The sequence below is a fragment of the Pseudoliparis swirei genome, chromosome 11, assembly GCF_029220125.1.
Source record: "Pseudoliparis swirei isolate HS2019 ecotype Mariana Trench chromosome 11, NWPU_hadal_v1, whole genome shotgun sequence".
Classification (NCBI taxonomy): domain Eukaryota; kingdom Metazoa; phylum Chordata; class Actinopteri; order Perciformes; family Liparidae; genus Pseudoliparis; species Pseudoliparis swirei.
This window is the reverse complement of record NC_079398.1, coordinates 12,120,728-12,250,929: the sequence shown is the minus strand read 5'-3', so window position 1 is coordinate 12,250,929 and position 130,202 is coordinate 12,120,728. Positions and strand designations below refer to the sequence as shown.

Genomic DNA, 130,202 nt, shown 5'->3' with positions numbered 1-130,202 from the left:
TTTCACTCGGCAGACCAGGGAGGAATTAATCTCCATCGTCGTGCATTGTTCCCCTCATTTGCATAAAGCTGCACTATGACCAAGTCAAATAATTACACAATCGGAGCTGAGCCGCAGGCCCGCGCCTTCCTTTCAATGGGCCTCTGTGTGCTGGTGCCTTCTCACCTGCCGGGAAGCACACCGTTATTTTTGGTTAGATAGAGTAAATGACACATTTGCTAAAACAAGAACATATATAGATATAGATATATAATGGATTACTTTAATAGATACAACTATAAATGCATGTAAACGTTCACTGATTTAATTCCGTGACTATACATTTGTTTGAAAATATGTCTGAAGTATTCATTCATTATTGTTCTATATAAAGTGTGTACGTCACCTATAAGGCGTTGTTTATTGTTGCTTATCATGTTTTGTTTCCCTTTTCTTCTACTTTCTCTCTCAGATATCCACGTTGTGTTCAATGTGTCTCGTGCTCGCCTCCTTTCTGTTACTTGTTGTTCTTTCGCTCTATTAGTTGTGGTTTGTTGGGACTACACGCTTTTATGGCATTTTAACGAGTTCCTCTTTCCCCCGGTGATCGTGTCTGTGGGCTGCGTGGGCCGGTGCGCGCCGCTCTTGTCCACACAGACGCATGCGCGTGTTTGATCAGTGGCGCGTGCTGCACGGCGGACCGGGAGCATATAGGCGCCTAATTAGCATACAGCTGCAGCTGCTTTAATGCAACCTTCATCCTCTTAAAGCTGCTGTCGGACTTCACATGTTCTCATTTTCCTCCTCAGTAGGTCATGTTGTCAATACAATTCATCAGATTTTTATTTATTTTTTAAAGAATAAACAAAATATGAATAAAGCACGTTTTAAAATTATTTTTGTCTTTAAAAAAAAAAAAATGCTTTTCTGTGTGTCTAAATGTGCTCATCTCTGTGCAACTTAACTGAACAAGAGATGGCTAAGCTGCCGTATGTCTGACGGTTCGTGACTTAATTTACAACCACAAGTTTGAGTTTAGTATTTACCAGTTTGTGAGCGTCTGAATCAGAGACAGTTCCTACTCCATTGCGCCCCCTACAGGAGGGAGAATGAATGCTGAGGACTCACAGGGGAAAGTTAAGCCCCACTATCCAGAGCATTGCCCTCTGGTCTCTTTGCTGGCATCTCACTGAGCTGCTCCTGTCAAACATTAACCCGGTTACCCAGGGAGCTGTGGGGCAGTTTGGTAATTCCACAAAGATTAGATTAGCCGTATTCTCACCACACATGTACAGAAACCTCCCGGACTTCTGCAGATGAATGATGTGCTTTGCCAACTAAAGCCAATTTGAAAGTGCAATAGGACATTACTGTAATTGGTGCTCACTACATGGCAACCGTCAATGCATTGTCAATCAATTATTGTAATCGATTAGCTGAGGTCCTATTCTGGCTGGCTGTAATCTGATAGAGGGCTCTTTCAGCACCATGGAGAGAGCCAGCGAGGGACCCAGATTTAATCAGGCAGGCTGTGGACAAGGCACAGCCTCGGCTTGAGCCTTTGTCCCTTAAACTGAGAGCAGGCAGGACCCGGCAAGACAACAATGACACGGTAGAACAAAAGGGGCCGGTGTTTAATGAAGTGATTGGTTTTTAAATATAGTTCAAAACACATTTAAACTATGTATACAGAGAGAGGGTGGCTCAGTTCACCTCTATTCTCCATACATCACACTATTCTTTTTAGTTGCTCTGTTTTTGTTTGTGTGGCTCGATCTCCATATATGCCCTTTTTCTATTGTGTTTTAATTTAAATATATGTGTTATTTGCTTTGGCCTATGACGACACTTTCCTGTAATCTCCAAAGAGAACATTAGCGTTTGGAGAGTTGTGAGGGAAACAAGAGTTCTCAATGAAGGGAGCGAACGGGGAAACGGAACTGACGTCATCCTGAGAGTCTGATGTGGGATAAAGAAGGTACATATAGTATACAATTAACACAGTCTTTCTTAATGTTCACAGATACAAAAATGCTTTAAATACCACCATGTATAGACATTAAGAAAATGAACAGCGGGTTTGTTCATGATCTTTTTTTTTTCCGAGGTAAAACAATAAAGACAGAGCCCTCTGTTGTGTATTTGTTGTTTGTTCTCTACCAAAATGAACAGTTTGTGTTTCTATTGGAAGAGCAGGAAATCCATCTGCAGGCGGTCTCAGGGAGTCAACAAGTCACAATGAAACAACAGTCGGGCGGCCCTCATGAAGAGCAACAGCAGTAAAAGGTTTGTAGTGCGCCTCTCGAAAAGACTGTAGCATCCCCCGGATCAATGGGCAGATTGCCTGTTTGGCCATGAGAACCACACAGAGGTCACTGTCTAGACATTAAAGTGGACTTTAGAAGGATACCCGCGAGACCAGGTTCCTGTGAAAAGCCTGTAAAGTGGTGCAGCTCTGAGTTTAAGACTAATGGACCTCGGTGTTGACTGAGAATGTCCCCGATGTCATCCCTACGTTTGACGGCGATGCCGATGACTCTGAGGACGGATGTTTCTGAGCTTTTTTGCCATTTCTTAAGAGGTTTCGGTGGAGCTGGCTTCTAAGAAATGTCTTTTTGCAATTTATATGAATGTATATACAGTATATTGCATTTTAAAATCCACTGCAGTATGAAATGACATATATCTGCAGATAGGTTGCTCAGTGCTTCAAGGAAAACCGTCGACGCTTTAATTGGTTTCATCTTCGTTGTGCGTGCGCAGATGTCAACGAACACTTCAAAGGGACAACTCCAGATTTGTTTTTCTTTTCCAAAGAAGAGCCTCTTATTAAAAAGAAGTATTCCTGTATATCAGGCATATCAGTGGCTGGAGTCCCAGGGGCATGTTTAGCTCTAATTTACTCGTCAAAAACATCGGAGTGTCTCTCGATAACCTCCCCAGTCCATTGGCTGTCAGAAAGCATGCCCTGGAATGTTAAACACTAATTCACCTCCGAGCCGTGGAGGTGGATGAAGTGATTGTTCTATCTGGGAACTGATTAAAACGGCTCTGGCCTGCTTCTCACCTCTGACGTCCGCCACATTCATTTCTGTATTCATGAGCGGATGACAAAGTGCAGGCGGAGCGGCTGCCGTATTACAGATAATAAGACCAGCGGGCACCACATTCGCTGCCACAGGTTTCCCCCTGCCCCGGCTCATTCAATTATTTCACAAGAGTCCTCTGAGGCACAGCTGCACTATGGGGGTGAAGAGGAGTAAATTGAGGTACATTCATGTAGAGACACACACACACACAGAGAGAGAAGCGCGCACACACCTCACATACAAAGAAGTGGAGGACACACACACACACACACTGCAGCAAGGGAAGCCAGCATATAAAGGATTTTACCGACATGCATTTGGCCGTAGCAGTCAGTCCATTTCTTAAACAACAACACAAAAAGGTCCGTCCGCTGTTGCTCACTGGCTCCCTGCAGATTGAAATGATATTGATAATGACTTTGCGTAACAAAAATGAAATCAGGGCCATTGCTCATAGACGCCATATATGAGGTCGCCATTATCTTGATGAAAGTGTGGACAGCAGCTGTATCAACGAAAAGCGTGAAAGATGGACTCTGGCGGGCCTAATGGTCCGGATCCTTTATCTATTGACATATGGAGCTACACAGTGCGGTCGTCTTTCTCGTAGCCTTAAACTAGCAGTCAGCTCATCTCACTTATTCATGCATAAGATCCACTTGGATTCACGTAGAACTCTCTGTCCTAATTAAATACATAACGGTGTTGTTTCCTGAGTTAATGTTCACAGCGTTGTAGCTGGACTCCGGCTCTGAGTGTGTGGAGATGGGTTGCTGTCCATGGTCCTGAAGTTCTGCCCTCCAGTGCACAGCGGCGGCCTCTTGGGACCCAGGAGGAGATACAAGGTTGGGCCATGTGAGGAATGAGATGAGGTCAACGTGACCTTGAAATAAGGTTGTTTCAACATGATGTTGAGCCTTCTTTTGGTTTGGCTTCATTTTAATATAATAATAATAACTTTATTTATATGGTACCTTTAAAAACAAAGTTTACAAATTGCTCGACAGAGAATCAAGGCAAAAACAAATAGAATGGTAAGATGTAAATATTAAATTTAAACATTTTAATTAAATTAAAATTTAAAATTAAAAACAGACAAACTAAATTACGGGAACCAAAGAACTGCATAAAAGGACGACATCACTTAAAAGCTGTTCTATAAAAATGGGTTTTAAGAAGTGATTTAAATGAAGTTTAATGATTTAGTTATATTTGGAAAATAAAAATAATAGTTATATCCATTTGGGAAAATGACTTATTTTGCTTTACTGCTCAGAGTGGGCGAAGACAACCAGTCCTGCTTTAACATCTGCACAGCAGCCACTTAGCTGGAGCACAAAGACTGGAAACAGCCTTCGCCCCGGGAAAAGGTAAACATATACGGGCACTTCAGGTCTAATTAATTTAATGGTTAAAAAACATCACATTGTGGTTTTATGAAAAGTGACTCCACCAGGTCAAGAACTCTTCAGGCATATAACCCTCAAACTTGTTGTGTTTATGAGATGTGGTGCATGGAGTGGATTACCACCCCACACATACATGTGAGTTCTAGAAGTGCTGAGAGGTAGATCGTGTTTCCTTCGGACGGAGCCGGGCTGCCAGCTTCCCTCTGCTTCCAGCCCGTATGCTAAGCTAAGCTAACGGAGTGCTGTGCATTGTAACTCACGGCGAAAAGGCCAGAAAGTCAAATATCAAACTATTTTATCAATTTCAAGAGTTTACTTTCACGCTAGAGTCCTATTAGCTTGTGACTAACATGGTTTTACATATTATCCATCTGCATTTATTCCTGCTGTCGCCTGTAGAGATGGACAAAGAGTCAGTGACATGTGGGGTGCCTGTAGTCCATCCTCCACATGTGTACATTAAGAGAGTCATCTTTTCGTGCTCTTTGACTTTGGAATGCCGCATTTCCCAAACAAAGAATTCCCAGAACCGGCGCGCTCTTCATCGGATGGCATGATTTGCATTCTCTTATAATTGTGCTGCTTCTTTGATTATTAAATGATCACCCTAATTAGGGAGCATAATAGGGTTAATCAAACTGTGCTCATCACACTTATTATTATTCCTGCAAAAATGGAGGAAAAAGATACAGTACTTGATTAATTATATCAGCCTTTTCATCAGCCGGGCTGCCATTCCCCCCTCTGAAATTAATATCATGTTGTAAATGGAAGGAAGGAGCTGGCCGGACACAGACAGATGAAAGATTTCACTCAAATTAATTAAGCACTAATTATGCGGTGGGAGTTGGGAGCAGTTTGCATAATGAGCTCTATCAAAAGAGATCAGTCATGGAGAGGGGCTGCGGAGTTTCTATACAGCCTTCAGATGATACGCGGACACCACTGCACATCATGAAGAGGGCTACCAGGGAAGTGGGAAGAGGGTTAAAGCACTTTGAGCCCCGAGGAGTGAGAGGGAGGAGTGTTCTGTTTGTCAACATGCCGCGAACCGGAAGCTTCCTTCGCCGCATGTTTTGTTCCACAAACGTGGATTATTACGTTCTCACTTGAAGATATTACACCAGTCCTGGGGTTGTGTGTGTCCTTTTCTTTTTCTCTTCCACCCCACCCCCCCCCCTCCCCTCATCTTAAGCATCAGATAATGAATTCACGACTCCAGCAAGAGACAATAAGAACAGAATGTACTTCTAAATTCGAGCTAATCACAAACAACCTGCATCCACCCTCCAGGGAGCTTTAAATACCCTAATCACCTCTCACTCCAATTATTGTGGCGTTCAGTTATTGTTGATCAGGGACTACACTGTGGCTATATAGACAATGGGAATGAGGATTAATAAAGCAGAACTTCTCTATGTCTTTATCGCCTGTTTAATCACAGTCATGCGTAGTGTATGGAGTTACTTGAACTGATTTGTGCCACAGCAGCAGCAATCATGCATCGGCTAATCAGGGAGCACAGCCCGACACTGCCCTTCAAGGCCTCCGAGTGGAATTACAAAGACTATGATTAGTTAATCAAATGAAGAACCCAATGTCCTTTCTTTATTTGTGTATACACCTTATCTAAATGTAAATTGTATAGCTGAGGCACTTCCAGAAGGACACATCTACATGTGAATGATCCTCCTTGAGCCCATGGCATTGAACACAGAATAAGATCTTTCACTCCCAATCATCGTGTTATGGCATTGTGGAGACTTTCACATGTCTGAATGATATTTGTTGTCAATGCTCATGTGAATGATGCAATCACTCGGTCTGTTGTGAAGTAAATCAGGGAGCACTAGAGCAGCCGCTCTTCAAACACACATGATGTGAGGCAGAATGTCAAGATTGTATTATTTTCCAGAGTGAAGAAGAAGAAAAGGGGAATCAGACGAGCAGCGTATTGATGTATCGATGATGAGAAGGCCGGCGTACATGTGTAGCTATAGTTTATAAGTGGCTCTATAGTGAACGTTTTTTGCTCCTACAACTTGGTACAGTACCAGTTAACGGGTCAAACATTTATGCTGTTGGTGAGTTCATTATAGGGTTTGTTAATTTGTCTAAAATTCATTTGGGTGCTTTTTTTTTAGCACTTCCAAAACCATCCAATTAAAATTCAGTAACAATACATCTCGCTTTGAGTTTTAGCCTATACCACAGAGCATCAATTCATTGCTCGTAGAAATATTATCTAAATGAATTACTTCAAATAAAATAAGCATGACTACACTTTCCATATTAGGCTGCTTGGTGACCCAACTGGTTTATTTCACCAACGTTAACGCAAAAGAAGCTTTTCAGGTGATGGCAATGGGGTCACCGTAGGGTTCGGACATGTAGCCGACACGTCATTGGATGCATTCGTGTATCTTCTAGTGAAATGCTCGTGCTAAAGAAACAGAGACGGTTGAAGTGCATGAGATATATTTCAACTAAAAACAGCATTATATCACCTTGAGTTAGCCAAACAATAATGATCCCACACTGCGTGGACTCAGCTCTGTAGCTATTCCCTCTCCTGTTAGCCAATACACATAAAAGGCTCTATTTTCTGCACAAATCTACCATTGAACCTTTTTATAAACCGTTTGATTCCTGTGGTGGACCCTAGCAACACAGCACATTTATATTCCTCAACCATTTATCCCCATAAGAATACATTCTCCAAATCACAAAAAAATGTGTGCTCTCCATTAAATAGTGTTTATTCGTATTTATTTATTTGCATCAAAGCATATCTTTCTCCGCCACACGTCCTTCTGTCAGACATGCTGTTAGATATTGTGACTGTTGTTTCCTAAAGAGAAAAGAATTCCCCTCCATTGCTTTGTGATCACTTCCTTCCAGGGGAGGCAGACTTGACCCGCTCACTCCTCCTTGAATCACCTCTATTATTTGGCGGTGACAGCCGCCCTTTGGAGGGCGGGCGGGCGGCTGGCTGAGAGGTACGGGGTCGTGGATGTCCCAATCCATCTCTGTCTGCCCGCCGATTGATTGTGATTTAGTGCGCGGGGCAGGAGATGGTGGGCTTCCATTCTGATGAGCGATAGGTGGGAACCCTTTGACTCCCAGCACATGGCAAGCAGCGGCGGGGCTGTGATGAGGGGTCAGAGGCAGCTGGTGGGGGTAACCGGGTTGGATCTGGGAGTTGGATGGAGGCAATGGGGGTTGCATGGATCACAAGATAGAAAGTGTCAGAGATCCAGAACAAAGCCCCCCTACCAACCGCCTGAGTATATCACTCAGCCCATCCATCACCCGTCCAGCTATACGTGGTTAGCGTAACGGTTGCTAAGCTAATCGTTTCATCATCAGGGAGATAATGGAGGCCTCACCAGGAGTATAAGACCATCCGAGGGGGTGGGGGTGGGGGTGGGGGGAGGGGTTATGCAAGATGGATGAAATATGTAGAGATTTCCTCCGGACTCCTGACTCGAATATTAATGAGCCTTCCATTAAAGGTTAACCTCTCGGAGGAAAAGGCCGAGTGACGTTTGTTTGAACACCAGTTAATGGTTACACATGAGCGTACCATGGAGCCGGCTGAATGCTTTGAAGCATCGGCTTTCTTCATGTTGTGTCTCTGAATGAAAACCAACAATAAATCGAAGAGGAAACTCCCCACGTTGTACGATATCTGCGCCGATTAGGAGAGTAAAAAACGTAAGTGTGAAGAAGCTTGATCTCGCGTCAGCGGCTCTAATGTCCCACTCCTCTTCTAAATATCACAACATATGCATCATGAACATGACATCAAAGGCATCGGCTCATTCTTAAGAATACAATCTTGAAATACTCAAGAGCAAAATTCAGAGAGTGTATTCTTCCCATTGGTGTGTAAGCGTCGTCTCCGATCAGACAGCAGCTGTCCTTGATGTCAGCCGGCCGCTCCGGCAGCTTGACGCCGTCATGAAGCTGAGAGGCCTCGTTAGAGCCGCATCTTGAAATTAGAAGACAGACCTTCGCTGGAATTGTTTGTGGAAGTATGCTGATGTGTTGTACTGGATTATTTTATTGTGTTATATGTAATGAGTTTAAAAACTAAACATATTTCATGCATAATTTACACATATATCCAAAGTATTTAGTATTTATTTTCAATCCCCAATGTCATAGTTTTACAAACTACATCAATACAGTGAGAGCAGCAGTGAACAACTGACGGCGTATTGTCAATCACAGGAAATTGTGTCAGCCAGGTGAATGTGCAGCCGGTAATCTGATCTGCTGTTGACAGAACAGGGACAGGTGCTCCAGCCAAACTAATCCATACATGCATGCTAGTCATCCATTAAGGCAGATTGATTCAACGCTTTAAAAGACCACTCCTCTCAACCATCCCAGGCCTGGCCTTACCTTTGTTGTTGCCATGATAATTGCAGTAATTCAAGATGACCTGCATTGGAAAGGGAAAGGAATTTCCCCTGTTTGCCTAATGCTAGAAACATTTTGTTACACAAAGGACCAGGGAACATGTCTGGAAATGATGCATGAACTTTAAGGAGGGGGAAATTAAATAGCTGGGCGGTTTGTCATCTGAAGTATTGGATACACTAAACAAAATTATGGTTTATTGAACTGAAAGTTCTTACAAAACAAGGATTCAGTATATTGGGCCCACGGAGCAGTTATTGCCCTAGCATGACCATCTCACATAATAGCCTTGTGTAGGTAAAAAAAGAAAGAAGAAGCCCCACATACAAACTACAATTCACTTTGATGAGTGTGTTATTATCAAACCCACGTCCACAAGGCCCCAAATGCCAGATAAAGGTTTACAGGCATAAGCCAGACATCTGCTGCTCTCTGATTGGCTGAAGAGCCAGCAGCAGCCTCACCTGTTATCCACAGCCCAGTGCATGGTAAACACCCTCAGTCAGGGCTGCGGGGAGAAGGAGCCCATCTGGTCAGCCGCATTAACAACCGGCTCTTTAACAATGGCTTCCAGGAAAAAGGAGAAGGGTACAACAGGCCATATCAGCCAATAAAAACAGGCTATGCATGACATTTAGCGCCTGATGCGGGGCTTAGCGGTATACAGGTTACCTACTGTCCGCACCAGCGCCTGGCAATAAAACAAAAGGCAATCTCACAGGGGGGTGTAAAGCCGCCTGTTTCAGCTGTTGATCTCATAATTTGTGTATAAAGATGCAAAGGGAGCATAGAGTTAAAAAGCATGAAGGGAATCATTTCCAGGGTGCTTTTTATATAAACATCACTCAAGTAAACAGGCAATTCCTTGAGCCACTTATTCTTACTCCTAATAGCCATCCCAATAGGAAAGAGTCATTGCCTCCGGAGGACAGGGGCAGATCATTTTATTTTGTGAAGGCTTTTTTATTCTTTTTTTGGAGAGATGTAAATAAAAAAGAACAGCAGTGTAAATAGATCTCGCTGTCCGAGGAGAGGCCTCTGGGGAGCACCCGCGTGGTTATCTGGCTAAACAGTGCCACCTTGTGGTCGACTGTTCAAGAAACCTGAACGGTGAATATGATGGAAAACAAACCCAACAGTTGTCATTTTCATTAGAATAACAATATATGTTGGTATCATTGTATAGCAGAGTATGAAAAAGTCTATCAATATTGTGAACTTGAGCCATTTCTCAAATGAATGTATTCATTTTGCACACTGCCCGTCCCTCTCATGCATCTCTCTGTGGTGCAGGACAGAACACATAACCCTCATCCACAAAATGGACTCTAAAAAGTTATAAAACAGGGGCACCTCTGGCTTATTAGATGTTTGACGGGGCTCTATTTTTACCACGGCGTCCACCCAGCAGGCAAAGGACGGAGGCCAAGTCTGTAAATGAGATCTAGTGGATACAAAGAGGGATGTGAAGACGGAAAGGTTTGGGGTGGAGTTTGAACAGCAAGCAATGTGCTCTCTACAGCTGCTGGCACTAATGATGATAATTACCCCAGTAATAACATTAGCCTATCTGAGGGAATGGAGGGGAAGGACAAGTGGTTGTGCTTGTGTGTGTGTGTGCGTGTTTGGATGGGTGGAGATGCGAGCGTGTGTGCGTGTGTGCGTGTGGTTTCTGTGTGTGTGTGCATGGCCATGCGTGCGCCTTTCCTTCTATCTCACTTGCAGTCTCTCCCTCATTCCCTGAATCTCAATATCTCTTTGTTAGCCCACAATAATTGTATTTGGGCCTCATATCCGCCGTATCAGATTTGAGTTTGTACAAGGTAATTAGCAGGGGAAGGGAAGCCTCCACACCAGGAGGACAAATGCCCCCATGACATCATTCCGGCTCCACTCAGGAGGGGAAGTTTATTTATTTTTCTTCCTCCTCTTCATCCCTCTTGTCATTCAGCTGTCAGAAGAAGAGCACTGGATAAAGGGCCAAAAAATGTCGTGGAAAAGTTGATGACATTGAAAAGGTGCAGAGTTGGGATGAAGAAGATAAAAAAATGAAGAGATAAAGGAGAGAAAGGGGTGGAAAGTGATTTGAGATGGAGGGCTGTGTTTTCGCCACAGGCCTGTAATCTCCAATCAGCTTTGACTAACAGACAGCAGGGGAAGGTTCCTCGGCGTTAATGCAGCCTGCCATTCAGAAGGAACCTTTGTATCCAGCTGGGAGTCGGGGGATGAGGGGAGGATTAACTGGCACTCAGGTGGAGAGAGATGAAGAGAATCAGATGGAGACCCTGTGGATGGTGGCACCTTCCCTTACTCCATCAAATCTCTTTCTTTTCTCTTATTGAAGGATTATAAACTGTACGCAATGTTTTCTGGGCGACGGGTGAAAGCAGGAGGAAGTGAACGAGGCTCCGCTGGGGCTGACTTGTTTACAATTTGTATCAATTATGTTGACGATGAGTCAACAGTCTCACGAGTGCGCCGACGTTCGAGTGGTTGGTGCTTTTCGGATTGACTAGAATGATACAAATACAGCAAACTCTACACAGTAATTAAGAAGAATGCTTTATTTTCTGCACCATGGTACAGTAAGAAGGTGAAACAGAGCAGCGAGATGTTTCATCATAACTCACAGTGTGCCTGGTTTGATGATCCTTTAGGTAGATCCTGTAGTCTGGTTGAATGAAACCGATTTAAATGAATCCCAGGTAATCTCCAGCTGCCAGCTGTCCATCACCACCGCCTTCCTCCAGATGACCACACTGTGTGCTCCTCCTCAGCACGGCCTTTCATCCCCTTCACCACCGGATAGCCGGGAGCAAACATTTTGAGGAAGAATTTAAAGCATCTTGTAAAATAAGCAAATTAATGAAGAAATGATTGTGTATGTTCTAAAAAGGTGCTGTGGGAAAAAACTAATTGTATTCACCATTGACTACGGAGTGAACAATATAAAGGATGACGCTCATACACTCACTGTGCTGATGCAGACATTTCTCCCAAGGCATTGTGGGAGATGCCGGAGTAAACCCATGCATCAGAGACAGGGCCTCCCTGTCAGGTAGCCAGGTAGAGACATTGTGGCGCTGGGCACCAGCTCGAGTCTGAAAAAGATACGGGATTAAATCTATTTAAAGGTAATGTATGCATTAACACGTGATAGATACTGTATCATGTATCAAACGCCCTTCAGTGTGATTAGATTGTGAGTTACTGTGTGATCCTCATCTCAGCTTTCGGAAATATAAAAACATATCCACGAGCTGGGTGGAAGTTTAATAGATGTACTCTAGCGGTTTAGTGTGGCTCACGAAAGACATATTAAAATTCGAGCAGCAGACTAAGCCCTGATCCCACTTTCTTATTAGTGTTGCTTGGCAACAATAGTTAAAAAAACGATTCAAGCCCTTCTTAGAGGTGACACATTTATACATGGTTTAATACATCCAATTAAATCAATTACAAAAATGAAGATCTTTATATGTAATGGGTGTAACACAAAATATAGGAATACTTTCATTTATTAGATGTATTTAGGTTAGATGGTGTGCATATCAACGCATAACCTATATAATAACCTATAAGACAGAATATAACCTATATAATAACCTATAACACAGAGTATAACCTACGTTTAACCTATATAATAACCTATACACAGATAAGCCTTGACGTACAAAGCCTTGCTTGGTGATGCATCATATCTTAAGGAGCCTGTAGTACCATATTGCCCCACTAGAGAGCTGCGCTCACTAAATGCGGGGCTACTTGTAGTCCCCTAGAGTCTTAAAAAGTAGAAATGGGAGCCAGAGCCTTTAGTTATCAAGCTCCTCTTTTATGGAACCAGCTTCCTATTTCAGTCCAGGAGGCAGACACAGTCACCTCATTAAGAGTAGACTTAAGACTTTCCTCTTTGATAGAGCTTATAGGGCTGAATCAGGTCCACCTGGTCCAGCCCCTTGATATGCTGCTATAGGCTTATAGCTGCCGGGGGACGTTTTGGGATGCACTGAGCACCTATCTCCTCTTTTCTCTCTCCTTATGGATGAATTTTCATCTCTCCATCACACATTACCAACTCTGCTTTCTCCCCGACTTCACGTCTCATAGGGTCGTCGGACCCTATGAGACGGCATAGATCCTATCTGCCTGATGGATCATCGAGGTCTGGGTCGTGGAATTCCTGCTACCAACTACGCCACTGCCCTGTTGAGACTCCGCCCACTCCTCCTCTCTACCTCCATCTGCCTGATGGATCGTGGAGGTCTCCATCGTGGAATATGCCTACTATGAACTATTCATACACTCTGTCACATTCATTGAATGTATTTTAACTCTAAATCTGTCCTTCTGTACACATGACATCTATTGTTCTGTCCATCCTGGAGAGGGATCCTCCTCTGTTGCTCTCCAGAAGGTCTCTTCCCTTTTTCCCCCTGAAGGGTTATTTGGGAGTTTTTCCTGATCCGATGTGAGGTTTTGGGGCAGGGATGTCTATGTGTACAGATTGTAAAGCACTCCGAGACAAATTTGTAATTTGTGAAATTGGGCTATACAAATAAACTGAATTGAATTGAATTGAATAATAACCTAAGTATAACCTATATAATATCCGATAACACAGAGTACAGGGGCTCCACAGGGAACCGTTCTGGCTCCATTCCTCTTCACCATCTACACCTCGGACTTCAAGCACAACTCTGACAATTGTTACCACCTGGCTCACGGCCGGTAACAAAAAGGGAGGCCACACATTGATCTTTATAACGAAACGTATTTATTGTAGCAACAAAACACTACAAGAAGCACATGCCGAGGCTGGTGCAGCAGGCCCTGCTGAGTGAGAGGTCATGAGTGCAGGAGCGAGAGAGAGAGAGAGGACGACACTCCCCTTGGTGCCTCCTTTTATGCCCTCTGGTAGCTCCTCCCACCAGGAAGCCCTTTTAGGCCAGGTACCCAGCTGCAGCGGGGGTTCCTGGCCTAACAATGTTTACCTGCAAAAGTCATCTGACGACTCTGCAATTGACGACCTCATCTCTGCCGACGATGACAGGGAGTACAGAGAACTGAACCAGGACTTTTTGGAATGGTGCCAGCGGAACCGCCTCCACATCAACTCCAGTAAGACCAAGGAGCTGGTGGTGGACTTCCGCCGTGGTAAACGCACTCCTCCGGTACCAGTGAGCATCCAGGGACTGGACATTGAGATTGTAAAATCTTATAAGTACCTGGGTGTTCACCTGAACAACAAACTGGACTGGGCTGACCACGCACATGCACTCTATAAGAAGGGACAGAGCAGACTCTTCCTGCTGAGGAGACGGAGGTCCTTTGGAGTGACCTTCTCTGACTCTGTGGTGGCATCAGCCATCTTTTATGGAGTGGTCTTCTGGAGCAGCAGCATGGCAGCGGCTGACAGGAAGAGGCTGAACGAGCTGCTAAAGAAGGCCAGCAGCGTGCTGGGTGTCCTCTGGATACTGTGGAGGTGGTGGGGGACGGTTAGGATGATGGCAAAGCTCTCGTCCCTGATGAGCCACGCCTCCCACCCCATGCATGACACTCTCAGCTCTGCACAGCTCCTTCAGCCACCGGCTGATTCCTCCCCGGTGTCTGAGGGAGAGGAACCACAAGTCCTTCCTTCCTGCTGCTGTCAGGCTGCACAACACACTGCAGTAGATCGCTGGAGATCCTGGCAAACTCTGCACTTTACTCAGCACTTTACTTTATTCTCCCCCTGTATATTTAGTATTTAGTATTTCGTTTTTTAGAATTGTGTTTTTTTATGTTTATTTTCATTGATGCTCTGCACCGCTGCTGTGATTTTTGAAATGTCCCCACTGCGGGACAAATAAAGGAATATCATATCATATAGCCTATAAGCTACTATATGCTGTAAGTATGCACATAGTAAGTATGTTAACAGGCGGATAGTACTCTTGTTGATGAGTGAACTGAACTAAATGTGCAGAATCAGTGTGATGTCCTTGAATCAAAAGTGTCTCATCTGTTAAGCACACTGGGGCAAAGGGCCTCTGACCATGAACGTGACTGACCCACAGCACACAGATACAAGCACACACTGGAAGAGGGCTGAGACCCGATGTTAATAATAATATAACATAATAACAGAGTAAAGTAACCGGAGTGGAGGGCTCCTATGTGAGGGTTGTGTTGCAACAGTTGACCAACATGAAACTAGAATGGTTGCAAAATGAACCAGATGTGTAAGATGATGGCCGTCCTGGTTCAACGAGTTCACATCTTGTTCCTCTTCTGAGTTTTAAATGTTCCTTCAGTCTCCCCTCCTCTGTCCTCTTCTGAATGGTTAGTTTTGGTAACTATTACTGTGTACCCCTGCTGAAGTATTGTGGACCCTTTCTCAACCCCCTTGAGATTTCTTCATCAGCTCCAAGTCCTTTCTAACAATGAGAGAGCATTTGCAGCGAGTATGCGACTCGTCTCGTCTTTATTTCCTCCCAATTCCGCTGCCTTTCTTCCTGTGCCATTGCCTCCGGACTTTAATTCAGAACTTCATACTAACGTAATAGAACATGAAAACTGTCTATGAAGATAATGATCCCATTATATTTATTTATTGACATGCATTGTTTAGCATACAAGGATCTGAAGTTAATTTAAAGCACAGCTCTATCTTACCTCTCCATCTAGTGGAGAGTGTGATGATTTCATAATGGAGATGTTTGCATTGTGAGCGCCTCTCCGTCTATAACTGGAAATTATGGAGTGTGGGAAAGGAAGTAAATCGTTTAAAGATGGCTCCTGAAACATTTAACAAGGGGCTCTTGTTCTCAGAATTAGGAATGAAATGTTTGTGCTGGTGTGCGAGTCCAGATGTGGTCAGGAAGCGTTTGGAGATTCAGGTGTTCAGAGTATGGAATTAATATCAAACATGTTGTATTGGCATGTAATTTGATTTGATGTGTTTGTTATGAAATAATAATGCAACATGTATTCCGATAAAAAGAGATTATTCCGATACACCTATCCGCAATCCCTTATTTTTTATTTGCTTAAGTGCAAACTACAAGATAGGATCTGACTGAGCCTGAGTGAATGCACATATTTATAAAAGTATCTACAGCTAGTTAAAATAAGCTGCACGTGCGCTCTGCGTCACTGTGGGCGAATGCCCTGCACATTATTTATTTAGTAACGTGGCACTTCTCCTGCTGTCCGGGATGTATCGTACACACAGAGCTGGCTGAGCACAATCACCGCCCTGTGTAAACCATGAATGGTCGGAGGCGCGTCTTTAAGAGCGGTGTCGGTGACGTCACGCACGTCAAACAGCTCCCGCGCCACGGCGGAGACCTTAAACCTCATGAAGGTAACGGTTGGGCGCACCGGTGAATCCGTTAGACTCTTCAAAATAAAAGCCATCTGGTGCCGAGCGCAACACACATGTTGTATTATTATTTATTATAGTGGTTATCCGATATATATGACGTCACTCTTCGGTCACCTGAGAGGGGACAGTTCAAGCTCAAGCGAACCCACTGCTCTCTACCCCGAATGTAAAGCACGCGCGCATTTTATTTTGAAAGGACACATTTAGGAAATTGCACGTAATCACAATACTTAACTCTGGTCCACGTTACACAGGAAGTGAAGACACGTCTGAAGGAGAGAGGTGTTAATTTACCGCGCTAGATGAACTGACGTAAACCTACGTCCTGTCACACACTCCTGACCGGCAACCTGAATTCACCCTCTCATCGGGACGTCTAGTAAGTCTTTACGACACTCTCGCTCACTCCTGTTATCGTGGTTTAATTTACGACAGCTTGTCAGGGAAGTTGTACCTTTGCTCACTGAGCTAGACTTTAAGTTTCAGTTTTAGTAGTTCAGTCTCGAGTGTAATTGGCAAAGGTGCAGTGGGGAACAGTTTGACATATCACACGATGACGTATTGATATTGACAAATAAAAGGTTGTTTTTTATATTTATTGATAGGCTGAACTTCCAGACAGATTGTTATTCATCTATTTGTTTTTTTATTGTACAGTGTGGCTCAGTGTGCCTAAGCAGTGAATATAATTAAGTAATTATGGGATTTAGAAGTGTTAAGAATATAGCTTTAATGTCTTGTAATTAAATGTGCACGTGTGTGTTATAGCACCTTTAACAGTGCCCTGTGCTGTTCATGGCAATAGCTTTGAATGGGATGTGTACTAAAAATACAAAGTGCAGCTTGTTTAGAGTCACATAGAAGGTGTGCCCTCTCAAAAGATAAAAATAGCTCCAAACAATGTAAAGTAGTATGCACTCAGGTATCTTCGTGGAGGTTCAATGGTTTTATGACGTGAGACAGGTTCAGGCTCGAACCGGCTGACGTGGGACAATATGGGTGGGTCACATGTCTGTCAAGTGGGTCTGACAAACCTTTCAGGTATGCTCGAAAAGATATGTCCTGTTTGTCTTCCAGAGCAGGCTTGAGTCATTGTGCTCCTTCTAAGACGAGGCAACAGGGTTTAAACTTTAAAGGGACGCTTGACTGTGTACTAGTGTGTGTGTGTGTTGTATTTTGCCAGGTGAGAGAATGGCAGAGAAGGTGCTGGTCACAGGTGGAGGAGGCTACATTGGGAGCCACTGCGTGTTGGAACTCATTGAAGCCGGTTACGAGCCGGTCGTGGTCGATAACTTCAGCAACGCTCAAAGAGGTAAGCTGTGAAACGCAGGCAGATCATAACTCTGTACGTCATCACGGACCTGGCAGGTCCACGTGAGTTTGTTTAGTGCAGTGATACTCATATCTAATATTGGTGTGTGTGTGTGTGTGTGTGTGTGTGTGTGTGCGCGTGTGTGTGTGTGTGTGTGTGTGTGTGTTACATCCTGTTGTGAATGGAGGAGAAGGGGATGTGCCGGAGAGCATACGTAGGGTAGAGAAGCTCCTGGACACCAGCATTGAGTTTCATGAACTTGATCTTTTGGACCAACCTGGCTTGGAAAAACTCTTCAAAAAGGTCAGAAAGTTATTACAGAGGATTTATTAATCTTATTAGAGCTGGAACACTTATTTTTTTGAATTGCTTCGTCAATCAACACAAAATAAGTGGACCGTTGACGGAAGCCTTTTGATTATCTCAGCTTTGTCCCTGGCAACAGCTTTTTTTGCTATTTTCTGACTTTAAAAAAAAAAATTGTGAAAACAATTAATCTGACAAGCTAGCTTGTATAGACTGCTTTAAAAAAATTTTTATAATAATTTATATATATATACCGAATAATTCCCATGCTGGCCACCATACATCAGGTAGCATTGAATTTAGGTGTGATAGTGCTACCGTACTTTAAAAAACATCCTTTCACATTAGGAGAAGCCATCACACACGGCTAAATATATCTATACATCTGTGTTGCAGCATTCTTTCAGTGCGGTGATACACTTTGCTGGCCTGAAGGCGGTTGGGGAGTCGGTGGCGCAGCCGTTACGCTACTACAGAGTCAACCTCACTGCCTCCATGAACCTGCTCGAGGTGGGTTTGAACTCTTGTCATCGGATCTTATTCCTTTGGTCGGCACTTTGCGCTTCATTTTTTAACCGATCTTCCTCTGCACTTCATCTCTGCTATCCGAGTGCATGGCAGCGTGTGTTCATTTGATACCGTGTCAGTTAATTCAAAAGCTGCACCCTTCAGAACTTTTGTGGAGCTTGTGTTTCCGCCAGATCTGGCGTTTAATCCTCCTCCTCAGGCGCATGTGTGTTAGAGTGTTTGTGTGTTTGTGTGTAGACCGCTGACTGGATGTGCGTGTCGTGTTTTGTTGCATGCGTCCCAGGTGATGCAGGCTCACAGGGTGCACAATTTGGTCTTCAGCAGCTCCGCCACGGTGTACGGAAACCCTCAGCACCTTCCCATCGACGAGCAGCACCCCGTGGGCGGCTGCACCAACCCGTACGGCCAGACTAAGTTCTTCATCGAGGAGATGATCAAAGACCACTGTAAAGCCGAGAAGGTACCGATCAGAAGGCAGAAAGGCACTCTCGTATACACACGGTGTCTCATTATTCACCTCTGTGTCAGCAGGACTTTAACGCAGTGCTGCTGCGTTATTTCAACCCAATTGGAGCTCATTCCTCTGGGCAGATCGGAGAGGACCCTCAGGGTATCCCCAACAACCTGCTGCCATATGTCGCCCAGGTACATGAACTCTCTGCCAAATACACAGCTAGATCAGAGCAGAGCATGCAATGGATGATTTCACATTGCTTGCTACATTTATTTACCCCTGTAGGTTGCCATTGGGAGAAGAAAGTGCCTCAGTTTGTTTGGGAATGATTATGGCACGATTGATGGGACAGGTACCAGAAAAGACTTTAAACTGCGGTGCAGATTTCATTGTGGTTCTGAAATATTATTTTGGGGGAGGACAGAGCTCAAGGATTTCTCTTTCTCTTGGTAGGTGTGCGAGATTATATCCACGTCGTAGATCTGGCAAAGGGACACATAGCAGCTCTGAAGAAGCTCAAGGACAACTGCAGCTGTCAGGTAAAGTTGAGCGAAGAGCAAAAACAAAACGCTTTAAAAAAACTAAACATTTCCTGGTTCATTGTGCTTTGCAGTGAATGCACGAGTGAGGTATTCACGCTGCTCCTGGCATGTGTGCGTTATTGTGTCTGTAGGTTTACAATCTGGGAACGGGTACGGGCTACTCGGTGCTCCAGATGGTGAAAGCCATGGAGAAGGCGTCAGGGAGAGAGGTGAGTGACAGGAGATTGTGTTCAGGGTCAGCGGTTGTATTGCGTCTTCTGAGTGACTCGGAGTCGTGAGCGCACTTCGTCATGTTATCCTGGGAGTTAAAAGATGGTCAAGCTGACATTGATTTTGAAAGCTGATTCATTTAACCCTTGTGTTGCCTTAGGGTCATTTTGACCCGAATCAATATTACACCCTCCCCCGCCTTAGGATTAATTTGACCCCATTCAATGTTTAATGTCGGTGTTCTTTCGGTAGTCAACAAACAAACATAAAGTGCCTCACACTTAAACTTGGAAAACAATATTAATTCTAATAATTTTCTGGAGGTTTTAATTGCTGGCGTCAAATTGAACCCAAAGGGTAAAATATGTTAGTAAATATAAAGGTAACAGGAGGGTGAAACATTGAATCGGGTCAAAATGACCCAACGGCGGGGGGAGGGTGTAATATTGATTCGGGTCAAAATGACCCTAAGGCAACACAAGGGTTAAATTCCCATTTTTTAGGCCAACACACACACCTTTTTGTTTGTTAGTTTAACTTACAATGACTACGTCCTCTTCAATAGATCGCATACAAAATCTGCCCGCGTCGAGAAGGAGACATAGCATCCTGCTACGCCGACCCCCGTCTAGCTGAGAAGGAGCTGGGCTGGAAGGCCCATTTTGACCTGGAAAGAATGTGTAAGGAGAGCCACTCTGCATTTTATGAAGGATCTTTTTGTTGACCAATTCCTCCGTCGTGTCCTGATCCTTATGTTTCGTTTCTCATGCAGGTGAGGACCTGTGGCGCTGGCAGTCCATGAATCCCAGTGGATTTTCTGCAGCTCCTGCCGTTTGTCATTGATGAATCTTTGTCCAAATCACCGAGACAAAGCCAACCATCAGCGTCTCATTTTTGCACATCATATAAACACCAATAGTAGACTGACTTCTTAGTTTCATCATGTTTAATTTAGTTTTTGTTTAATTATATTATTATTATATATATTATTATTATTATTTACTGTTTATACGAGAAGAAACCTGTCCCTCTGATTTCTCTGTGTTGTCATTATAAATTAATAATGGATACTTTTGCTATTAATGTATTAATCTATGAGTCATATGTAGGAGAAAGAATAAATAAATTTTCTTCCTGAGGAAACCGAAGCCTTCATTTCCACTCCATTATGAAATTGGGCTGTTTCAAATGATAGTAATTACGGGAAATTAACTGTGAAAGGACTGATCCAATTATGAGATGAAAGAAATAATATTCAGTCACATAAACCTACAACAAAGCCAACAATAATATTCCAATAAATAAGTCACCATTGAGCAACACATGAACTTAAAACGTATCCTCTAATATGATATGGTCAGCTGAGGGTTTGAGTATCAGACAGGATAACAATCCCGACTGAACTATGTCAAATATATTGCATAATTGCATAGAGCTGTGGTATTCGGTGTCCAATATTAATATTGTGTCCACAGCACAGTGCATGTAAACCGGGCGCTAGGGCTTTAAATGGCTCCTTGAACCCTCGGGCACCCAGTTAATAAACACCCACGTCAGCACAGCGCTCCAGTCGCTCTAACCGGGTTTCGGTCTTTAGGGCTGAGCAGGAAGTGCCTGACTGTGGACCCTGCACGAGAAAAAAGAAAGAAAAAAAAGGCTTAAAGACATTTAAAAAAAAATGGAAATGGTGGCAGACTTGGGGGCGAGTAGACTCTACCGGGCGCCGGGTGAATCAAGTCACCAGTGAGTATCGATGGATTTTGTGTCAGGGGGTATCACGGCGTGGGGCGTCAGCGGGTCCTGCCGACACCTCCCGCCTGGGAGAGAGTCGCTGGTTTCGGGCAGCAGGCGAATCCTCCTCGCTGCTCGCTGCGCTCCGGACCTCCGGCGAGGAAAGGGGGTGGTCTCGGGAATGGAAAAGGGCGTTTGAAGCGCGACTCCTGCTTTTTACCATACGGCCTGTGTGAACATATTCATTTATCAGCGCAGCATGGTCACTTGCTGGAGGTTTGTGCCTATTTTTCTATTGTTGTGCCTGAAGTGGGCGTCGCTCCAGGACTGACGGGGTTTCTCCGGCGCGCCGCTACCCGCTTTTCTCTCTCGCAGGACTGCAGAGGCTCTCATATCTTTTTTTTTTTTAGGTCGACCGACACCGGAATTATGGGTGAAAAGCCGGATTTGGGAAACTAGTCTCGGTGTTCGTGTGACACCGGGAGCTCTGTGGAGCCATGCGGGCGTCGCGCCGTGAGGGTATCGGGCGTGCCTGTCAGCAAGGCATCGCATAATTTTAAAAAAAAATGAATGCGTGTTAATGCAGAGCCTAGGCTTGCACGAGGAGGGCTAAATAGGTTACTGTAGAAGATGAACTATTCTGCACATGGGGTTGCGGCAGTGGCCCCTCTCTTGGGACGACGTGCCCGCTTTCACGGTGCCTTATTTTTCACTTCCCGCGAGTCTGTTGCATTTGTAACGTCGGGAGATTTCGTGCGCGCGCTCTCTTCCCTCAGGGGCGATTACAGGGTTTTGCCACCCGATGCTCCCAAACTGGAGTCGGGTGTAGCCTATTAGAAGACGGATTGTGATTGATGGCTCGTACGGCCAATCGCGAGGCAGGAAGGAAGCCTGGTGGGCGGGTGCTGTGCGGAGCTGGAGACAGTCCAGGGCAGAAACAAAGACAGGGGAGAATTGACAGCTACATCAATGGGGTGTCACTGGTGTGTTAGTGGGACCTGGTGTTAATATTTGAGGTTTTTAGCATTCACCTTTTGCAGAGGAAAGTAAGTAAAAAGGTCAGATGTCCCATGAATCACTCTCCACAGGCGCATGTTCTTTTTCCTCCTTTATATGTTTATTGAAATGATATTTTATGTATGCATATAGGCCACATATACATGTAAAGTCTCAGCGTGTTAATTCAGGATCACGTCTCTCAATGTTCTGTCGCGAGTGTCCACAAGGTCTCTCTGTGCTGTTGTTTTCTTGCAGAGTGAGTCAGTCTATGCTGCATGCACAGCTCAATGTGAGTGTTCTCGTGTTGTCTCCTGCAGGCAGCCTCAGAGGTGGTTCAACACCGCTGACATCACAGTGGCTCACCAGAGCAGCCTGCTGAAGCAGCTCAACCAGCAGCGGCGCCAGGAGCTTTTCTGTGACTGCAGTGTGCTGGTGGAGGGCCAGCTCTTCAGGGCCCACCGCAACGTCCTGTTCGCCAGCAGCGGCTACTTCCGCATGCTGCTGTCCCAGGGGCCCGACGGGATGTCCGACTCCGTCAACGCCACCTTCGACGTCTTCAACCCCGAGACTTTCACCGTCATCCTGGATTTCATCTACTCGGGGCAGCTCGACCTCTCGAGTCACAATGTGATTGAGGTGATGTCGGCAGCCAGCTACTTGCAGATGAACAATGTCATCAGCTACTGCAAGAACTTCATCAAATCCTCCTTGGACATCAGTGTGAAGGATGAAGACAGTGACCGTTGCATCAGCTTGTCTGAGACCTGCAGTTTTACCAGCGGAGTGGGAGACGGGACCTCGGAGCAGCAGCAGCAAGGCCCCGGCTCCGTCAGCCCACCACCGGCGCTGTGGACCAACTCGCGGTCCCAGTGTGGCTTCATGGGGAAGGACCTGGACCAGGAGTCACTGGCCTCATCGGCCCTGAAGACAAACCCGAGCAGCCCTGCTGACGATCTCAAAGCAGAGCCCGAGGACCTGCAGGACCCTGGGGACCCTCTGTACACCTTGCCTGGATCACAGCGCCGGCGAGGTAAAGGGGGAACCAAGAGGAGAGCATCCAACAGCACTCGCTCCAACCGACTTGAAGATTTGGACATCGAGGAGGCGAGGACTCAAAAGGCAGAAATGGCGGAGGAGCTGTATGCTACTCTGCCACCTATGGTGGGCGTTATCGGACACTTTAATCAAGGTGAGTGAGAAAATGGATCGGGCAACTTTCTTTTCATGACGTACTACATTGTGACATTTTAGAGCTTTTTATGATGACAAACTGCACTGTGACTTTTCACCGATGCCGGGAGAATCGCGAGTGAGTGAGTGTGAACCCTCTGGATCTGTCCACGGATAATCTGGCACTCTGCTGCAGTGGTCGTTGACGGCTGCATGCTCGAGGACCTCTTGTGGTTGCAGTTACTCAAACTTTCTCAAAATACCTTTTTTATTGCTTGTTTTATTCATGTAACCAGCCGGTAGCGGCTGTTAGTTATTAAATAGCTGAGTGCAGCGCCGACACTGAGCCGCTACTCCGCCCCTGGAGACCGTGTGTGGGGAAAGAGTTTGCTCACTTTCATGGTTTTGGACTGTGTGTTGTGCTTACCGCTGATGGGAGGACACACTCTCCTGTACCGCTCCACAACTCAGCCGCGGATATGCGAGCTGACAGCTTGGTTACTTTAATTTGATTTTCTTAGCCAATTGTCATCGTTGTGTCACACCTGGGGGAGATCTGCCGTGTAATGAGTGCATCCACCTTGTTATGAAATACTATACTATGACCATTTATGACATACTTTACCATTGCTTTTACGACAGATGATTGTTGATGATTTGTGACGTATTGTCTTTTTTCAGCACATTGTGAATTTATTGAATATTTTACCCTAACTTTGTCATTACTTTTGTAACATACTATCCTTTAGACATGTTCATGTCTATTTTCAAAATACTACATGTTGTTTTTTTAGACATATTATATCATGATTTTCTCGATACTGTTTGACTATTTTTTGTCGTAGTAAGAAGCCAGTTCTTTAAATATACAGAAGGCCATAGTTCTAAATACTTTCGCTTCCTCTTTTGCAGACTCCAACCCCATGATGCGTTTCAAATGTCCCTTCTGCACACACACGGTAAAAAGGAAGGCCGACCTGAAGCGTCACTTGCGCTGCCACACGGGAGAGAGGCCGTACCCCTGTCAGGCCTGCAATAAACGCTTCACACGCCTCGAGCATCTTCGTAGCCATTTCGAGACGGTATGTTTATTTACAACCAGGTCGTGAATGTCCGAAATCGGGATGAGACTGCGCCATCGGGTACAAAGAACAAAAGATCCATTGTTTTCTGATGTGGATCCGTGTTTCCGACAACCCATTCATTCTTGTACAGCTACAGAAATACAAACGGTGACACGTTTTGTTTCCTCTTCTGCCGCCACAGATACATCAAGCCAGGAAGCTGGTGTGCAGGAAGTGTAAGTGTCAGGTGACGGAGGACACCGGGCATGTGGTGTGTGAGGGCTCACGGCGCTACCGCATGTGCACGGCATGCATCCAGGAGGTGGATTGTGACGACATCCCCATGGACAGTCTAGATAGCGCCAATGAGGAGCCGGCCCTCTTGTTGGGGGTGGACGGGGAAGAGGAGGGGGACAGCAAGAGGGGCTGGATGGTAGCCGACGACGACGACGACGACCTGGCTGAAGACTCGGGGGCCGACCTCATCATCCAGCAAGTGGACGACAGTGATGAAGAGCTGCAGTGAAATGGAACCAAAGTGTGTGTGCAGAGGCATGCACGGAAAATAACCTGTGTGTGTGTGTGTGTGTGTGTGCTTAAGCCATGCAAGAGAATGTAAGCATACAATACGTGATACACTAATGTAAATACAAACACTTAATATATGTTACTTGTCTATTAGTTAAACGCAACTGGTTGATCTTTACTTTAAATGAGACGTTGACCGTTGTGACAAAGTGGAATGCTTTTTGTTCGGCTTCATAAAGATATGCAGTATCCAAAGCTGGGTTTTCTTTGATTTTATCATGGTTACATGATTCTCTTTCAGAGTTGTCTTCTTCCACATGCAGGAAGATCACGTCTGCTCCGTTTTGGGACACTACTTTGATAAAAGCTGGCGTTTGAGTACAAACTAAGTGACAAGGACAGAATAATGACTGATGCTGTTTCTCTACTTTCTGGGAGGGAGGTCAGGAATGGATTTTTAGATTATTACAGTTGTTATGATTATGTTTGCTTATGATATGCACTATGATATAAAACCAATTATAATTTATTTGTTTGTTTTGTTACTTTTTGATTAAAGATATTTTATACATTTCTGTTTGTGTCATTTCCCTTGATTTTTTTGTGTGAAAGGGAAGTTTAATTGAATGTTAGAAAAGGAAATCATATTAAGGAGAAGTACTTTTGAGGAGAAAATGTGGAATACAGACATTTAAAAAAAGGCAGCTAGTGCTACGATAACATTTCTATTCTGTTATTATGTAATTGTAATGTATGTAACTAGTTTCAAAGACTTTCTTTGACATTTTATCCTATTCATGTTTAATAACTTTTTTACACATAGCCTACTATAACTTGTTTTGAAAACCTTTGACATACCATGCTGAGACTTCTTTAATATTGAATTCATCTCGCTACAATTTTTAATGACTTATTGTTCCATAATATATGATGATATTTTACGATGTACAAGCCGATGACTTTATGTGAATATTTCAATCTGCTATACTGTGATGTTTTTTCTGGACAACAGACATCCATATCACCTTTTTACCACTGTGATGGCAGCTCAGACAGGCAGAGAGGCTATTGCTGTGACTTGGCTCAACAGCCTGACGAGAGAGAGAGAGAGATACTTCTTTTTTTTGTAGCAGCAGCACGTAAAGTTAAAGAGTACACACATATTAAGTATGATAAATAGACTTCTGTCTAATTAACTTCTTAGTTTTGGCCTTCGTGTGCCAGTGAATCCCTCTGCCCCGCAGCACAGTGTCATCAGTCGCGGTCACTGTCAGTTCATCCTTGATTTTCTTGAATGAAATTAAAGCAACAACAACAACTCCTTCAACAAAATCCTAATGTTATTACCTCACATGGCTTTGATAAGTCGAACATGTTTGCAAAGAGTGGGGTCAGCTTTGGTGTTTTTCAGCCAGTGTCGTTGCCTTAACAGAGCTACTTTCAGGTTGTTGAAAATAGATCCCAAAGGTTGGTGATCACTGACCAGAGTAAAGAGTGCTCCTCATGTGAACAATAAATCGTATTAACAGACCTTACCTTGCTCTTCCGTCCAAGTCCAACAAGCAGTCCTTTGTGTCATCCTTTAGGTTGATAACTCCTGAAAACAAGGGCTTGTTGAATGCTACTTTGGAAGACTTCTGCAGTGAAGGAGATGCAAAGTTTCGTCACACTTTTCCTAAATCAGCATTTCTGCAGACTTCTAGCGTTGTGAATTAAAACTACGAGTAAAACAGGCCTACCAGAGGATTCCCAGAGGAGATACCATGTAAACAAAGCGGTTGTTTTTCAGCCTGGCATCTTAAATTGACTCAGAAATAATAACATGAAGGATTTAAGTAGAAAAAGCTTACATTACCTTATTCACCCGCGTCGTCTCATCGTGAATAAAACGGACACCAACACGATTATTTCAGTTCCCATGCCCGTCCCCTAGATGGCGCTGCGGGCCTATCTTCACCCGCGAGGCCTCCGTACCTCACCATGCGAGGAAGAAGTGACGTCAGACTGGAGGCTGGACCGTCATGGCGGCCGTCATGAGATTTGTCAACAGCAGCGCGTTCGGTCCGGCAATGGGTCAGCAGTACGTGGCGCTGAGCTTAGCAGCAAAGGTCGGTGCAACGAGTTTTCTGTTGCGGTTATCTTCCAGCAGCTTCCGCAGTGCGCGTGGAGGCTGGACGGCGAGCTAGCGGTTAGCTTCAGCTACGGTTAAACTAGCACAGGCGGTCACCTTTTAACACCTGCTGTGTGTGTGTGTCTATTTGTCTGTGTGTGTGTGTGTGTGTGTGTGTCTATTTGTCTGTGTGTGTCTGTCTGTGTGTGTTGTGTGGGTCTCTGCTTGTGTGTGTGTGTGTGTGTCTCTGCTTGTGTGTGTCTGTATGTGTGTGTTTGTGTGGGTCTCTGCTTGTGTGTGTCTGTATGTGTGTGTTTGTGTGGGTCTCTGCTTGTGTTTGTGTGTGTCTGTGTGCGTGCGTGTGTGTGTGTGTGTGTGTAGGCTGGTGTAAGAGCAGGCCGTGCTCTCCCGGAGAAGGTGAAGATAGTGGAGGTGGGACCCAGAGATGGTCTCCAGAATGAAAAGGTAACGTCACGTGATTCTTGATCAGTTGACTTCATGAACGTCAACAGCAGCTCTTCATCTCCTCTGAGATGGAGCAGGCGTAGAGCTCATGATGGAGTCTTCGTGGTGCCTGTGTGTCAAGTGCTCCTCTTCTGGTTGCTTCTCCACTCGCAGACCATCGTGCCAACGGAGACTAAAATCCATTTGATCGACATGCTGTCGGCGTCGGGGCTGTCGGTCATCGAGGCCACCAGCTTTGTGTCACCAAAATGGGTTCCACAGGTGAGCGTGCCCCCCTTCCCCCACGCCATTCATAAGGATAGTGCTGACTCGCCCGGCGTAGGGCGGTGTAGAAACGTCACGGAAGTGTCTCTCTTCCACCCCCCCTTCAACATGAATTGGTTTCTGTCGTCTTTGTCCAAATGGAAGATGGCGGACCAGGTGGAGGTGATGAAAGGGATCGATAGGAGACCTGGAGTGTCTTACCCGGTCCTCACCCCCAACCTCAAGGGTTTCCAGGCTGCTGTAAGTTTCACACTTTCCCAATCACTCCACGGACAGAGTGTGTGTTCATCTACTTACGATGTGTCTCAATGTTTCACATAAAATGCCCTTTTTTTCCCCCTGCTCTTGCTTAACTACAGGTGAAGGCAGGCGCTTCAGAGGTAGCCATATTTGGTGCCGCATCCGAGCTGTTCAGTAAGAAGAACATAAACTGCTCAGTGGAAGAGAGTTTACAGCGCTTTGACGAGGTCATGAGAACAGCTAAAGAGGCCGGCGTGCCAGTTAGAGGGTAGACTCGCCGGCTTCCCCTTGACTGTCAACACATTTCTAAATCATTGGACATACAGTGTGATTTTTTCAGAAATCTAATCTTCTTTTTTCCGTCCCCGCAGGTATGTGTCATGTGTTCTTGGATGTCCGTATGAAGGCAAGGTGGCACCTGAAAAAGTTGCACATGTGAGTTCTCGTCTTGACATCTCTTTACAAAATATCAAGACATCAATTTTTCATCCTTTGACAAATATGCGAAGAAAGCCCTGTTCCTGCTACCAGGTCACGCTTTGACTCTAATCCTGCAGGTAGCCAAGCGTCTGTACTCCATGGGCTGCTATGAGATCTCTCTGGGGGACACTATTGGAGTGGGGACCCCAGGCAGCATGAGCGAAATGCTGGAGGTGGTGAGCAGAGAGGTGCCAGTTGATGCCTTAGCCGTGCACTGCCACGATACCTACGGCCAGGCCCTGGCTAACATCCTGGTCGCCTTACAGGTCAGACCTGGTCCTGTAACGCTGCAACAATATCATCGAGTGATGTTGTTCGTGTAATTGTAATGGTAAGTTAGTTAGTTTGGAGGTCAAGCTTGTGTGTGTTTTGCAGATGGGAATCAGTGTGGTGGACTCGTCAGTAGCCGGGCTGGGCGGCTGTCCCTATGCCCACGGCGCCTCTGGAAATGTTGCGACTGAAGATGTCGTCTATATGCTGCATGGACTCGGGATTCAAACGGTAAGAAGTCACACTTTATGTTTCTATTTCGCCTCCCCTATCTTGAGTTCCTTTATATTGCATTGTGCTTAGTTTAATATATAATGTTTCTGATGGGGGGAAAACTGGTCTTTCATGAATTCAAAGCACGAGCGGTGCAGAATGTTCCAGTCCACCCCATCGTGATCTAGTTTGCAGTTGTAACCATGGTGTACGCTGTGCGCTGCCCCTCTGGGTTTGACCCTTTTGACTTTGTGTCCCCGCCTCAGGGAGTGGACCTCCCCAAGCTGATGGATGCTGGAGCTTTCATCTGTCGGACCCTCAACAGAAAGACCAACTCCAAAGTGGCGCAGGCTACCTGCAAGCTATAGACCAAACCCAAACACAGGGCTCTATTCCACAGACTGTACACTGTAACACCAGCATGTGACCTGGAGCCATCGTCCTCTGTGTGTGCACTTCTCCCTATTCTCATTTTAGTTTAATTCTTCCTCTCCCTGGTGAGAGAACATCCCATTTAGATTCTACTGAACTCTGGTTTGAATAAAATATCAGATTAAATATTCACCACACGATGGCATAGCTGGAACAGTGCCTTTATGTGAAGTCAGTCTAATGATACAGATGATACTTATTAAAAGCCATGCCATCCCCGATTCTTTAATAGTGGGCTGACATTCCTTTCTGGGACAGACTTTTTATTTTAGTAAATGGACCAGTGAAAATAATGTCTTGGTGACGGGTAAACTCACTTTTGATGTCAGAAAAGAGAGAAGAGTTGTTATGACTTCTGTTATCCTCAGTGTGCAGAGATCCGTCATCAAATGGGAATCATCCCTTTGGGCATTCTACTGGTTGTGTATTTATTTTAAATTTTCTCTGTTCAAATTTCACTTGTACATATCCAACTAGATTGTGAATACTCAAAAATAAATAATATTTCATTAAATCAAATGTGTGCCTGATCTAAAGTTGATTGATGAATGTACAAGCTCTGAAACACAGTCCTGGGTAACACATGACTTAACGGTGAATAGAAAGAAAGATTATTGCTAATATCAAAAATATTGACCCTTGGATCTGTAACCCCTTATTTACAAATGGTGTTAAAATGTATTAGAAGCCATCTTTGACCATATAAGGCACTAAAGTGAACGTCCAGAGTGTTTTTGCTGTTTGTTTCGGAACTGATTAGAAATAAACAAACTTTTCTTCGCCGCACCTCGTCAAAACCTGACGGACCCGTCTTACAGGCAGACTAAGATTTTTACTTAACACTTCAATACATACATCGGTAGAGTAGCGTGACGCGGTGACTCAACTAATTCCAATGGATAAATGCTTATTTGCATGCACGCCTAGTGTAAGAAGCGTAGGTATTGTGAGTCAGTGGAAAGATTCAGGTCTGTCATCGGTCCCTCCCACACATAAATAAAAACTATACTCCAGAAATAAAATTGAACATCAGCAACACACATTCAATAAATTTAATATATTTAGTTTTGTAAGAAAGGACATTAATGAGCGCACACAATACATTTCCACCTGAAAATGAGTTCTAGTTGAATGAGCCGTCTGTTTTATTAACCTTCCTCGCACTTCCTCTGCTCCACACACACAATTCAACAGAAGCATTCCTTTTGCCTTATTTAAATCAACAGTGGTCGGGGATGAGGCGACTTTGTGTACAAGCAAGTCCAAACACAGGCAGACTAACTACAGCCTGACTGAGCCGCTTTAACAAAGCATTTGTCCGAGGCTGTAGATGTAGAGATGTACGAATGATATATGAGTTTTGATGAAAATCTGAGAAAATGAATGCAGTATAAAAAACAAATGAGGCCAGTTTGCACACCTTCAAGTATTACTCATCCATTAGTCGATGAACTCATTATGTTGACGAGTCTTCGGCAAATGGAGAAGTTAAAGCTATGTTATAAGTTCAGTGAAACAAAAGAGGTCACTCAAATCTGCAGAGCGCCCTGACATCACTGTAGACACGGGCTGGGAGGGTGAATACCTCGGCCAGGTGTGCCCGGTCGTCCTCGTGTGATGCTGATCGGTTCCTACCCTTCTCGTGTCAAAACTCGAATCACAAGAAAGACGGAAACCTCACGGGCGTGTTCTCATACGGGTGAAGGGGGTGAAGTCGGAAAGGCACACAGATCTGTATTGTATTCGAAGAAGAAAACCATCGTATCATTTACAAATCATTTAGGCTTTAGCTGACTTGTACATATTGTGGCGGTTGACTTGGAAACCAAAGTTTATGCGCTCAAAAAGAGTCTTAGATGTGGAAACGAGGGATGAATCCAGTGCTGGTGACTCAACTTCCAGGGTCTGGCACACATGGAAGTGGTTGGCTCATATTTTCTGAGTCTGTTCTCTGAGGTTAGTCATTGGGTTCCAGCCCAAACACTGTGCTGCAGCTCAGTGTCCATTCACTAAGAAGTGGACAGATCAGGAGCAGAGGCCCGTATCTTCTCATCCATTTTGAGTCCAGATACCCTTGAAGACTTGAAGGCACTCCTAAAGGATGGAGGCTTATCTTTCAGTTCCCGCCTCAGCATGGTGTCCTTGTTGTTGTTAAAGGGGTCCTTGTTGTAGTCCTTTGGAAGCCCGTTCTGATGCCCGTTCATGTGGCGATGGCCCCTCTTGATCTTCTTTGTGATGCGTACAAAGCGCTTGGAGACGAGATAAATGACCTCGCAAATGTTCAGGATGATGCACAGGCATGAAGCTCCGACCATGAAGTAGGTGAACACCTTCTTCTCCGTGGGGTGGCCGATGTAGCAGTCCACCAGGTTGGGGCAGGGCGCCACGTTGCACTTGACCAGTCGCGGCAGATAGAAGCTGTCGTAGATGTAGTGGAGGATGTAGAGGAAGGAGATCTCGATGCCCGTCTTCACGAAGAGGCTGGTCAGATAGGTCCACCACAGGCCGCCGTGCTTCTTGCCCACGTTGGCGTACAGCTTGATGCTGTTTCCGTGCTTCGCCCGGTACCTGCGCTCGCGGTCGTCACGGTACGCCACGTGCATGACCACCATGAAGGACGGGCAGGTGACGAAGATGAGCTGCAGGGCCCACAGGCGGATGTGGGAGATGGGGAAGAAGTGGTCGTAGCAGACGTTGGCGCAGCCGGGCTGCTTGGTGTTGCAGTCAAAGTCTTTCTGCTCGTCGCCCCACACTCGCTCCGCCGCCACCACGTACACCATCACCCTGAAGACAAACACCACGGACAGCCATATCCGCCCGAACGCCGTGGAGTATTTGTTGACCCCGCTGAGGAGGGCTTGGAAGGTCTTCCAGTCCATGGCCTTGGCCGGCAGTCAAACTCTTCTTCTGTGGGAGCCAGTAGTTTGTCTTCAAACCTGGACGAGAAAGATACAGCAAGAGTTGAACATGCTTCCGTTGTCTGCTGAGTATTCTACTCTGTGTTCGTGGTGTCTCCACGTCACTCCCGGTGGCTTCAATAACAAAGACAACGCACTAAATGATCTTCTAAAGATAATTTAATGTGAATAAATATACAGAAGGAGAGCCCATCTCCCTCAGCCCTCGTTCATCAAAAACAGTTGTAACAATTGTGAGTATCCGTCTCGGGCCAAGCCGTTCCTTAAGGGAAACAAGCTGGAGCAACGTTATTATGAGTTCATATTTCAGAAAGCAGTATACTTCACAACATGTATACACATACTTATTTAGGAAACAAATGATCAGCCTCGGGTGTGTATGTGTTAACATAACAACACACGTACACACGTAAAAACACATATAGGAGTCTTAAAAAAACAAAACGTTTACGCACAGTTGGCGTGGTTATCTAGACATATGTTTTACTTGTTGTCTCTTTGCCGACTTAAGGCCCCTCGACAACCGCCAGCCAGTATGAATCGTTCCGTACTGTCGGATAAAGCCAACACATCCAGAACAACTCGTTTCCATTTGGCTGAAAATGCGAACGCGAGATCTCAACTCGTGGCAGACACATTAAAAGTAAATTACAGAGAGTTTTTCACTTACCGAAAGAAACATTAGTCCATGAATAGTAAAGAGACACGCGGCTTGTTTTTTAGGGGGATTTCTTGCCGCTTTCACGTCGTTTTAGCCCTTTAACGCACAGATTTGTCTCCCTTCGACAGGTAGAGGAGCGCAGTGTCGAGAAATGCGCATGTGGGTGTGGTTACAGAAAAGACTGGAGCTGCCCCAGATGTTCCTCTCTCTCTCCCTCCCTCCCTTTCTCTCTCTCTCTCTCTCGCGCGCTCTCTCTCTCTCTCTCTCTCTCTGTCTCTCTCTCTCTCTCTCACACACACACACGCCCCGGTGTTAGGTGACACATGAAATATGTTCAGGTAACACAGTAACCATCTCCACTTACTGTGGTTTGGAGATTTGCCGATCGAGATAAACACATCATGGCCTTGGTGGTTTGATTCCACACATGGTTCAGGTCCTGGATGACCACTGGGATCTCAGGATGTTGGACTACTCAGACAGCTCTCTTATAAGGCTTGTTTGTGCTGACCATAAAGTTCCGAGATGACACATTTGGGCGCATTGTTTTTATGCGCATATGTTTCCAGGAAGCGTTGTCTTCCTGTCCCAACATGTTTCTTAATTTTCTTTTGACACACCCTGATGAATACATTGTATTGTTTGTGTGCATGTTCTCCACTACGTTGCAAGTTTCCAAAAGCATGACGAGTGTAAGGCAACATTCTTTTGAGGATTCTCTGTGAGGATGTTTTTTTTAGGGCGAGGTATTTGCTGTGGATGAAGTGAAGAGATATGTGGCAGAGTTCATTGCTTGTGCAACCATAAACATATGAACATATACAATTTCCCCGTTCCTCTTTCACTTATTTCCTGTAGCGTTCACGTATTCCTTCTTTTACACGCAACCACAATGGCATCCTTTCTTCTCTTCAAGGCCGAGCTCTTCTCAGATATCGCTGTCACAATTCACGAGCCCTTTGAGCTCATTGTCACACCACCACCAGCTTTTGTCCCCTCTTCACCATCCGCTCGCTTGTCCCGACCAAACCCATGTGTGTTATTGTGTTATTTCCCTTTACAGACAACTTTTCCTGATCAAACATGTTTCAATGTGTTTCTGCTCTGCAGGGAACGCCGAGCTCCTCATTGGTGTGCAGGCTATTCAAGATCAGCATGCCATAGCTGTCCCTGAGCTTGCCAGTTCTTGCAGACCGGTGCTTGCTTTCAGAGTTATTAATTCCGGTGTTTACTTTATACAAGAGGATAAAAAACTTGCTCATGTATCACCGGTCTCTTGTCAAGTCAAGTCAGGGTTATTTGTATTGCTCAGTAGAATCCCAGTGAGTGTTTTCAGGCTCACAACAACCAAGCCCAATATTTACTTTACAAGGTTCTTATATTATATAAGAGCTGTTAAACTTACACTACCGTTCAAAAGTTTGGGATCACCCAGACAATTTCGTGTTTTCCATGAAAACTCACACTTTTATTTATCAAATGAGTTGCAAAATGTATAGAAAATATAGTCAAGACATTGACAAGGTTAGAAATAATGATTTGTATTTTGAAGTATTAATTTTTTTCTTCAAACTTTGCTTTCGTCAAAGAATGCTCCTTTTGCAGCAATTACAGCATTGCAGACCTTTGGCATTCTAGCTGTTAATTTGTTGAGGTAATCTGTTGAAATTTCACCCCACGCTTCCTGAAGCACCTGCCACAAGTTGGATTGGCTTGATGGGCACTTCTTGCAGACCATACGGTCAAGCTGCTCCCACAACAGCTCAATGGGGTTGAGATCTGGTGACTGTGCTGGCCACTCCATTACAGACAGCATGCCAGCTGCCTGCTTCTTCCCTCAATAGTTCTTGCACAATGTGGAGGTGTGCTTTGGGTCATTGTCCTGTTGGAGGAGGAAATTGGCTCCAATCAAGCGCTTCCCACAGGGTATGGCATGGCGTTGCAAAATGGAGTGATAGCCTTCCTTATTTAAAATCCCTTTTACCTGGTACAAATCTCCCACTTTACCAGCACCAAAGCAGCCACAGACCATCACATTACCTCCACCATGCTTGACAGATGGTGTCAGGCACTCTTCCAGCATCTTTTCACCTATTCTGCGTCTCAAATGTTCTTCTGTGTGATCCAAACACCTCAAACTTGGATTCATCTGTCCATAACACCTTTTTCCAATCTTCCTCTGTCCAATGCCTGTGTTCTTTTGCCCATACCAATCTTTTCTTTTTATTGGCCAGTCTCAGATATGGCTTCTTCTTTGCCACTCTGCCTAGAAGGCCAGCATCCCGAGTCGCCTCTTCACTGTTGACGTTGACACTGGCGTTTTGGGTACCATTTAAAGAAGCTGCCAGTTGAGGACCTGTGAGGCGTCTATTTCTCAAACTAGAGACTCTAATGTACTTGTCTTCTTGCTGAGTTGTGCACCGGGCCTCCCACTTCTCTTTCTGCTCTGGTTAGAGCCCGTTTGTGCTGTTCTCTGAAGGGAGTAGTACACACCGCTGTAGGAAATTTTCAGTTTCTTTGCAATTTCTCGCATGGAATAGCTTTCATTTCTAAGAACAAGAATAGACTGGCGAATTTCACATGAAAGTTCTTTTTTTCTGGCCATTTTGAGAGTCTTATCGAACCCACAAATGTGATGCTCCAGATAATCAACTAGCTCAAAGGAAGGCCAGTTTTATAGCTTCTCTCATCAACAAAACAGTTTTCAGCTGTGCTAACATAATTGCACAAGGGTTTTCAAGGGTTTTCTAATCATCCATTAGTCTTCTAAGGCGATTAGCAAACACAATGTACCATTAGAACACTGGAGTGATAGTTGCTGGAAATGGGCCTCTATACACCTATGGAGATATTTCATTAGAAACCAGATGTTTCACCTAGAATAGTCATTTACCACATTAACAATGTATAGAGTGTATTTCTGATTGATTTAATGTTATCTTCATTGAAAAAAACAATGCTTTTCTTTGAAAAATAAGGACATTTCTAAGTGATCCCAAACTTTTGAACGGTAGTGTATGTAACCGGAAAATCAAGCTGAATTAGTCTAACTTCACTTTGTTCAAATGTTGATGTGAAAATGAGATGTGGACGGAAATCTGGTGCCAGATGAAAACATAGCTATACCCACAAGTAATGAGCTCATGCGTTCACATCGTTGAATTGCCTTTAGAGAAAAGGTTCTATCTCATACTCTGGTCTTTAAAGAGGATGATATAGTCGTCCTGGCTTCTATAAATGAATCACTTCATCTCAAAGTGTTGCAGCCATGAGCTAAAACTCTCAGAGTGTCGTTAGAAGTATCGACCGCCGTCGGGCTTTTCAGGAAAGTTCATCTGCGGCCTAAAGCTCGGGCACGTGAACGCGACATACTTCTGCAGCGTTGGGAATCGTTCAGCCGACAATCAGTCGGAATTGAAGAGGTGAGGACGGCTGCGTCTCGGCTCCAGATGAAGAACCGGTCCAGGCAGTCTGCCTGGGACACACCTGGACGAATGCACCCTGTGACTCAACCTCTGCCAGGGGCAAGACTCGACAGGACGGACCGCCACAACAGGAGAAACACATCGCTGTTCACTGCTGCTGTTGTGAAAGAGGGAAACGTTCCAGCGCACAGAGAAGGACGAGAAGCAGAGCAGAAAGCCCAGAAGCGTTGGGAGGATCTTGCTGTGGGCGTGCCTGTCTGCTCATCGTAGAACCAGTCTGAACAAACAGAACAGGGACAGGGAGAACTGTGCAGACTGACGCCTGCTTACACTTTTAGAGTTACAATATCATATTTGATGTAACACTTGAGTTAGGATCCTGTTTGGACAACATCAAAGTGATGTTCGACTCAGGCTTCATCACTTCACCCAGTTAATTGTATCGCATTGGCACCAGAGAATGGAAACGCCATCTCTACTGTGTACTTGGGTTGACAATTAAATTCTCTTAAATCTGAAATGGGCCGCAAATTAAAACGTTCCACTTCCTTCTCGAGGATTCAGATATCCATCTGGGACATTTCTGTTGCCACCCTGATACAGAGGAAGTGAAGAACGACATTCCGGCAGCAGCTTGTCTGAACCCAAATCCGTCGCCTGGCCACCATGATGAGCCACAGGCCTCTCCCGTTAACAGAGCTCATCGGAGCTGTACTGAAATAGATGTGAACGGGTCCAATGAATTCTGTGAGCAGCGGTGCTGCAGATGATCTTTCACTGGGGAGAGGGATCCTCCTCTGTTCTCCCCTGAAGGTGTCTTCCCTTTTTTCCCTGTGAGAGGTTTTTTTTCTAGTTTTTGGGGAGTTTTTCCTGATCCGGTGTGAGGTCAAATGTCAGGGATGTTGTATGTGTACAGATTGTAAAGCCCTCTGAGGCAAATTGGTAATTTGTCATATTTGGCTATATAAACTGAACTGAGTTGTTTGTGGCAACACACTTTCTTGTTTGACTTTTTATAATATCATTCTTTAATGCTCTGATAAAGATTTATTCTCCTCCCTAAAGGCACGTTTCAGTGTTAGTCTTCACACAAAAAACCCAGCAGAGCAAACAGAAGATATCCGACTGTGACGACGCCACCAGGAGTGAGTGAGCAAACATGTGTTGAAGTGTAAAGTACTGGAGAGATCCATTCAGAGGCTGCACCGACCGACACATTCCTGCACTGGGCGGGACGTGCCCGTCGGCCCAGATGACTCAAACTGAGGGGTGGGGGGGACTCCTCCTCTGCCCTTCAAGTACCGGTCTACCTAAACAATGAGGGCGCTGCTCCTCGCCACAGAGCAGAGCAGTACTTGTTGTGTATGTACCTCTCTACAGTGACTTGCTTGATGTTATGGAGTGGGCAGAGAAGAAAAAAAGAAGCACATTTTCAAATCGTGAAAATCATCATCTTTAATGTAAAATATTATTAACAACTATGCAGCCACACTGCAGTTTGGCAGTGTGAAGAATGAACCTCCCGATATTATAAAACAACTGTGTGTTTGGACTTCATAGCTCTCTTCCGCCTGTGTACAGGAAGCAGTTTCACACAAGTCACAACAATAACATACAGGACGGCGCAATCTTTCAGACCTTTTGATAAATTACAGTATTCACAAAAAGAGTGAGACGTGGAGGAGTGAGCGAAGGGGAACAAAGATGGAGTGCAGCGTGGACTGAGCGTTTCGAGGTTGGGCACGCAGCAGAAGGAAAACTTTACCACATGTGTTTGTAAAACTAACTCCAAACTACGCAGTGACTCATGTGATTGGTCTCAAGGCCAAATTTGAATCGTTTGGAGAAAAAAGGAAAAGGAAAAGGAAAATAAATCTCTATAAAGACTGAACCCCACCACAGTGAGCACATTCCAGATCAATGACACATGTCTCCTGTGGTCCAGGAGTTCTAATTTTTAAACATGTGAACACAGTAACATTCGGACTCTATTGTAGTCTCTGAGCATTCAAATGTCTGCTGACGAGTCTTTTAAGGAAGGCCCCTGTGAAGGGGGGGGGGGGGGGGCATATGTCCTTTGCCACAACATAGTTTTTCATCAAGTCTTTGCCTTCACTCTGAGGACCTCAGGATATGGCGACGCTGTATGAAGGAGCAGGCGTATCGGGGGCGATCTTTGGCACCATGAGCGTGTTGGACTCCATCAGGGGGACTGCACTGGACAGCGTGTTCGTGTTGGTCATGGGGTGGCGAGAGCGGTGGAGAGCCGTGAAGCATTCGCGGCAGCGTTTGCCCACCAAGTAGACGATTTCAAAAATGGAGAGGAGGATGCAGGCCAGGCTGGTGACCACCATGAAGATGGTGAAGATCCGCTTCTCGGTGGGCCGGGCGATGAAGCAGTCCACCTTGTTGGGGCACGGCTTCTGTTCGCACTTGATGAGCGAGGGGAAGTCGTAGCCCTCGTAGATGTGGTACACGAGGTAGACGAAGGTGGTGTCCACGGCGATTTTGAAGACCAGAGTGAGGACGTAGGTCCACCACAGGCCGCCGCGCTTCTTGCCCGTGTTCTTGTAGAGGCGGCGGCAGTTCTCGCCGTTCTTGAGCCGGTGTTTCCGTTCCCGGTCTTCCCTGTACGCCACGTGCATCACCACCAGCAGAGAGGGGCAGGTGACGAAGATGAGCTGCAGGGCCCACAGCCGGACGTGGGAGACGGGGAAGAAGTGGTCGTAGCAGACGTTGTGGCAGCCGGGCTGAATCGTGTTGCATTTGAAGTCTTTCTGCTCGTCGCCCCACACCTTCTCCGCCGCGACCACGAACACCATGACCCGAAAGAGGAAAACGACAGAGAGCCAAACTCGGCCGAAGGCGGTGGAGTACTTGTTCACCCCACTGAGGAGGCCCTGGAGGAATGCCCAGTTCATGACGAGGTGCGTTCAAGGTCTGTCTTCTCTTCCTGCTGATGGAACACAGAGGAAGCTCTTTACAGTTGAAACGGCACAGACACAACTGAGGTATCTAGCAGAGACAAAAAGAAAACCGTCAGCTATAACACAGATGTGGAAGAAGGCTGAGACCACAACAATAACAACAAACGGAGAAGAACCGGATCATTAAAACATACATTCACGTGTTGACGCAAACTAAATGAGAAGAAATGGAAGCAAATTGCGCACATAAAAGGGCACCCGCTTTTATTTGACGAAAGACATAATCAAATAAGCAGAAACTTTTTTAATGGATCTGCAAACTGGGACACTCTCCGACAAAACTCAGACAGCCATTCACTTCCAGCGACGACGGCAAACGCGCTTTTCTTTTTTTCTTCTTCATTCCGTGCGTAAATGTGCGTATTCCCGAATCCCCGACATCCCGGTGTAACGCCTCTTAATCGGACACATTAAACAAGTTCGCGTTACACTCCGACTCGGAGCTCGACGCATAGTTGTGAATACTTACAGTTGTTACGCTGCCGATGCGGTCCAGTGTGGGAGCGGAGGAGCAGGCTCTGCTGGATGAACCTCACGGATGAGGCTCTCAGGAGATTATCCAACAGGACGGGAGTGGAGGGGGCGGGGCCTCCTGCGGTCTGCTCGCCACTCAACCTGCTCAGGTGTGGCGGCTCCACCGAAGACGGGTTTGTCCAATAAGGTGAAGAGGAAGGGCGACGTTTGCTTTTTTTGATTTATTTATTTAATGTATATAAATGTGTTCAAATTCGGCACGTGATCATTTCATAATGTGCACGAACCCCATTAAAATGTATGTGATGCATTTCTAATGACAAACCAACTCAGATTTGATGTATGGAAATAAATGTGTTCATAACTATTTTATTACAAATAGTTTGACAACATTGACTTAGAATGTTACCGAATTTAAAAAAACAATTTAAACTTATACAACACGATGATAATAATAACAATCTTGCAGCTATGAAGGGTTGAACCAACAATCAGTGGATCAATGTAACATTTTATTTGTACAAAGTAAAAAGGCATCAAGTTGTTGCTTCTTTATAATAGAAAAAAATGTTTATTGAAATATTTACATGGCAGATGATGTATGCCCAAAGTACAAAAGACCATGAACACACTCTCAGACATACCACTGCCCCACTGACATACAGACAAGCACACATTTATGTTTTGTTCACTCTATTTCTCCACAGTCGGAGATGATGACTTTCTGCGTCGTCTTGCCGTCCTTATTTCCCTCAGCCTGCAGGGGAAAAGAACATTTAAAAAGATAAAGAAAATTCTTGCCATAATTCAGCCCCTTTGTCAAAAACTTCTACATGATTTTATTACAATATAACTAACGCTTGTCAATGTGACATCAAGCCCAGATGGATGTTTGAGTTCCACATTTCACAAATGTAAATGTAATCTAGATAACATTGAAATCGTCGTCCACACTTGTTATAACATTTTTTTACATATGATTAGCATTTTTTAGAGATAAGATACTCCATGTATAACTGTGTATATATATATATATATATATATGCAATCGATTTATGGATTATATTAGGGGCAGGCTGTCAAACAAGTGCATTAATATGCAGGTGTGTGTCCTGAGGAACACTGAATACCCCACGCCTGATCTGACTCGCTACAGTACAACTAACAGACTCTATTATGTTTTTATCTTCCTTCATTGTCTCTTAGTGACTGTTCTTGGTTTTCTCTGGTTTTCTCTTCTGGACATCGTGTTGCATTAGTTGTGGGTATTGCAGTGGCCTCATTGTTTAGGTGGGTGGGGGAGATTAATGTTCCTGCTTTCGCTGATTCTACTTCTAAAAATGGAAAACCTCAAAATAAAGATAAACCTCACATCATCTCTAAATATGAATCGCATTTAGTAAACCTGCAGACGACTAATTTCAACAGTTTGTTAATTTTGTCAAACGCATGCCTTACTTACGTGCAACAATAGTGACGTTTACATTTAAAGAACACACTGGGTCATATTTAAGGTTTGTTAATGATCATTTGTAAGCTTTCACTACCACTGAAATAACTTCTACGGATAGAAAGCTGCGATTGTATTACATAAAACTAATATTTTGCAGTGAACACTTTACACACGTACCTCCATTGCACGGAGCACATCCATCCCCTCCACCAGATCCCCAAACACCACGTGTTTTCCATCCAGCCAGTCTGTTTTGTCATTGGTGATGAAGAACTGAGAGCCATTGGTGTTTGGCCCGGAGTTGGCCATGGAGAGCTGCCCTGTGAGCACAAGAGACCCGGTTTGACCAGTTGACCACAGGATCTACCATCATGATGACCTCCAACACACACTACAAGAGCTCCACGCAGGACTCCTCACCTGGCGCTGTGTGTTTGAGGACAAAGTTTTCATCGTCAAACTTCTTGCCGTAGATGGACTTGCCGCCGGTGCCATTGTGGTTGGTGAAGTCACCTCCTTGGCACATGAACTGAGGGATGATGCGATGGAAGCTGCTTCCCTTGAAGCCAAAGCCCTTCTCGTGCGTGCACAGGCAGCGGAAGTTCTCTACATGGGATGTGAGAAGAGATGCTGGTGTGACTGAAGGGAGATGATACTGTATATTGTGGTTTCTTGCTTGTTGTCAGTTCCATGTTAATTCTCCATGCAAGCGATCCTGAATATTGTGCAGCTGCGGTATCTAATTTTGACAGAGCGGCTACAACACACACACCTGCTGTCATGGGAACGATGTCCGCCCGCAGAAGGAAGCGTAGTTTGCCGGCCATCTTATTTCCAATCTTAATGTCCATGTAGATCTGAGGATTAACTCTGCCCTTTTTAGCCGGAGGCTCATCCTGCAAGAAAAATATCATACCTGTGATACGAACTTAACATAGTTAGGAATCAGAGCCAGCATTTAGGAAAAGAAGCCATCTTACCTCCTGTGCTGCAGTGCTTGTGGTTTCTCCAGCCGCTGCCTCGCCGTCAGCCTCCTCTGCGGTCTTCCCTGAGAACTTTTTCAGCCAGTCATCGTCCGACCACACTGACAGAAAAGCAGCATTAAAATCGTGATCACAGATTGTAATCACTTTAATTTATAGCCTCTGTAAAAACAGTTTTTTTCCCCTCCTTAATTTACCTGGTCGAGAAGAACCTTCTTTGATTCTCATGGGCTTGGCGGTGTTGACCCGGATAGTTCGTCCAAAAAGCTCAGACTCATTCTAGCAGAGAAAACCAACATTAAGCAGAAAAATGTTGGACCTTTCGGGTAAATTCGCAACAGCTGGTTCTCAGAAACGGGAAGAAAACGTAACCAACGTGCCTGTGCAGTAACGTGATCCACTTACCATGTTATCAATAGCCGCCGCAGAATCCTACCGAAGACACAAAATAGGTTATGAGCTCAGAAATATTCACCATTCAAATCCCCACAATGTGTCAGCTACCAATAAAGCGCACATGGCATTCCCCAGTCAGACTACCTGTCTGAATAAGACAGCAATCCAGAGAAACAATGTATTAAGGATGCCGTATCCAATTAAAAATGCTAAAGAATAGCAATATAAATATCTGCGGATGACCCCACTTCAAAACACAATCTTTCTCTTGTGTTGCTAAGATGATTTACACTAAGTGCATTTTATCCATTTCATTGCTGTACATACACGTAGCAATTAGATGGATGACTGTCGCTAAATTCGGTTATAATGAGATAGTGGTGAAGCGCAGTTCAGGTACATTTCAACATCTCTCTCAATAACACAAAAACACTGAATTAGGCTCCGACTATAATCTTATTCCGGTTACAGAAACACATGGTCTGTGGCGTGCACTGCACGTACCTCTCCCGCTTCAAACTCAATGAAGGCGAATCCTCTGTGCTTTTCTGAAAACGGAACACAAGACGCGTTATTACAGGTTAATATTCACTTCAGTCATTAAATGTCCCATCGGAGCAGTCGGTGGCAGAAGCTCGTGCTCGCACCGGTTTCATAGTCTAATGGTATCTGGATGTCTGTGATGTCTCCAAACGGGATGAAAGCTGCGTGTAGAACCTTCTCGTCCACCTCCTCCGCCAGGCCACCTGAGGACACACAACGACACGTTATTTACTCCGACAGCCACACTTTAGTCATCTTGGGGGCCAGGACCACTGCGGAGTTTACAATCAGCGACGTTGACATGTTTCAAAGAGACGCTTTCGCGTTTCACCGGTGTTACAGTTTAAGAAGCGACCGTGTTAACTTGCGACTTTGAACCGAACGCGTCCGCTGTTGTGTTTGTAAGACAGCTGTTGAAAATAGGAAGAAAACACGAAGCTATAGCCCCGTGGATGCTGCATTGTTTAATTTGTATAGTATATATTATTAATGTATAGGGTTTGACACTATTACAACATTAAACCAAGCGGCAATCGTGGGGACAGCTTTACGTGTTCACTATTCTATTTTTCGAACGGCCGTCGTAACCACGACAACAACGAACGTGTTCGACTGAAAATGTGCCAGTTAACAGGGTCGCCTGTTAAACCGTAACACCGGCTGGAACTTTCTATCGGAGTTTATTTTTCATATTATGTGCACTTTATGGATAGCTGGTTGAGTCTCGTTTAATAATGTACAATGATATATCTTTACCACGTCAGCTAAGTTCACTGAAACGATGTCGTTTCAACGTATTTTTAAGAAAAGTAACATTAACTTACCAACATACAGCACTCGTTTGTTAGCCGCCATATTGGATGTAACCCTTCAACTTTGACCCCGGCAGCTTCCCATTGGTGGAGAGAGGCTGTAGCCCGCCTCCCAATGAACGGGTTTCCTCGAGCGCCACCTGTTGGATACGTCTGTCATCACTCCAATTGCACCTTTATATTTTCTTTTTTCATCTTAAAATTATCACATTTCTGAAGTAGATTTATAAATAAACACTTTCTTGTTTGAAGAAGAATGACAAGAGGAAGGGATAATATTTAGAACTTTTATAAAGAGTTACATATATCCTATAAACAGGATTATTTGAAAATGACTGTTTGACCATAAAGGAGATACCTATATAATTTTATTTTCTTTAGAACATTAAGTTGTTCTTATTTACAAAATTGCATGCATCTATCATTAGGTACTTAATATCATATGATGCAAAAGTGCTTGTTCAGAGCCGGCTGGCCACCCTCTGATGTGATTTCATGGTAATGAGGTCAATAACAATCATTTTGACCTAGAGGTTTAAATGCAAAACCTCAGTGACAACGTCTCTAAGTTATAATCTGGGGCAGGGAAACACTTTCCCCTCCTATTAAAAATAAATTCTATGTTTTCTTTTCTCTTATGCACCTTGCATCCATCATCTGTCTATCATGGAAAAACCTTAATAATACCAATGTAGCACAGACACACATTCGATGCTCAGCTTTAAATTGTTTGCTACTCGTAAAGTGCCATTTAGCCTGGCTTATGGCCTCCTCTATGCATTACTGACAGGTAAGTGTGTCAGATGCACACTTTAAACTGAATACAGTAGGTTATATGTAAGCATTAAAGTAACACAACAGTCATAACCTTGATATATCATCCTTTTATTGAGAATACCACACATCCATGATAACATGATAGGAGGGAAGAGTCCATTGTTTCAAATCAAAAATGTAAATGTCAAGCAAAGAAAATGAACAAGGCTCATATATTTTTTTTTTAGAAGGAATGGTTTCACTCCTTTGCCACACGATGAAAGACCTTCATTCAAGATTAATTTGCATCATTGCTTTTGGTAAGCATTTTAAAAGTTTTACAGAACGAGAAAAATGATGAACTGAAATATTTCTCAAAAATATTCAAGTATTATTGTTTGAAATAATATTTCCCTCTTTTTTCTTCTTCGTTGTTGATGGTTCTTCAGAGGAGGCGGGTGATTGGAGTCAGCGGAGTGTGTCTCTCTGCATTTCTGCCCGGAAACAACATAATGCCATTTAATTATTACCACAATAAAATGACGTATGAATAGCTTGACTGATTCTGTTTAATCATACCAATTCAACACAGCAGGCCGTCTTCAGGACGTGGCAGCAGCAACAGTCGCAGCTATGCTGCCCACTTTTTGAGTGGCATCTTTCTTTGCCTGGTGGGCTTGCAGCACGGCGACAGCTTCTTCCACCTTGTGCCAACACAACATCAAACATGAATAATGACACATGTATATGGATGAACAGACATTATTCCAAAGATGGAGCTAGCCAAGTACCTTTGAGCGCAGAGACTCATGGGACTCGAGCATATGCAGCAGTTCAGAGTTGTCAATCTCCAGCAACATGCCGGTGATCTTTCCTGCCAAGTTGGCATGCATGGACTGAATCAGCGGGAAAAGACGCTCACCTGTTGGAGAAAGATTGAGAATAAGTCAACCTACTAAGAGCCTGAATCATTACAGTTCATTATGTCACGGGGGTCTTACCAAGCATCTGTTTCTGCTCCTGAGGGGGCGCAGCAGCCAGCATGGAGGCCGTGAGAGGCTCCTGGCCCTGAATATGCACGGCTGGCTGAGCCTAGAAAGGACGCGTTGATAACATAAGGAAGAACACATTTAGAGAGCTGGGGGCTGCATGGAACTCAAGATGATGTGATTGGTCTCTCGCTCATACCTGCTGTAAGGCATTAGGTTGCATCCCCTGGGGGTTGGGGTTACGGACACCAGTGGCATATTTGTAAGGAGGCATGGCCCGGGGGCCGCCGGGGACTCCCATTGAAGGGCGAGGAGCCATGGCCTGGCCGGAGGCTAGCAGCAGAGAGGAAGGTGGAGCAGGAGACAGTGGGGTGACAACCTCTTCTGTATATGTCGTGTTCATGAAACAGAGTCAATCAGCTGTTGTTAGTGAACGTACCTCGTGGGCCCTGTGCACCGCCACCAGGACTCATGTGCCTCAGGTTGGCGCGGGGTCCTGGCTGACGCAGCGAGTTGGGTATCCCTTGGTAACCACCTGAGAGTGACAGAAGTAGAGCCCAAAACAATGAATAGTCTTGAGATGTTTTAAATAGCTAAATTGCTGTATACATTTCTATGTTAGTAGGTAACTGAAGAAATATGAAAGAGAGAAGCTCCACATCTGTTGTGCTCACCTTGACCTCTGCCCCCTTGCTGCTGCCATCGGGGGTTGGGTCGTATTTGAGCCAGCTGATTGGGTGCATAGTATGTCGTCCTGTTCTGGGCCTGCTGGAAACAAGAATGTGAAATCTATGATTTTATGGCGTTAAAGTCCTTTCCTATTGGCATTTTCATTCAAATAAAAAGTAAACAAAAGTATCACAAGTGTTCCTGGTAATTGTTGGGAATTATTTGAGCTTTCTTGGCATTATTAATTTAAACAGTATGCAACATAAGTATGTTAACTTATTTTCAACCTGTATTAAAAATGTAAATCCATTGTTCCTTTTCCCCGTAGCTCTGTTTTGGGTCTACACAACCTCCCGGAGAACGTATCTGGCTCTTCAGTCGCGTTGCCAGACGACAATGTGATGCTGGGGTGCTATGGGAGTGGGACGTAAGATTTTTTTGTCCCCAAAAAACCCAGCTACCTTCAAGATGAGAGCCATGAGACTCAACCAAAACAGTAAAGTTACAAGCATTAAAATAAAAAGGACGAGCTAACACACTGAAACACCTTTGATTTCAATACCTGAGGCACTGCTGGCATGAAGTAGCCGCTGGCGGGCTGGAACTGGTTGATGATGGCGTTAGCCGGCACGGCCCTCATGCCGGCAATGCGCTGCATGTACTGGTTGGTGAGGTGGGCTTTGCGCTCCTCTTTGCGCTGAGCGAGAGCCACGTAGAGCGGTTTGGAGCCCACGATGCGTCCGTTCATCTCAGTCACGGCCTTGGTGGCCTCTTCGGGGGAGGAGAAGCAGACAAAGCCGAAGCCCTTGGAGCGACCCTCATCTACCATGACCTGATATGAAGACAGATTGTGTCTGGGTCATTTCAAACTCACAATGCTGCTGTTGTTGTTATTGTATACAACACTGTTGTTGTATATCTATTGCAACGATGCATTCTATCACTTCTCTGCATCTGATCCTTTTCACCTTCGCACTGGTTATAGAGCCGAAAGGAGAGAACTCCTTGCGCAGCTTCTCATCATCGATGGTGTCATCCAGGTTCTTGATGTAAAGATTAACACCCTGAAACCAAAGACGCACAATCAGGATAGGTTCATAGCAGCTTCTTTAACAGCGGACGTTAACACTGATTGGATTAATTTCTACGGACCTGATAACGGCTGATCCTCTCTTGTTTCAGCACCTCAAACTTCCTCTTCAGCTCCGCCTGCCGCTCCATCTTCTTCTGAGCCCGGCCCACAAACACAGACTTGCCGTTGAGGTCCATGCCATTCATGTCCTCTACAGCCTTTGGACAACATCATAATTATTAGGTAAATACAGATAAAGACTTGGTTAATTTCCGTTGGGGACAAAGTACCTGGTTAGCGTCCTCGTGTTTCTCGTAACTAATGAAGCCAAAGCCTCTGGATTTTCCACTGGGGTCTATCATCACCTTCACACTGAGTGTTTTACCTGCAGAGGTTAAAGGTCAGATGAGTGGATGTAAGATAGCAGAACTAGACCACACAACAGTTTGGAGCAATACCCATTCATCTGGTCCCATTTTACCATATTTGTCAAAGAGCTCCTTCAGCTGGTCGTCAGTCATCTCGTCTCCAAAGTTCTTAATGTAGACGTTGGTGAACTCCTTGGCTTTGGCACCAAGCTCAGCCTCCCGTTCCTTGCGAGATTTGAAACGGCCCACAAACCTGAAGACGGAGGAAGAGCAGCGAAACACACTCTTGTAAAGCATTCCCGACAGAAATGAGAAACACACTCGGATCCTTTCTCCGATCCGGGAGAGGACGACCTGGACCACGGTAAGTAAAAGAGAGTACAGGGACAACATCCACGGAACAAATTCACAGCTATGTCACCATACACGGTAATAAAAAAGCATCCAACTGCGGTTAATATCACCCGAGGCAGGCAGACATGTTGGCATGCTAGACATCACAGTGACAGCCATCTTAGTTCTTGGTCCAACACTTGATGGGGAGGTGGATGGAGAGGGATGGAGGACCAGAGTCTCACAGTACAAAGTAAAGCTGAGGAGCACCAGATGATCTTATATACCTTGCTATGACGACCTCTCCCCTTCCGCCATCCAGTATTGCATTCCTGCATTCGATCCATCACTAAAAACACACAAGCGTGGTCATACACACACACACACACATACATTACAAACATACAAACATACAAACACTCCAAGACAGGTGACCAGCGAGTGGACAAATGAGGCAACACAAAATGCATCTGGCAGGAAGGATAAGAGTGAGTAGGAGCTTTTAGTTTAGTATCAGGTTAGAAGTTGTCTTCACCCACTGGCGGTGTTGAGAGATGAGTTTATTAGTCCGATTATTCACACACACCAACTCACCGACCGCAAAAAGACACGAAAAGTCAGTTCACTCAACACGTGTAGAACAAACGAGCCAGGTTCACACGCACAAAAATAACACATATCCACGCTTTTACTGCACGATTAGGACCGTAAGCCCAAGAAGTGCTGCTCCCTCGACAGCTGGACTTTCAACGTCATCACAACTTTGAAGTACTGTTAAAGTCATTTTAAAGTTGAAGCTAAATTAGTTGATAATACTCTCAACAAAGAACGCCCCTTTGACCCCAGATCCATGATGATCAGACACTCACACCTTGCGGTCATTCAGAAGCATGCCGTTCATCTTCTCAATGGCACGGTCGGCGGCATCCTGGGTCTCAAAGTGGACGAAGGCGTAGCCCTTGGAGCCATTTTCATCACACACCACCTGGAGGGGAAGAGGACACGGGGGTAAAAAGTTGATGAGAGCAGTTGATGACATTTAAAGCAACGGTGTTGGGGAAACATGCTCGTTCGCTTTCTTGCTGAGCGTAAGACGAGAAGATGCAATAGCGCTCTCAAATCTCTCCGCTAACGTTGGCCTAGCTTAGCATAAAGACCCGAAACAGTGGGGGAACTGCAAGCTTGGCTCGGTACGAACAAACACGTTTCATTCATACACGAACCAAAGCGATTTATAAAAACAATGTTTGAGGGTTATAAGTGTGATTGAAACGTATGTATATCGAATATGTATGTAAATATATATATATATATAATTATTTGTATTTTCTTTATTCTTTTTCTTTATTTGATATTAATTATCTGATTTATTATATTATAATAATTTAGGATTGGAATATATACGCATTTTTGCTTCTACCTATGCCTTTTCAGTCTTTCTGTTTTGTATATTATATAGAATAATATTGTATTGTATTACAATGATTGACTGAATAAAATACACAACAACAACAACAACAACAAAGTTATTTGCCAGTTTTACACTTCAATAGTAACTTCAACAAGTTATATCCATAACTGTTCATTCCTGAGCTTTTGGGAGTGTTTTGTGACCTTGTGTCTCGTCTAATTTAATTTATGAACAAATTGTGTGAAAATCGCTGAGCAGGAACAGTTTTACATTACATTACATGTCATTTAGCAGACACTTTTATCCAAAGCGACTGACAATAAGTAGTAAGTAAGTAAGTTTTCCTCAAAGTGGGAATATATACAGCATAAAAAAACCGCCCTTTCTTTTATGCATCTCAGTCACATGTAGGCCAGTTCTACCTTGCAGGAGAGGATGTTGCCAAAGGCAGAGAAGGTGTCGTACAGGGCTTTGTTGTCAATGGACTTGTCCAGGTTCTTGATGAACACGTTGCCCACTCCAGATTTCCTGAGGGAGGGGTCTCGTTGGGACCACATGATTCTGATGGGCTTCCCTTTCACCACGTCGAAGTTCATGGTGTCCAGGGCTCTCTCAGCTAGAGGGGGGGAGGGGGGGAAAGGTCATGGCTGGTTGTTTATATGGATCCATGAGTCATGAGAACATATCAGTAACTTGTATGGAGATGACACAACATGCTTCCACTTATCATGGACACGACTCGGGCTTCGCGGTGCTTTGCTGCAGCGGCCCCGTTAAACCCACAAACACAGCGTTGCCTTCATAACACCCCCAGAGGAATAACACAAAGCTATACGTCTTAGTCCGTCTGTGCACCTGTGCAGTGTGTGCTATAATGGAGAATCCCTGTTGCCAGCCCGTTAACACAGGCACATGCAATACGGTGAAGATACTGTAGGAGACCATGTGGCAGATGAGCAGCTGGGACAAGTGTGCTGGACAGCTGCAGTGGGAACGCTGGGAGCACAGGCACCCTTTCTGTATCTCGCCACATGCTGCTGGGCCACGTCCCGCCAAGGCAGAGGGCCTCAGATGAAGAAGTGGGCTTAAATGGTGATATTAAGATGTAATCTGTTTCATTTGATCAAATCATTATGTCTAATTTGAACCCAATAAAATCACTACGGTTCCATAATAACACACACACACACACACACACACACACCAGGCTTTCCAGCTAAAAGTGTCTAGTAAACAAAACGGAGCTGCCTTGCGTCTGCTGGCATCAGCAGTTTACAATTGTACAGCTCGTGCGGTGCTCAGAGACGGTGTGTGACCGCTGTCCAACATGTGCTCTTCTGGAAGGTTCAGGGTGGAAATCGTAGTTTAAAAATGGCCCAAAGTGGTCAATCTAATGCACGGTCCACATTTTAAATGACGCCATTTGGTCAAATTCTCAACGGCGTTGAATCACCTGTCGTCGATAACCATTTCTGTCATGTTAAGAGCATAAAAGTGTGACGGCCAGGCACATTTTGGGCCGCGCAGAAAGATGTGCTATATTTAGAGAGGGGTCCTGGGAGGTATGTGCTGGCATGGAGTGTGAGTAGAGCATTCTCCACCATTGATAGGGAAGAGACACTCCACAAGAATGCTCAGATGAGCGACACCAGGTCCTGTGAGTGATTTCACATACAGGTTCACAAACAACCTTGACTGCTGTCTGCTTTGTATTTATATCAGATGTACGGACCGGTCATAATCACTGGTAGCAAGCTATTGCCCCACATGCACACGATAAGGCTCCATTTAATACACAACCGCTACCAGCTACCAGCCTCCCATGTCTACACTTCCAAATGGTGTCTTCCCACTCGTGGCCCTTCTTAAATGTATTCATGTGAGCGGCGTCTAATCCCTGGAGTTGAGCCACTCGTACTCCAGTTTTTGGTGAGCAACTCGCACACAAAGACACATTGTGGCAGCTGTTTAGCGTTGACACAAGAGGAAAAGGAGTGCACACAATGTAAACAGTATCACTGGGCCTCCAAAGACAACCACAACACCTGCTACTGCTGCTCAATGCTTTGATGGCATTCCCGTGGATTAACAAATGACACACATCTCAAGTGGTTAGGAAATTACAGGTAAACCAACTGTCTGCATCTGATCATGTGTGAAGTGAAGCTGGGATTAAAACCAAACAGGCATTTGCTATGAATGCAGATAATACACATACGGCAGATATAAAGCAGGCAGCACAGGGCTTATTCTTCAGCTGTGCTTGTCCCTTCTCTTGCTGTCAGTGAGCAGCAGCAATGGGAATTAGTTTTATTCCGTGGCCCATTAAATAGAAGAAATGGGTCATTCTGGGCAGAGTATAAGTGAGGTCTGCAAATACTTTTTTTTATCCAAATGAGGGTTATAGTTTGGATGAGTGTTCACTTTGCATGTGTGTTTGAGCTTTAACTCTGGCAGTGACAGTATATACAGGGCATGCTTATAGGGGGCAAAATGAGTCCTCCAACCAGTGTAACGTGGACTGGATAACGGTCGAGTTCAAGCCCAGTGCCTTTTAATCCACCGCCATTGTGTCCCGCATTGTGCACGTGTGTGTGTGTGTGTGTGTGTGTGCAGACCGTTTCTCGGCGGACATTTAACGCATAACGGTGACATTGTGGATATTTGAAGGATGCGTCTTGCACCCGCATGCTGTAAACAGCCAATGTGGCCGCACCGCGCGGTGGGCACCTGCCCGGTTCCTCGTCTTACCGTCAGCGGGCTGAGAGAAGTTCACATAGGCGTAACCGAGAGACCGCCGGGTGATCATGTCGCGGCACACCCGAATGGAGAGCACCGGTCCGGCTGGGCTGAATTTCTCATACAGCATAGCCTCCGTGATATCGGGGTGCAGGTCTCCCACGTAGAGGGAAGCCATCGGATAACTCCCGGTCTCTGTGCTCATATCTCGGAGATCTCAATGTGAAGGAATCCCCAGGCTTCGCTCCAAAAAGCCGGTGTGAGCTGTATTCCGAGTCCGAAATGCGCGTCAATTCGCCCAAATATTCAAAAGATAACTGCCCGTTTGGTCCTTGGAGAGAAAATTTTAAAAAGTCAAACCTGAAAAGAAAAAAATTACGATATAAATGATTTTTTTTGAAGTAGTTCTTCCTTTGGTAGACGCCAGTTCCGAGACCTCCTGTTTAAGTTTTTTTCTTTTTAATTAATATTTTTGCAGTTTTTTTAAAAGTTTGTATTTCTTTAAGTAAATATTCTTGTTTTTATGAAGATTTTCGTGATTTTATATTTTTTATTTTATTTTTATTTTAAGTTTTTCGAGAACGGTGAGTTAGACACTCACGGTTGTTTTGTGGCCAGGGAAAGAGACTGCGTTAGGGAACTCGTGGGCACTTTATAGAATAGTGACCAGGGTCACACATGGGATAGAAAAAAAGAAAAAGAAAAGAGCACTACTGCGCATGCGTTTAAAAAAACAAAAAACGCGCACTCTAGGGTCCCAACTGCAGAGCCCAGCTCCCCACAGCGACATCTGGGTGGGAATACAAAAGAGGCCCACACAAAACATGCAGTTTAGTGTGTTGTCTTTTACATTAGAAAAAGGTGGGGAACAACAAATTAACCAGAGTCCTTATATTTCTCAATATATGCATTTATTGAAGTGCTGTTATAAAATATTCTTATCAAGATGCAATTATTCTGCTTTGGCCATCCTCCTGAGGATAAGAGGAGAAATTAGTCAAAGCACACGCAACAATAATACTGACCACACAATTATCTACCTCAACAAATCCAGGAAAATTGAGTGCAGCCTTCTTTGTCTGGACTCCGCTTTTCTTTTAATCCCATCCAGCCGAAATCTTCTGGGCCCACCTTTAACCTCTTGTTGTCCCAGCACTTCTTCCTCATAACTCAGCGTCTGAGATCCATCCGTGCCTTTGGAAAACTGGAGTTTTGAGCGAAGTATGGGTTGGGCGGCATTTGCCTCTTCTTGGGGTTTCGCCGCCAGGACATTTGCATCCATGTCAGCCGTCAGGGGGAAGTCCACATCTTGTTGCACCTCCGTGTCCGACATTCCAGATCTACCAAAGCGCTTTTTTCTTTGAGATTCCTCTGCCAAAGTTGCCTTTCCCGTTTTAGGAATTTTAATTGCCCATCCATCAACCAAAGTAAAATCATTTAAATCCCACTTATAACCATCACTTCCTACTTCATTTGCACTTTGAGCTATGACCATGTTTGTGGGTGTTTTCAGAAGAGGCTCCTGATCTGTGGTTGAAGGTAAAATCTCATTTGACATGCCGTCGACTAACTGCAACATTATTTTCAAATTATCTTTAAACTCAGAACCGATCTTCTGGCCGAGTTCAGCATTTTGCACATGTGCAGGAAGCCAAAGGGCCGGCTTGGCATCTTGCTCCAGACTCACAACCCGAATGGGTCTCAATGCAGAGTTCCCAGAAACGAGCGTGTCCTTTATCCCTGCACGGTCAGACTGCATGGGGTCTGCAACGGGAGCACTGGAGGCTTCTTGCGGTTCAGAGGGATGCACCTCTGTAGGTTTGTCCACAACTACGAAGGGACTAGTGCTGACCATGGCCGAGGCCCCTGGAATGAGAGGCTGGGTCAGTCGCTGAGGAGACCAGAAACCGATAAAGTCCATTTATCATAGCACCTCTTGACACAACGGAGCACTGACCTTCAGGAAGGAGCCTGAGTGACAGACCGTGACACTTTGACGTACAGCATTTGCACACGTCCAAATTTCCACTGAGGTCCTCCCATCTGAAAGAGAATAATAATTAAGTAATTTACATAAAAGAAAAAGACCCACCCACTACATCTGTTGTAGCAGCAATACCTCGACCGAATCATGTTGTAGTTGCAGGATTTAGAGCCAATGTTGACCCCCTGGTCCGAGATAAGGACACTACAGTGGATGTACAGCTAGAAGAGAAAAGAGATCAAGGGCATAGTTTAAAACAAGTAAAAAGTAAATAAAAATAAAGATAAATAATCACCTTAGAAATGAGAAGAGATGTATCCAGAATAAAATTAACCACATCCGCTCTGTCGGAGGCCACAAAGTGTACAACGGCATGAGGGGAACCCAATCGGGCTGTGCACCTGGCAGAGAGCAACGGCATCGCATGAGATGAGGTCACGGACAAACGTTACAATTAAGTCAACGAACTGGCTGCGCACCCTTTATTCATGACGACTGCATGCCTGGGCCTCGTCTCAGGCTCGGGAGACGCAGAGACAAAACAGGACTGGATGAAGAGCTGCTGCTCCGGCCTGGTTTTAGCAGAAACCTGGAGGTTGACGACCTGACCTCTTTCATAGATATTGGAGGCCGCAGCTCCGGTCCAAGACGCTGCAGGACCATCAAAAACATATGTGTGACTACAAACTAAACAATCTCACCTATAAGCTTATTTTTGAGTCATATTACTCACAGTTCATGGCTTTAATAGTCAAGGTCCTGCTATTCTTAAGCAATGCCGTTGAGGCAAAGAAGTTCGGATATGGCCTGAAAAGACATGCGTTCTTCTTCAGTCATGTGACTTACCAGTGACATGGCGACTCAGTAGACAAACCTTTTCGGGACACAAGAGATGTGCACCGTGGGGCGGGTTTGCCACCAGGTGGTAGGAGGCATTCTGGGATTCAAGTGGAGAGAGTTGGTGAACATCACCAAGCCATTCTGCCTCTGTGAGGGAACAAAGACGACATTACGGAGCTGTGGAAATACAAGTATCGAGTGAAGACGTTGGGGTCAACTCACCACAGGTGTAGTGCCACACTCGTCCAAACTGTAAGTGAAGACAAAATGGTTTGGCAGCTCTTTGTTGCTATAGCAGCCGTCCCCCAACTGCATCTCCTCTCTGGTCAGTGTGAGACCGTAGGCACTCTTATCAACCAGGACAGTCAGCTCGGATTCGTCGCAGAACACATCCACCCTGGGAACGATGGGGATGGGCGGTAAATAGGGCAGCTTGTGAAAGTCAGGGCTCCAAGTCCGCCACGAGCTGAAGACGGTGTCTGGAGGAGTGAAGTCAAAATTGCTATCAAAGGGAAAAGGCACAATGCCGTGAAAAAAAACTGGAATATCGCTGAAAAATGTGTCTTCCTCAGTCTTTATTATTGTCTGAGCAGCAATGTGACATCCCAGAAGGAAGCAAAGCAGTAGCTCCATGGTCCCCATTGCAAACTTCAAAGTGCAGCATGCTGATCAGCCGTCTGGCCCAGGTGTGCCATTAATAGGGTGCAACGGCAAGAGCAACCGGTGTTGGCAATCCAGCTAACGAGGCCGGAGGACAATTATGCTGCTTTTAGACGAGAGACCAACTGCTTTTTTATGTTGTTGAGAAAAAGTAAACATATGGAAATTGTGTATTTTGTTCATGGTATTCATGACTGCTAATATTTCAGATGCTAATGGTCTTTGTGAAGTCCTGACAGCTATGAGCTCATCGTCTTAAATAGTCTTGTCTTCCCAATCTGCACGAAAAGCAGTTATTCACTTGAAGAAGAACAATGTCCAACTCAGCAATAACTTTGGCATGGCTTTGTGCTGGTATAATCCCATAAAATAAAATTTAGCAATATCTATAGATATATATATATATAGATGATATATATATATCATCTATATATATATATATATATATATATATCATCTATATATATATATAGATGATGTATATATGATATATATAATCATTATATGTATGTGTGGACCTAGTGGTGTGGACCTAGTGAAGGTGAAGCTGGTTTGTACTGCCGGGTATAGCTTCACCTATAATAGTAATAAGAATTCATATCATTATTCTTGTTATGATTTTGACATTTTATTTTAAAGTCAGTGCAATTCACCGCTCATGGGAGAGACTTGCGTGTGTCTTTTTCCTTTGTTTAGTATCAGAGACGCCAGACTCTTCTTGGTGAACGTGCTCCGGGGCGGAGCTTCCGCACAGATAGGCGGAAGGTAGCGCCAGCAGGTGAGCGGCAACAAGAGAAGAGCACATCGACGCAGCGAACGACGTCGTACCAAACAACTGTCAGAAATGACTTGAGTCCTACTTGTCCACTAATATGATCCAAAGTTGACGTAAAATCCGCCATGGTAAATTTAGGTAAGTTTACTTTCGTGCGTGGAAGTGGCGGAATACGTGTTGCGCGCGGACGTTTTTTAGGCGTGGTCTGCGCTGTAGTTAACTGAGATGTAGTTTCTGGTGTTTGGATGACACGGAACGCAACGCGATGTCTTGTGTTGTTTACCTATTCATTTATACCAATGAAAAGCTTTCCAACTAACTGAGTTGTTGCCTCACGTAGGGGTGGCCTGCTCCTGGTTTCGGGAGGAGTTTACCTAAATAAAATGGAAACTATTGAGGCTTGCCTGGGGATCAGTAGGTTGTTGTGGTTGTGGTGGTATACTAAGGTCCCCACAGTGCACACTATTATGACCAAAACACAGAGACCTTTTTTCTTCTTCTTCAGCACCCATCCAAAGGTTTGAATGAGACAGACCAGTGGCAGATATGTGTTTCTTCCTGACCCCCTCAGGCCACTTCAAAGTGTCAATTCCCAGCCCAAAGTGTAGTCCTGTGTGGTTGAGGAGGGGTGAGTGTGCTTCACCTTTTCTCAGAGGAAGGCGCCCACCAAAAGCAACACGACACCCCCTCAGAACCCAGCTCTGAATTTGTTACCATGGCTGCAGCTTTGCAGAGGGCGCAGGCGGCGACATCCTCCGTCATCTCTGCAGTGGATGAGGATGATTGGAAGTGTTCTCATATCAACCACTGGCCCGCTTTTCTGTTTTTTTCTCTCTTTTTTCCCCCTTTTTTGTTCCTTTGCTGAAACCACAAGCTCTCCCAATGTTCTGCAGTCACGCAGCTCGTTCAATACTTCGGATCACGCTGAATAAATGTCTGCGTGCTTTGTGATTACAGTCAACAGCACTGATGCTCACACAGCTGGTATTCACATACTCTGAATATCTGATTAGAGTCAAACACATAATATGGACTCTTGTACACACATTGTAATCACTTATTTGTCTTGCCAACAACAACGATATACAAGTAAGTTAAGATAATGAAATTGACATAGCATGTTTCTGCTTCCTCTAGGAGTATGCTGTGCCAACCTCAAGGACAACAAAGCCCTGATGAAGATGGGGCTGGGGCTGGTGCTGGTGGGCCACGTGAACTTTCTTCTGGGAGCGCTGGTGCACGGCGCTGTGCTCAGGCACATCAACGTGCACGCTCTGGCCCGGACCTTGGTGTATGCCATCTCTAATGTCATTGCTATTGTGGCAGGCTTGGTGGTAAGTGGTGCGAGAACTCTATGTATGCATGAAGCACATTTATATTTAATAGCATATGGTGGTTTAAAGCATTTGTTGGGGGTCTTGTTGTCTCTTCTGTATCTGTGATGAGGGATCTTCTTCTTCTTTTTTTTATGCTGGACTTCCTGTGCCCCTTAGGGAATATTAGGTGGAATAACTGCCATTGTCTTGTCCAAAAACAAGAGGAACAGGATCCTGGTAAATACGTTCTCCCGCCTCTTCAGCACTTACATATGTCATCTGTTGACTCTTGTTGGAACCTGCCCTCTGTTTGAGAGCGTGTGTGTGTGTGTGTGTATATAAACACACCGCAGATGATACGATATGAATAGAAAACCTACACGCAAATGCAGATACGGCATTCATTCAAATATCGGATATCTGTTGTCAGATTGTTGACTCGATGGGATTTCAATTTGTTGTGAGGAAAAGTGTCTTTCACACACTGCATCCAGTGTTGTGCTTTCACTGACTCACACACTCGTGCCGTGTTGTCCTTGCAGCAGTGGGTCTTGCTGGTCTTCAGCTTCCTGGCAGGTCTCTTGTCGATTGCCTCCACCCTGGGCTTGTCAGTTTCAGTGGTGAAAGCTGTCATTAACAAAGGATGGGGCCTGCTGACACACTGCACGTTCTCTGGAAACGAGCAGATCTCCTCCAGCATCACATACGAATGCCCTTTCGACCCCACCCGGATCTATGTAAGTTGAATATAAGTAGCAAAGCATCAGCAGTTTTTATATTGGATTGAATAGCTGTAAAAAAGTCCTTATTGATCAGAGGTTATGTGCCGTCATGTTTTTGTCAACCAGGGCACCACAATCATTCTGTGGGTGCCTCTCATCCTGATGTCGGTGGTGGAGATGGTGTTCTCCTTCCGCTGCTTCGCTGCCTGTACGTCGTTCCTCTACCTCTGTCCGTGCAGGAGGCGGCCGACCCGGGCCAGGAGGGTAAGTTGCCGTCAGATAACCGACTCTGCCAACAGGCCGAGACCTGCGTTACTTGTCACAGTCGGATGTTACGTCATCCTACTGTGTGAGTCATTTCCGTCAGATAGTTTTTAGCTTAAGGATGTGATGGCAGGGATGTGTATCACATATCGTTGAAACTGGATTTCAAAAAAAACCTTGAAAACAACAGAATAATCCATACAGTGCAAGGCTCAAGTACTGTATCGTAAACTTGCTTCACTAAAGGAGAAGTGCATGTATTTACAAAAGATTCGTCGGACTGACGTTTGCATTCAGAAATGCACACTGAACTGTGTGGCGTTGCACCTCAATGACTTTCAAACACTAAACTAATTAGCCTATTATATTATGAAGTAATGCCTATGTTTATTTATTGCATCATACACATTACTTTTACAAGTGTAAGTAACAAAATGTAATAGTTGAATGGTTGGTTAATGGTGAATTTAATACAAACATAAGCCGGTGGTCTCGACCTCTTGGAAAGGCTAACTTCAGACGATAACTATATGAATCGAAAACCTACACGCACATGCAGATACAGCATTGATTCAAATATTGGATTGTTGTGAGGAAAAGTGTCTTTACACAATAGATCCAGTGGTGTTCACTGACTCGTGCACTATTGGGTATGTTCTAATAACATTTGAAAGTTAATTACAGTAACTTTACAATGCTGTCTGGGCTGATGTTTTACCAGCACTGCCATCCCTAGACGCTGTGTGGTCAGATGTGTAATTGGTGTCGAGAAGTCATTCTTGTCAGACTTGTTTTTTGGTTACCTTTTCTAATTCGCTCGCTTTATGCGAGCCTCTTAAATGAAATCCACATTTCAGGTGCGTATCCGGGGAGTCGTTGAAACTCACACGCTGCCTCCAGAGCCGGACCCAGAGAGCGACGCTGTAGCCGAGCCCGCCGAGCAGGACGAGCTGCTGGAGGACCCGGCCGTGGTGCAGAGTGCGTGGCTCTGAACCAGCTCGCCTTCATAACTGGATCAAATGAAACTTCTGTGATGTTTCCGTTACAGATCGAGTGTCTGATAACATTCGTCAGCAATGGCATTTTATTTCATTTCCCTGATAAAATACTGCCTTTGGTTTTAAATTGTCATATTGTTTATGTGTACTGGGTATTGCCTTGAAAATAAATAGAGTAAAGACACCGTGAATATAAAAGACTTGTAGATGCAATTATTTTTTTCAGACCAGATTTAACCTTTTATTAAGAATCTTATTTTGAAAAACTTTAACAGGACAAAGCAATGTAACTTTTCAGGGCAGTTTTTATTGGTGTAAAAAGTGGTCAACGCACAATGGGGTCTGTCAGATTTAAATGACTTTTCAGAATACAAATATATACAACATGAATTCTGGCATTTGTCTTGCTCCCATTTAACAGTGCTATGCACTGGATATTAAGTTCAAATCTCAGTGGAATCCAAGCCTGACACCCACAATTGTGACAGGACCCAATAAATTTTAATATTTTGTGGCAAGAGTCCCAAAAAGAGGTAACTGTTAAAAGGACACATACTAAACTACCTAAAATATAGAACTGTAATTTGTGCCATGTTAAAATGTATCGGTTATACACAACCCTCTTAACTACCCCTGGTGGCCTCAGTTGACAAAACCAGAGACACAGATGTATTACAGAAAAGGATCTATTGTATAAACATGCTTCAACTGCATTTTAAAGACACAGGACAAGTTGGACTGTAAGACACAAACAGTAGCCAAAATATCTATGATTTAAATAAATTAAATCCAGATATATAAAAGCATAGATGTACTAAGCCATTTTTACAGAGTTATGTCACAAGGGAAGAATAAGTCATCGAATAAAAAGATTAATAATAAAAAACGAGAAAGCATACAAAAGAAATATTCAGTTTGACCTCAGTCCATAAACAGGTACGGTTGAAAAGGAGTCCTAGAAAAACGTTTGTATCCCCATCCCATGTTGAGGGGGTGGAGTCTAATTACAAAGATATAGTTCTTCACCGTCTTCACAGCAGCAGCCTGGAAAGATGAGTTACTCAAAACAATCTTGCTTTAAGACGCGTTCTGATCCGTTGGCTGCCGAGGGGCTCACGGGGTCTTGGACTCCTCTTTTGGCCTAAAAAGGACCCAGAGAAAGGAAATGATTAATGGTATTAACACTCCTGAACAACACGGCCAATGAGCACGGGCACCGTTTTCTCACTTTGAGGTGTCCATTTTCTCTTCCTCTGGCACCTTCTCTTCTTCCTTTACTTCTATAAAAGAAAAACTAATTTATAGTAGTAACAATAACACAGCCTCCGACTTAAAATGTTAATAGGGTGCATTTTTCTCTTTAAATAACTACAATAACATGAGGGGGGAATGAAAATAAAAAATGAGTAAATACCTTTTGTCGTCTCCTCCTCACTTTTCTTCTCCTTTTCGTCTCCCTCCTTCTCAACTTCGGTTTTGGCTCGCTTGGATTTCCTGAAGCTGGATACGTTTCTGCGGCCTCCTTCGCCTTCATCCTCCGAGTCAGAGAACTCCTCCTCGCACGCTATCCTCTTGTCATGAGCGCGGACTGAACATCAACAGCGGGGAAGGGTTGAATCAAAACATGGCAAACAACCTTTTCAAAAAAGGTGATTGGCAAGATCGATTCTAAGTGAGCATTAGGCCGAAGGGAGAGGTTCTTACTGGAGATGCGTTTGTTGACGTCCTCCTCCTCCTCCTCGTCACCGCTGTCCTCCTGTACAGCGTCCTCGGGGATGGCCTGCATTTGGACTCCCGGGGCGTGTGGCAGCATGCGCAAGTTCTCAAACAAGCGCTGCCTGGAGGACAGAAAGCAGGTTGAACTCACAACGACGCAAAGCGCTACCTGCGATGGAGTCACGTTCAACTTCTTCACAATGGCAGTTTGATGCACTCACTTGATTTTCTCCAGGTAGTCGTTGGTGTTCTGATTGGTCATGTTGGAGGGACTGATGTGCAGCTTGAAGTCTGGTCCGAAGTACTCAAAGTAGTCATTGTATGGGAGCTCTGTTGAGTTGAGGTCACATTTTTAAAAGTTATTTTAACATTCATATGACGCTACAAAAATAATGACCTAATGGTATTCTTATCTTTTCACCTGCTGGATAAATAGTGGTACCTACATATTTTATTGTTTAATGATCAAAGGATCTGGCAACTGACTTCAATAACTCATTAATATTTAATTATCTCCAATACACTGTAAAATGTTTTTGTTTACCGAGACCACCGCGGAGAAATCAGCTCTCAAAGTAAAAAGACATTGTGTTCAGTGCAGCGTGGACATAAAAGACTCGCCGTTGGGGATGGAGGTGTCGAGGGCTACAGCCGTCTCGTATGTCCAGCAGCGGGCCACATTACGGATGGTGTAGCCTCCTCCGCCCAGCATGAGCAGTGGCAGGTTGAAACACTTCATGTACTCCACACACTTGGCATGGCCTGAGCAGAGCATGGGGGGAAACAATTTAGTTTTTCAGTTACATTTGAATCAAGATAGCTGCAGAGCACGTTGCCTCACCAGGGAAGAGATAGTTCAAATTACCTTTAATGGTGAGGTTAAAGCAACCGAGCCGGTCCCCTGACAGAGAATCGGCTCCACACTGCAGGACCACTGCGCTGGGTTGGTACATCTCCATCACCTTGGCCATGATCTACACAAACCACAACATCCACTCACTCAAATTCTGCTGTCCATCAAGGGAGACCTCAACGACCAAAACACCACGGTAAACAAGTCTCTGTGCACTTACAGGTCTGAAGATAGCTTCATACGACTCGTCGTCAATGCCGTCCCTCAGTGGGTAATTCACAGCGTAATATTTGCCCTTTCCGGCACCGATGTCCTGCAGGAAACAAGGCAAATGTCAACTCACTGAATGACTGGCGACAATGTGAACTTTCTACGAAAATAATTTCCAAGCTCACCCTCAGGTCGCCTGTACCGGGGAAGTACTCCCCGTACTTGTGGAAGGACACAGTCATGACGCGGTCGGTGGTGTAGAAGGCTTCCTCCACGCCGTCTCCATGATGGATGTCAATGTCTATGTACAGAACTCTCTGGTGGTATCTGGATGGAAGATGGAACGGTTTACTTAAGCCCTAAAACCTTTGACGTAGCCTGTGAGAACAAACTTTTGATGCTTTTTTAAGTAGTCAAAATGACATCTTTAACACTTTGAGAACAAACGTGCATGCTTAGAACGACTCGACCTCTAAAGTCATCATCAGTTTCCAAAACCGACATTTTTTATTAACAACTCGTGCAAAAACAAAGCTGTACTTGATATCGCGTTTGTACTCACTTCAGTAACTCCAGAATAGCGAGGACGATGTCGTTGACGTAGCAAAACCCAGAAGCCTCGGACTTCTTTGCGTGATGCAGGCCTCCGGCCCAGTTGATGGCGATGTCCGTCTGCTGTTTGTTCAACTTCACCGCACCGGCTGGAGCACAGAGAAGAATTAACAGCCTGCGTGGACTGAACTGAACAGATTATTGGGGTGTTGATGTCATGATAACGGCCCAACACAGCACAGTCTGGAAGAGAACAACTTACCAACGGAGCCTCCTCCTGAGAGCTGGCAGAACTCAAATAAACCATCAAACACTGGACAGTCCTCTCCCACATTAACTGTAAGGAGCAGAGACACAACAACATTGTTGCTCATTGAAATTCTCTTGATTATATTCAAGTAAACCGCCTCTCGGACCAAACTTACATCTCTGCATTTGTTTGCTGTACTCTGACATGTTGTCCGGTCGAATTGAACGCAGGAACTTGATGTAGTCGTCGCTGTGATACTTGGTCATCTCCTCTCCGCTGGCTTTGTGCGGACGCTGAAACACAAGAGGACAGGTCAGACACACACAAGGCGAGAGCCGGACAGTATGAAGCACTGTTCCTGTGGCGTGACATACATAGATCTCCATCTTTCTGTAGAGCCCATAGTTGAGCAACAGGTTGTGGGTCATACGGATGCGGTGGGGCTTCATGGGGTGACCCTGGCCATAGTAATAATTTCCAACATCACCTGTGGAAGAGAAAAGCCAAACATGAGTTATTTGTTTAATTTCACATGCACTAGTTAAACAAACGTGTACAAGAAGTAGCCCGTGAACACACACGGGGGGTGACTTCCTGTTTGTTTGAGATGGTATCCAACAATACGTCGGTAAAGACCCCGCGAGCGAGACTCCAAACACACTCGAGTCTCATCATGAAGCTGTACTAAAGTGCCCCGCTACACTTCACTGGCGGCGTGGTGGCGCTGTTACAAACATCCCAACACGTGTCAAATAAAACATCATGTCTGCGCCTCCGGGGGAGGAGGCGAAATGAGCCATTTTAATGAGAGTCTGGCGTTCGCGTTAATTGCGGCGACAATGAAGCGCTTGATATCGCCCATTGTTAGCTCCTTAGCTCGTGACCTGAACGAATCCAGCGAAACAAATTAACGGCTGGCGTGCAAACGCTACGGAAATACCCGTCGAGGGTGGGGGCCGGGGCTCCGCGGCAGTCGATACCGACGGGGCATTACATACTGGCGGTGGATTTAGCGACCGGGGTCGCCCGAGACGATGAAAGCCGCTAGCTACTCGAGCTAGCTCGGCTAGCTAGCATGGCAGGTTAGCTAGAGGTGCACCTTTGTTGGCGCGAAGCGGCGGGTTTCGTGCATCCGCGCGCCCGCTCGACGTGGCGTCGGCACACAGGTACTCACCGTCGTAGTAGTAGCAAACTTTTTTCTTTGTTCCTTGGGAACTAAGCGCCATTTTAGTGCTTTTTGGCTGGCTTTCCCCGCACACTGCAGGAGACAACAGCGACGGGAGGCGGATAGTTTGTACCGCGTCCAATCAACGGAGAGCCGTGCCAGCTGCTTTCAACAGGGGGCGACAGAGTCTCCTCCCCTCGCGTGGAGTCACAAGGAGCGATGCCACAATAAAGTGATAGATAGATAGAGATAGATATATACTTTATTAATCCCCAAGGGGAAATTTGTCGAAACAGTAGCAGCACCAATAAACCAAACACACAAGAATAAAAAACAAAACACAAAATATAAAAACAGGGATGAAAGTATACAAAGTAAAATACAAAACAAAATATATATGTACATATACAACACACATGCATACACAACACACAACACCAATGACAAATCAAATCAATACAAAAATATTAAATATTAAATATAGACAGTGTATAGATAAAGTGATAGGCTACAATGCAATCATTATTACATTGATTTATGTGATTTGTTCAGATTATCACAACTGATCATTTAATGTGTATATGCAGTATTTTTATTTTATTTATTTATTAACCTGCTTTTGTCTACTGGTGTTTGTTTAATTTATAGCAATGCATCATTTGTAATACGTTTGTATTACAAATGTACAGTCCTGCTGAGCACCTATTTAACATGTAATCACTGTTGCTCAATATCATTGAAAGACTGATCACAAATACATATTTTGATTGGTTGTTATTTATTGGGAACGCTTGGGAAAGGATTGACAACAGCATACAAGATCAAAACGGTGTCCAGAATGCAGTATGATTGAAATTTACACATTTACAGAACGCATCTGAGTATTTTTTTGTGTCATGAAACATATCAGCAACATGTATCAAACTGCACAGACTAAACACTTTGATGCTATTTACATCTTAATAATGAGCACCGGCAGAGCAGCTATACTCATTCAGCTGCATGGCAGTTCAGGCTGCATGGGCTTCACTCTTCTTCCTCTTATTGGTTCTGCTGTGATCCAGCTGTTACAGGAGTTTCCAATGTGCACAGTTCCACATGAGATAAGAGGCCACTTTGGCATATGTTTGGTGCAGAAACAAAGCAATCTTGGGATTTCAGCTTTTTATCAATATAAAGGCAAATATATATTCTTCAAAAACAAATAAAACACAATCCATGTTCACATGGCTTTGCCTTTAGCCTTCCTGGTACTGCCTCTCTGTGGCAGTGAAGAAATCCTCCAGAACGCTCCTCAGGTACTCAAAGGTGGGCCTGTCCTCTGGGTTTTCCTTCCAGCACTGACCCATGATGTTATGAAGTCCCTCTGAACAGTTTTCTGGCTTCGGCATTCTGTAGCCCCGCTCCAGGTTCTGGATTACCTCGGGGTTGGACATACCTGAACAACAGGACCATGTAGGAGATCATATATGCAGCTGTTTTCAGCAATTACTGTTTGGTGATTTGATGATGTTCTAAAATGATACTGATACACAGGCATGAGTATTTACCAGGGTACGGTATACGTCCATATGTCACTATTTCTGTCAGGAGGATCCCAAATGACCACACATCCGATTTTATGGAAAAGGTGCCGTAGTTAATAGCCTCTGGGGCTGTCCACTTGATGGGGAACTTTGCACCTAACACATGAAGAAACTTTATTTTTCAAAACAAACATGAACACAATTAATACTTATAGGACACATTTTATGGCCTGGAAATGAGGTTGCCATGCAGGCACAAAAGAACATGTGATGTCAGTGATTTCAGCAAGCTTGCGTTACCCTCTCTTGCTGTGTATTCGTTGTCCTCGATCAGCCTCGCCAGTCCAAAATCAGCAATCTTACAGATGAGTTCATAAGACACCAGAATATTGGCTGCTCTCAGATCTCGGTGAATGTAATTTCTCTCCTCTATAAAAGCCATGCCGTCAGCCACCTGCAGGGGGCAGCACACCATTAGACAAGCCCTGTGACAGTGTGTTCAGCGTGTATGTTTTGCAATTGTGTAATATTCATGTATGTTGGAGAGATGAACTGGATGAGAGTGTACCACTTCCCCAGGTCAGTTCCTTTCCTAGCACCTATCACCTCCGTAAAACACCCAGGTACAAGTCTGCTCTACTTCCTGATACGAAGAGCTGCAGGTCTGCCTTTCCCTCACACTGCAGACTGGCTGATTATTCCAGTGACTGTAATTCTGACTTAATCCAAAACTACATGAATCATTTCTACATTGCCAGGCAGACCTCAGAGGGAAATTGATACGTCACCTCAAACAATCAGCTTTTGGTTTGTGAGGAATCTCGAGTTTCGACAGAACTCACAGCACAGTTGTGTCTTTTCAAGATTCAAGATTCAAGATTCAAGATGTTTTATTTGTCACATACACACACAGGGTGTGCAGTGAAATGAAAGTGGCAATGCTCAGCAGGAATGTGCAAGGGCAACAAGTACACACTATTTACAATAAAAAACAACACAATATTTTGTGACTGTGTGTTTGTTTATACATCTAACTCTCCATGTTTTTCTGGGTCAGCGGTGTATATTTCAGGCATCTATCACATAGGTTTCGTTTGACCCTGGGGGTTTTGTCAGAAACGTGAGATGTACGTCTGTCCCTGTCAGAAACGTCTACTGTCGTCATGAGTCCACTCTCAGGCAACTCAACACCTCTTTGCTCTCCGTTTGATTGGGATGTGACTCAATCTGAAACTTTAAACTATTACTTAGCATTCATTGAATTAGATATAGCTTTACTCTCCGGTAACTAAAGTACATTTGAGTAAAAAGTCAAGCTCCTATAGATTAGTTTTTCTGTTGTTGCTCGGATGAGGATGTGTCCTATAGGTCAACAATCACTTGAATGTTGATGGTACATCACATAACAGTTGGAATTACTCGCTTAGCACGTCTACCGCTAATGCTATCTGTGCGTGACGATTAGCTTGAAAGCATCTTTCTGTAAAATATGTCGACCACAAAGCTCTGTTTAAACCCCACCTCTCCGCCCTCCGAGAGAAATGGCTTACTTCCGGCTCAAGAATCTTTTTTCTTGTCAGACTTTGAAATTTCAGTCTGTCTTCCTGTGGCTGTATTTTCCATTCCCACACCCATAATTCATGCCGGCCTAAGTCAAAGTTCATTTCCTGGCATTTACAATTTAGAGAAGCAGATGCAAGCGCAGGGCTCTCAAGTTTTGAAGACAGGCAAGAGTGAGACATTTCCATCAGGGTTAGGGTTAGTGCGTGACACTTGAGAGCCCTGCAAGCGTGATTGGAGAACAACATTTTGGGGGAATACGCATTCACTGTGTTGCTTAAAGAGCTCGATAAGAGCATCATTCTCTTATATTCACGCTGAAAAAAAGACTGAAGCTAGTAGTTTAGCTGAGCAAACAGATTAGAAACAGGAGGCGGAGGGGCTACCTTGTTTCTGCCTAAAGGTACAAATTAATCTGCCAACAAGCAATTAAAGCTCACTAAAAAATCAGATAGTACACATTAAGTAGTGAGCTTTAGGTGGTAAGATGAATTGCTACCTTTCTCCCCGATTCCAGTCTTTATGCTAAGCTAAGCTAACTGTCTCCTGGCTGTAGCTTCACATTGAACCAACTAACTAACCAAGTAACTCTCAAGCTAGAACAATACAAAGTGTATGCTGAACTAACCCTTTAACTTGCAGTCCAACCTGCATGTCCAAACATCTGGCTCGATGACAAGAGCCGTCCTTACGTCAGGTTTTATATTCACAACATTAACTTTCAAATGGGTGACAGGACACGATGGTTGTCATTTCGTCACCTTGACAGAGCATCTTACTCTACATGGATGAAAGAGAAATGTACATTAACTATCAGGTTTTCTCGCCGTGCCCTCATTTCCCACTTTTTAATTGAGTAGATAAAAATGATCGTGTGGCCGATTTTTTTTGTTATTCAGGCATTTTGATCGTACCAAAGCTTTATTTGTGCCAACATGTTTGGACCAAGGTTCATCACAATACACAAGCAGCTCTGCTCACACACCCATCCAGCTGTGTCGATATTATAAGATTAGTGTTGAGTGTAAGCCTCATTACAATGAGGCCAGTTTCCCGTCTATGAGGATCAGATGGGAGAATAGGAAGGAATAAAAAGGTAATCTGGTAAATGGATATGGATATATGAGTACACGAACATTTCTAGGGAGTAAAATACAAGATTTCTTGCCTGAGCCGCCATGTTTATGAGTGTGTTCATGGGCACATTGCCTCCCTCCGTTGTTTTCAGGTAATCGACAAGGCTGCCTGTAAAAACAATATTCAAGATTTTGCTGAACAATATGAATTCATATTACAAATCATGCAACAACAGGCGGTGGAGTAGTAATCTATTTCTGCAAATCATGAACTAGATAACAGCCACAAGTACATTCTTAATCTTACAGCTAACGCCCGTCCATTGTATTGTTATTGAAAGAGCTATGTACAAATGACAAAACAACGTGTTTTAATATTAACTAGAAAACAACATTGAATTCATGCTCTATCTAGAAGACTGATGATATTTTCCTTGGGTCCAAAAACATTTTGATTCCCCACAGACATAAATAGACAGTTGGCCCAAGAATAGCACTTCAAATAATGGAACATAACATTGTGAGGAAGTGCCGGGAGCATCTGTCAGGTTGATGCATAGTTTCTGACAGCAGACTTTGTGTCGAGTTTGATTAGCAGAGAACAATACGTCTGCACGCCATGCAAGTCAAACCAAAGGAAATAAGAGGAATGACTGTGCCAGGAAAGAGGAGGCCTTTCCTCCTCTGCTTAAGTCCGGAAGACTTCTTTTGAAGTCTGAGAGCCGGAGGAACGCTCTTTCTCAAGTTCACAAAGGGAAGCTGGGATGACATGCTTGTTATTTTCCATCTTTGTTGCCTCCAATAATCATTTTTGAAAATGGACAAACGGAAAAGACGGGAACTCCGAGCCATCCTTTCTCTTGACAACACAGGCAACAATTGTGTCCTGTCCACACGTGGACAGCGGACAAAGAGGCAGCCTCACGCAGAGCCGCTGCTGGTGGTTTACAGGCCACTTATACAGGACCATACAAAGGCACTCCATTCAATACAGCTGTAAGGCTGTTGCTCTGCTTGTGACAGCATCTCTCTATGCATTTGTGTTGTTCCTCCTCGAGAGAAATAATAAATAAAAAACTCTTGAGGTCAAAGTGAAACAGATACTGGATCACTTCAACATGGAGGCTGCAATTGTGTGTAATAAACTATTGCAGGGCAGAAAGTCTGTAGTCCGGGAAGTTGTTTGCAGCTTTTACCATTACCCCATTTGGGTTACTGGTGTTCGTGAGTCGCAGTAAAAAGGGAGGGTGAGAGCCGTTGGCACGATGCTGTACAAACGGCCATCAACTAAGTTTGTTACGGTTATAGTGCCGGAAATATTTGTGTGCGTGTGCTTGTGAGTGTCTGTTGATGCACACGCGTAATACAGACTCTGGGAAGGAGCATCAAAGGTTGTGGGTGAACAATAACCTGGTGAATCACCCTCTCCTATTTTGACACCCATGCACCTTGGGCCAGTAGAGACGTCCCCTCAGTGAGTAAACACCAGCAACCTGTCTGGAAGAGCCCGGAAAAGAAGTGAAAGTTCATGTTTGTTTTGAAAACAGGAGCGGTGTGTGGGGAAGCTGAAAATAGCCTATCAGAGTGCAGGCCACTTCAGCAGGGCAGCGTGCTTCGGGAGGTAAGACTCAGGACTCCGCTCCCTTATTTAGGTTTGCTCTCGCAGCTGTACACAGCATTAAAGTGCCACCGCGGGTGATGATCGTGCAATGCTGTTCCAGTAATGTGCGTCTCAGAGCATTTCCTTCACCACACACAGGTATGCAAGGAGGTGGTTCTGCGAATTCACCAGTCACTGGTGTGGAGCACAAGCCTGAAAACACGATGACTCATGAAAAGGGTGAAGTGCATGGTGCAGCCCACGTCTTTAGTTGGAGGATGTGCTCTGCCACCCGTAGTCTGATACAAGTTCAACATGTTTGGTCCTGAACATCTACAGCGCACCACTGTCGATAAAGTCCTTTCTGTGTCTGCGCTCGAGGCGTCGACCGTACCCCGATGACACCGCCTTTAGTGTTCAGGAAAACGAGGCTGCAGATTGTGGACAGAATCTTTTCAGGCAGGCTTAGACATATTCCAGATGACTACACTAAACGGAAACGAGTTGGTTCGATGACAAAAGGATTTCTTTTTAATTTAGCTTCAAATGAGCTTTCATTTCCCAGAAATACCCACGTTATCTGAACTTCCCCTGTGATGGTGGGTGTTATTAGCTAAATGCCTCAGGCTGTGACACGTACAAAGTATTTCGACCCACCGTTTTCCATGTACTCCGTGATGATAAAGATCGGCTCCTGGGTAACAACGGCCAAGAGTCGGACGAGGCGTGGATGCTGCAAGTTCTTCATTATGTTGGCCTCGGCCAGGAAGGCCTCCACCGACATTGTGCCTATCTTCAGTTTCTTAATAGCCACCCTCCTATCATTATTGTAGATACCTGAAAACATACATGTAGACATCAGCAGGCTATTGAAAGAAATTGATACAAAAAGGACTTGGAGTCAACGGTGCTAAATGAGGTTTTACAGAACATAGTTCAGGAAGGAAGACCACGCCCCTCACTCAGCCAATCATTCGAGCCATCGGTACTTAAACACGTCGCACCTATTCACGCCCTCTTCGTCTCAGCGGCGACATCCCTCCCTCCCGACCCTGTTCTTGTCTTCCCATTTCTCTACTACAGGACTACGGGAACAACGGGGGACTCTGCACCGCCAGAGCTTCAGAAGAGACAACCCCCACCCACGAGTCTCCACCCCTGCCGTTCCCTCTAACCACCAGACGCCAGCAGTCTCCAATCGCACCCCTCCAACCCGCTCTTCACGACCCTTCTCGTTCCAGACATAATCATCCCTTCATTCATTTATTCGACAATAAACCAACTGTAAACCCGTATCACTGCTGGCGTGGTCTTTATTCGTGAACGTCCTGATGTCACGCACGTACAATGGCTAAGATGGTAGGAAAGTCATTAGTCTTGCAGATATTTGGTCACCAAACAAAGTTTTGAGTGATTGGAATTTTAAATTTGATGATGGGGCTAAACACAGAGTCAGAGGATGCTCAAAGTCATTTGGATGTATCTTCTTGGGACCATGCATATGTGTGTTAATCCACCCAATAGGTTTTGAGCTATTTCACATCAAACCAAAAACCAAACCAAATGTCAGGAGAGAAGCAAAGTCAGGCTTTTAGCACGGCCAACACAATCTTGTCACATTCACTAACTACTACACTGTGTTAGAAAGTAAACCTAAACCCAAACTGCTGTCATCCCAGCTTGTAGGATTCATAATTACAGTAAATATGTGCTAAACAGCTCCACATGACTGTCACTCAAACAGGATCTGGTGCAGATCTGGTTCACGACCACATGCCAATCAAACCCACAGCCAACCCGTCTTCAGTCTTGAACCCGGTCGTACGCCCGGTGTGAGTGGGCGAGTGGCTCACACCAGGCTCAAGGGTACAGAAGACATTAGCTATTCAAAGCATTCCTCCATGTTTCCATGTTAATCTACACCAATAAACACTTCACAGCAAGTGGCGGTCCCATTACTCGAGCATGTTCCTGAACCAATGTTTGGATGAGGACCGAGAAACGAATACAACGCCAGACGCCATGCAAGAGGATACTGTAAATAGAAAGTGGCTGTGAAATGACGACACGTTCCATGGTTGGCGATGTTTATCTCTAGTACAGTGGTGGTTCGGGACGTTGAATTGTGCTGGCAAATGCGGATGGAAAATACCCGGCCAATTGAATAATAAGTGGGTTTTTAGCAAAGATTATTTCAATTTATATCCCTGTGATCAAAACATGTTGCCTTCTTATTCAGAGGTCTTTGGAAATTTATATTTATGTTGTTTGAGTGATGTTGCATAACGGGGATAATACCTCTCATCCTTCTCCAGTTAACCAGCTCATACAAGCCTACAATTACAACTTTTTTGAGGAACCTTTTCTGCACACGCTGCAGAAAGAAAAACCCTGGCGAAGTGGCGAGCCCACGACGCCATCGAGCAACTGGGCTTTGTGCATGGGATGTATTCAAGGTTCAAGATTTTTTACAGAGACACACTATAATAATAAACAGAACAAATATAAAAAACACACTGTACATAAGGTGGTAAAGGAATATACAGTATTAAGTACAGTTTTTAAAAACAGGTTATCAACATAAAAAGGAGAGGGCAGAGGTTAATAAATAGATATAGTGCTGAGTGCTGGTCCTAGCTTGTGAAAAGAAAGAGGGGAAAGGGGACAATTATATGGGGATATTGCACATTTTGAGGTAGGGAAAGGTTATGTAGGGATATTGCACAGATTGGAACATTGCACATTTTCACAGATAGTACACATTTTTCAATAGTTCTGTTTTGCCATCAGTCTGACTGTGGCAGGGAAGAAGCTGTTGACAAAACGTGTCCTGTGGGTGATGATGCTGTTCGCTTTGTCGTGTCTCAGGTTGTATGTGCAGTGTTTGTGTCTGAGCAGAGAGGGATGTGTCCGTGTAAACTGAAGCAAACTCCCGTGCACAGAATAGAAAAATAACTATTTAATGATTGAACATCCCCACATTGTCCTTCCTGTCACTCACCCATCCAGACTTCTCCAAACTGTCCCGCTCCGAGCCTGCTCTCCAGCTTCAGGCTCTCGCGGGAAATCTCCCACTCATCCTGCCACCAGGGCTTCTGTGGGGCCCTCGACTGACACGGCTTCATCAGCTTCATGCACAACCCATCCGCTTCACCTGGACGACCGAGAGAGAGAGAGAGGGGACAGGTTAAAGACTGTCACCCATGAGGACCCCCCCCCCCCCCCCCGACAGCGAAATTTATTCGCCCCATCGACGGGCTGCACGCACGTGAGTGATGCTGGACGAGCTCCTTCAGCGAGTTGAAGGAGATCTTGGCTGTGATGTAGAAGCCGCCGCTGTCCAGGTTGCGGATTCTGTAGTGCTTGACTCCTTCACCGGTGTTGTGGTCCAAGTCCCTGATTGATAGGGAGAAGGACCCTGGAACAAAGAGGGAGCAGATTCTAACGTGAGAGGATTTCGCTTGATATATCTGAACATTTGGTTTGGAGGGCTTGCGTGTCACATTCTGATTTCATGAAGTCACAGATCCATTTCAGATCTTGGTGTCAATGAGTATCTATGTAAGGCCATACATATACTTCTGAGAAACAACCTTGTGAAATAGAGAGTTTGATTGTCTGTCGGCTGTAAATGAGTCAGAAATGTTCACCTTGGGTTGTCTCGCTCTCTCGAATCAAGTAGGAGCCCATCGTGTTCCCAGGAGCGAGGAGGAGCCTCGTGGCTTCGTTTCTAGAAATGTTCTTAAAGAACCACCTGCAGCACAAACACACAACATGCTTCACACCTCGAGGTAACCACTTCCCCTCCCCCGGGGGCCCGGCAGGCATGGCACGAGGCTGTGAAGGCTGAGTGGCATGGCGTCGAGAGCAGAGCGTTCATGTTTCCTGTGTGACGTACGGTTGAGTCTCCACTGTGGTCGTTGCAACAAAGTTGTGGGGGATGTAGCCTCGCTGGCCTGTGGTGAGAGACTCGGCCAAATACCACTCTGGATCCTCCCTGGATGTCAAACGAGACAGCAGTGAGTGAGTGAGTGGACATAAAGATGTTCTAGGATGAATAAGTACACCTTCAGAATGCATGATCACTGCATGAAAATCTCACAAATCAGCAGAAGACACGGAGTAGATGCTCTCTACAAGCAACACACAATATTCACCACACTGTCTAGAGCGTTGACCTTCATCAGAGGCATAGTTCTCCCTATAATCAAAATGATCTTATTTTTCAAAGTAATTTTCCAGGCAAAAAACTGATTAAAAGAAAATGTAATCATATTTGATTGATCCAGTTAAGTGTTCAATTATTTATACTAAAATATAGAACACATGTCATATATCTCATCTTCACTCCCCCAGCATGTCCATGCATATTACAGAGGTTATGACCTTTTAGCCTCTGTGGTAAATACAATCCTGATTGAACGACAATAAACCCCATTAGAGTTTGCTGTTTATAGGCTGTTACTCTTTTCAATTACATGATGTTCTTGAGATGTTTTGCTTTAATTCAACAGTTAACAGATGAGAGAGAGAGAGAGAGAGAGAGAGAGGAAACATGGAGCCACTGCAACAGGTCAGAAAGGTGAAATGCTGTAAATGATAATAAACATAGTCGGTGAGGACGCCCACGGTTTATCTGGCTGCATACACACTGTACTGGAGTTGTCTCACACACTAACTTAGGAGTCGAGGCCTTCCAGGTGCCGTGGGGATAAGTGGGCCGTACACATTCTTGCCTGGAGCTGAAACATTATTAAAAATCGTTCGACCAAGCTGTCGACCTGCTGAATGTCAATCAGCAGCTTACTTGTTGATGATCTTGAGCTTGTCTCCCTTCTCAAAGCCCAGGTCTCCATCGTGGTTGGGTTCATAACTGTATATGGCTTCCACAAGGTTGGCTGCAGGAGGAATATCGCACATTTTGTGTCAGATTAAAAAAAATAGATGAAATATATAGGGGATAGTTTTTCACTCACAAATGTGACTGGTAAAATATAATCAAAGCTTATGGTGTGTGCTGCGTGTTTGAATCCCTTTGATTCAGATTTTATATATATATATACAGGACTGTCTCAGAAAATTAGAATATTGTGATAAAGTTATTTATTTTCTGTAATGCAATTAAAAAAACAAAAATGTCATGCATTCTGGATTCATTACAAATCAACTGAAATATTGCAAGCCTTTTATTCTTTTAATATTGCTGATTATGGCTTACAGCTTAAGAAAACTCTAAAATCCTATCTCATAAAATTTTAATATTTCCTCAGACCAAGTAAAAAAAAAGATTTATAACAGCTGAGTGTTTGTCAAGGCTCAGGAAACCCTTGCAGGTGTCTTGAGTTAATTAGACAATTCAAGTGATTTGTTTAATACCCTACTAGTATACTTTTTCATGATATTCTAATATTTAGAGATAGGATATTTGAGTTTTCTTAAGCTGTAAGCCATAATCAGCAATATTAAAAGAATAAAAGGCTTGCAATATTTCAGTTGATTTGTAATGAATCCAGAATGCATGACATTTTTGTTTTTTTAATTGCATTACAGAAAATAAAGAACTTCATCACAATATTCTAATTTTCTGAGACAGTCCTGTATATATATATATATATATATATATATATCATTAAATACATCAACAATGAGGCAAACAGTTTAAACATTTTACCCCAAAACTAAAAAGCGAATGAATGTACTTCCAATATATGTAAATATAATTCCCTTTATGTATTTAATCACACTATAGCACACACACTTATTATGTTTGTATCATTAACCTTATACTTCTGTTTTAGTACATGTTGCTACCTCTGTACTTTACTTCACGACGACACTGAAACGCACAGATACAAACACAGTGTCGAGTTACCTGGTAAAGTAGATGAAGGAGGTGAATGCTGCGATGGGTATGGAATCAGCTGGCCTGTGTACTAGTGAGGGAACAACAAGATTAGACCACACACTTATTGTCAGCTTTCCAAAGAACAATAGAAGACTCCTGCAGTCGAGGCTCATGTCACATTCACAGCAGCATGTCATCGGTAACAGTTTCACTTTGTCTCCCAGGCCGAACGCGTCGACCTCGTGTGGCACACGCAGATGGCTAACTTCTGCAGAGGAAACAAACCACTGAGAGAATAATTACTCTCGCACACAAGAGAACTTCCTAAAAGGCTTCTGGACTCAAACACGCAACAAACAGTTTGTTTGTTTTCCCACCAGGTAATGGTGACATCACTTACACAAGGTGAAATGAACTGTGGGAGCACATGTCATGTTCACAGCTTCTCACCCAACCACACAAAGCCATTCATGTGATTTGTGACGTGCTGACATGGACACTTACTGGATTGCTTGACTGGGGAGGGATGGGGCAGTTACAGTTTTCACAGATTTCATCCAGGTTCTCCATCCACTCTCCGTCTGAATTGTCCGAACTGCAGCTGCATCCCATCTTTTCTGCAATTTCAGATATTAAGACGAGCATCAACATGTAGCATAACATAAGATAATAGTTAGGCGTCTCTTTTGTTCTGTTTCGACAGCCGTTTTCAGGTATCGTGCTCTGCATTTTTAAAAATGTTTAAATACGGGCATGAAAACAATAACAGGAGAAAACAAAGGAGATTAAAAAAAGAAAAACTTATTATATTTTGAGATTGGTTGGTGGATGAAAACTAACAGAGGACAAAAAATGTTTTCGTTTCCGGAAAACTGCTTTTAATCGGATGTCACCGAAGGCCTCAAAATGGAGGTTCGGCGGGCGAATCAGGCTGGAGACCAAAAGGGTGACACTTTTAAAATCTTGTATTTAAGGCTCCAATGTGAACCTGCACACACGAGTCAACTGAAATCACACCGCAGCATTGTGACGACAAACCTGCTGCATTGCAAATCACAGACTTGAAGGCTCTATAAAATTCTAAAAACACTAATCTTGTTATAAGCCAGCAACACGTGTGCCGTATTGTGTGTTACACTGGTGCACTGTGCGAACGGGCTTGCTCAAGCTCACTTGGCTTCCACCGGGCCGCTGTGAGGACAGGGTCAGTGGGCTCATCGCAGCAGCAAGGGCTCAGAGCTGTGAGAAGGATCTGGAGAGACCTGACCCGGCAACAACAATAACAACCCGCCACTGTACCGCGACCCCGAGGAACGACATCACAGTAATCCACCGGGGTATGAAGACGTTTAAAAATAAAAATGTTATCATCAGTACTGCTACGCCTACTGGCCGTCACTCAGGGAGTCATACAAACATAGTTAGCTTTTTCCATTGAGGGGCTATACCCTCTTCCCTTTAAGATCTGCAGCTGACGGCCTTCCGAAACAAATACTGATGACTGTTATCGTTTGCAGAGCATTATGGGTATGTGGATGGTCGTGTGAGGGCTGTGAGCAGTCTGTCTGTGTCAGTGAGGCCAGTAGGGTAAGAAACTGCTCTTTCTCAGCAAAACATGTGACGCTTTAAACTCACTTGAGTTTTTGTGCTTCATCATCACTTTATCTCTCATAAAGGTACAGCTGGATTTACAAACACATACATCCCTGAAGTTGATGTGTATATACAGTATATATATATATATATATATATAAGGATGACTGTGTGTCAGTGGTTAGCAGGTCTTTCAATCGGGGGGTTGGTGGTTCAATCCCCGCCCTAGTCGATGTGTCCTTGTGCTAGACACTTAACCCTGAATTGCTTCCTGTAGCTACGTCTTTGAATAAAAGCGTCAGCTAAATGACATGTAATGTAATATATATAATTGTTTTTTATTTGTATGTATTAATTAGATCCAGATCCATATTTGTATTACAATTAGAAAGCAACTTATTGCCCTTACGTGGTCTTTTTTGTAAAACTAATTTCTATCAAGAGAGAAAATTACACAACCAGCATTTGAATATGTGTTAACCTTTAGTCGATGGATTTTAGCGACGTCTGGGAGTGGATATTATTATTCTCTAAATTTCATATATTTTATAAAAGTCAAAAGATGTTCTCAACTCTGAACAAACCTTCTGATTGATGCAGCATATTATATATAACACATGTGATCATTATCGGGAAACGGTTTCCCTTAGTCCTTTCATTCTTGATATTCTAAACGTATGTAACACTGATGGACAAGTTTAAAAAGTACCTCTTGAAATATGAAATGTCTCTTCAAGCGTCCAATATCAGATTTCCCCGTGCCGCCATAGAGATATTCTTTTTTGAATACTTGTCTTATTTATTCTCAAAAGAACGACTTAGCAAAAAGTGTGCGTGTCACCGCTGCAGCCCGGGTGTGAAGGTGTCATCCTCTGCTTCTCTTTATCTCACTCTGCAGAGGTGCTGATGTGTGTCTGCACAGGAGGAGGGCGGCTCACACAGCTTCCTGTCGTTGAGAGGTTGAGGGTTGCTCTGCCGGCTTGCAGCAGGTGCTTCACTGTGTGTGTGTGTGTGTGTGTGTGTGTGTGTGTGTGTGTGCAGGAGCAACGTGAGAGGCTCCATGGCAGTAAAGGGGTCAGGGCAGCACCTCGCCCAGAGATGTTTCCAATACAGCTGGAAATGCAGTGAGGTTATGTTTGTATTGTTTAACATTGATGTGGAGCATCTGTGCGTCTGTGCTTTAACCTGAGGAGTGAGGATGAGCTGGTGGTCCAGAGTTATTCTGAAGAACTTGAAAAGATGTCAAACAGCTTCACACTGATCTCAGCAGTTTTATAATTCATTATATTGTATAACATTAACATTAATGCCAAACAGTTTGTCTCTGATGTCAGGCGTGTGTCCCCTCCGTAGAGGTCTCAGGCCTCAGGTGTGATATGAAGACAACCAGGTGATACTGTATTTGTCAATCACACATGTGGTTTGTATTTGTTCTTTTTGTGGCCAGCGAGCCATTTAAAAATAGACTGTTCACAACAAAGTCAAGAGTCACTTATCATACATCACTTGAACGAGTAAAAACAGAGAAATCAGTGGACGACCGCTCCTACGAATCCTCATGTCAACCAAAAGTTAACAGGAGGCCACGTTGCGGCCACGATGAGCCCCCGAGAGGAGCCGTGAGTCGGGGGTCTCAGAGCGCATCCACGCTCGAAGCCTGCTGTTGCATTTGCTATCTGACGTCTCTTCTCTTGTGGTGAACGGCTGCTGCTACAAAGCACGCACCGGCAGGAAGTCAGTCCAAACACTACAGGAAGTGCACAGACGTGTGCGTGTAGAAGACTGCCACAGCGTCGATTAAAGTCTCACTCGATGACACTGAGCAACACTATTGTTTTTCCGTTACAGCCGCAGAGCGTAAATATAGAAGGGAGAGTGAGGTCGTTTCAGGGGTTCTGATAGTGATGTGTGTTTCAGTTTAAACAACACAACATCCATTGTATTGTATCTTTCTCTGAGGTCAGGATTAATCTGGAAAACATTCCTCATTAGTACGATGGAAAGATAAAAGAGCCTCCCCATCTCAAGAGATCCGCTGTAGGCCTCCTGGGCCTTTAAGGGCATTCCTAGTTCCCCTTGGACCACAGCTGTCGCTACACGACTAAATGTGGTTGGAAATCAGATTCTGTTACGCAATCAAATCCAGATACTATCAGAGAGTTTTCCGAGCCTCCGACCGACCCCGCTTTGCGATGCAGGTGCTGGCCTCGTTCCTGTGAGCGAGTGCTGCTGATGCTTACTCACGCTCGCCGTCGAACCGCCTGCAGCTGGTTCGAACAGCCGGCGCTTTTAAAGTCTGTTTAGTTTCTAAACAAACGCCGCAATACGCGATGACGTGTGGTATGATATGAGGGGAGAGTTCAAGTGAAACTATCTGCCAGGGTAGAGCCGAGTGGCATGGGAGCTTTGTCGTCAATGCACTCGCCTGGAGAACGGAGGCCTCGGGGTCCGAAGCCTCGGCCCCGGGGCCTCCTCCATACGGTATCCACGTCCACTGCGGAGCTCTAACGTCACACATGAGCTCACTTGTGTCCTGAGGTATGCCGCAGTGGGATCAACCAGTCTGCAGCCGCTTCCCGTCGAGGCGTACGTGATTTCTTGTTTGATTATAATTATGTGCAACAATGTCTGTGGTTCTGCAAATTCCCTCCGAGGCCACGTTCTTATGTTTGGATGTTACGCGGTTGTGAATGTCTCGTGGCAGGAAAGACGAGACTGTTGTGCAGGACGGCTTTAAGGGCCGAGGGCGGAGGGGATGGAGCGCGTGGTGACGTTTGGCCTGGATAAGATGGTAGAGGGTGAAGAGGCTCATGCACAGAACCAGTCGGAAGAGATCCGGTAAAGTCTCTTTAATATTGTGTTGCATGTGCAAGAAAACATTTGAATGTTACGGCATTTCTCTTTATTATCATTTGTCAGACAGATACATTCATATTACAGAAGCATGATTTAACAATAACGCTTATAGTTGTTTTCTTTACTTTTTACATTCAACACAGTTATTATATTATTAAGCGAAAAGATCTCATTCATCCTGTCGCTCATAATATAAAGTTATAAAATAAACCACTTGACTCGCCCGAAATAGCCAGAGCCACAACTTGGTGGCCGTCCAGCCATATGCTTAAACCGTGCTCTGTGATGGGAAATAAAAAGCATGAGGCCGTATCCTCCTGTCACTGCACTGCCGAGGATATTAAGATGTATTGGGTTTGTAAAGAGGAGTAAGAATGCTTGCGTGTGACCTCCCACTTCCTTTGGGGATAGTGGTCGGGCCAGTGCCCGGATGGAGGCCGCTACCGCTCTGTCCAAGGTCTTGCTTAACGTTAAAGTGTTTCTGAACAATTTCTTTATCGGACCAGATGTGCCATACTTTTTTTTTTACGACACAAAAATGGTATGAGTGATGTAAAGCAGTGGTTCCCAACCATTCTTTTTTCCATTTTGACCTCCTAAAATAAAACTACTTCCACCCCCTCATCAAGTGATGTAACAATTTCAACCGAAGGATGGAAGAGACGAACTATTCTGTCTTTTTTTTTTTTTTAAGGGCAAGGACTGTGGGAAAATATTGTTCTGGTTAATCCCATCAGAATCTCACAAGATTAATGTTGCGACCCCTTGTCTGGGACCCTGATCCCTAGATAGATAGATAGATAGATAGATAGATAGATAGATGTATACTTTATTGATCCCGCAAGCGGGAAATTACAGGCAGATACTGGAAGATTACAGCATAACATGAGGGAAGAGAGGAGAGAAAGAAAAAAAAAAACCAGATTATGCCCCTAGAGGGGTACAGTGTGGGAGCAGGAAAAAACACCTCAGCACAAAAGCACATACATTTAAATTTAGGTTGGGAACCACTGATTTAAAGTGTTCCGGCCTGCCATGAAGCTCCCTTCTTCTTTTCCGGAGTGAGCTTCATCCTCCGTGACAAGCTTTCAGCAACACAGGACGACTCTCCCCGTAGCCGTTTCCTCCCTCCCTTGGCACACGTGGCACGCTTTGTTTTGACATTGTGAAATCATTGGCATGAGATATAAAGCTTCTATATCTCTGTTTGCATCTCAGTCTAGCCTCGAAGCCGTCACCTCCTCTGATTAACGTGAACAGTCACCCGCAGAGCGGGCTCCGTCCAGCAGGAGGGTGTTCCCCCACAGCCCTTCACACACTGAGGCCTCCTCATGCACGTCTATCCAAGGTGCAGCGTCACTCCTCACTCTATCAACAGCTCCCGAGGAGGGAATAGGCCCGAACAAGAGGCTTCTTTTTTTCTTCTTTTAACACAGTGAGAAGCGTCTGGAGTTGATGTTCATCTTGGTGAGGCCCAGATGTTTGAGCGGCGTGGACAGAGCGAAGGCGGCCTTCATGGGGATGTCGCACAGCAGGTCCGACTCCTCGCCGCACTCCTCCAGCTGGTACGTGGCGTCGTCCAGCATCTCCTTGTGGCGCTTGCACACCTGCTCCACTTTGAGCCGGTGGATCTCACCGCGCAGGCCGATCAGCTGCCGGGCCAGGCGGTGGTCCTGGACCTGCATGTCCCTCTGGAGGAGGGGAGCATGGGTGAGGGGAGGGGGTAGTGAGATAAAGTGGGTACATTTGGATCTCGGATGTTCCCGTAGCTTATACAATATATTTTTGTGTCATCGTGTGCGGGCTGTGAGAAAACACACATCGTGTTGTTGTTTTACGCTGCGAGGACAACACAGCCAAGCCCTCATTTAAATCAGGCATTCATGCATAAATCAGATCAGTTGCACGCAAGGGGGTGACAAGGTATGGTGATAGACATCTATTTCACAAACATTCACAAGGAACTTTGGCAAATACTCTGCACCAATATGAATAACACTCATGTTCTAATTAAGGTTTCTTCCCTTTTTTCCCCGTGAAAGTTTTTTTTTTATTTCTTGGGAGTTGTTCCTGATCCGATGTGAGGTCAAAGGTCAGGGAGTTCTATGTGTACAGATTGTAAAGCCTGCTGAGGCAAATTCGTAATGTGTGATATTGAGCTATATAAAATAAACTAAATTGAATTATTTTCCAGTGGAATACATTTGGGGGGGGGGCGGGGGGGGTAACATGAGATGCTCATAAGTCACTCACCAGCTCATTCCTCAGAAAGTCCAGAGCATCATCGATAGTCTCAAAGCCGCAGATGTTGCGCACCACCAGCTCCGAGTCCTCGTTCCTCAGCACCGCCGGCGTGGACGCGCCCCGCGCCTCCGAGCCCGGGCTGTCCGCCGCGGGACTCTCCATCCACGGCCGGCTCTGCACCCGCTCCTGCCACTCCAGGTAGGACGGCCGGCGGGTCTGCAGCTTCAGCTTCTCCGTGAGCGCCTTCACGCTGTCCAGGTCCACCGCGTCGCCCTCCGAGGACTCGTCCTCTCCGAACGCTTTGAAGTCCATCGGCGGCGGGAATTCGCGCGAGCTTCGCTTTTCTGGCTTGGCAGCGCGTGCTGATTGCAGCGCAACACGCTCGCGCGCCTCCTTTATAGGGCGATAAGGAGGAGGGACCGCCCACCGGGCCGCCAGGCCGCGGGGGCTGGATCTGCGAGAGACTTTTCTTTTGTTTATGTAAGACGGATTTACTCCAACTTCTTTGAGATGAGAGCTTACAACAAAGTGTCGCTTTGTCACATGACGATTGCAAATTTTAAAAAAGGAGGTACACCTGTGCCCTCTCAATTTAATGAAGCAAATGCAGTTATTTGGGAAGTTACAGTGACCAGATCATTTAAGTGCAAGGAGCATTATACAATAATGTATAAATACTCCAATACACGTCCTGCATTGAATGTCTCCTCTTGCGATGTTTTCAATATTAAAATAGTCCAAAATAAATAACCTCATCGTGTATAATAAATGACAAATGAAAAGCGGAGTAAGTACTATTGTCTTGGTCCATAGAGACAACATCAACATGCCTAATTTTTATTATTTATGAGTTCAGCTCGATATGATTGCATTTCAAGATGAAAGATTATCATATTGAATTATTGCAGGCAAATTACTACTGCGGAACCATTATTGTATAACCCTATTACACTACTATTATTTCTTTATTTAAATGTATTATTATTATTTATTAGTAGGCCTATTATAAACATTTTAATTTGTGGTTGGCTCTGAACTTTATATTTAGTAAGTAAGTCAAATTGATTTATTTAGCACTCTTTACAGGAGTAGAACTACTAAATGAACATAATATGACAATAAATTACACGAAGTTTTTTATCACAAGAGGCGTATTTAGGAATACATGCAGTGGGGTAAAAAGAATATCCCCCTTTGAAATATAATAGAGCCAAAGTATTTTAAAAAGCATGAAATGGAAATACTCATAAAGTTGTTCAAAATTAAACTTAAATAGGTTATATTAAATGTATGTGGTTGAATTCAACTACTGTACTGCAATACATTAAAAGAGAGAAACGTTGCACTTTTTTAAAGGGCTACATTTATATAAGTGTGTATTGTTATGTGGATAATGTTAAATACAAAACTGATCAACTTTCAGAATATGATGGAAATAAATAAACCACCAACATTAATTTAAAATGTCCTATAGTTAAATGTAGAAATCAGATGTCAGTCTTTACACCAGCAATACCAATTAAATAACCTTTAACTTATTAAAATAGGGAGTTCTGCACGTGAATGCTTTTACTTTGACATGTTGCTGATTATAATCACTGATGTGGGCTACAATTGAAGCAATAAAAGTATAGTGCATTTTATTGTAATTTGAGTATTATTGAGACTCAAATCCTCCATCAACCCGACATTAAACCAAACTCAATGTTTCTCAAGTTCAGCGCCAGCTTCCTTTTGAGTATACTGCCACCTAGCGGCCATTTCTTATACAACACGCGCACCAGTCCCCCAGAGTGTGTGTGGGGGTGAGGGGCCGACACTGTGTGTGTGTGAAACTTTTACCAGCAATATGTGACACATCTCAGTGCTGCTGTTTCTCAGGAAACGAGGACTTCCGTCTTTGTGTCGTCGAGAAGAGAGGAGGGAGCTTTCATTTTCTCTCAAGAGAGAAGAGGAAGTGATCGAGCCTCTTGTGTCGCGTTCAGCAGCGGAGTGTTTTTTTTATTCTGATGGAGTTCTCCGAGCACATTAAGACCGCCAATGTGGAGGACGTGGTGCTCCGACAGCCGCTGCACCCGCCGAGCCGAGGCACCCTGTGCATCACCGGGCACCACCTGCTCTTCTCGGACAGGGAGCAGGGCAGCGGTCGGAAGGTGCTGCTGCTGCTCCTCAGGAACGTCGATGCCATCGAGAAAAGGTGAGACACTGAGGACCGGAAGTGTTCACGTGAACCACTCGATGAGTATATCGTGGTCACAAAAAAATATAATGGAGGACACAGTTTTGCTTTCACATTGCCCCAAAACATTAGATTCATCAGAAACCAGTGAACCACCTTAATGATGATTAATTACAGCATTTAATAAGGGTTTATGGATCAGTATAGCACCTTTTTTTAAACTATAGGTATCATAGTCACATGCAAATACTCACACTAATCGACATAACTAATAGAGAGCTTCCAGTGAATGTCTAATTGATGTCTAATTCCATTGTTCCTCAAATCTTTTTAACCAGTGTGGAAAACCTTTTGGCCCACTCCGGCCCCTTCTGTACTGAAGGCCTCAGTCAAAGGTTGGACATCACATTTGTGTGGCCATGTGTCAAGTTCATAACCCGCAGCTTGCCGCTAACAGCTGCTTCTGCATCTTGCTGGAACCACTCGGTGTTTGTTTTTGGGGCAGCAGGAGGGTTCACCTTCCTTTCTCTGCTGCTGCAAGTTAAACTGTCTTTGCGTGTGTGTGTGTGTGTGTGTGTGTGTGTGTGTGTCTAGGATGTCTGGATCCTCAGGCACCATTACCATCAAGTGTAAAGATCTGCGCGTGCTCCATCTCGACATCCCGGGCATGGAGCAGTCCCTCAACATCGCTCGCTCCATCGAGGTGCAATGCATATTCTAATAATCCTTCAATAATCCTATATGAATCCTTTCTCCCAGCTTCCGGCGTCCGCGCTTTCTGATAACATTCTCTTCCTAAGTGATGACGACAACACCCTCTCTCACTTTCTCCAGACCCTGTCCTGTCTGGACGGTGTGTCCGAGATGTACCCTTTCTTCTACAGACCTTCTGGTGTCGGGCTGCAGGACCAGTGGGGCCTCTCGTCCCCCGAAAAGCACTACAGCCAAATGAGGGAGCTTGTAAGCAACATATCAACACCCTGTATCTCATGAGCTTGTTGTAACACACACACTAACAAAAATGCCATGCAGGGGAAATTGAATTCCTGGGTCAAGACTCAGGATATCCCTGTCGCTTAGCTTTCATTAGTTTCCCCTGAACCTCAGAATGTGCTGCACGCAGCACTGCATTCGCGCTTAGTAGACGGTCGTCTTCCTCTGGGAGTATAGCGTGTTGCTACGGCGACAGTTGGACCCTCATGGGCAGCGTTGTTGCAGATGTTTTACAGGCACGATATTCCCAGAACATGCAGGATGTATCTTTGGTTGTCATCAGGCGGGCCCTGGGGAGCCTGCATGTGTCACCTGACTCCTGCCAGGAGTCTTTGTGGTTGAGGTTTCGTCAAAGGGAGTTTAGAAGGAGCAGGACGACATGCAGAGAGTCGGTTAGTTTAGACTATTTCTAAGCCAAAAATCCCAAATGCTTGTTTGCCTTTTGACCGATCCTGGCGAGCTGTGTCCCCTCCGGCTCGCTAAGATAAGATAACTGCCCCCTGGCAGTGGCTTTATTTTTCTCAAACAAATATAGGGGTGTTGTCCGTGTTCCCCATGCTGCACTTTGGCACTTTTGGCGAAGGTAGTGTAACAATTAATTATATAAAGGCCCTCTAGTTTTTTTAAGAGTGAACAATTGGAACACATTCCACAGAGGAAGGTGGACACACCGTCAGAGCTGCTTCCTGTAGCGCCAGAATCCTTCGACACCGAGAAAGAATATGACTGAATGTGCAGGTTACACGGCCCACGCCTATTAAAGAACAGTCCCGGGTCACTGTGACCAGGCTTGATGGTCCTCTCTCTCTCTCTCTCTCTCTCTCTCAGCATGACCGGTGGAGGCTGAGCACCGTGAACAGGGACTACCGGGTGTGTCCCTCTTACCCTCCAGCCGTCATCGTCCCCAAGCACGCCGGGGACGACGTGCTGGAAAAGGCGGCCAAATTCAGACAGGGGGGTCGCTTCCCCGTCCTCTGCTACTACCACAGGAAGAACGGCATGGTGAGGCGCTCGCTCCCGTGTTCCTCCAGCAGCCGGCACGCGCTTCACACGTGAAAAAACACTCCTCGACGATTCGCACCAATCACTCCTCAGGTCATCATGCGCAGCAGTCAGCCGCTGACGGGCGCCAACGGGAAGCGCTGCATGGAGGACGAGCACCTCCTCCGGGCTGTGATTGACGGCTCGGACCGAGGCTTCGTCATCGACACGCGCTCCGGTCAGCAGGCGCTGCAGGCTCGCATGACGGGCGGAGGGTTCGAGTCCAAGTCGTGCTACAGCAGCTGGAAGAGACTGCACAGGCAGATGGAGAGGTGAGTGTGAGAGGCGAGAGAGGGAGTCCACGCCGTTCACTGTCTCATGACGCCGACGTGTGCCATCCAACTATAAGCGCCCCGTGTGTGTGTGTGTGTGTGTGTGTGTGTGTGTGTGTGTGCAGGGGTAAAGCGCTGCAGGAGAGTCTCATTAAGCTGGTGGAGGCCTGCGGGGACCAGTCCCACAATATGGACCGGTGGCTCAGTAAGCTGGAGAATTCAAAGTGGCTGTCTCACGTCCAAACGGCCCTGTCAACCGCCGGCCTGCTGGCGGAGTGTGTGGAGAGGTAGGAACTACACCCAGGGTGTGTGTGTGTGGGTGTGTGCGTGTGTGTACAGCACAGTCGGTGTGCACTCTTGTCAAAAGCATATTCATGTCTAGGGACCTTTTTGCCGCTCACATTACATTTTGGATTCGCACCTTTTTTTATAGACTTCTATCTTATCTTATACATTTCATATTTGCACTCTTCTCACTTTGTATTGCAACGGCTGAACTTTCAGATTAAATCAAGTTTCATCTCACGATGTTAAAATGCATGTAATGACATGGGGACAGCATAACAAGTGATGTGAGCACCAGCAAGTGCCTTGTATGAGACGTGGAGGAGGAGCCGCGCTGAGCTGTGGGTCTGTGTGCAGGGACGGCCACTCGGTGCTGGTCCACGGCTCCGAGGGGACCGACTCCACGTTGCTCATCAGCACTCTGGCTCAGCTCATCATGGACCCATGGGCACGCACACTGGAGGGCTTCCTGGCTCTGCTGGAGAGGGAGTGGGTACAGGTACGTGTGTGTGTGTGCGTGTGTTTGTTGTGTGTGTGTTGTGTTTGCATGTGTTTGTGTGTGTGTGTGTGTGCGTGCATGTGTTTGTGTGTTTCTGTGAGTGGGTGTGTGTGTGTTGTGTGCGAGTGTGTGTGTTAGTGTGTGTGTCATGTGTGTGTGTTTGTGTATGTGTGTGTGTTTGTCTGTGTGTTGTGTGTCTGTTTTTGCATGTGTTTGTGTGTGTTGTGTGTGCATGTGTTTGTGTGTGTCTGTGTGTGCGTAGATGTGTTTGTGTGTTTCTGTATGTGTGTGAGTGTGTGTGCGTGCATGTGTTTGTGTGTCTGTAAGTGTGTGTTAAAAGATTGGACAATGTAAACATAAATAGTTTGAGACACATGAACCTGGCACCAGGGTCCCGTCCCCCAAGAGTAAATATCTCCATGTCTCATGGAGTTATGAACGATCGTTTTGCTTTCAGTTCAGACTCAAAAGGAGAGCGGAGCTCCGACCTTGTCAAGCACAATCTCACACGTGATTATGACCACATCTCTTTCAAGGATATTGCGCCACACTCGACCCTTTTACAGGAAATGTCTTCAGAAATAAAACACACATCATATTTAGTGTGCTGCATGGAGCGCTCAACAAACTCGCTTCCCTCCAGCGTTGGCCCTCATTGATCCATCGTTTACAAATGTTTCCTTTCGCTAACAATTCTACCTCCCGTGGAGCATTTCTCAACACTTTAGAGGGAACTAATTTTTTCTCATCGCCATCCTTAAATATAAAATATAAACCCCCTTTTTTTGTCCACACAAGAACCAAATGACTGTTGTCAATAACCAACAAAACAATCTCATTAAGGCTGGTATTTCACAATCAATTGAATGAGGAGATAAATATAAAAATAATAATAATAACTTTATTTATATAGCACCTTTAAAAACAATGTTTACAAAGTTCTCGACAGAGAGTCAAGGCAAAAAAATGGAATAGTAAGAAACAAATATAACATTTAAAAATATATATTAAAATTCAAATAAAAAATAAAAAAACAGACAAACTAAAATAGGAGAACCAAAGTTCTGCATAAAAGGCCTAGATCACATAAAAGCTGTTCTATAAAAATGGGTTTTAAGAAGTGATTTAAAAGAAGTTACTGATTCTGCGAGCCTTATCCTCTCTGTGTGTGTGTGTCTGTGTGTGTGTGTTGTGTGTGAGAGCGTGTGTTTGTGTGTGTGTCATGTGTGTGTTTGTGTGTGTTGTGTGTGAGAGCGTGTGTTTGTGTGTGTGTCATGTGTGTGTTTGTGTGTTGTGTGTGTATGCTTGTGTGTTTGAGATGAAGCCATATGAAGCACCGTTGTTCTTGCTGCTTCAGAGTTAAACAGACAAGACTGAAGAGCCACAAGTTGTACAATATTGATCGATAACGTACGTGATGGTATTTCAACTGTGCCCCGACACAATCCCCATTTGATGAGTTGGAATAGACTCAGAGAATGACCAGTACAGTGTAGTATGCATGTTGACATGAATGAGTGCTCCTCCCTCCAGGCAGGACACCCGTTCCGGCAGCGCTGTGCCCACTCGGCGTACTCCCACGCCCGCCTCCAGCAGGAGTCCCCGGTCTTCCTGCTGCTGCTGGACTGCGTGTGGCAGCTGTGGCGTCAGTTCCCTCTGGCACTGGGCTTCTCTGAGGCGCTGCTCCTGAGGCTGGCGACCGAGGCCTACGCGTCCGACTACGGCACCTTCCTGTGTAGCAGCCATCAGGAGAGGTCAGTCTCGAGGCTCAGACCCTCTCAACCGGTTCATTCTTCCAAACCAACTTCAGGTGTTGTGTGACCGTCCGCCTCACTCTTTGCCTCTCAGGTGCGCTCTGGGAGTGACGGACAACACTCACTGTTTGTTTCGGGCCCTGTTGAGGCCCAGGGAGAGGGACTGCTACTCCAACCCCCTGTATGAGCCCACCGAGCTAGCGATCTGGCCCTCGGTCCACCCTCAGGCCCTACAGCTGTGGAGAGGTAACTTTGGTGTTTTTTGGTTATACTTGTAAATCTGGCATGGAGCAAATTTCTTCCGATTTGACACAAACATCCACTTGACACACACATTTTGGGCCCAAACTTAAGAATTCATATGCTAATTCTGACATTTTCCCACTAATTTCTAATAAGGCAAATTGATGAAGGTAATGACATTTTGGACAGAAATTACAAGTTTTCAGAAGCGGTAATCACATCTTTTGACCTGTGGTTAGTATTAGCCATGATGCTCCTCCAACGCCAACCGATGATGTCATTATTTAGAGTCGTGTTGCTAGCTTTGACGATTCTAGGATTTGATGTAACAAGCGTTGATTTTGACACCAGCCCATGTCTTGACATTCAGGGTTTTTTCTGAGGTGGACCCCACAGGCTCGTCACCTTGAGGAGGCTCAGGAGGAGATAAGGAACATGGTCACTGAGTGGGGGAAGCTGGCGCTCAGCCGATGCCCTGAAAGTACACAAAGAAGGGAAGACGTTCAGCCGGAGCATGTGGAGCATCTCAGGAGGGACACTACCCAAGTGCAATGACTTTTGACTGTGGACATGTTATTGTTTGTTCGTGTTTGACTGTGTTTTAATGTACAGTACGTTTTGTATTCTTACATAAAAATATCATAAGAAAAAAATGTTGTATTTGATTTGAGGATGTAACCCCCCAACAGACTTTTAAACCATTCTTTATGTTATGATAATATAGTAAATGTATATATATATGTTTTCTTTCTGAAATGCAGTCACACATATTATCAATAGAAGAAGGCTCTATGACAAACCTCCCAGTCCTGTTAAGCTCAGCTAAACACTTGTCACAATACAAATCCCTGAGTCAGCATGTTTCACACACGGAGCTCTGCAGGCTGGAGACTGTAGTCCAGTTCAGTCAAGAGCCACACACCTGGTGACTACACAAGGAACACAGAGTCCAGCATGACGTTCGACTCCTGCTTATTTATCCAGTGGTTACTGGGTGGGCTGAGGCGGCGACCAATCGGATGGTAATCTTTTAAATCTGAAACTTAGTCATATAGAGGAACAGTTTGGGATTTACTAAATTGGCACCTGCTGGTTTTGGAGCAAGAGTCTGAGATTGTCTAGGATTTCTGATTTTGTCAGCACACAGGTAAACATTTTTTAATTATGTTGCCCTACTTAATGTATTTATCTGTAATGTTATTTTAACACAACTTGTATATGCCCCAATGACCATCAACAACATGAAGACATATCTTTGCTCTTCTAAGGCCTGCTACTGGACATGCACCCGCGGGTCTGTATGCCCACTTCAGCTGCGCTCGGACGGTTTTGCCGAGGTTGTCTCAGCAGGGCGCCAAGTTTGCCCTCTGGCAGCCTGAGCGCTTTGCCCAGGCAGATGAGCAGGTGGAGCCGCCTGGAGACCTGCAGCACCCCACCTACTCAGGAAAAACCCCGTATCCTCATTACAGGTCATATATATTTGAATAGTATATCAGATTAGCACTTCAGCGGCACTTAAATGGCACTAATTTATGGTACTTTTGTAGTTCGACTTTCTTGAAGAAATTTTACTTTCTGGATTGTTGTTGTTCTGAGTTTGTACTCTTGCTTGATTCACTCTTTGTAGGTCGCTTTGGATAAAAGCGTCTGCTAAATGACATGTAATGTAATGTAATAGTATTAACAGCTAAAGTTGGAAAGAAAAGTTTATTTTCGATAGCTACACAAACACCGAACATGTGAAGCTAGCATTGTTTTCTACCACTTTCACTGTTTTTGTACTCATGTATGCAGTCCAGTCACAACAGAAATCGAGTGCCTCGCTCAAGGGCCCCTAATAAATGCAAGTGGCATCAATGGCATCAGTGGAATACGAGACACGTGTATTGTAGTTTTTATGTGTCACTGTGCACCAGCAGCAGGACCCCGTGTTGACTCATCACAATAGGGTGTGTACAGACAGTGCTGGTGCTATATAAGAGCAAAAGAGTGACTGGAGGGGAGAATAATAGCCCGTTGTCTCGTTTTGTCCTGGGATAAAGCTTGGGAACAAACGAAAAGCTGAACCAAAATCATCGACTCCACTTTTGTACCAAACTCCAAACACACCTGTGTTCTCTTGACAAACACTAAACTGCGTCTCCATATGCAGGAGGCCTCGGGCAGTTAGGTGTGGGACTGGCACAGAAACTGAGGTGAGGTCAGCAAAACTGATTGAGACATCAAAGCCTATGAACATGTTTGAGATTTGAACTTCATCTCATATCCATCACCGTCTAGGAAACAGTACGGGACAGATGACGTGATCCTGTCAGACATCAAGAAGCCTTCCCCTCATGTGTTTACCAGTGGTACGCACACCAACATCCAGTTATTGTCACCAGACATGTGGTGTTCTCCAATTGACACTTGTTCCCCTGCTCTACTGGTTTATGAATATTCTTCTCCCTCCCCGTCAGGTCCATTTGTATACGCTGATGTGTTGGACTACAAACATCTCAGAGAGCTGATCGTAAACTACCGGGTCACCTGGCTGATCCACTACAGCGCTCTGCTTAGTGCTGTGAGCGAAGCTAATATGGCTCAGGCCCGCGAGATCAACATCAGAGGTCCGCTGGATACACTCACCATTCACATGCACGACGCTTCATTCGGGGTTATTATGTTCAAACGGGATGTTCTGCGTTCCATCTAGGCTTTCATAATGTGCTGGACTTGGCCCTGGAGAACTGCCTGCGCCTCTTTGTCCCCAGCACCATTGGAGCGTTCGGTCCCTCTTCCCCGCGTGACCCGACCCCTGACCTCTGTGTCCAAAGACCTCGAACCATCTATGGCGTGTCCAAAGTGCACGGAGAACTGATGGGGGAGGTGGGTCCGTCTTAAAATGCACATGTACACACACACACACACACACACACACACTCGGGATTGTGATACATCGATTTGCAACATTTTTGTGACGTCTCAATATTGTTCTTGTTTTTTATTAGTATCTCCATCATAAATGTGGTTTGGACTTCCGCTGCCTGCGCTACCCAGGTGTGATATCAGTCAGCGCCCCGCCCGGAGGAGGAACAACAGGTATTGTATCTCTTCTCCATCTGCATAAACCACATATATTCAGCAGTCACCTTTCCTCCTACTCCGCAGACTACGCCGTTCAAATCTTCCACGATGCTCTCACCACGGGTCACCACGAGTGCTACCTGCGTCCCGACACCCGCCTTCCCATGATGCACATCTCTGACTGCCACCACGCCACCATAGAGTTCATGCAGGCTCCCGAGAGCCAGCTGTCTCTGCGTACCTACAACATCGCCGCCATGAGCTTCACTCCAGAAGAGGTGGCGCGAGAAATCCGCAAGCATGTCCCTCACCTCAAGGTCACCTACAAACCCGACCTTGCCCGGCAGAAGATCGGTACAACGCGGTGCACATACACACAACACCTTCACGGGATTTCACAACTTTGCAATGTTTTCCAGTCTGTTGAACACATTTTACTGGTTTGCCGTCTTCTTGAGTTACACGCTTGATCTTATTTTGAAATGACATCTTCAATTTGAACTGGTGTGATGGAAGTAATGTGGTCATGTTGCGTGTCACTTTGCAGCAGACAGCTGGCCCATGAGGTTTGATGACACCAACGCCAGGAGAGATTGGGGCTGGGCATCAGCCTTCAAGCTTGAGGAGCTGGTGTCAGACATACTGCGCTCCATTCGAGACAAGAGGACAACGGATGGTTTGCCAGCCAGCTAGCGGAAACACTGCTTCACAAAGATCCTGACTTTATCTTCAGCCTGCTTTTACCAACGACACACTTCTTTTCACTTCACTTCACCTCCGTTACTCTGGGATATTACAGCAATGAGCTAGGGGCTGTGAGTGAGAGGCTCTCAATATGCAGTGGACAGTGAGATGTCACACACACACACACACACACACACATCTCAGTCTTTTTCAGGGATTAATATATTGTCGAACTTCCCCTTAATCTTTGTCGTTTTTAATTGTGATCATATTAGCATCACTTAACACATGATACCTCAGACAGAACCACAAAGGACTTCAAAGATTTCCAAATGTTCTGTGACTCGCATCGGACCCAACAGTCTGATACAATATATATGAAAATGTCTCATGCAATATAGACTAGTTGCACATTTAGAGGAACAAATATGTTGCTCACTTTGATTCAAGATTCATCTGGAATGGCTGGCTTGGTTAACTCTGGACTAAAATGACTCACCACGTAGTCTTTTATAATATAGTCCATTAAGCGGTTCACGAACAATGACCATGCTGGTAGCGATATGAGTTTGAACGGTTTATTGCGAAAGTTCAGAAAAGGAAAAGGGGTCGAGGGGAAGGGATGTAGGGATGAGGGGATGTAGGGATGGGGTCGAGAAGGACAGGATGGAGGCTGAAGGGCAAGAGGTAAGGGAAGTAGAGGGGGTAGATGGATGAGAGAGAGAGAAGGTCGGAGGGGTGCGATGGTGGGTTGCCGGTGCCCTGGTGGATGGTGAGAACAGGGGAGTGGAGACTCGTGGGTGGGGGTTGTCTCTTCTTAAAGCTTCGGAGAGCGAAATCCCCCGTTCACGCGAGGGAGAGAGAATGATATGTTTTTTAAAAAGGGGTGTAGAGACAGAGTCAAGGTGAGATGGACAGGTGTGCTGGGATTAAGTGCTTAGTGTGCTGGAAATTAGCTACGTTCCCAGTGTTCCCGAACTTAGGTCTGTAAAACTCCATATATCACACACGGTATACAACCCCACGACCCTAAGCTGGGGCATCTGGTGGGAAGCCTCTGTGATTTGAGTTATGAATGAGCACCTAGAACAAGTAAAGCCTTATTTACTGTATATTGCTTTGGAAAGCAATGCATGAAAAAAATGCAGTGTACTTTGAAATTAGACCGTGATTAATTAAAAAAAAAGATTTACTCAAACAGCAGTGATTTTTCATTTAAAACGTAAATTCACCACTGAGTGGGCCATGTTGATGTTTCGCGTGATGCAGATGAAAATAGTATCAACGATGGTGGAACTAGGTACAGTTTTGAGGTTATTCCTACATTTCAGGGAGAATTATTAGGGTCCGAGCGACTGACGAAGTCAGTCCGAGAGGACCCTATTGAAATTGTAAGGATTCTTATTATTCCGCTTTTTATTTTTCTACTTTGACCGCATATTGGGGGTACCTATCATATCCCAAAACTCACTAAATTTGGCAAGCTTGCCAGGCTTGGTGAAACTAGACGTAGGACCCCGACTGCAAAATTCGGCTTTGAAAATTTGCTCTCTAGCGCCACGTCAAAGTTTGACCGGCGAAAGTCCGATTGACTTCAGATTTGTCACACATGTCCACTTGGACCTGCTCTACAAAAAAGCCCAATGAACACTTATTATTTTCTCAATAAATCATGCATGCTGCCAGTCAAGGCCTGAACACATTCACATGAAGAAACACACATTTTTTTCATTGGAACCTATTAAAAAGTAAAATAACCATAATCTATTCACTTTCATAATACTCTTACCCCCTACGGCTGATGCAATTTCATCTAATCAGTGACGCAGAGCAATAGGTCCTTACCAAGTGACCCAGAGACCTGTGTTTACATGACGTGGTCTACACTTCACTTGTCTTAGAGACACATGAAGCATGAATATGTTCACGTAGTCAAAGCGCCACACTGAACTTGCTCGAATCTGCTCAAAACGTGTCGTGCTCGTTAGAAGTCACGGCCTGAGTATATCGACACGCCTAATTTCATTCTTAGTCAAAGCGCCACCTACTGGCGAAGGAAAAAACGCAATACGTGAGAAACGGCGAAAGCGTCCCGCCGGCGCCCCCGACCGGCTCAGATGAGCGAGGACCCGTTCATTGCTGGTTTTATTTTTTACACATATACCATGATGGACTGTTATAGATTCACTTTCCTGGTTGTTCAAATAGGGGCCACTTAAATCAGCTGCATAACGCTGGAGTACACCCAGTAATGCATCAATAATAACAACATATATGATGTAAGATACTATTATAACACTCAGAAAGGGGGCACTCTGCGGATTGGGTAATTTCACACTTGCAAAGTGTTGTCAGTGCTAATTTTAACAAAGCAGAATAGTACATAACGCTTCCCACTGTGTTGTATTCTTAAAGCAGTCGGGATCGCGGCCAGGGGGACACGTCCTGCCTCCCATCCGTTACAGTAGATGCAGTGCTCGCTTCTTCCTGTAGAGGCGCACGCGCACCCGTCATCCGGCTCGCCACTCAGAATTTCATCGGAGCAGCGCACGTCTTTCTCAACGGCACCTGTTAATATCCATTTTCTCTGATAATGGACGCGGGATTCTTCCGCGTAAGTACATGGGAAAATACGTTATACTCGTGCGCGTCTCGCTGCTGTGTAACACGGAAAAGTAATCGTGGTTGTGGCGTTAATGGGCTGGTTTCTAGGTGGAGGGCCATGGAGTCGGACGTCGTAACGTTACGGTCGGGGCTCCGTCTATCAACTGATAACGTTACCCGACAAAAGCCGTGTTTGTCACTGGGCTATTCCCAGAGTGTGCGTGGCTGCACTAAATGAACGTTTGTTACACGGTGGTCTCATTAGACGACACGTGGCTTCTGAACCCGCAGCCCTTCACGTGCATTTAGAGTCGACATAGTTGCAGGAAATAGACAAGCCAGCCTAGCTAGCTTACGGTGGGTACTGCTAACGTGTTAGCCCTGGCTAAAGATGGCGTCCGAGGGTGCATCGTTTCTGGCCGCTGGGTAGTCACGACCACTGCTACGCTAACGTTGACTTCAATAAAAAAGACCTGGCGTTAAAGGTGCACAGCATAGCTCCATTAATTTAACATGTTGGTGTATTGTCTCTGCCACCTTGTCGAGGAATCCACGAGGTCGACGGTAGTGTCGTAGTTCCCCTCGAAAGAGGATTAAGCATGCTCGCTGTTAGCTTAGCTGGCGTTAGCCTATTTGTATCAAAGACATGTCTGCCTCACATTGATCATATGTGATCGCGTGAACTGGCGCTATCAGACGTGTTTTTATTTTTTACTTTTAACGCAACATGTGCGCGCGTGTTTTAGTGTTTGCGGATTGAATGTTTTGGCGTCGGTGTCTGGTGTGTTCGCGCGGTCACGTTTACGATGCCAAACACCGAGGTATTTGTTTTGCATAATAATGGGAGCACGATGTCACGGTTCGTGTCTTGATTGTCGTTTGTTTACTTCCCCTTTGTCTTAGGGTACAAGTGCGGAGCAAGACAACCGTTTCAGCAACAAGCAGAAGAAACTGCTGAAGCAGCTGAAGTTTGCAGAATGTCTGGACAAGAAGGTAAAAGATCACCCACATCTGCAATTTGTTACCAGGTTTCATGTCCTTTCCAAACACATTGTTGCCCGATAAATGTGTGTTATGACTAGATTTTTGATTGCATGAAACCGTTTCTCCCTCAGGTGGACATGACCAAAGTGAACCTAGAAGTGATCAAACCTTGGATTACTCAGCGAGTGACCGAGGTTCTGGGGTTCGAGGATGACGTTGTCATAGAGTTTATATTTAACCAACTTGAGGATAAGGTAATGTCTTTATTGTGTTCATGTTTTGTTTTCCAAAACTGTCATAAATTTGAGGGCATTGTTTAGTTGGTAAGAAGGGATATAAGACAATAATTGCACATCCTAGTCCAATTGAAATTGAATGGCTAAAGTAACAATTGGTGTAAACTGATTAATAATGACAACTATGTTTTGCTGTTGTGACAAAGTGCCTATATTCAGCAGTCTTCTAATGATGATGTGATTTATGATTTAAAAGGCCTGAACCAATATGGATGTTATACCTTGCATCAGAAGTATAGCACCAACACCTAATTAGCTCTCTCCTGAGCCCAAAGTCACTGAGCCCAACTCTCCCTTCATGATGCAGTGTGTGGTTTGAGGTGAGTTATATACAGGGATCACCAATATCATATCAGTGAAAGACACACCTGAACAATGCCATAATCATGTAGGTATTTACAGTGCAACATTAAAGCCGCCCAGATCCCTCTTAATATTAATGGAACGCTTCCTTTACATTCTTTAGAGAGTAACTGTCGGAGTATTTTAACACCAAGCTGAAAAGTATCCTCTCGGTGACTACCTCGGATTGAAAATGTCATGTTTGGTCTGAAGCGGTTTCTCTTGCACTTGTAACCACGACGTACAATGAATGTGAGGGTGCCTCACATCATTGACGTTAAGAACTTCTGGAGGTCAACACAAACAACATTTTCGTCTGATTGAGTCATTCTGTCACAAATCAGTTGTCGTCAGATGTGCAACACATTTGAGATTTTCAAATTTAAACGATACTTTTCTTTTTGGTGTTAACTTACTTTTTACACTGGAAGGCTGTTGAAATAACTTTAGTAGTCATGTTTGTATTAATCTTAAAACAATCCTTCTTGATGTTGTGTATTTTATTTTTAATATTTAATTGTGCATGATTTTAATCCCATAGGTTAATGGCTACTTTATTTAAGATTAATTTGGACCCCACTAATAGGTCATTATCGGTGTTTGTATATTTCCCCCGCAAGACTTTTCAATACCAATGTCGATACATGATCTGAGATATGATCAACAAATTATGCAGTTAACATGAAGGAGCTTTTAATTCATAGTATACTCTATATTGTCCCACATTGTAAACCCAATAAGCCAGCAGTGGTACACCAGCACCCAAAGCAGATTCCAGCTATGTAGTCTAAACTAGAAAAGCTAATTTAACAGCGCTTGCTTAAGTGTAACCAAAAACATGAGCCAAAACTCTTCTGTATCAGAGTTCCTATTAGTTTTTGGGACTTCTATAGCTTATGACAACGCTAACTCCCTTTCCACTCATATACCCAGATGACGCATACAAAGTTGAGCCATTTCAGTATATATCTGTTTATGATGGACTTCATTTTTGATCAATTCCCCTAAAAATGTAAGTCAGATTCAAAGTTTTGTATCGACGTTGCCCTATTTAAGATTATTTATTTTCCAACATCTATCGGTTAAAATTTACACCCCCATGTAATTTCCATTGCACCAGCGTACTTTTTCAAATGGGATAATGGGAGGGAAATAATAATGTAAGTAATTTACACACTATCCTTAATTAGAATATTACTAGGATTCCATCCTATAGTATACTTAATTGTATGTATGGTTCTATGAATGTGTAATGACTATGTTAATTAATTTAATACTTTTAAGATCCTAAAAACCACATGTATTATCAAATATGACACGAGCACTGCACATCCAATATAAATATTTTCATTTGATCTTTTGCTTGCCATAGTTTTTTGGGGGGAGGTCGGGTGTTGGGCTGTTTAAGTTAAGGGTACTGTTGCATTATGGTAAGAAAGAAACATTTTATTGAGATTACGGTATCTCACAATAATTCTATCAGCTGTTGAAAAAAAAACCCTTTTTGTGTAACTGTGTACTCATTATTGCTTGTTCGTCTCTTGCAATTTAGATAAATGATATAACATTAAGCTCAAGGTGGTTGAGTCTCAAGCAGTAGGGAGGCGGAAGCAAGCCATGGGAGCTCCGTGCCCACTGATCCCACGGGACTCACGGAAGACACCGGAACTGTACTTGCAGTGTTGGGTTTTAATGCACTCTGTTTTGTGGCTACTTGTTTAACTCCTGATGTGTAGATTGTGGGGAGACTGGAGGACAAGGGGTGGGTAGGGACACAGAAATGTAAAGCATTAGGGATAGTACTGGGGAAAATCAAATAATGACAATATATTTTGTGTTCTTGATTGTATTTATAGGGAATAACAATCAGAAATGGGTATAACATAAATATTGCATCCACTTTTTATATCACTAGATGAGTCTCCCCTCAGCTAGCTCACATTCTCAGTTTGAGTATGATTTTAAATCACTCACATTTGTTTTGATTTTGGTTATTCAATCAATTATTGGACCTAGGTATGTTTAGTATACTATTAGTGTCTTACATGTTTTGAGTATGGTTAAATGCATAGTCACAGAAGTTTAGTGCTAGAGGGAAGTCAGTCCCATTTGTGGGATCCTAACCTTCCCACCCCCCTAATATTGTGCCTTCCATTATTTGAATGGCCGTATGGTCTTTTCTCTGCCTCCTTCGTGTGTGTTACAGCACCCGGATAGCAAGATGATGCAGATCAACCTGACAGGCTTCTTGAATGGCAAGAATGCCCGAGAGTTCATGAGGGACCTGTGGCCCCTTCTGCTGAGTGCCCAGGAGAACATTGCTGGCATCCCGTCTGCTTTTCTGGAACAGAAGAAGGAGGAAATTAAACAAAGACAGGTGAGCGTCTCTCTGAAGGTACATTTGGCTAAGTGTTGCTGTCAGAAGGTCATGGCTCTCTGGTTGCTGACAGTTCAAGTAGCCCAGGCAGAAAAAGACGGCAATAAATAAGTGACAATTGTTTGGGTAGAAACCGCATCAGCAATTTCTCAAACACTCGTTTGTAAAATGCTGGAATAGTCAGATGGATTATATCTCCTAAAAGTACCGTAGTCCGAGACGATAACGTTGAACTCAGTATTTGACACCCGAGATGACGGTTTATAAACATGGCTAGACAGAACACATCTTATTGCTCATGGTGATGATATTGTTTCCCCATTTCCGGTAGATTGAACAGGAAAAGCTAGCTTTACTGAAGAAGATCGATGATGATAAGAAGGAAAAGGAAATGAGAGAGAGGGCTCAGTCAAAAAGCCCAAGGAGGTAAACAAATTAAAATGCCTTCAATATTGACACCAGTAAACAAAAGTTAGATTTGTGTGTTTATCACATAACATGAAAACGCATTCTGTTTGCTTCTCTGTCCAGGCGGAAGACACGGTCACCATCACCACGGCGAAGGTCGCCAGTGAAGCGGGAAAGGAAGCGAAGCGCATCCCGCTCCCCAAGACGCAAAGCCAGCCCAATTGGCCACACCTCACCCCCTCCACCTCTGATGCAGCTGCCCACGAAACCTTTGGAGCAGATTGTGGAGTCAGAAACGTTAGACACAGCCCTGCCAGAGCCAGTCACCCTAGAAACTCCTTCTACCTGGTTTGTAGAATAAGTTCCTTGCCTAAAATGTTCAAATGGCTGTCTGGGTATTTAAAGTCAGTAGTTATGTGTTTGTAGTTTGTGTATTTCATGTCTGACTTTATTTTTGTTCTTTGATCAAATGTATTCCACATTTGTCCTTTCATTCAGGGTTAATTAAAACAAAAGCAATTTTCATGTATAATTATAGTTTATCTTGGGAACCAGTGGTATAGTGCTGTAGTTTTCTTTTAGATATAAAAAATAAAAACCTTCACGGTAACATTTTAAATGTTACCTTTTTTCTTTCTTCTGTCCTGTAGTGACACAGTTTTGGAGGTGGTGAATCCAGACCCAGTGACTGAAGTCAAAGAAGCTTCACCAGAGAAGACTCATAAGAAAGAGGAGAGGCCCAGGTCTCGGGAGAGAGAGAAGGACAGCAGGAGGGAAAGACCTCACCACCGCTCTCGTTCTCATTCCCGCACTCGCAGGCGACGCTCCCGTTCTCGGTAATTTCTGACACTTTAGGATATTTTGGGGTGGTCTTGTTCGTAAAAAATTTATGTTTCCATTATGTGTGAAATCAAGAAATCTAAACATTGAAAAAAAAATCAAAGCTTATATCCTCCTGTCTCTCTATTTCAGATCTTACTCCCCTCGTAGAAGGCAGAGTCCCAGAAGGAGGATGTCTCCTCGTCGAAGGAGCCCCCCCAGACGGGGCCTCCCCAACTCCAGACACAGACCTAGGCGCTCCCCTGTCCGCAGGTCAGTCTCTGCAGCCTTGTGGTTAAAGGAACAATCACTGAGTCTTAGAGGCATCTTTCTTTTTTTATTATGCCACTGGTACAGTAGATCTGCGCCTCATGGACCATGTGTGACGACATGTGCTATTCCCTTTAGAGAATATACTTTTAATGCAGTTAATGTGTCTGTCCTGCAGGAGGCGCTCTCGATCTGCTTCCTCCTCTGGCAGCAGCTCCTCCAACTCTCGCTCGCCTAAGAAAGCTATGAAAAGAATATCTAACACACCACCCCGAAAACAAGTCCATCAGCCTGACATCCCCATTAGCCCCGCAGTGAAGGACAGGCGGTCCCCATCTCCACGGGCCAGAAGGGGCAGGGGCTCTGCGTCACCCGCCAGAGCATCTGGTACGATCCTGAGTTTTCATTGCTCCTTAATGATTACTTCTTTGTCTCATTCCAACGACGTCGGCTCCCTCTCTGCTTTAAAAATGAGATCTCACGAGATGAGTATGATTATCATTCGTGCTTTTATAATTCTTTGTCTTTTTTCCAGGTTTAAAGCGAAAACCAGGAGGAAGGGGTGATTCTCCATCTGATAATGTGAAGCCCAGACCGTCTGAAGGGTCTGAGTCAGGTAAGCGTTAAATGTCTGTTTAAAGAGCCACAGCGGCCTGTGACCTTCAGGCTCTCGCATTGTGATGATGGTTGTTTGGCATTCCCAGTCACTTCTAGAAAGGGACTCCTTTTGCCTCGATCGTGTGCTCTGGTTTTCAGCAGGAAGGGACACAGTGGCGGATGTTATTTAAAACAAACTGAATTTATAGTATGTCCCATTAAACATTGTAACATTTTTAATGATTGCGCCAATTTAAAATGTCTTTCAAGGTAAAATGTCAAAAGCTAATGGGAGAAGTTTAGTCTACCTGTGCAAAAAAATATGATTTCCAGAGGCTTGTGTGACAATTCCTATTTCAACCTCATGCCAAAGTGAGTACGTTCAAGTTTGTAACTAGCTTGTTTAAAACAACAGCAAATATATTTTTTACATTGTAGAATACTAAATCTATGCCCAACTACCTCATTAGTTATTTGTGAATCTACTTTCAGAATTTTGTTTTGATATTATCAATAGAAACGGTGAACATGATAAACGTGTAATAATAAAAACAAGGGGCAGATGTAAAATATCTATTGTCAAGTTGCGCTGTGCCGTGTAGAAAGCTCAGGATACAAATCCTCTTTTTTCTGTATTCTCTAACTGTTCCCGGCAGTCTGTTTCACTTATGAGACACTCAATGCTCTACATTTCAGAGGAGGATAAAAATGAGAAAGGGGCAACGGCAGATTCGGTGCAGCAGCGGCGTCAGTATCGCAGGCAGAATCGACAGTCTTCTTCAGGTTCTAAGTGTTTTTATCCCTGTTCTGTCCCCCCCCCCCCCTCTCTCTTTTTAACCAAGTCTCTCTCCATGTCATCTTGCTCTCATGCACGTTTGAAGCTGTGCCTTAACCCCAACTGTGGTGTATTTCTTCACAACATACAGTGAAGGCTATAGTGAAACGCTTGTTGATGTCCTCTGTCTGCTCGGTTTCAGATACAGGGTCTTCCTCCTCCGCAGATGAGGGACCCAAGAGGGCACCAGCAGGGCCAGGTGCCGCCAGAAATGGGGAAGTCAGGAGGAGACGCAGCCGTACACCCTCCCCACGGAGGCGACACAGAGATGCTTCGCCAAGGTTCCTACATGGGTATCTGAATAATTTGATTCGACGTTTAATCAAATGTTGTTCATGTTCAGTATTGTATAACTTTTTTGTAGTGCTGTGAAAAATAACTCGTTAACTCAGTTAATTAAATTACAGGTTTAACTATTTTTTTTTTTTTAACGCATGCGCAGAATGAGCTTCCAATCCGTCTGTTGTTGGTCGTCTCTCCAGCAGCATGTCATTCTGTCTCTAGTGTCGCGTTAACACGACTCCGATCTCCGTCTCGCGCGCCGCAGAGCTCGGATGCCGGTGTGTGCACTGGTGAGCTATGCAGGGCTCTCAAGTGTCACGCATTGAGCGTGAGACTCACGCATTTCGGTCTTAACTCACGCACTCCCGCCACACATCGTATTTCTCACGCTGAAAAATTACAGGGTGATGGGTGGAGATTTCCCCCTGTTATAATAGGAGGGGAAACACTGGAGTTGATAAGCGTGTCTTCTTGTCTGATCAATACGCAACTGTGAGGTGCGCGAATGAACCGAGCGGCCAGCTGCTGATCACTCACTCAACGAACAGATTTTTTGGGAGCACCGAAGACCCATTTTGACCCAGGAAAAACCCTGAATGTATATATGGGATTAATCATGATTAATCCACAGAAACCTGTGATTAACCTGATTAAAAATTTTAATCGTCTCACAGCCCTACTTTTTTGGTTTTCGCCCCCTTCAGGAAAAGACGTTCTCCATCTGCTGGACGCAGACGTCGCACACCGTCTCCCCCACGCCGTCGCAGATCTCCCTCTCCTCCTAGAAGAAGGTACAGGCGTGTTCATTTGACCTCTTCAGCTGTCATTTAAATTAATATCCGGAAGAAAATAAAATAGATTTTTTTACAATTCAATTTGCATTTTGCAGGTCTCCTTCCCCACCGCCCCGTCGTCGTTCTCCATCCCCCAGACGATTTTCTCCCCCTATCCAGCGTCGCTACAGCCCCTCCCCGTTGCCTCTACAGAAGAGGAAGCTGTCTAGCTCTCCCGCGAAGCGCTCTTCTCCGGGGGCCAAGCGCCGCGTCTCAAGGTCGCCCAAGCGCAGAAGTCCTCCTCCTCAAAGGAGACGCACACCTCCCTCCTCCTCTCCATCCAGACACAGGAGGAGCCCCATGTTGCCTTCCGTCAGGCCAAGCAGGGATATACGATCCCCTATTGCCAGCCGCCCCTCTCCGTCCCCTGCAAACCGCAGTCGCCCCGTTAGGGGTTCCACCAGTCCTCAAAGGCGTTTTGAAACCTCCAGTTCATCCCCGTCTAACCAGCGGAGACAGCAGTCCCCTCCACACAGTGGCAAGCCCATCCGCAGAGTGTCCCGCACCCCAGAGCCACGCAACAACCAGAGGTAAGCGAGGCAGATGGCATTCCTCTCTACTTTTATCTTTTGTGTTGCGTAAACTGTTTTGCACATGTGCCATCTTCCTTTTAAATGTCACTTTCTCCCTCTCCGCAGACCATCTCCAAGTCCCCAGCCTCTGAGGAGAGCAGCCTCCAGGTCCCGATCTGCTTCCCCCCAGCCAGCAGCTCTGAAACGTCCGGCCCCTGCATCTGCCTCCCCCTCGCCATCTCGCTCAGCCAGTGGGTCCCCACCACCGGCCAAAAAAGCCAGCAGTGCTTCCGGCAGTCAATCCCCAAACAAGGTTTGATATTTACCTTCGCATTGAAAATGCGGAAGGTTATGTTTTGATCGCCGTGTATTCATTTATTTATTTATTTGTATGCGTGTTATTCGCATCACAAAAAAAGTTTTAAACCGAATCGCATGAAATTTGGTGGGATGATTGGTTATTATCCGGGGACCATTTGATTAGATTTTGGGATCGATCGGGATCAAGGTCATGAAAAGGTCAAAATATTCTTGAATCGCATGAAATTTGTTGGGATGATTGGTTATTATCCGGGAACCATTTGATTAGATTTTGGGATCAATCGGGTCCAAGGTCATGGATAGGTCAAAATCATTTTTTTTACCATAGCACGGTCAATTTCTATCCAATTGGCATGCAACTAATGCCAAAATGTTCATAATTCAATGCCCAATCTTGTGATATGCGAAGGTATGCACTCTAGTGCCCATTCTAGTTTAACTTTGTTTTAATTCTGCCTTTTTTTCTTAAGGAAGTCTCAAAGGAATGTGTGCAGACACTTAGGATTTGTGTAGATAGGATCGGCATGCCGAAAGCCTAACTTGTTTTCGTCTGCTTACTGTAGCCATCAGTATCTTGCCATCAACCACATCCTCAAGAATAATTTCCTCAAATATAAAGCGTTATAAACTTTTATGTGGAGATTAAACATGCAATCCCATCTTTTGTGATGCTTTTTATGACCTTGAATACTGAGAGCCCATGAATGTATTCTGAACCACACTAAGATCTCTAGATAGTTAAAGAATGACCTAGAAATAAAGTGTCAACCCTGTCATGTCATAATCTCCCCCCGACACAATACTTGAAACTTTATACCCATGAGATTGGTTGTGGAGTTATTCAGTAGCATCGTTGATGTCCCGATAGAAGATGAAACCAATGTTTCCGTTGCTTTGTTGCAGACTTCAGATGTTGATGGCAGTGGAAAGAAGAAGAAGAAAAAGAAGGAAAAAAAGCATAAGAAAGACAAGAAGCACAAGAAACACAAGAAACACAAGAAGGAGAAGAGTGGCGGCCCCGTGACTGGAGATGGACACGAAAACCACGGTGGGGAGGAGGATGGAGAGTCAAGAAAGGTGATGTCTAGTTTCTGCGTTCTTTAGTGTCCAAGGCTCTTATGCTTTGTTCAATAGGGAACACAGAAGTAGTGGTTGTTGATTAGTTGAATGTCATGCATTTTGTTTTTGTGGCAAGTTGATATGCGTGTATTTCATGCTGTATTTCATTTAGGAATCAGACAGTGAAGTAGACGACAGCTTGGATGACCTGGAGAAACACCTACGAGAAAAGGCCCTGCGGTCCATGAGGAAGGCCCAGTTATCTCCATCACAGATGTCCTGAAAACACGGAGCTGTCTCACTTTTGAATTTTCCACTCACTCTTGATGTTTGTCATCAACCTGGTTCAGCTTTAGAATGTACAAATTGTTAAATCCTGAGTTTTTTTTGTTTTCTTTTTACTGGTTTGGTACATTCTGAAGAGTGTTTCATTAAGAGCTTGATTTATCAGTTAGTTTATTATCTTAACTGTAAAGAAGCTTGTGTTGTTCATAATTTTTAATTGTTGAGCAGGGAAATGGTTTAAGTACAGAGGTTGGCGTTGTGCAGGTTTACGATATTTTCCAGAGCCCACAATAGATTCCATTGAGAAATTATTGCATGTGCAGTGATTGTCTCTGATGTGCATGAACCACTGACCTTATGGAGCGTAGAGAGAACCATCACACAGGAACATACTGGTACCATCGCCTCTATTAGTGGAAACAGTTGCACAGCTATGTGAATTGTTAGAGGCTGTAACAGAATGTCCTGTCTCATATTGTAACTTAAAAGAGGTGTTTAGCATCGTTTAACCTACTGTTTTTCCTGACTTGGAAATTGTCTTGTTTTAAGACGAAAACAGTCTGATGTGAGACAGAGTACGATTTAATTTTCCAAAATTGATATGCAATTTTATGTTGACGCCCTTGCACCAAGCTAATCTCCGTGGGACTGCTCTATGATTTGTATTTAGAACCCCTGGCTCTTGTCATCTTGTCATCCTTTCAGAATTAAAACCTTTTTATAGGACGTGTGCTTTCCTTAATGTTAAGATTTTGTCATTTTTCTTGGGGATGGGATCTTTCAAAATTGACAGAATTTAATTTAGGTGAATGAAGACAAATAAGTTAAGATGGAAAATAGGTTGACAATGTCTAATTGTAATGAGACATGACCAAGTGCACATTTAAAACCACTAAAATTCATGATGCAATGTATTTTATGAGTAAATTAGTGTTGGCTAATTAACAAAATCCCAGCTGCTAAACTACATTTCTTCATGTTTTCTTTTACATCATTGATAGGGAACATGTCATATTTTTAATAACTGGAAAGTCCCATTTTGGCAACTAAAAACCATGCACTGTATATATGTACTGCAATCATTTAGGGGAATGCAAAATAAGTGAGAGCTGTATAGACTAAAGCAGAGTTTATCTGCACACAAAAACCCTGAAATTCTGGTTTAATAGTGAAATAACAAGAAAAAAAACCGCGTATAATTTCTAGAGATTCTCCGATCAGGTTTTTTGGTGCCGATCACTGAAATCAGTATCTGCCGATCCGATAATACCGATCACTGTGCCAATTGAAGCATTCTATCTATTGTGTAGCATTATTTATGAAATGAATTATTCTTAACATTGGTTTTGTATTTTAAGTATTTACAGTTAAAATTTAGTACATTAAAATTGTTCGATTGCCAGTGTAGGGGATTTCAGATATGTATGGAACACATCTGCATCAGTCATTTCCTGGAACTCTTGGGGAAATCTATATACAGGGCTTCAAATAATCAGAAATGTGCTTTTTTAACATACAAAAGTCTGACCTTTATTTTTATAAACTCTTCCTTGGTACAGTAAAAATGTTCTATTTTTAGCATAATTTAAGATAACTCAAACGATCTAAAGATACAAAATCAGTTCATTGTTTACTTTTATTTGTTAGTGTATGATTTGTCGACATCTTATTTTGAAAAACATGTTTTTTCACGTCGTTATTTCCGCTAACTTTGCAAAACCGGATGTTGTGTCACGTGAATCCTTCCGCTAACTTTATCAAAACCCTCGCGTGCTCCTGATCAAATGCATGTACCGTGAACATCAGTCTATAGGGGCACAGAAATTATTTGTCGGCTGAGTTGACCACGGAGATCCGAGTGTCGGCTGAGTTGACCGCATTTCGGCGGGACAGGGACGCCGCTCGGTGCGTGAGGATCCCCTCGTGGACCTCTGCACTCTGCCGGCCCTCGCCGGGCGCATTTGCTCCATTGCGATGCGCCGCGATTGAAACGTCTCTGATAGTTCTCGCAGATTTTATGTCATCGTGATCGGCCAAGTTTGATCGGCCGTTTTGAGAACGCCGATCAAAACCGATAAGGGGAATATCGGCCGATATGGATCGGCGCCGATCAGATCGGAGCATCCCTAATAATTTCATATCAAAAAGCAGAAACATCCGAGCCCAGGAGCGCTGTGTGTCCGCAGCCGCTGAGCGGCTCTGGTGCATCCTCTTCGTATCCTCTTCACCTCCTCCCAGCGAGAAGACTCCTCTCCACGGACCCGCCCACATTTTTGTGTGTGTGCGCGCCTCGGATGACATCACTGCTTTAAATATTCCCGTTGCTTCTTCCAGCCGTCCTTATCACTCCTCCGCCAGCATAAAGAGCCTCGCGGGCCAACCGTTAAAGAGACGTTGGAGCAGTTGTTACCAGAAGACGCCGCCGCCTCCTCGTCCGCTTTTCATTAATTAGACTTTAGTAAGTTCCTCCGACTCCGGGTCCTCCTCCTCGGGGAGAAAAGAAGCGCCGACTGGGCTTCAGTGCTGGTGGGGGGAGAAGAAGAAGAAGAAGAAGCAGCAGCGAGCTGGAGAAGAGGACCGAGCAACGTCGGGCGTGGTAGCAAGACAACAACAAAAACTCATCTTTTGTTCGCTAAACTTCTTAAAGTATCTCCCACCATGTCGCTGTCGGTACCGCAGAACGGAGTGAAGGCGGAGGACGAGCCCGTTATCGAGCTGTTCGTGAAGGTGAGACGGCGGCGCGAGGCGCACGGGAGACATTTTTATTTAATGTTGACATGATAAACGCTTCATTTCCGTTATTTGCTTTTCTTCTACAAACTAGTTGTGTTGTTGTTGTTGAGCTGAGTCCGTTTAAGCTGAGCTCCGCGTTGGTGTTTCACTCACGGGGGGCTTCGCTCTCCACTTGATAGACACGTTAGAAAAAGACTTATTGTCGCTTTAAGTAAAAAAATAAATGATTATTTTTAAAGTTGAAGCTCCATGTGGAGCCCGCAGTGTCATGAGCGGGGCGGAAGCAGCTTCCCTCCCCCGGAGGGGGAGCGAGGAGCCCGGTGTGCTGAGAACCGGCCGCTTGTTCAGGAACAAAAGCCCGGTACTCGAGGACCATCGCAGCCGGGACACGTGCTCGTCGATGGGATGAAACGTTAAGCTTCTCGGAAGGAGAGAATATAAACCTGGAGTCCGGCTGTTCGTGGGCTGTAAGCAGCCGACTGGACGTGAGGTCGGGTGTGGGGTCACCTCGTCGCCCACCACGCCTAAGATGGTTGTTTTTGTGCGAGACGGATCCGTTTTGTGAAGCAGTTGCTCTCCACAAGTGTTCTTCACACTTCCATATGGCGAGAGTATGCAACATAATTGTGGTCTATTGCTACTGTGTGATGTGATGTGTTGTTCTTTTACATATAACTATCTTTTTGATCCATCACATTTCTTCATGATGAGGGAGCTTGATGGGCTTTTCTCTAGACGATTATGTTCTTCTTCATGACATCAGATCAACAGCTTTGCCTGCCTTCGAGTGGAGCGTGTACATAATAGTGTTGTGATGGTGGGAGGTTTGTGAATGGCTGTTTTTCTTTCTTTAAGGCTGCTGCTTTTGCAGGGCGGGAAAATTGCAGAGGGGAGGAAAAAGAGGGGGAGCGCAGGGCTGGGACAGGGGGGAGTGGGAGGGAATTATGGGGTCCTGACTGGGAGAGGGCATGGAGGTGATGGAGCAGCGGGGTGCCGCTGACCACAAGAGCGTGCACTCGATGTTAATGATGATGGCGTGGGGGGGGGGGGGGCATTTGTCAAACCCTTTGGCTGAGCTGGTACTCGGTTAGCTCAGGCCTGGATAAGTACTCTGGCTCGGTAGAAGTCCCCCCAAAAACATGTCCGACTAGAATTGCTGAGTTCTTAAAGGAGAGGCCTTTGTTGTGAGGCACCGATGAGGCGGCGGTGCAGCGGCAGAACAAATGGGAACAAGCTGGCCAGCAGCAGCGTTTCTTTTTACTGCCCCTCGCAGCCGACATCACCCACACCCCTGGAAGCTCTCCACATGTGGCTCTTCCCCCTCAGTCCCTCCCTCCCTCCCTAGTCTGGCTTGTGCGCAGACGTTTCCTCCATTGCACGTTCCCCCCTCGTGTCTCGGTGTGCGAGATGGCCTTTTGTCTCACATTGTCATGTGCCCGTCGCGACATGTCCACGTCTGATATTAATTGTTCTTACTGCACTGCATTAAACAGTCATGGGAGACGATGGCCGGGCACGCCGGTTGCCATAGGCACGCTGCTGCAAGCCGGGCCTCTGGGAACGGCTGATAACGAACTGTGTGTGTGTGTGTGTGTGTGTGTGTGTGTGTGCTCTCGACACACACGTGTCAGATCTGTTCGGCCACCGCCACATATCAAAGCTGACTAATTGTGCTTCCAGGATACGAGTTGCCCCCGTGTCCGTAAACATCGTTTACCCTTTTTAAGAAGTAGCGGACCGTCCCAGTTCAGAGATAATTGGATGATCCTACAACTATTCCACCTGTAGTGTTTATAGCTACAGTTGCTATGGGAACACTTTACATTGGGCTCATCTTCTCAGGGCGTGGAAGTGACGTTTGCCATTGTCTGTTTATATTGCTCCCTCGTTTGCAAATGCGCATCATATAAGACCTTTTATAAACTGGCGGATCAACCCTTGGACTCATCACAGATTAGATATTGTTTTGCACGCGTGAGCAGTAGCTGGTGATCTGTAGCGGATGACTCCCCGAGCATCCGCCCGTCTCTCTTTCGCTCGGCACATCCACACATAACACGGTTAAAGTTGTAATACGAGAACCTGATGCATGTTCTGGGATTGTAAATGTATTGAACTCGCATGACATCTGAAACGGATGAAAGTGTCCAACTGCAAATAATGATGTTGAATTATTGTGACGGCATTGTAAAATGTTCCTTTCTATATCCCGAAGAAGATCCATCCGTCCGTCTCCATTCCAACGCTCCCTGTTCTGACGTCACGTTGGTGGTTGTATTAATTCTACACCACGTTGAAGGAGCCGTGCTGCTGTTAATGGGCATGCTTCATCATTAAATCATTTTTAGAGATGTTACAAAGCTGCGTCGTGAGTCATTCGCCACCGGCACGCGAACAGCCTGTCTGGCGGTGAACAGAATATCGATGAGTCAAGGGGAGCAGTCGGGCTCCACTTGTGTATTCGTCTCTCGGCGCCAAGATCGCACCACCCCCCCCCCCCCTTTTTAAAACCTTCTGCTGCCTCCAGACTTCCAGCAGGAGCAGCCGCGCCAGTAACGCGCGTCGGAGAGCTTCTCCGCGGACGGCTCAAGAGCCCGTCTGTGTTTACGCCCTTCAGGACGACTCGCTCGATGCACATCACAGCGTTGAGTCTCTCTCTGGACGCTGAGCTTCACGCGTGGCAATCTGAACTCGTCGGTCCACAGTATACGATGCTCGTTTATTCCGAAGGCCTTGGGAGGAGCCGTCACACTGCTGTCGTGTGTCATGTTGCGCTATCTGTCGCAGCATGTGACAATGGGACGTGTGCCTTGTGCTGTTTTATGAAGCCACAATCACCCTTTTCAGCGGTTAGTGTGGTATTGTTGGCAAACGTGTACTGCTTCTTTTATAGGTGTCGGAAATCAATGGAGCTTTTTATATTCTCCCCGAGCACGCAGTAATGCTGCAGTCAGCATCATGAGTTTGGGGGACAAAGATTAATGACTTGTTCTGGTTGGAGAGTGCCGAGCTGCTGTTTCTGCGCGGAGTATTTTGCTTCTTCTGCAGCACCTGGCCCGTCAGTCGTTCTTCACCGTAACCGTCTGGATGAATGAATTCGGACACGGGCCTTATCGATCTGGCATTGTGGTTTTTATTAATATTAATATTCGACCAGTTGAAGTGGCGCTTTCAGATCAGTCTTTGCATTTTGCCGGGTCCGCATGTTCAGAAGTACATTTCGTGTTCTTCTGAGGAGAACACGTTGTTCTTGGCTGTCTTGATGAAAATGGGCCGTATGAGATATTTAGTGTGCCGATGTATCCTCAGGAAGCGCTCGGTTCGCCCGTTTGCAAGGGAACGCTTCCCTCATTTGTGCTGCCGACCAGGAAGCCAGAGGCTAACGAGGCCTTCCCCCCGTGAGCTCGAGGACGGCGCGTGAGGCCTCCCTCCAAACAACACGGAGCAGAGACGTTGAAGATTGGATCCAAAAGAGAGAGTTGTTGGTTTATGGATTGGTGTGTTTTACTTCACGGATAAAACGGCTGCAGAGGTCACCGCTGCAATGACCACCAGATCAGGATGCAGAACCTCCGTCTGCAGCGCCGTGTTCGCGAGACACTTGAAACGACAGTCGGAGCGAGGGTGATTGTTGCTGACCTCGCACGTGGCCGTCGGCTTGTTACCTTCGCATTGGAAATGCGGAAGGTTATGTTTTGATCGCCGTGTATTTGTATGCGTGCGTGTTATTCGGATAAGTCAAAAAGTATTAAACCGAATCGCATGAAATTTGGTGGGATGATTGGTTATTATCCGGGGACCATTTGATTAGATTTTTGGATCGATCGGGTCATGAAAAGGTCAACATCTTCTTTTTACCATAGCACGGTCAATTTATATCCAATTGGCAACTAATGCCAACATGTTCATAATTCAATGCCCAATCTTGTGATATGCAAAGGTATGCGCTCTACCGAGTGCCCATTCTAGTTTCTTCTGTGGTTCTGGATCTTAATGACTCCATACCTGTCCTCTGCTTCTAGAAACCGGCTGTTGCATTTATCTCTTCTACACTGATACTAAAATTGGTGCTTATAACATCGAGGTTATGCAGTCAGCTTCTTTTAGACTTCAGTCTCCAACTTTCCACAGAAGCCCGGTGGTTCTTGGACGGCGCCCCTGTGCTCCGGCACAGTCGGCCTGTGTCTGACGGGAAGTCTCGAGGTTTCCACTGAATGAGTCAGAGCCACACCAAGGATGTGACGGCGTGTAGGATCTGAGTCTTCTGTCCGCGCATCCCTCTGAGCGTGGTCTCAGGACTCGAGTCATTCACTCATAGGAACTCAAGGCCTTTTTGGTAATTGTCAAAATCATATTTAAATCTGTTTTTAGTTTCAAAAGGTGGCATCGGATGCCTAGTTCATACTCTTCTTTGCTTAATGTTTTTTTTTTTTACCCCAGTTTTTAGACTTTATTTTGTTTAAGAAATGTTCTTGAAAGGCTGCTTGTGTGTAAATAATGAATGTTTGAGCTGTTTTTTGTTTTTGTTAAATAGGGATACTCTTTGTGGAGCAAACCAGTTGGACTCCTCAAAGTAAGCTATCCAAAAACTTAAATTGTCCATTACTTGCATCTTTTCACTTCTAGATTTCTCAGATTGTCTTATTTCTGTAAGTGACTGAGAGACAAAAAGCTACAACTATATTATTTCACAACAAGGTGATTAGACTCGTCAGAATATTCTCACAAACCTATTGTATTCATTCTGGGACCTACTGAAGGTTTTCTTGATGTAGTATAACAAATCCTCACAATTTAGACGAAAATCAAGTCATTGATTGAATAACAATTAACAATTTAGTTTTCCCCCAATTCATCTGCTCTGTGGCTCGATACTCGGCCTTATTCTGACCGGTCATCTTAGTCTCATTACATTTTCCTGAAGACCTGAAATTCTAAGCATGTCTCGTTTGCATGTAAACGCTGAAAATGTGTCGGCAGCCTGACTCTAAAAGTATCGTTAGTGGCCTTTCAAACTTTTTCTATAACCTCTTCAACGTAATACAATTCATGCTGATGACCTGAGTTCTAGTATCTACCCCGTTGACATAAACTTGAGCAACGCATCAAATCGTTCCAGGCGTCTGGCTGCTGTTCTGCTGCTGCCTGTGACCTCTGACCTCTGGAGAAGGACACGTCAGCTTAGAGTGTCTCAAGACCACCGTGGGCAGAAGCCCCGTCTGAAACTCTTCGCTTCGGGTTCAGCTGCTCAGTGAATCCCAACTGCAGCCCCAGACTGTATCCGTGTCCAGCAAACAGGGAGAGGCGTTGCCATGACATTACCATGGCTGCCCACTCTCAAACGGACATTCCTGCTGCTTGTCAGAGCAGGAGGAGGAGGAGGAAGAGGAGGAGCGGCAGGAGGAGCAATTCCTTTTTCGGTCAAAGTGTGGCTTGAACTTGCCGAGCAGCCCACCCAATTTAGCACATGAAGTGTGTTGGGGAGGGTAAGGCCAGGCAGCCATGTTACTAAAATTAGACCGGGAGGAGGGCGGAGCCTGAACAAGATCCACGGTCCCTGAATGCCGACTACTGTGCTGGTCTCACATCGTCGGCCTAAAGAAGGGAAACCTCTGTCGCATAAATAAAGGAGGAACTTGTGATTCAGAATGAGGTTAAGTTGCACAGCTCTCGTGTTTTACTGTTAAGTGTTAAAGTGTTTTTCTGTTAAGTGTTACAGGACTTGCCTTGTTTAGCGGATGCTGTTGTGCCTGTTCAAAGTACCCCTAAGATGTGATGAGTCGGTCATTACGTCAGCACCTTCGTGAGCATGGTTACAGGGGAAACGATAAAGAGGTAGTGAAGAACAGAAAGTGTTTCTAAAGACGCCACCGGCCCACTTCCTGAGGTCCCATTGTTCCGTTGTGGGGTCGCGCCGCTCTGGACACAACCTCCTCGATAACATCCGACTTCAGCGTGACTCACACCCTCCGCTGGGCAGCCGCGTGTCTGTGTGTGTTTGGCATTAAATAAACAATCATCTGTTGACTCACCATTGAGCCTAAATAAAGCTTGAGAGTCTGTTGACTGTAGTCAGCTGCTGCTTCTGTGCCCCAGACGCTATTATTATTATTATAGCCGCTTCTCATCGGAGGACATCTCTGTACAAATCTGTGACAGATGGTGTTACAGTCTGCAAGATGTGAGCCATTTTTGACACATAAAAAAGTGTTCCTGTCAATGCCGTTTGTTTTTGTAATCAAGCTGCTGCTCTACTTCTTGGAGAAAGGGGAACGTTTTCAACTGCCATGCTTTGCCTTATAAGGGTCCGCTCAAAATTATTAGTGTTTATTTTTATAGGTGTTTTCTTTGGCTTTCTTTCCCCTGGCTCACTGGTGATGACGCACCAAGAACCCTACAGACGTGGGCTTTGTGCTGTTGCTGAAGGTTGAATGTCGCACGTTAATAGCGTCCCTCTGGAAAGTGTTAGCGGGGCGAAGGAGAGCAATGCTCGCGGGGGTGACCGTCATACTTCATTTTGGGCTGTAGGCTTCGTATCGAAGTCTTGTTTTGATTTTCATCACCTGCGGTTAAAATGTTATTCAGCACAATTATTGCTGACTCGAGTCCAAGGCAGAATTTTATGTCCCAGGCGGTGGAAACGCAGCGCCGACGGCATCGCGTCGGCTAAACCAAGCAGCCTCTGCGGCGGGAGGAACTGGGCATTTTTGGAATAGTCCCCCCCACCCTCCCTCGACTCCACTGAGGGGCCCAGGATAAGGGAAGATGAGGATGAGGAGGAGGAGGAAGAAATGAGCAGCGTGCCAAAGAAGCACAGTCACCAGCTTGCCGTCTTTTCTCTTCCTCCCACTTAGCGCATCTATTGCCGCCTCCTCCCCTTCATGTCTGATGGCCTCTTTCCTTCCCCTCCTTCCTCCTTGCTCTGAAACGTCTCCGTCCGTCACTTTTTATCCCTGCTGTCATGCGTCTCCGGCTGAGAGCCCCAGAGGCTCCGTGGACGGACGCCGAGAGGGAGGGACGGGAACAAAGCGGGAAATGTCTTTCTCAGCTGCTGCTGCCGCCGTTCCTTTCTCTTGAGACGCTGAACTGGAGCTTTTCAGCAGCCGGTTGTCGTGTTTGAGTGCAGCCAACGATTTTCAAATGACACGGTTTTAACGGTTGTCTGCAGAAAGGGGAGCTCACCTGTGAGTTGGTACTCCACCAACTCCTCCACACCGTGTGCTCTGCTTTTCATGTCATACAGTGTATGTCCATCGCCATGGGAACAGTCGCTGCGCTGCATCGCCACCCTTGACCCAGCAATGAGTGGCGCCGTGTAGGTGCAGTGCTGCAGGGAACACGGTAGAACTCGTCCCATTGATGACGACCTGAGCTGCTGAGGATCAGCTAATGCCAGTCTGGGGTCGTCATCATGGCCCAAGCTTTATTACCTTCGCATTGAAAATGCGGAAGGTTATGTTTTGATCGCCATTTATTTATTTATTTGTATGCGTGTTATTCGCAGAACTCAAAAAGTATTGAACCGAATCGCATGAAATTTGGTGGGATGATTGGTTATTATCCGGGGACCATTTGATTAGATTTTGGGATCGATCGGGTCAACGGTCAAGGTCATGGAAAGGTCAAAATCTTTTTTTGACCATAGCACGATACATTTGTGTCCAATTGGCATGCAACTAATGCCAAAATGTTCATAATTCAATGCCTAAGCTTGTGATATGCGAAGGTATGCGCTCTACCGAGTGCCCATTCTAGTTTTGTAATTGAATCATGTAAGGTGAAATGGGGGAGGGGGCTTTCATTCGCCAAACAAAGGCAGTGATCTAATCCAAGCTTCTCGCGTATTGAATTCAGACGGGTCGGGGAGAGGACCGCCGCCGTACAATGGGAGCCAGAAGGCAGATCAAACACAGCCGTCCCACTGGGCGTCGCAAAGGCCGCCAGCCTGGAGCCGCTGGACTGGCACTCGAGGACAAAGTCCACTATTGACCACGGTGCAGAACCTGATGATAAACACGTATATTATGTTCACATAGTGGTCCAGCTCAAACTGATTTGAATCTTCTTCTTTTTCCCCCGGTGCTCTTTGCAAGTCTGTGTGAAAACACGGTTGGCTTTGCGTACGTCCTTTTTGCATTACTCGACTAGTCACACTTTGCATGTGACCTCAGGACGGACGCAGAAGGGAATCGGGAGTGTGACTGAAGACAAACACAAAACCACATTGAGCCGTTTTGCAGAAGTCCTGCTCCAGCAGCACGCTGAATGGAGAGGTGCATTCCAGAGCGCCGATACTTGAATAACCTCCATGCGTGTCCTTGTGAATAGATGAATAAGGTGCATTCCTTATTGGCCTGGACAATGGCATACCGTGGCAGGGTTGGTATCTGCAGAGCCATTTAGCGCTTGTCCTAAAGGTTGTGGTATGTGGGGTGTATTTAAGGAGGGATTGTTTTGGTCAATACATCATTCATTAAAAGCAGCAGATGACTGATTTCAGTCCCGCAAACATTTTGCCAGGAGACATTGTGTGCCAGGCAGCATGTCATACTTCATTAAGATGCGTGGCAACTCTTAGTGAAATGAATGACATGCTTATTCTTCCCTCTGATGTAGAATCCAAACCATATCTGACCTCTGCTGCACTCTCCCCCTACACTCTGAGCAGAGTGAGGGATGATTAGTGGGAGTTAAGAAGGAGGGAGGGATGGACGGGAGCGAGCGCTACAAAGAGATGGCTGGTTGTTCGGATGACCGGAGATATCTCTGACCCTCCCACAGCCTCCCTGTTGACTGCTGCAAGTGTGATAGAGCGACTGAAACCGCTGCCGTCGTTGTTTCCCATTTAGAAATCGTGCATGTTGTAATTCCAGTGTTTGGAATCTGTTCCTCGGAAATCCTGTTTTCGGGGCCCGTGCGAAACCGATTTTCTTTTGGCGGAACGTACGCCACTTCCACTCACGCTGCTCGGCCTTGTGTTTGTGCAGTCGAGCAAAAAAAAAAAAGAGGAAACGGGAGTCTTAATCACTCCAGAGGTTTCCTCTTCCTCGTGGACAGTAGTTTTGCAAAATAATGGGGGCGGGAGAGGGGGGAGTGCCAAGTTTTTAAAACAAGGGGTTTCACTCTTCCCCTCCTACTTGGCGTTCTTTCAAGGGCCGCCTGGAGTGTGCATGAAAGAGGCATTGTCTGGAATGGGCCCTCTGGGTGAGCGCAGTAAAACATCGCGGGCCATAAAGGTTGTGCAGCCGGGGGGGGGGGTCAAGGTTATTTTGGGGTCTTTGCATTGAGCCACGTGCTATCAGTGGTCGAAACCTGTTGCAGATGTTTTGAAGAGCTTTTTCTGTTATCTTGTGTTTTGAGCACTAGGAAGATAGTAAGACGAGATAAAAGCTGGTGCTCTCCAGTCATCATGAACGGTATCTGCCATGTATTGCTCCTCTAATCTACTCCCACTCTAACCTGTGCGTCTGTTTGTGTGTTCATCGAAGGCGGGAAGTGATGGGGAGAGCATCGGGAACTGCCCCTTCTCCCAGAGACTCTTCATGATCCTGTGGCTCAAAGGAGTCGTCTTCAACGTCACCACGGTGGACCTCAAGAGGTGAGTCCTCTTCCTCTTCCTCGTCCTCCTGTCATTGGCCGTTTGACCAGGATAGCGTCCTACATCTTTATTTCGGGCGTTTCCTCAAAGGCCTTCGTGTAACGCCTTGGTCCCGCTCCCACACGCTCGCTTCAGCCCCACGCTGCTTATTTGGTTTTCCCATGAACCTTTTGTCAGGCTGGGGAAAATCTAAGGAAAATAAATATCCTGACTCTGGAGAGGCTATTTGAGGTTGTCCGCTCGCATCCTGCCTACATTTTGGTCAACGACGCGTTTTCATTTTTCGGCACAGACACCAGAAAACGTGGATCCTTTGCATTCTGACTCGTGATTGGCGTCCCCGTGCGAGCGCCAGTACCAAAGGCCACTAACCTGCTATGACCCCTGTGTGTATGACTCATCTGAACGCTCCCTCAATGTTTTTCCCACTAGCGAAGGCAGGACGAGCAAATACCGGATTATTTTCAGACGTGGTCAAGCCGAGCGCCTGGTTTTATATGGCCCCCTCTCTCTTTGTCACGTGACTTTGCTCAGAGGATCCAGATTTCTCTCGTCTTCCAAAGCCCGCTCCATCCGCGTGACAGCTGGTTCCTCGCCGGGCGTCTCCTCCTCTGGGACACGGAGACAACGGCTAGCTGGCAAAACACAACAGATGTACGACGAGATAAATACCTCCTTGTGTACAGCTGAAAGAAGGAAAGCAGTGTCCATTTGCCTAGACATTTGGTCCTCATCCATGTCTGCATGTTCACGATAGGTTTGAGTATATTTGCATTCATTTTCCCTAAAGAGTTCCATAAAACAGAGCTTGGCCTTCCACCTACGAGCACAGAGTCTGTTCCCCTTCACTCTAACCAGCCGTTGTTCAGCAGTCTGACTGATATTTTTTCTTTCTTTTCAGAGGAACAAGTGATCCGGGCTTTGCCTTTTCCCTGCTCTATATCGTGTCTGTAACCTTGAGTAAACATCAAGCGTCTGTGTAAAAGAAGGCGTGTGTTTGCCATATTTATGGCTCCTTTTTTATAGTCGTCTTTAAATGGGAACAGCGCATGTTGTCCCACCTCTAGGATACAAAAGTCACATGTCGCTGCCACAAGGCGAACCGCTTTATCATGCCTGAGCTATCGCCTTCATATTTGTGTGTGAATCTCCACACACTTTGTTGCCCAATAAATGATATTGGTGGGCGAGGTTGCCGCTTCCCCTCCACACGTGCCAAAGACTCGCTCATTCCCGTTTTTTTTTTTTTTTTTTTTTTTGTGCCCCCGGATGGATTTTCCCAGAGCATGGCCGCCGTTGGGAACGTCATCATGACTCAAGAAGCCGGACCATTTGAAAAGTCTCTGCGGTTACGTGTTGCATCCGGTAGAAGAGGATTCACGCCGTCTGCTGGCTCACCCGATCTGTTTGTGTCTAGCAGACTCTGCCCTGATGGCAGGTTTTTTTATGCGGGAGGGATTTAAGCATCTGGGCTCTGTGGTTATCTCATGTCGGTTCACACCGCTCATTCAACACATGCTCATCTTTGTGTGTCTGTCATCTGCCGGCCAGAGACATCTGGTACAACATGTGCTGATTTTGAAGGCTGCAGAGAGAAAGACACGCAACCGCACTCGCCGAGATAGACGCGCACACACAGCCACTTATGACTCTAGTCTCATTCAGTGTGTGCGTGTTTTAAATTGGCACTAAGGTTGCTCCACTTCTCTTCCAGGAAGCCGGCAGACCTCCAGAACCTGGCCCCGGGCACGCACCCCCCCTTCGTCACCTTCAACGGCGAGGTCAAAACGGACGTCAACAAGATCGAGGAGTTCCTTGAGGATGTCCTCTGCCCACCCAAGTGAGTAGCTGCTCGTTGTCGTGGTGAACGCTCTTGACTCACTGCTGTCATGAGCACGCGGCTATTTGAAACGCTCCGTTTGCTCATGAGCAGTAGAGGCCTTGTATGGCTTTAAGGAGTGACACTTTTTACTTGGAAAAACAACTTTTTGTCCATTCATTACTTCATCTTTTGCACTGGCCCAGCCTGTGTTGTGCTCCCTCTCTAAAATGGGTCACAAATATACACTTGATTAAAAAAATTAAAAAAACCTAAATAGTTGACCTAACACAGCTGAGTGCTGTATTTATTTACTTTAAACATTACTCAAACAGGAGTAATTGTGTGTGTTGAGAACTGTTTTCAGCTGTGAAAACGATATACATTTGGTGCTCTAGTAAATATTTACAGCAGTCGGTGTTTGTGGTATTTACTCTACATAACCTATGTTCACGGCTCAGGTCCATGACAGAGAAATATGATATTTCAGGGTTTTTAATATGATTTTTGTAGATGTTGGTCTTTAAACATTCTATTTTTTAATGGGGGTTTGTTTGCATTAAGTAAAATAATAACATTACTCGAATCATCCCTTAACCACCACATACATGCTGTGTGCAGGTACATCAAGCTCGGTGCGAGACACCCTGAGTCCAACACGACTGGTATGGACATCTTCGCCAAGTTTTCAGCCTTCATCAAGAACTCAAAACCAGATGGAAATGAGGGTAAGTTGCCTGCACATGTATGTCACACACACACACGTACACACACTCTGTCTCTCTCTCTCGGTACACTGGTTACGAGCAGAGATCCAGAAACCTTCCGATTGTGTTGGGGGAGAGCTCTCTGGTTGCTAGGCGACTCTGGTAGCCCTGCCCTGATTGGTGGCTTACAGCCTCACATGGGAACACAGAGCTTTTGTTCCTCTTGCCCTCACGCTCCCTGCTCTCACCTGGAAAAGCGCAGAGCAGCCACCCTGACGAGTGCTCACAATCTCGGCCCTCTTGCTCTCGGCCTCATGCCGCCCCGGACCCCCCCGTAACAAACACAACAGATATGATTATTGGGAGAACACGTAATCTGTTGTCTCGTACACTCTGTGGCATCCGGGGTGAAAATATTTGGCGACTTGTTCTCCTAATGGCACTCGCCAAATCCCAAGATTCTGTATCGTGTTTCTAGTGGTCTGCTCTCCACCTGTGGGGGGAAATATTGAACCACGGTGAGCTGGATGTGAAAACCACGGCTGTGTCAACAGAGTTGGCGGCTGACTCTCATGAGTCAATAAGTGCTGCCTCAACAACATCAAGGGTCAGGTCTGCTGCTGCACGACTTGAACAAGCGCTCGTGTCATATTTTCCACCGTAGGAATGAATTGTTAATTAACGATCCATAGATGGTGGGGACCAAGTGTAACACCTGGACCATGAGCTTTAAATAAGATTAGATACAGCAGCACGTTATTGTAGGTGTCTATGACTATTCATAATGTACACATGCCCACGAGGGCTTGTCTCTTGGTGAAATGCTGCCCCCATGTGGTTGGCCAGCATATGACGCCGTAATAACCTCTCCCGCGTCTCCTTGCAGCTCTGGAACGCGGCCTCCTGAAGACGCTGCAGAAGCTGGATGAGTATCTCAGCTCGCCTCTGCCCGACGAGATCGACCACAACAGCATCGAGGACATCAAGGTCTCCGACCGCATGTTCCTGGACGGGAACGAGATGACCCTGGCTGACTGCAACCTGCTGCCCAAGCTGCATATAGTCAAGGTGAGCGGGAGAGGGTTTTTACACATCACCGACTCATAAACGCCCTTCAAAGGGCACAAGGTCACCGGACCTCTTGAAACGACGAGAATAATAAAGGTGGGACTTCCCACGCTGAACGGGGTCCGTCGGATGTCAATCAATCGAGATCAAGTCGTTAAACGCCTGCATGCTCTAGAGCAGGAGTTTAATTAGGCAAAAATAATTGGTAAACAATAGCTGTGGGACCTTTTTTAAGTTAGTTTGTCATGAGGTCGACAATAGGTTAAGCTTGGGACATATTGGCTGCTTATGTTTCTCAAAAATAACAAGAACGGCCTTTTCCACGAGCAACATTTTCTATTGTTGCGACAGAGGTTGACACAACTCTATTGGCAACTATTGATGATTTCCATTGTCGATTTAAATCTTTAACTATTTTCTTAAATAATGACTTTATAGATAAATATAGAGTCATAATGGCCATCAAATATAATATTCTTCTGACTAACCGTCCAACACTCAGACATTCAGTTCACCATCATAAAGATAAAGAAAAGCAGTAAATCTTCATATTTTAAGAGCTGGAACTATTTGTAAATATTGTATCTAGTTTCTCCACAGTTGTTAAACAATTACAAAACATTGTTTATTGATGAATGTTCTGCTGATCGTCTAATGAGGCGACTAATTGCTCAGGAAACTGTTTGTTTATTGTTTTCTAAGTGGGATCTCTTGACGAGCGATGTATTTCTCCGGTGCTCCTGGGTTCCTACCGGCGTTCGTTGCTCCGCCGGTGACGCGTCTGTTTGTTCTCCAGGTGGTGGCCAAGAAGTACAGAGGCTTTGGCATCCCCAAAGAGATGACCGCCATCTGGAAGTACCTGAACCACGCCTACACGCGCGAGGAGTTCACCAACACCTGCCCCAGTGACAAAGAGATCGAGATCGCCTACGGAGACGTCGCCAAGAGGCTCGTCAAATAAGCTCCTCCATCCCTCACCCCGTTATCCCCCTCCCGCCCTCCTCTCTCTCTATCCTCACCTTCCCCAGCACCAGGACTGATGTGCTCTTTCACGAGAAAGAAAAAACTCTGGACCTCTTTTCCTTCTCCTCGTCTGCAGCGAACCCCCAGATGCATGAACCTTTCTGGCTAATTTTTTTCCCTCCTTTTAAAATGTTTATTTTTATTTTTACGAAGACCTCCCATTTGGTTGGTTCAACAAAAAGGTCACCGTTGTTCCACTTTTTTATTCATCATTAATTGCTTTTTGCCCCCTGATGAATGTTGTGAGGCGGAGGAGGAGGAGGAGGAGAAGAAGAAGAAGAAGAAGCCGGATGTGTATCGGTGCTTATCAATGTTGGGAGCCTCGTCAAACTCTCTCCCTCACAAGTGACCTTCGAGCTTACCTTCGCTCTGCGTGCAGGGGGCAAAGTCACAAGGCGTTGTTGATTTAGTGTTATTGTTTCCCCTGTTGTCTGTTTTAATATTGAATCGCTCTGTCCAGGGTTGCTTTAAAAACAAACGTGGAGCGTTGACCGTATTAAGAGGCCTCGTCAGCAGTGTTGGCGCTTCAGTGTTTTCAGCTCGAGTACTTTGCGGGTCTAAGCAGAGGCTAATCCGAGAGGCTAGAGAAGCTTTATTTAAATGTCGAGTCAGGACCTTTTGTAACCGCAGGTAGAGCTACCTGTTCTCCAAGCTCTGGTTTCCTCATCGTCTCAATGGGCAGACGTTTCGCAGCTCGGTCGGATCGTAAGGGGATCCGCCGTCACGACTTTGATCTGAAATGTTATGTAACAGGATGTAGCAAACACACATTTGTGACTGTTGCGTAGATTGTCTGTGGCCTTTCTGTCGGTCACCACGGCGACACAATTGTCTGACTCTTTCTTCCCATGTGAAGCCCGAAGGAAAGTCTTTTGACTGCAGCGGTCGTTTGCATTACACATGGCAGACCAAAAAGAGGCTCATTATACCGGCCTCGCTGTGGATGGGATGACTCCAGCTATGTAAACGGGACACACGCACACACACGCACACACACACGCACACACGTCGTTTCCCCACTCTATAGCATACAGGATGAAGGACCCCATGTGTGCAGTCAGGCACCAGGCAAGGGGACACATATTTATGAAGGCGTCCCCCCCTCCCCCTCCGGTGTGAAGACGTCTCTGTGATTGTTGGACAACAGTAGCTCCAAAAGTGCTTTAGGGCGGACGAAGCAAAACCTGTTTTTGTTTTCTCCCGTTTGCCATATTTTTGTTATGAAACAAATTTAATAATAAAATAAGGAACTGTATATATTTGTTTTTGATTGCTCTGGATTGGATGTGTAAATTGTTTGCGTTGCATCTGACTCGTGAGGCTCATTTCTTGCCTACTTTGATTTTAATTCCAGATAAACCATCTCCTATTCACCTTGTTTTGTAGGACGGTTTTTCAGAGATCATTTCATTACAACAATTGTGATGTTGTACGAAAATATCGAAGCTATATTGTAGCTTTTTTTTCTTTTCTTTTTAACAATATTGACTGAATTGAAATAAACATATTGGCACTCTGACCTATTTGTGTTTCTCAAGTGTGTTGGCAGTCTGGTCTTTTGAGAGGTTAGGTTTCCTTTGGTCCGCATTGTATTTACGGCCTCATGCTTTAAGGTGACTTCACGTCTCAGAACCGAGACCTCACATCCAAGACGTCGATGTGTTTAGTGGCAACGCGGCTGCGTTGTCCTCCGTCGTGGACGTTGTCTCCGGTGGCTCGGCAGCCTTTGATCATCGTCTTGAGCTCCTACAGTTGAGCTTGAAGCTTCTTTCTTGACCTGGAAATACATGGATTTTGAAGCAGCTGTTAAAACTTATGTTTCATTGTCACAAATCTGATTTGTACCAGCTCTAGAACTAATTATGTAAATTGCTGAATTTTTTTGAGGATTAACCAAATTTGAATGATGTTGTTCTTCTTTCCATTACAAAAATAATGTATACAAATATTCTATATATATTTATAATAAGTGTGTGTGTATGTTTTTCTCTCTATATATATATATAATGAGTTTCTTGCTCTACTTGTTAATCTATCAGACCCCTGATACAGAAATCCAGAAGGGTTTGGGAACCCCCGAGCCAAAACTTGTTTGTTTACAGCGCTTCTCTCTAAGGAATGTCCCATGTGGGTGTCCAACCACTGTGGGCTCCTCCACCCACTGCGAAGATGCCCTCTGGCTGTCGGCTCCATCGTGTTTTTCAGCCGATTCCCTACTGTTCTGAAGCACAAACAAGTCTGTTCCGCGAGGAGGATGGCAGCCAAGTTTCGCAAGAGATTTAAAAGAAAGAAGAAAGTATGGAGGCGTACAGTTTTTGGAGGCTCTCCAGATCATTAAAGTGTCATGTTTCAACCCCAGACATGTGCTACTCCCTTATGGTGAACACGGAGACACGGTCTCCACCTGATATTCAGCCAGGAAAATCCACCCATAAGCAAACAGACGTGTGTGTCATTGCGTGTGTGTAGGTGTGTGAGGTGAGAGAAGACACAACAAAGCGCACTCATTACAAGCAGGGTGAGTGTATTAGTGTAATTGGGTAATGAAGGTGAGGCCATGCAGGAGGGGCTGAATATTGTTTCTCAAACGTGTGTGTGTGTGTACAGAGCAGGGCTATATTACACACCATGAGAGGGAGCCAACAACTCAGAGAAACTCATGCGGCCACAGTCACAGTTGCTTCCTTGGGGTGTTTTTTCTTCTTTGTTAGGATAAGAAAACGTGGAGGCCAACACCCCCCCCCCCCTCCCCCCATTGACAGACATTTAATGCCATTAATGCCCTCACTTTAATGGCTAGATTAACCAGCTGTGTCTCTTCCTGCCACTCGATATGCTTGGCGCAGTTCTCTGTGTTTGGCATTGACTCTGTTCAGTTCTGCAGCTTCTACACAAACATGCATTTAGGCAGCTGGCTAAATATTTACACTGGTAAAGTAGCTCGCTCAAGGGTACACAGTGGTATCCCAACTGGGTTCTGGGCCCGCAATGTGGGAAATATCACTCTTTGCATATCGATGGCCCGAGAGCTAATCCTGCTATCTGAAAAATTCACATTTTTGATCATATAAAAAAAAACGTAGAATGCTATTTGTTAAGGTTACATCATGCAAAAAGACATGCAGCATTTTATTTTATGCATTTTTCTTTTCTTCAAGGTATTTATTTTCATAATTCTTTGTTCTTCTTTGTCTGCCCACTCCTCCTCTCTACCTCCATCTGCCTGATGGATCGTGGAGGTCTCCATCGTGGAATATGCCTACAACAAACAATTCATACACTCTGTCATATTCATTGAATGTATTTTAACTCTAAATCTGTCCTCCTACATCTACATCTATTGCACCTGTCCATCCTGGAGAGGGATCCTCCTCTGTTGCTCTCCTGAAGATTTCTTCCCTTTTTTCCCCCTGAAGGGTTATTTGGGAGTTTTTCCTGATCCGATGTGAGGTTTTGGGGCAGGGATGTCTATGTGTACAGATTGTAAAGCACTCCGAGACAAATTTGTAGTTTGTGAAATTGGGCTATACAAATAAACTGAATTTAATTTAATTGAATTCTTACATTTTAATTATTCTTAAGCACTGACTGATGAAAGTGAATGCCAGGCTGGTTTGTACCTATTCTTTGGGCCTTTTAGATGTTTTGATGGAGTATTGTTTTATTTGAAATGAGACGATAACCGATGATACAAAAAGGAAGAAAAAATAGAAAAATACACAAAGTGCAGAAAGGAGGTTCCCTCCACTTTTCCTGGATCATTTTGGAGGTTTCTGTTTGATTGGTTGTGTGACGGCACACAGGAAAACATGCAGGAAGTTAATGGCCGCAAGAATATTGGGATTCCTCAGTTTGAAAATAATAATGTATGATGGGAACTATCATTTAGTTTTTGATTTGCATGTAATATTCCATCCATATGATCTAACCTCCATCATGACAGCTACATGAGTTGAAAGGATAGATGTTATTGTCACTGCCAGCTTGTTCTTTAAGTCTACTGTGGGCGACATGCCTCGATAGCCCTGAGGCTGGACGTTGTAGAGACGCAATAAAATATATATTTTAAGGGAACATGCATAAAATGTTAGACTTTACAAGAAAGACACAAGATTAAGGATGCAGCTATGAAATCCAAAGATTTTTCGCAGCATTTTGATGCTCTTGACCCCTCAGTGTTATCCTTGTGGGGCCCCGACCCGCAGGTTAGGAACCAAAAGCCTGTAACACTGAGCCCTGATTCTGGATGGCGAGTGGCATATCGTGGCGGTTTAGTTATGTGTCCTTGAAAGCATTAATTCACTATGTTTTTTGCAGTTAGACCCACAACATTAATCTCATTAAAATGTAAATTAGGAAACAAAAGCTTGATGTGTAGCAGCCGAGTAGAAGAGTTTGTCCCCACGCAGCGTCGAACAATGCACTTGTGTGGCTTGTAAATGAAGCGTGAACGCGGATACAGGCTCCACTCCACTCAGGTGTTCCTCGAGAGTTTTGGACGAGAAGGCCCTTTTCATGCCGGCTCAGCGGCAGGAAGGAAAACTGGCTCAGTGAAATGGAACCAGCCCGTAATTAATGTTATTAGTTCCACATCATGACGTTTTCTGGTGAGAAATGGGCTCTGAACCATCCAAAAAGAATTGATATGACACCCCTTTAATTGCATTCATGGCTGCTCGCCACAGTAGCTCGCGAATATGAAGAAGAAGAAAAAGAAGAATAGCTGGTGTGTGTCCACACTGGGGTGAGAATCATGGGCACGTTAGCTAATGAGCCTATCAGAGCCAGGCAGCACAGGCTGCCGCTCTGGCACGGACCGCAGTGTGTGTGTGTTGGCTCGCAGTGAACTTCAGGCATTTCTACTACAGTGCTGTGAGCCTTTACCACACACACACACACACACACACACACAATTCTGACTCCCTTGCCCTTTATCTGCTCCGGCCTTTTCTTCAGAAAACATGTTGGCATCCACCCACAACTCTGACTACTCGTCGCCTGTGACTTGTTAGCCAAGGTGTGTTTTTTTCTTGCCAAACGTCTTCAAGTGGTAGAACGAGCTGTCACTGACCCGTCATCCTGTTGGACCTTTTTTCTTTTCTTTTCTTGGCAGCAACACAAGGTTTATTTTTTTTTTTGTCCTGTAGGCATATAGTTACGCACACATGGACCTATATATATTTGGCATATTTATATAGCTCTGAAAAACACATCAATATGCTAAAAGTGATGCAGAATGGCACACTGGAGGAAAACATGAAACCCGAGAATATTCTTGTATATTTGGTGTGTTTCAAACTGGGTTCAAAGGATGTGGATCTCGACAGTTTGGCCTTTTTTTGCCCCGGTTTCGAGAATAAATGCTTCACGTGTTATCAAAGACTGTGTATTTTAAAGGTGGAGTTCACCCACACTATTGAAAAGTATGTTTTATTGAGTTAACGTCAATGTAATGAAATTGACAGGTAAAAAAACAACAACCATGTTAAACTAAAACAGCCAGCGTATCTTTCCATGAGCAGGGTCCATTGTGGCTCTGGAGGACCCACAGGGTGTAAACAGCAGTGGGGGAGACTCCTCATATTTGACTTAAATTACAAGTACAAGTAATAAGATGAGATATTACTTTATTAGTCCCACAGTGGGGACATTTCAGGATTACAGCAGCGGGGGCACATTAGAGCATTAATACAAATAAAAGATACAAATAAAACACAATAACAATACTAAATACTAGATGTATAATGGTAATTAGAATAAATAATAGTAATATTCCTACATTTTAAATGTTAAAAATACCTATTTTTTACCAGCAAAATGTACACAAATTGTTTTAAACAAGTACTCATAATGCAGAAAATGACCCCTGTGAGGGTCCTACTGTTATTATTGGTGTATTCATACTGAATAGTGCGTTATTAGGATGTTGTTGTTAATCCAAGTAGATCCCATTTGTATACTTTTTGGGCACCTTGATGTATGACAGTGCATCACATTGAACTCTAGTAAAGCACACGACCCACAATGCACTGCTTGAGTAAACCCACTGTGGCATTCCACTGAGATGTTTTAAATGTGCAAACGTAGTTTTTCTTTGAGCAGCATGTTTTAAATTCCTCTCTCCTCCTTTTGTGTGAGAGTATGACAGATGATATCTCCAACAAACAAACAAAAACTCTTGGCAAATGAAACCAAAGCTCCACGATCTGCATGGCCAGGTGCCATCGACAG

The 130,202-nt window shown here is 44.9% G+C and overlaps 15 protein-coding genes across 29 annotated transcripts; 8 read left to right on the top strand and 7 right to left on the bottom strand.

Moving 5' to 3' along the window:
• Window positions 1-16,561: 16,561 nt before the first annotated feature.
• gale (UDP-galactose-4-epimerase) lies at window positions 16,562-20,766 on the top strand. 2 transcript variants are annotated; one of them, XM_056426515.1, is made up of 11 exons: window positions 16,562-16,650; window positions 17,455-17,583; window positions 17,774-17,886; window positions 18,286-18,399; window positions 18,701-18,877; window positions 18,949-19,062; window positions 19,157-19,223; window positions 19,325-19,410; window positions 19,545-19,622; window positions 20,189-20,303; window positions 20,396-20,766. In XM_056426515.1, the coding sequence occupies exons 2-11, from the start codon at window positions 17,463-17,465 to the stop codon at window positions 20,464-20,466; spliced, it is 1,056 nt and encodes a 351-aa protein (XP_056282490.1). In that variant the 5' UTR covers window positions 16,562-16,650; window positions 17,455-17,462; the 3' UTR covers window positions 20,467-20,766. The 2 variants fall into 2 exon arrangements, with proteins under 2 accessions (XP_056282490.1, XP_056282489.1); XM_056426514.1 differs by having other exon boundaries at window positions 17,771-17,886.
• A 470-nt stretch (window positions 20,767-21,236) lies between these two features.
• On the top strand, window positions 21,237-25,691 carry zbtb8a (zinc finger and BTB domain containing 8A). Of its 2 annotated transcripts, none has more exons than XM_056426525.1 (4): window positions 21,237-21,366; window positions 22,671-23,542; window positions 24,436-24,605; window positions 24,790-25,691. In XM_056426525.1, exons 1-4 carry the CDS (start codon window positions 21,302-21,304, stop codon window positions 25,111-25,113), a joined length of 1,431 nt encoding a protein of 476 aa, XP_056282500.1. In that variant the 5' UTR covers window positions 21,237-21,301; the 3' UTR covers window positions 25,114-25,691. The 2 variants fall into 2 exon arrangements, with proteins under 2 accessions (XP_056282500.1, XP_056282501.1); XM_056426526.1 differs by lacking the exon at window positions 21,237-21,366 and adding an exon at window positions 21,394-21,630.
• A 1,445-nt stretch (window positions 25,692-27,136) lies between these two features.
• Window positions 27,137-30,108, top strand: hmgcl (3-hydroxy-3-methylglutaryl-CoA lyase). The gene is made up of 9 exons (XM_056426517.1): window positions 27,137-27,223; window positions 27,607-27,690; window positions 27,844-27,951; window positions 28,099-28,194; window positions 28,314-28,462; window positions 28,566-28,629; window positions 28,752-28,940; window positions 29,050-29,175; window positions 29,424-30,108. The coding sequence occupies exons 1-9, from the start codon at window positions 27,137-27,139 to the stop codon at window positions 29,523-29,525; spliced, it is 1,005 nt and encodes a 334-aa protein (XP_056282492.1). The 3' UTR covers window positions 29,526-30,108.
• A 519-nt stretch (window positions 30,109-30,627) lies between these two features.
• gjb3 (gap junction protein beta 3) lies at window positions 30,628-33,342 on the bottom strand. Its single transcript, XM_056426524.1, has 2 exons — window positions 33,178-33,342; window positions 30,628-32,525 (listed from the first exon to the last, which is right to left on the bottom strand). The coding sequence occupies exon 2, from the start codon at window positions 32,466-32,468 to the stop codon at window positions 31,599-31,601; it is 870 nt and encodes a 289-aa protein (XP_056282499.1). The 5' UTR covers window positions 32,469-32,525; window positions 33,178-33,342; the 3' UTR covers window positions 30,628-31,598.
• A 4,691-nt stretch (window positions 33,343-38,033) lies between these two features.
• On the bottom strand, window positions 38,034-40,149 carry gjb10 (gap junction protein beta 10). 3 transcript variants are annotated; one of them, XM_056426877.1, is made up of 2 exons: window positions 40,050-40,149; window positions 38,034-39,608 (listed from the first exon to the last, which is right to left on the bottom strand). In XM_056426877.1, the coding sequence occupies exon 2, from the start codon at window positions 39,512-39,514 to the stop codon at window positions 38,720-38,722; it is 795 nt and encodes a 264-aa protein (XP_056282852.1). In that variant the 5' UTR covers window positions 39,515-39,608; window positions 40,050-40,149; the 3' UTR covers window positions 38,034-38,719. The 3 variants fall into 3 exon arrangements, with proteins under 3 accessions (XP_056282852.1, XP_056282855.1, XP_056282854.1); XM_056426880.1 differs by having other exon boundaries at window positions 38,034-39,546; window positions 40,050-40,128; XM_056426879.1 differs by having other exon boundaries at window positions 38,034-39,549; window positions 40,050-40,112.
• A 379-nt stretch (window positions 40,150-40,528) lies between these two features.
• On the bottom strand, window positions 40,529-44,310 carry ppie (peptidylprolyl isomerase E (cyclophilin E)). The gene is made up of 10 exons (XM_056426876.1): window positions 44,254-44,310; window positions 43,534-43,632; window positions 43,391-43,434; window positions 42,896-42,922; window positions 42,688-42,769; window positions 42,488-42,591; window positions 42,280-42,403; window positions 41,928-42,113; window positions 41,685-41,827; window positions 40,529-40,811 (listed from the first exon to the last, which is right to left on the bottom strand). The coding sequence occupies exons 1-10, from the start codon at window positions 44,282-44,284 to the stop codon at window positions 40,743-40,745; spliced, it is 909 nt and encodes a 302-aa protein (XP_056282851.1). The 5' UTR covers window positions 44,285-44,310; the 3' UTR covers window positions 40,529-40,742.
• Window positions 44,311-45,105: 795 nt separating this feature from the next.
• On the bottom strand, window positions 45,106-53,185 carry pabpc4 (poly(A) binding protein, cytoplasmic 4 (inducible form)). 2 transcript variants are annotated; one of them, XM_056426599.1, is made up of 15 exons: window positions 52,591-53,185; window positions 50,262-50,455; window positions 49,298-49,413; window positions 48,209-48,348; window positions 48,018-48,112; window positions 47,808-47,945; window positions 47,624-47,719; window positions 47,218-47,487; window positions 46,661-46,754; window positions 46,426-46,521; window positions 46,186-46,319; window positions 45,999-46,089; window positions 45,789-45,919; window positions 45,577-45,701; window positions 45,106-45,491 (listed from the first exon to the last, which is right to left on the bottom strand). In XM_056426599.1, exons 1-14 carry the CDS (start codon window positions 52,781-52,783, stop codon window positions 45,600-45,602), a joined length of 1,890 nt encoding a protein of 629 aa, XP_056282574.1. In that variant the 5' UTR covers window positions 52,784-53,185; the 3' UTR covers window positions 45,106-45,491; window positions 45,577-45,599. The 2 variants fall into 2 exon arrangements, with proteins under 2 accessions (XP_056282574.1, XP_056282575.1); XM_056426600.1 differs by having other exon boundaries at window positions 46,661-46,751.
• On the top strand, window positions 51,098-61,013 carry tmem54a (transmembrane protein 54a). 2 transcript variants are annotated; one of them, XM_056426604.1, is made up of 6 exons: window positions 51,098-51,768; window positions 57,975-58,171; window positions 58,331-58,390; window positions 58,696-58,890; window positions 59,002-59,139; window positions 59,997-61,013. In XM_056426604.1, the coding sequence occupies exons 2-6, from the start codon at window positions 58,013-58,015 to the stop codon at window positions 60,129-60,131; spliced, it is 687 nt and encodes a 228-aa protein (XP_056282579.1). In that variant the 5' UTR covers window positions 51,098-51,768; window positions 57,975-58,012; the 3' UTR covers window positions 60,132-61,013. The 2 variants fall into 2 exon arrangements, with proteins under 2 accessions (XP_056282579.1, XP_056282577.1); XM_056426602.1 differs by lacking the exon at window positions 51,098-51,768 and adding an exon at window positions 56,847-56,975.
• Window positions 60,425-64,998, bottom strand: LOC130201544 (probable histone deacetylase 1-B). Its single transcript, XM_056426601.1, has 14 exons — window positions 64,893-64,998; window positions 64,093-64,205; window positions 63,894-64,011; window positions 63,731-63,805; window positions 63,479-63,617; window positions 63,102-63,243; window positions 62,927-63,019; window positions 62,719-62,827; window positions 62,475-62,615; window positions 62,075-62,183; window positions 61,842-61,975; window positions 61,552-61,725; window positions 61,366-61,417; window positions 60,425-61,278 (listed from the first exon to the last, which is right to left on the bottom strand). The coding sequence occupies exons 1-14, from the start codon at window positions 64,942-64,944 to the stop codon at window positions 61,251-61,253; spliced, it is 1,479 nt and encodes a 492-aa protein (XP_056282576.1). The 5' UTR covers window positions 64,945-64,998; the 3' UTR covers window positions 60,425-61,250.
• Window positions 64,999-65,364: 366 nt separating this feature from the next.
• lck (LCK proto-oncogene, Src family tyrosine kinase) lies at window positions 65,365-78,918 on the bottom strand. Its single transcript, XM_056426846.1, has 13 exons — window positions 78,793-78,918; window positions 76,995-77,107; window positions 76,518-76,578; window positions 75,453-75,543; window positions 74,544-74,642; window positions 74,296-74,399; window positions 73,914-74,063; window positions 73,647-73,799; window positions 71,303-71,482; window positions 69,138-69,214; window positions 66,710-66,863; window positions 66,434-66,565; window positions 65,365-66,321 (listed from the first exon to the last, which is right to left on the bottom strand). Exons 2-13 carry the CDS (start codon window positions 77,100-77,102, stop codon window positions 66,122-66,124), a joined length of 1,509 nt encoding a protein of 502 aa, XP_056282821.1. The 5' UTR covers window positions 77,103-77,107; window positions 78,793-78,918; the 3' UTR covers window positions 65,365-66,121.
• Window positions 78,919-80,970: 2,052 nt separating this feature from the next.
• fam167b (family with sequence similarity 167 member B) lies at window positions 80,971-83,562 on the bottom strand. Its single transcript, XM_056426847.1, has 2 exons — window positions 83,193-83,562; window positions 80,971-82,630 (listed from the first exon to the last, which is right to left on the bottom strand). The coding sequence occupies exons 1-2, from the start codon at window positions 83,493-83,495 to the stop codon at window positions 82,367-82,369; spliced, it is 567 nt and encodes a 188-aa protein (XP_056282822.1). The 5' UTR covers window positions 83,496-83,562; the 3' UTR covers window positions 80,971-82,366.
• A 1,105-nt stretch (window positions 83,563-84,667) lies between these two features.
• On the top strand, window positions 84,668-91,096 carry zgc:154055 (uncharacterized protein LOC556036 homolog). 2 transcript variants are annotated; one of them, XM_056426446.1, is made up of 11 exons: window positions 84,668-85,380; window positions 85,701-85,757; window positions 85,957-86,065; window positions 86,197-86,322; window positions 87,184-87,357; window positions 87,451-87,668; window positions 87,794-87,955; window positions 88,311-88,452; window positions 89,986-90,206; window positions 90,301-90,452; window positions 90,820-91,096. In XM_056426446.1, exons 1-11 carry the CDS (start codon window positions 85,193-85,195, stop codon window positions 91,002-91,004), a joined length of 1,734 nt encoding a protein of 577 aa, XP_056282421.1. In that variant the 5' UTR covers window positions 84,668-85,192; the 3' UTR covers window positions 91,005-91,096. The 2 variants fall into 2 exon arrangements, with proteins under 2 accessions (XP_056282421.1, XP_056282422.1); XM_056426447.1 differs by lacking the exon at window positions 85,701-85,757 and having other exon boundaries at window positions 84,669-85,380.
• A 653-nt stretch (window positions 91,097-91,749) lies between these two features.
• tdh2 (L-threonine dehydrogenase 2) lies at window positions 91,750-94,517 on the top strand. Its single transcript, XM_056426981.1, has 8 exons — window positions 91,750-91,918; window positions 92,602-92,644; window positions 92,730-92,800; window positions 92,909-93,058; window positions 93,145-93,317; window positions 93,440-93,530; window positions 93,600-93,869; window positions 94,063-94,517. The coding sequence occupies exons 1-8, from the start codon at window positions 91,750-91,752 to the stop codon at window positions 94,206-94,208; spliced, it is 1,113 nt and encodes a 370-aa protein (XP_056282956.1). The 3' UTR covers window positions 94,209-94,517.
• A 2,197-nt stretch (window positions 94,518-96,714) lies between these two features.
• On the top strand, window positions 96,715-107,749 carry srrm1 (serine/arginine repetitive matrix 1). 7 transcript variants are annotated; one of them, XM_056426575.1, is made up of 17 exons: window positions 96,715-96,813; window positions 97,707-97,796; window positions 97,919-98,041; window positions 100,632-100,802; window positions 101,134-101,228; window positions 101,334-101,558; window positions 101,861-102,046; window positions 102,183-102,302; window positions 102,478-102,686; window positions 102,835-102,915; window positions 103,593-103,679; window positions 103,874-104,012; window positions 104,718-104,804; window positions 104,903-105,376; window positions 105,485-105,671; window positions 106,583-106,756; window positions 106,911-107,749. In XM_056426575.1, exons 1-17 carry the CDS (start codon window positions 96,793-96,795, stop codon window positions 107,019-107,021), a joined length of 2,580 nt encoding a protein of 859 aa, XP_056282550.1. In that variant the 5' UTR covers window positions 96,715-96,792; the 3' UTR covers window positions 107,022-107,749. The 7 variants fall into 7 exon arrangements, with proteins under 7 accessions (XP_056282550.1, XP_056282551.1, XP_056282552.1 ...); XM_056426576.1 differs by having other exon boundaries at window positions 103,874-104,024; window positions 106,583-106,727; window positions 106,918-107,749; XM_056426577.1 differs by having other exon boundaries at window positions 103,874-104,024; window positions 106,918-107,749.
• Window positions 107,750-108,675: 926 nt separating this feature from the next.
• On the top strand, window positions 108,676-125,490 carry clic4 (chloride intracellular channel 4). 2 transcript variants are annotated; one of them, XM_056426828.1, is made up of 6 exons: window positions 108,676-109,750; window positions 119,245-119,354; window positions 121,069-121,194; window positions 121,795-121,901; window positions 122,767-122,948; window positions 123,745-125,490. In XM_056426828.1, exons 1-6 carry the CDS (start codon window positions 109,682-109,684, stop codon window positions 123,907-123,909), a joined length of 759 nt encoding a protein of 252 aa, XP_056282803.1. In that variant the 5' UTR covers window positions 108,676-109,681; the 3' UTR covers window positions 123,910-125,490. The 2 variants fall into 2 exon arrangements, with proteins under 2 accessions (XP_056282803.1, XP_056282802.1); XM_056426827.1 differs by lacking the exon at window positions 108,676-109,750 and adding an exon at window positions 112,483-112,605.
• The last annotated feature ends 4,712 nt before the right edge of the window (window positions 125,491-130,202 follow it).

Bases quoted from the DNA above. Each gene is read 5' to 3' on its own strand.
- gale (XM_056426514.1), top strand. From the start codon at position 17,463: ATGGCAGAGAAGGTGCTGGTCACAGGTGGAGGAGGCTACATTGGGAGC. The intron at 18,878-18,948 runs GTACCGATCAGA...CTGTGTCAGCAG, and splicing joins ACCACTGTAAAGCCGAGAAG to GACTTTAACGCAGTGCTGCT. The intron at 19,411-19,544 runs GTAAAGTTGAGC...TTGTGTCTGTAG, and splicing joins AGGACAACTGCAGCTGTCAG to GTTTACAATCTGGGAACGGG.
- tdh2 (XM_056426981.1), top strand. From the start codon at position 91,750: ATGCCCACTTCAGCTGCGCTCGGACGGTTTTGCCGAGGTTGTCTCAGC. The intron at 92,645-92,729 runs GTGAGGTCAGCA...ATCACCGTCTAG, and splicing joins GGACTGGCACAGAAACTGAG to GAAACAGTACGGGACAGATG. The intron at 93,318-93,439 runs GTGGGTCCGTCT...GTTTTTTATTAG, and splicing joins ACGGAGAACTGATGGGGGAG to TATCTCCATCATAAATGTGG.
- fam167b (XM_056426847.1), bottom strand. From the start codon at position 83,495: ATGGACTTCAAAGCGTTCGGAGAGGACGAGTCCTCGGAGGGCGACGCG. The intron at 82,631-83,192 runs GTGAGTGACTTA...CCCCTCCTCCAG, and splicing joins ACTTTCTGAGGAATGAGCTG to AGGGACATGCAGGTCCAGGA.
- zbtb8a (XM_056426525.1), top strand. From the start codon at position 21,302: ATGGAAATGGTGGCAGACTTGGGGGCGAGTAGACTCTACCGGGCGCCG. The intron at 23,543-24,435 runs GTGAGTGAGAAA...CCTCTTTTGCAG, and splicing joins TATCGGACACTTTAATCAAG to ACTCCAACCCCATGATGCGT. The intron at 24,606-24,789 runs GTATGTTTATTT...CTGCCGCCACAG, and splicing joins TTCGTAGCCATTTCGAGACG to ATACATCAAGCCAGGAAGCT.
- ppie (XM_056426876.1), bottom strand. From the start codon at position 44,284: ATGGCGGCTAACAAACGAGTGCTGTATGTTG. The intron at 42,114-42,279 runs GTGTGTGTGTTG...CATCCCATGTAG, and splicing joins CATCGTTCCCATGACAGCAG to AGAACTTCCGCTGCCTGTGC. The intron at 41,828-41,927 runs GTGAGGAGTCCT...TTGTGCTCACAG, and splicing joins CCTCAAACACACAGCGCCAG to GGCAGCTCTCCATGGCCAAC.
- tmem54a (XM_056426602.1), top strand. The intron at 58,391-58,695 runs GTAAATACGTTC...TTGTCCTTGCAG, and splicing joins ACAAGAGGAACAGGATCCTG to CAGTGGGTCTTGCTGGTCTT. The intron at 58,891-59,001 runs GTAAGTTGAATA...TTTGTCAACCAG, and splicing joins TCGACCCCACCCGGATCTAT to GGCACCACAATCATTCTGTG.
- hmgcl (XM_056426517.1), top strand. From the start codon at position 27,137: ATGGCGGCCGTCATGAGATTTGTCAACAGCAGCGCGTTCGGTCCGGCA. The intron at 27,224-27,606 runs GTCGGTGCAACG...GTGTGTGTGTAG, and splicing joins CGCTGAGCTTAGCAGCAAAG to GCTGGTGTAAGAGCAGGCCG. The intron at 28,463-28,565 runs GTAGACTCGCCG...CCGTCCCCGCAG, and splicing joins GCCGGCGTGCCAGTTAGAGG to GTATGTGTCATGTGTTCTTG.
- gjb10 (XM_056426877.1), bottom strand. From the start codon at position 39,514: ATGAACTGGGCATTCCTCCAGGGCCTCCTCAGTGGGGTGAACAAGTAC.
- LOC130201544 (XM_056426601.1), bottom strand. From the start codon at position 64,944: ATGGCGCTTAGTTCCCAAGGAACAAAGAAAAAAGTTTGCTACTACTAC. The intron at 63,244-63,478 runs GTGAGTACAAAC...TCTTCCATCCAG, and splicing joins GCTATTCTGGAGTTACTGAA to ATACCACCAGAGAGTTCTGT. The intron at 61,726-61,841 runs GTAAGAACCTCT...GTTGATGTTCAG, and splicing joins CGTCAACAAACGCATCTCCA to TCCGCGCTCATGACAAGAGG.
- zgc:154055 (XM_056426446.1), top strand. From the start codon at position 85,193: ATGGAGTTCTCCGAGCACATTAAGACCGCCAATGTGGAGGACGTGGTG. The intron at 90,207-90,300 runs GTCAGTCTCGAG...TTTGCCTCTCAG, and splicing joins TGTAGCAGCCATCAGGAGAG to GTGCGCTCTGGGAGTGACGG. The intron at 90,453-90,819 runs GTAACTTTGGTG...CTTGACATTCAG, and splicing joins GGCCCTACAGCTGTGGAGAG to GGTTTTTTCTGAGGTGGACC.
- pabpc4 (XM_056426599.1), bottom strand. From the start codon at position 52,783: ATGAGCACAGAGACCGGGAGTTATCCGATGGCTTCCCTCTACGTGGGA. The intron at 48,349-49,297 runs GTGAGTGTCTGA...CTCCGTCTTCAG, and splicing joins CTTCTGAATGACCGCAAGGT to GTTTGTGGGCCGTTTCAAAT. The intron at 45,702-45,788 runs GTACTTGGCTAG...TGTTGGCACAAG, and splicing joins ATGAGTCTCTGCGCTCAAAG to GTGGAAGAAGCTGTCGCCGT.
- clic4 (XM_056426828.1), top strand. From the start codon at position 109,682: ATGTCGCTGTCGGTACCGCAGAACGGAGTGAAGGCGGAGGACGAGCCC. The intron at 121,195-121,794 runs GTGAGTAGCTGC...TGCTGTGTGCAG, and splicing joins GATGTCCTCTGCCCACCCAA to GTACATCAAGCTCGGTGCGA. The intron at 121,902-122,766 runs GTAAGTTGCCTG...GTCTCCTTGCAG, and splicing joins AAAACCAGATGGAAATGAGG to CTCTGGAACGCGGCCTCCTG.
- srrm1 (XM_056426574.1), top strand. From the start codon at position 96,793: ATGGACGCGGGATTCTTCCGC. The intron at 96,814-97,706 runs GTAAGTACATGG...CCTTTGTCTTAG, and splicing joins TGGACGCGGGATTCTTCCGC to GGTACAAGTGCGGAGCAAGA. The intron at 104,025-104,717 runs GTATCTGAATAA...CGCCCCCTTCAG, and splicing joins TCGCCAAGGTTCCTACATGG to GAAAAGACGTTCTCCATCTG.
- lck (XM_056426846.1), bottom strand. From the start codon at position 77,102: ATGGGATGCAGCTGCAGTTCGGACAATTCAGACGGAGAGTGGATGGAG. The intron at 76,579-76,994 runs GTAAGTGTCCAT...TTCCCTCACTAG, and splicing joins CTCCCCAGTCAAGCAATCCA to TACACAGGCCAGCTGATTCC. The intron at 66,566-66,709 runs GTAACGCAAGCT...TTCATGTGTTAG, and splicing joins CGAATACACAGCAAGAGAGG to GTGCAAAGTTCCCCATCAAG.
- gjb3 (XM_056426524.1), bottom strand. From the start codon at position 32,468: ATGGACTGGAAGACCTTCCAAGCCCTCCTCAGCGGGGTCAACAAATAC.